Source organism: Ranitomeya variabilis, chromosome 3, assembly GCF_051348905.1.
Source record: "Ranitomeya variabilis isolate aRanVar5 chromosome 3, aRanVar5.hap1, whole genome shotgun sequence".
Classification (NCBI taxonomy): Eukaryota; Metazoa; Chordata; class Amphibia; order Anura; family Dendrobatidae; genus Ranitomeya; species Ranitomeya variabilis.
The window spans coordinates 366490274-366634452 of record NC_135234.1 but is presented as its reverse complement, the minus strand read 5'-3'; the positions used below and the strand labels follow the sequence as shown (position 1 = coordinate 366634452).

The window sequence follows — 144179 nt, the reverse complement described above, 5'->3', positions numbered from 1 at the left end:
TGGTGGTATTTTTATCATATATGGTATTTAACCAGGTTTTGTTTTTTTGGGTCAGGGTTTTATATCTATAATATTAAAAGCTATGTTTTAAAGGGATTACATGTACATAACGAGTCTGATTAGTCCCTATTCCATTTAATTCTTGATTTTTTTTGGTCAGATTGATTACAACGATACCTCATTTATATCTTTCTTTACGTTTTGGCACTTTTACACAATGCAAACTATTTAATAGAATAAAAATATTATTTTTGTATTGCTTTATTTTGAGAGCTATAAGTTTTTTTATTTTTTCAGCTGATGGAGCTGTATGGCAGCTTGTTTTCTGTGGAACGAGATTATGTTTTCAGCAATGCCACGTTTATTTATATCCGTCTTTTTGATCTCGCTTTATTCCACTTTTTGTTTGGCAGTATGATGATAAAGCATTGCTTTTTATCTTTTTTTTTATTTTTTTATGGTGTTTACTAAAGGGTTTAACTAGGGGAACAGTTTTATAGCTAGGGTCATACACCAAATATGTGTACTTTATTTTCATACAAATATTTATTTTTAGATACAATATCTTGATTTTTTTTTATTATTATTTTTGAAAAAATATTTTTACAATTATTAAAAAAATATATTATTTTTTTAACTTTTTTACTTTGTCCCACTATGGGACTATCATTTTTTGCAGGCTGATCACTTGTATAGTAAGGGGATGCAGCAGCATCCCCATTCTATGCAAACTGTCAGCTCTGCACTGACAGGGAAAGTTGTTGATCATGCACTGCGCAGGATCAAGCAACTTTCCTAGCTCTGGCGACCAGGATGACGACATCAGGTAACCATGGCAACATTAGGGACCCTGCTTCACGCCGCGGGGTCTCCGATACAAAGGAAGAGGGACTATCATCCCTCTGACGGCTCCCAGAATGCTGCGATTGCAATTGATCACAGCATTCATGGGGTTAAAGTGCCGGGAGCGGTGTGTGACCGATCCTGGCACTTAGTGTCAGGTCAAAGCGAAAAAGAAGGATTGTTCCAGCCTCCAAATAGTCCAAAAAGAGTAATTGATTTGCCTGCATATAAAACAAAGAACACCCAGTGTGTTTGAAATGCGTAGCTGCTATATGCTGCTATTTTGTCATGTGAACTTGCCTTTACAAGTCTGGTTTTTATATGCAAGCAAATAAATTACTTTTTTTGGACTATTTGGAAGCTGGAACAATCCTTCTGTTTCACTTTGATCATATCAGCGTGCAATTACACGTGCTCTGTGCTTCCCCACACCACAAGCCACATCAGGTGAGTAGGTTTCTTGCTTTGCCTTCTACTTTGTGCCAAGTGTCAGCTGTCAGAATCAGCTGACACATGGCGCCTGTTAGCAGCGGGTTAATCAGCGTGATGTCCACAACGAGCAACAGAGAATGTTCATTTATTAAGAACTAAGAACATTCAGCATACAACATGAGAACAGGATCAATCTGGTTTCTGAGAGAGAGATATGCTGTTACTTTCAGTTTCAATTGCAGACACAAGAAATGTGCTCACAGGGAAGGAGGAGGAGGAGCATCCTGTCTGTACATGAGGACTCTCTTTTTTTTTTTTTTTAACTTTGTTAACAGATGAACAATATGCATGCAGACATAAAAATCACATCATATTAAACAAACAATAGTTGTTGCAATACATACAGATCAATATGCATTAGGCCAACACCCCCACTCAACAACTACTTATTCTGTCAGTCCCATAGTGGTTCTCAATTCTTGGAACCTAGGTATGGGCAATGGCTTGGTCAAAATATCAGCTAACATTTTATCAGTTTCACAATAAACAAACTGAATTATGCCACGATTAGTGTTGAGCGATACCGTCCGATACTTGAAAGTATCGGTATCAGAAAGTATCGGCCGATACCGGCAAAGTATCGGATCCAATCCGATACCGATACCCGATACCAATACAAGTCAATGGGACTCAAGTATCGGACGGTATCCCTGATGGTTCCCAGGGTCTGAAGGAGAGGAAACTCTCCTTCAGGCCCTGGGATCCATATTAATGTGTAAAAGAAAGAATTAAAATAAAAAATATTGCTATACTCACCTCTCCGACGCAGCCTGGACCTCACCGAGGGAACCGGCAGCGTTGTTTGCTTAAAATTCGCGCGTTTACTTCCTTACGTGAAGTCCCGGCTTGTGATTGGTCGCGTGCCGCCCATGTGGCCGCGACGCGACCAATCACAGCAAGCCGTGATGTAATTTTAGGTCCTTCAGGATTTTAAAATTACGTTCTGGCTTATGATTGGTCGCGTCGCGGTCACATGGGCGACGCGACCAATCACAAGCCGTGACGTCACGGAAGGCTGGACACGCGCGCATTTTAAAATGCGCGCGTGTCCTGCCTCCCGTGACGTCCCGGCTTGTGATTGGTCGCGTCGCCCATGTGGCCGCGACGCGACCAATCACAGCAAGCCGTGACGTAATTTTAGGTCCTTCAGGATTTTAAAATTACGTTCTGGCTTGTGATTGGTCGCGTCGCGGTCACATGGGCGACGCGACCAATCACAAGCCAGAACGTAATTTAAAATCCTGAAGGACCTAAAATTACGTCACGGCTTGCTGTGATTGGTCGCGTCGCGGCCACATGGGCGGCACGCAACCAATCACAAGCCGCGACGTAATTTTAAAAATGCTCGCGTTTCCTGCCTCCCGTGACGTCACGGCTTGTGATTGGTCGCGTCGCCCATGTGACCGCGACGCGACCAATCACAAAGCCGGAACGTAATTTTAAAATACTGAATGCCTAGAAGGACCTGAAAATTACGTCACGGCTTGCTGTGATTGGTCGCGTCGCGGCCACATGGGCGGCACGCGACCAATCAGAAGCCGTGACGTCACGGAAGGAAGGAAAAGCGCGCATTTTAAGCAAAGAACGCTGCCGGTTCCCTCGGTGAGGTCCAGGCTGCGTCAGAGAGGTGAGTATAGCAATATTTTTTATTTTAATTCTTTATTTTACACATTAATGTTGTATTTTACACATTAATGTTGTTTCGATACCGATACCCGATACCACAAAAGTATCGGATCTCGGTATCGGAATTCCGATACAGCAAATATCGGCCGATACCCGATACTTGCGGTATCGGAATGCTCAACACTGGCCACGATCTATTAAGTCACGTAGATGGTGACATCTGATGTCGATGTGCTTAGTTCTAGCACTGATCTTTTCACTGCATGCAAGTTTAATGCATCCTTGGTTGTCCTCATACATCACTGTTGGCTGAGTTAATGGTTTACCAAGATCATCCATCAGTTGTCTTTGCCAAATGATCTCCTGACTTGCATAGGCTGCGGACACATACTCAGCTTCTGTAGATGACAAAGCAACAGATTCCTGTTTTCTATTAGACCAGGAGATTGAACTTTCTCCAAGTTTAAATACGTATCCGCTTGTGGATTTACGATCTTGCAAATCACCAGCCCAATCTGAGTCAACATAGCCGGTGAGTTTTAGATTTCCTGCTGCAGATATTTTAAAATTTACACCTTGTGTCCCTTTTAAATATTGGAGAACTCTTTTAACGGCATTCCAGTCCTTTTGGCGCGGTTTCTCCACATATCTGCACAATATTCCAACTGCTGTTGTAATATCCGGTCGAGTCATAGTTGAGATATATAGAAGTGCCCCCACTGCCTGTCGATATTTCTCATTGTTAGGCAACAGGTCACCTTCTTCCAGTTTCAGGTAGGATGATTCCATTGGCGTTGATACACCTTTGGCCTCCGTCATTCCGAACTGATCCAAAATTGAATTAATCTTTTCACTTTGATTTAAAAGAAAACTTCCATCTTCCTCTCTCTGGATGTGGATTCCTAGATAATATATCACATTTCCTAGGTCTTTCGTTTCAAAATGCTGGTTCAAAATTTTAGTAATTTTCCCAATTTCAGCTTCTTCTTGATGAACTACAATTACATCGTCCACATATAAGAGAATATACATCCATTTTCCATCTGTATATCTCGTGTACAGGCATGGATCCGCTTGACCTCTTTTAAATCCTTCTTCTAACAAGACTTTGTTCATTTTAGTATTCCATGCTCTCGCTGATTGCTTAAGACCATAAAGAGATTTTTGTAGTTTGCAAACAAGGTTCTGTTCACCTTCCTTTATATAACCTTCAGGTTGAGTCATGTATAAGTCCTCCTCAATGTCACCATTTAAAAATGCGGTTTTGATATCCAAATGTCTGACAAACATCCTTTGTACTGCAGCTACCGCCAACAATGCTCTAAATGTTGTCTGCTTAGCGACCAGGGAAAAAGTAGCATCATAGTCTTCGCCATATTTTTGCGAATATCCTTTTGCGACCAACCTTGCTTTAAATCTGTGGACTTTACCTTCACAATCATATTTGGTTTTAAATACCCACTTGCACTTAATTGCCTTTTTACCTTGTGGTAACTCAGTGAGTTTCCAAGTTTGAAGTTGATGAAGCGAGTTCATTTCTTCATTCGCGGCATTGATCCACTTTGTTCTTTCATGGGCGGGTAGTTTCTGCATTTCATCCCATGACTGTGGCTCTGACTCAGGCAGTGTCTTCACAACGTAGGATAAATGTTTAGCTGGTATTCCTTTGTTTGATCTTGACGACCGTCTGATTTCAGGTTCACTTAGGCCTTTTGTTGTTCCTTCAGTGGTTGAAGAGTCCAGCCAGACTTCTACATTCTTTTATTCATTGTCTTGTAATTGTGACTGAGATTGTTCTTGTTGCTTCATCTGGACTACTGGCATAATGTCATAAAACTTGGGGGACACGAAGTTTTCATCAAACACTACATCTTTACTTATTGTGACCTTGTTTGTCTCTGGGTGTAGAATTCTATAACCTTTCTGGGTTTCACTGTAGCCTACCAGGATGCCTTCCTTGGCATGAGATTCCCACTTAGTTCGTTTTTCTTTGGGAACATGTGCAAATGCTTTACTTCTGAAAATCCTTATGTGTTGTAGTTTTGGTTTTGTACCATTCCATTGCTCAAATGGAGTTTTCTCTGTCGCTTTACTTGGTAGTCTGTTCTGAAGATAACAAGCCGTCATAATAGCTTCGCCCCAATATACTGTAGGCAAATTTGCATCAAATAACATACTCCTTGCGCTTTCACAGAGTGTCCGGTTTCTTCTTTCTGCTACACCATTTTGCTCAGGGTTGTATGGTACAGTAGTTTGAAATATGATTCCATTTTTCTTTAAAATGCTCTGTGTTTCATTACTTGTATACTCAGTCCCATTATCTGCACGTAAAATTCTTGCCATTCTTCCAAACTTGTTATGTACTTCAGCTAGATATATTCCAAGTTTCTCTGGAACTTCATTTTTGCTGTGAAGTAAATAGACAACTGTATATCTTGAATTGTCATCAATAAATGTAAGAAAATATCTCTTCTTTCCAGGGGTCTGAGTGCGCATTGGACCACAGATATCCGTGTGTACTAAATCTAGGGGTTGTTCTGTTCTTGTAGTACTTTTCTTAGGAAAGGCCTTTCTGGACATTTTCCCTTTAATACAGCTGGAACACTTCATTGTCTGATTACATAATTGCTAATTGTTCTTTAAATAACTTTCTTATTGCTTCTGGGTCTCTATGCGCAAGCCGCCTGTGCCATACATGAATACAGTTCTTGTGCAGTTCTTGCTTAGCTGTGCATGCACACTCTTTACATTTCAACTGATACAGTTCATCTCTGATTTTTCCTTTTGCTAATGTGTGACCCTCCTTTGAGATGATGCAGCTATCTTCCTTAAATGTAACTACATTACCCTGTTTTGTGAGCTTTTTCACAGATAACAGATTACTTTCAAGACTAGGCACATACAGTATAGTACATCTTTTACATGAATCCTTCTACTTTGTGTTGCAGAGATGTTACAATCAATATAACCGTCTCCTATGCCTTCTGAGTTCATGCACTGACCGTTCGCCATTATCACGTTCTCTGGCTTATTTTGGTTAAGCTTAGTAAAGAAGTCTCTGTCATTGGTCATGTGACTGGTTGCACCAGAATCTATACACCACGCATGCTTTGATTTAAATGCATTGACTGATGTGAATGCAGCTTCAGTATTCACTGAATCATTGCTTTCAGATACAGCACTCTTAACTCTCTGTTGACTGTTTTGCTTTTTCAGCTGATTCATTTTAGCTTTCCAGACTCTGCATTCAGCTTTTAAATGACCTGGCTTCTTGCATACAAAACATTCACGTGTCTCTTTAGGGTAATTTCTGCTGGTGAGTATATCATGTGTTTGTAAAGCAGTTTCCTTGTTACATGTTTTGCTGCTCACATTTTCAGCTTTTCTCTTAAATTCATCTACAAGCTTTCCTCTGACGTACTCCAATGTAAGCTCATCATCTGGGCGTGCATCTAATGCAGTTACAAGCATATCATAGCTTTCTGGGAGACCACTAAGTAATAGTGCTGCTACATGGAAGTCCTTCATATCTTCCCCAATGCCCCGCAGGCGCTCTACAGTCTCTAGAGTATTTCTAATGTAGTCCTGCATGTCCTGGTCATTGTGTAGCTTAGACTGATACAGCTTTCTCATTAGATAGATTTTATTACTTAAATTTATTCTCTCATGTACTTTCTGCAGCTGCTCCCACATTTCCTTTGCAGATTCACACTTGCACACATGCACAATCTGATCATCCTCTATACTGAGTGATATGGTGCTCTGTGCTTTCTGATCCATTTCTAGCCATTCCTGTGGTACTGGGTCAGGCTTAGGCTCCTGAGTGTATTTCCACGTACCTTCTCTTATCAGCAGCATCTTCACCTTGAATTTCCAGGATTGGTAGTTCTGGTTATTCAGGCTTGGCACTGTAAACTTTGTTGAGTTGCTGCTGGCGGCCATTTTACTTCTTCTCAGTTTGCTGTTGTCTTTCTATCTCTGTGCTCTGCAGGTTTGGGATTGCCTTGACTTCTGGGCCCATAACCTGTTAGCAGCGGGTTAATCAGCGTGATGTCCACAACGAGCAACAGAGAATGTTCATTTATTAAGAACTAAGAACATTCAGCATACAACATGAGAACAGGATCAATCTGGTTTCTGAGAGAGAGATATGCTTTTACTTTCAGTTTCAATTGCAGACACAAGAAATGTGCTCACAGGGAAGGAGGAGGAGGAGCATCCTGTCTGTACATGAGGACTCTTTTTTTTTTTTAACTTTGTTAACAGATGAACAATATGCATGCAGACATAAAAATCACATCATATTAAACAAACAATAGTTGTTGCAATACATACAGATCAATATGCATTAGGCCAACAGCGCCAATCGCCCGCACACCGTCCATGTGCGCGAGCGATCACGATGATGTAATAATCTGTCTCTGGTCAAATTGGCCCAGGGCACATGGGCGGATTATTAAGTCAGATGTCAGAAAGGGGTTAATTAGCCTTTTGGGATTATGGCTTGTTCCCTATCATCGTTTGGAAATGCAAATTTCCCAGCTTTATAAAAACCCAGCTTCCTCTATCCTTGTGCCAAAAAACAGCAGACATGGGTTCTTCTAAGCAGCTGCCTAGGACTCTGAAAATGAAAATGGTGGAGGCCAACAAAGCAGGGGTAGGCCATAAGAAGGTAGCAAAGCGTTTTCAAGTTGTCCTTTCCTTAGTTTGAAATGTAATTAAGAAATGGCAGTTAACAGGAACAGTGGCGGGCAAGATAAGGTCTGGAAGACAAAGCAAAATATCAGCAAGAGTTGCTTGTAGGATTGTTAGAGAGGCAAATTAGAACCCCTGCTTGACTGCAAAAGACCTTCAGAAAGACTTTGCAGACTCTGGAGTTGTGGTATATTGTTCTACTGTTCAGAGACTCATGCACAAATATGGCCTTCATGGAAGAATCATCAGGTGAAAACCTCTCCTGCATCCTCACCAAAAAATTCAGCTTCAGAAGTATGCAAAGGAACATCTAAACAAGCCTGATGCATTTTGGAAACAAGTCCTGTGGACCAATGAGATTATAAAAGAACTCTTTGGCCACAATGATCAAAGACATACAGTATGTGGAGAAAAAAAAGGCACTGAAATTCAGGAAAAGAACATTTCCCCAACCATTAAGCATGGGGGTAATTTTTTTTTCATTCCACTTTGCATTAATTCCTGCATAGCACCTGAAGGGTTAAAAAATTTCCAGACAACAGTTTTGAAGGGGTGCGGTTTTTAAAATGGTATCACTATTGGGGAGTTTCCAATATATAGGCCCTTCAAAGTTCATTTAAATCTTTACAGGTAACTAAACGAGCAGGTTTTGTAATTTTTTTTTTTTTTAAATCTGACATTTCTGACAAATGTTTAACCTCCCTAGCATCCTAACTGAAAAATGATGTTTAAAAAATGATGCAGATGTAAATTAGACATATGGGAAATATTATTTATTAATTATTTTGTGTGGTATAGCGATCTCAAATGTTTGATATTTTCATAAATATACATAAATCAAATCGACCAAAATGTACTGCAAACATGAAATACATCATGTCACAAAAAGAAGTCTCTTGCTCACTGGAATACGTTGAAGCGTTCCAGAGTTATTACCAGATAAAGTGACACTTGTCAGATTTTTATATTTTTGCCTGGTCATTTAGGTCATAATCGTCTCCATCACTAAGGACTAAGGTATTAAAGAAAACTCCCCAAAAACACAGGAAGAAAACCTAAAATTGGAAACAATTGTTTTTGTCCCTTTTACCCAGATATTTGAACTGCTGATAAAGACCACTATGTTCTTGGAATATATTAATTTAGCATTGCTGAAAACAATTTTGAAATAACGGATATAACTTCAGCAAGAAAATCCGGAGTTTTTATTTTCCCAATATCGTTCCCTCCATTATAAATTATAATGTATAATTATTGTCAGATCCAAGCTAGGATACAAGAAATGCTCTAAAACAATTGCCTTTGAACATCTTTCTATACAATGATATTTTCACATATTTTCCAGTGTTTTTAAGCAGCTTTGCTCTGTAAAATGCTGGAAAAAGCACTCACAAAACACTCAAAAGAATATTTTCATTCATTTCTATGGAAAAATGACTTGCTATTCATTAGTACTGGCTTTGCAGTGTATTTTAAATGCTTCAGGCTTTCAAAATGACCAAACATTAAACACAACAGCCTATTTTCATCTTTCCTACCAGGTCAAATTTTTCAAACCTGAGTTTGACTAGTGTCGCGTTATGTGACTAGCATAATTTAACATCTGTCCTGAGACTGCAGGCCTCACAGGGGTCACAGCATATGTTATGCTGAGAAGGCAGTCTCCTGTCTCCAATCTTGCCAGGGGGTCTTGCTAAGAACCAGGAAGGGGAAACGTTTCACACCTTCTGGCTCTTTTGAAGAGAGATGCCAATTACAGCCTGACACTATCTGTGAGAAACTTTACACAAAGAGTTTCAGAGGAAATAATATATTCATTGGTGGAGTGGCCATGGTCCAGTCACAAACCAGCAATTATAATATTAACCTGAGAGGCTGGTCTAGAAATTCGACCTCCAGGTTGACTCTATAAAATAGGCCTACACACAAAGAAAAGATGTTCGCATCTGGCGGCAGCCTGGAAGCTGATGAGATCCATTCCATGTTTCTCCCTCCCCCAGGGACAGAGAATCAGAATGCAAAGTTTGATATTTCTGTAAGTTACCCCTTTATTTTATTACTGTTTTTGCGTATTTGTTTGTCACTTTTTATTCCCATATTTTTATACCCCTTTTATTGTAAGCACTGTACCTTTTCTATTAAAGCTTAAAAGTTTAATAAGTCTGAACCTCATGTGTTCTAAAGAATCCATAGCCTTAAAGTGTGTGATCCTTATGATTGGCAGGCAGTATTAGTAATATTTCCTGGACTCATCACCCGTGTGTTTGGTGAGTGGTGGCAGCGTGTGTGAGCGGGGTGTGTGGACTGTGTCGGGGGTGTGATTTATGCTCCCATTACAGCATAAGACAGAGGTTGAATGCTTGAATGCTGGACTGAGATAGAGGAGGTAGATTAACCCTTGCAGGGGCAACCCCAAGTCACGTGGTGAGAAGCAGGTAAGTGACAAGTCAATACAAACAGAATGATTTATTACAAGTGTTTATTTCTGTTAATGTTGATAATTATGGCTTACAGCCAATGAAAACCCAAAAGTCATTGTCTCAGTAAATTAGAATACTTTATAACATCAGCTTGAAATGTGGGCCTATTGAAATGTATGTTCAGTAGAAGCACTCAAAACTTGGTCAGGGTTCCGTTTGCATCAATTACTGCGTCAATGCGGTGTGGCATGGAGGCGATCAGCCTGTGGCACTGCTGAGGTGTTATGGAAGCCCAGGTTGCTTTAATAGCAGCCTTCAGCTCGTCTGCATTGTTGGGTCTGATTTCTCTCATCTTCCTGTTGACAATGACCCCATAGAATCTCTATGGGGATAAGGTCAGGCGAGTTTGCTGGCCAATCAAGCACACTGATAGTGTTGTTTTTAAACCAGGTATTGGTACTTTTAGCAGAGTTGACAGGTGCCAAGTCCTGCTGAAGAATGAAATTTCCATCTCCAAAAAGCTTGTCGGCAGAGGGAAGCATGAAGTGCTCTCAAATTTTCTGGTAGATGGCTATGCTGACATTGGTCTTGATAAAACACAGTGGACCTACACCAGCAGATTGCATGGCTTCCAAAACATCACTGATTGTGGAAACTTCACACTAGACCTCAAGCAGCTTGGATTGTGTGCCTCTCCACTCTTTCTCCAGGCTCTGGGACATCTGGGACAAATGAAATGTAAAATTTATTTTCATCTGAAAACAACACCTTAGACCACTAAGCAACAGTCGAGTTCTTTTTCTCCTTGGCCCAGGTAAGACACTTCTGGAGTTGACTATTGGTCATGTGTGGCTTGACACAAGGAATGCGACATTTGTAGTCCATGCCCTGGATACATCTGTGTGTGGTGGCGCTTGAAGCAATGACTCCAGCAGAAGTCCACTCTTTCTGAATCTCCCCCCAAATTTTTGAATGGCCTTTTCTTAACAATCCTTTCAAGGCTTTGGTTATCCTGGTTGCTTGTGTTTCTTTTTTTACCACACTTTTTCCTTCCATTCAACTTTACATTAATATGCTAGGATACAGCACTCTGTGAACAGCCAGCTTCTTTAGCTATGACCTTTTGTGGCTTACCCTCCTTGTGGAGTATGTCAATGTTTGCCTTCTAGACAGCTGTCAAGTCAGCAGTCTTCCCCATGATTGTGGAGCCTACTGAAACAAACTAAGGGACCTTTTTATATGGTTAGGAAGCTTTTGTGTTTTTTTCTTTTAATTATTCTAATTTACTGAGATAATGACTTTTGAGTTTTCATTGGCTGTAAGCCATAATTATCAACATTAACAGAAGTAAACACTGGAAATAGATCACTCTATTTGTAATGACTCCTTCATGACCTTGGGCGTATCCATAAGTTTAGATAGGTACTTACTGACCTTGGATGTATGGATACGTCCAGGCGATTTTGCGTGCACAGAGGCTGTGTGCTCGATCACCGCCGGATATCAGCTGATTCTGACAGTGGACACCCAGCACTCAGCGCCAGGAACGGTGCCCGCACCGCTCCCGACACTTTAACACCTTGTCGATCACACCATTTAAACTGTAGGCAGAGGTAGGGCCCTCTGATCGGCACCCCCACGACCCTATTGCGGGGGACCGATCATTGCCATGGTGACCCGATGTCATCATGATGACATCCGGGTCACCATGCTCTAGCAAGATAGTTAGATCATGCACAGTGCATAATCTAACTTCTGTATGCAGGGACATCAACTCGACCCTCAAAAAACAAGCCCTCACAAGCCCTCTGTCAGAAGAATTATGGAAAAATTATAGCTCTCAAAATATGGCGATGAGATTTTGCAATAAAAAGTGTTTTTTAGTGTGTGAGAGCAGCCAAACAGAAAAAAAAATATAAATCTGGTATCGCTGGAATCGCACCAACCCGAAGAATAAAGTCATCTAATCACTTATACCGCAGAAGGAACGACATAAAAAAAATAATTAAAACCAATTCTTCACCTGCTGTCGATTTTTTTCCATTCTGCCTCCAAAAAGATCTTAGTAAGGCTCGGCTCACATTTATCCTGTGCTCTATGCTGAGCGCTTACACTGGGGTTTCCATTTAAATCTCTGAAATATGTGATTCGGGCAAAACCCCAGGTGGAAGATTCCTTATTATGAGGCAGATTTAGGCACTGTGGACGCCATCTGTCCGCCTTTGATCCAGTGGTGTCCGTCTTTTTAGTCATTCATAAAAACTCGGTCTGCCACAGTTTTGTGCACTCCTGAAAAGAAGGACCACTCTGAACAGAGGTCAGTCAAAGTCCAGAGTAACTCTGCTGCCTCACTATAGTTTATAGATCCCTTGGCGGTTTCATCTGAATCATATCACTTGGAGATTTAGATGAAAACCTAAAAGTAAGTGCTAAGCGTAGAGCGCAAGATTAATGTGATCCCAAATATTATGTAAAATGTTCTCAAACAAAGCTTCAAATCAATCCACACAAAAACAAGTGCTCACTCAGGTCTGTCATCTGTTATTGGAAATATAGGGGCTTCCACGTTACTGGTAGTGCAAAGGTTCTGGAAAAGTAAAATGGTTCCTCACCCCGCCAAAAGAAATTCAGCAAATTCTGCACTCCCAAATCCAAATGCCCCCTCCCTTCTTAGCCCCAGTGTGCCTAAACCACATTTAGCATCCACATGTTTGGCATTTCTGAGCGATGAGAGCCTGCCTAATTTTTGGGTGCATTTCTCCAGAAGCATAAGTTGGTATCTACAATGTCCTGGTCACTACAATGTACTGGGGACTACCTACAACATACTGGGGACTACAATGGCAGTGTGCAATTTTCACTCAGCAAAATCCACTGCATTTTGTTTCTGGAAAACACCCATGGAGTCAAAATCACTACACCTGTAGATAAAATCACAAAGGGGTCTAATTTCCAAAATCAGATCACTTGAAGGGGGATTCTGCTTTTCTAGCACTTAGGGGCTCTGTATATGGAGTCCATAAACTATTCTAGGAAAATCTGCGGTCCAGGAGGCAAATAACTCTTCATCCCTTCCAAGTCTCACCATATGGCTATGCAGTACTGTATAGCCACATATGGGGCATTTCTATATTCAACAGAAATTGTGGGACAAATTTTGGTGCCATTTTTGCCCATTTTCCCTAGTGAAAATGTAAGATATGGTGCTAAAGCTAAATTTTGGTTGTAAAAATGTAATTAATTTTTATTGACTGCCTAATGGTATAAAATTCTGTGACACACATGTGGTGTCAATATGATCACTGCACCCCTAGATGAATTAATTGACAAGGGTAGTTTGTAAAAAGGGGTCACTTATGAGGATTCTGCTGTTCTGGCACCTCAAGGGCTCTGCCAATGTGACATGGTACCCTCAAACCAGTTGTAACATCCCTGCTGGCATCACTGCATGGCTTCCCATCTCCCATCTTACTCACCACTCCAAGCCATGCTGTGAGTTCTCTCCTCTGCTGGCTCCTTGCTCTGGGCCTCATATCCTTGCTTGCTGCATCCTTCCTGGCTGTATGCTTAGGGCGACAGCCCCGGCACTTCCTGAATCTTAGGCCGGAGTCACACTTAGCACATGAAAAATTGGTCTGATTCTCTCACCCGAGAATCACACAAATGTTCTCCATATGATGATTCGTGTGTAATCTGTTTGCAATGCGAGGATGCGATTTTCTCGCACCTATGTATCCGTATGACATCCATATGACATGCGTATGGCTTTACATTTCTCACTGCTTTTCCTCATTGAATTTAATTGCTTAATGTGCTGAAATGAGAAAAATATGTGCGTATGTCTCGCAAGTCACACTGATGGTTTGTATGGTGTGCAATTTTTTCTCGCAACACATAGACTTGCATTGGCGAGACTCAGCCGATATACGCTTAAAATCGCAGCATGCTGCGATTTTACTCGCACGCTGAATACGCCTGAGAAAAAAAACGGTGATCTAAGTTTCCCCATAGATTAATACTGGTCTGAGTTCTATGCAATGTTTTATCGCATAGCACTCATCCCTATTATACGCTAGTGTGACTCCGGCCTTATAGAGACAATGTGCACCTTCCTAAGGTGTCCCCAGCCAATTGCTAAGAGGCATCAGGTATTTAAGGCATCTCCACCCATAGGGAGAGGCCTGAGCAACAATTTTTCTCAGTCTGTATTCTAATACTGAGTTGCCAGGCCCTGTCCTGTTTTCTGCCTCCCTGGGGGCTGCATACCCAGGCCTGTTTCTGTGCTCTTTGTGTACTGTTTTCCACCTCCCTGGGGGCTGCATACCCAGACCGATTTCTGTGCTCTTCGTGTCTAGTTTCCATCACCCTGGGGGCTGTATACCCAGGCCTGAACCTGTTTGTATCCTTGTCTGTTGCCCTCCCTACTCAGTTGTGTGTATCCTTGTGTCCACTCCTGCTCTGCTCACTGCATCCTGTGGTTCTGCTCTGCTCTGCTCTCCGCCTCCTGCGGTTCTGCTCTGCTCTCTGCCTTCTGCAGTTCTGCTCTGCTCTCCTCCTCCTACTGTTCTCCCCTGCTCTCTGCCTCCTGCATTTCTGCTCTGCTCTCCGCCTCCTTGCAGTTCTGCTCGGCGCATGCTGCGGCTCTGCTCTGCTCTCCGCATCCTGCAGTTCCCCTCTGCTCTGCTCGCCGCATCCTGCGGCTCTGCTCTGCTTGCCGCCTTCTGTGGCTCTGCTCTGCTCTCCGCAACCTGCGGTTCTTCTCCCATCCCACCTCCCGCGGCTCTGCTCCTGTCACGCCTCCTGAGGCTCTGCACTCCGCATCCTGCAGCTTTGTTCTGCTCCCGCTCTGCACCCTGTGTGTCTTTGTCCTTCTAGTCTGAACTGGTTCCTTACAGTCTGTACTGGTTCCTACCTGCTCCCTTATCCGACTCATACCTGCCTGTGTTCCTGCCCTACCCATTACAGTCCCAATTCCTCCAGTCTGTTCCGTGCCTGCCTGCCTGTCAGAGTGCCAGCCATACCCACCTGCCTGTCAGAATGCCAGCCGTGCCCGCCTAACTGACAGTACCAGCCTGCCTGCCAGAGTGCCAGCCATGCCCGCCTGCCTGCCAGAGCGCCAGCTGTGCCCGCCTGCCTGCCAGAGTGCCAGGCATGCCTGCCTGCCTGCCAAAGTGCCAGCCGTGCCCGCCAGCATATCAGTCGTGCCCATCTGTACTTGCCTGCACTTGTCCCTAGAGTTTTGTCCCTCAGTGGGATCAGCTGCTACAGTCAGACACCGCCCTGGAGTGGTACCTGGTAGCTACTTGCCGCACAAGCCTGACCTCACCACTAGATGCTCCAGTGAACACCAAGGTAGCTGCTTATTCATGCCCCTCCAGGGTAGTCTGGTTTGTGGCACAGTGGGGTCACAATCCTTGCTCGTGCTACCCAGTCAGGGGGCGAGCGTTACACCAGTCCAGCAACATCTGAACCCCAATATGGTGTTTTTTACCTTCTGACTTTTGCACTGTACCAGAAAAGTACTTTTCAACCACATATGTGCTAGTAGTACTTAGGAGAAATTGAATAACAATTTTTGGAGTCCATTTTGTCCTGTTACCATTGTGAAAATAAAAAAATTGGGGTTAAAATAACATTTTTGTGTGAAAAATGGGATTTTTTAAATTTCCACAGCTCTATGTTATAAACGTCTGTGAAGCATCTGGGGGTTCAAGGTGCTCACCACACATCAAGATAAATTAATTGAGGGGACTAGCTTCCAAAATGGGTTCACTTCTGAAGGCAGGTCCCGCTGCTTGGGCACATTAGGGACTCTCCAAACGCAACATGGAGTCTGCTATTTATTCCAGCAAATTTTGCATTCAAAAAGTAAAATATCACTTTCCCTTCTGAGCCCTGTTGTGCACACAAACAGTAGATTTCCCACACATATAGGGTATCAGTGTACTCAAGAGAAATTGCACAAAAAATTGTACAGTGCTATTTTTCCTGTAACCCTTGCAAAAATAAAAAATTTGGAGTTAAACTAAAATGTTTGTGGGAAAAGTACGTTTTTCTAAAATTTTTATTTCTCTATGTTATAAACTTCTGTGAAGCAACTGTGGGGTTCACTACACATCTAGATAAGTTCCCTGAGGGGTCTAGTTTCCAAAATGGTGCTACTTGTGGATGGTTTTCACTGTTTAGGAACATCAGGGGCTCTCAAAATGCAGCATACCGTCTGCTAATAATTCCAGCAAATTTTACATTCAAAAAGTCAAATGGCGCTCTTTCCCTTCCGAGCCCTGCCGTGCACCCAATCAGTAGTTTTTCCCCATATATGGGGTATCAGCGTATTCAGGAGAAATTGCACAACAAATTGTCCATCTTGAGGTACTATACTTTCCCTATCTACACAACTTATAAATATATGTACATAGCAGCATCAGAAACATATATATATAATTATATACAATCGTACATTTAGCAGAATTAAGAAACATACAGTGAAATACAGTCAACATTTACCAACGTTTGAACGGGATGTGCTTGGGGCATAAAACAGTCTCTGTGACCCCCTTACACTTGTGCAACACATTTTTTGTTTCTTTTTTTCCTATTACCCTTGCATAGTAAAAATTGGGGTCTAAAGTAAAATTATTGTGAAACAATGTTAAATGTTCATTTTTTCCTCCCACATTCCATTAATTCCTGTAAAGCACCTTAAGGGTTATTGAACTTCTTGAATGTGGTTTTGAATACTTTGAGGGGTGCAGTTTTTAGAATGTTGTCAATTTTGGGTATTTCCTGTCATATAGGCCCCTCAAAGTCACTTCAAATGTAATGTGGTCTCTAAAAATGGAGTTAGCAATATGATACATAAAACCTAGTATTATACAGCGACAAGAGGAAATCACACATCATCTCTCATGTCCCTGCAACCTGTCAGCTCCCCGCATGGTTAAATTGAGAGTCTGGAGCTTTCTCTTTAACTGACATCTTGGGCTGTGTGGTGAACAACTTGAAATTAACCCTGAATCACTGCTGTGGCTGAGATCCAGGGTGTGATATTTTTTTCATAACCAAGATGTATCTTGCAGATTTTTTAATTTTATTTTTATTCTATTCTGGTGTACGTAATCAGGCAGGCAGCCTTTTTTTTCTAAGATATGCTCCCAGGCAGCTACATGGAAGTAAGGGAAAAATAGTCAAGAGATATTAATTGACTATTATTGGAAAGTTTTCTAGGCCTATTCTGTGATCTATGCAGATATCCATTTGCAGGGAGGGGTGTATAGGAGCTGTATTCATCACCTTGTGCGAATAATTGTTCATGTAATATATGTGTAAGTGATACCTTTTATTGTAATCCTGTCTGGGGTGATAATGAGATGACTTCTGAAAAGGGATCTTTACAGAACAGGAACAGAAAGTGGACTACTGGTGGCCTGAGTAAAAAATGAAAGTGACCTTCTGTCTTCATTATTGTGACATCAGTATATGCAGCAATTCGTTCCTTTGACTTCAAAGTGTACTGTGATATCAGTGAGTTTGTTATTTCTGTACCTGCATACACCATCCTTGAATCATTTCAATCATGAACTTGATTTAGGATTTTATGCTTCTATTGCTTGGTTTAAGCTTATTTAATTAAATGCATATTTTTATTTGTCTGTAGCAATCCTACACAACTTGATAAATAATTAAAAATAAAATATATAAAACTTGAACAAAAAAAAGAGAAAAAAATGAAAATGTATCAAGTGAAAACAATCATACTGTAGTTTCTATACAATAAAAAAAAGGTTGCTTTGTGGCACTCAAATGTCAGCACACTGCCCATGGGTTCTAATCTATACAATATTGATTTTTATGTATGAACATCCTGTCTTCTCAAATCGTATGTCTGAAGTTTAGTTTATTCTATATGTCTGGCTCTATAAAAAGAGCTAAATCATTGTGCAATCATTACAGTAAATTGGGAGCTCTGACATATTGGCAGGCCTTTTACCATAAACACAAATACCTAAAAACGCTTGAATATGTATATACATTCTGGAGTCATAAAATGATTTTTTTTTTTTTTACATTTTGACGACTTATACTTAAAGATGTTGTCCAATAGTAGATCAGTGGTTAGCACTGTTGTTTTGCAGTGCTGGGATCCTCAATTTAAATCCCACCAAGGATTGCAATCATGACAGGTCTTAAATGTTTGGGGATAATTTTGAGTGTAGTCAAATCCATCTCCCCTTGGGCTGCCAAAATGTTTGTTACAAGCTCACAAGTGCGTATACACAATTCCCGGGATGTAAGGCCCACAAATGTCAGTTTACACGTCCAGGTGATGTAATAGATGACATGGGTGGTGCTACTAGAAATATAATCCGTCATTTGAAATTCCTTTGCGCCATGGCTGATGTAAATTATGTGGCTGGCTGCAGATTATTACATGCCAGACAATCTTCACATGGGTAGCATCCCCATTTGCATCTGCCTGCGTTAAAGATATTTGGCAATTTTATCACATAGTGGCTCCTCATCATAATATCCCTGAGATTTCTAGCAATCCTGGCAGTCACCAGGGGGAAATCAGGAAGCACCCTAGATAACGTGGTTAGAGTTTTTAATGTTGTCTAATGTTTATTAAATGGTTTGCATGGTCTCCCACATTGATGATTGAATGCAGAGATATAACGTATTGCATGTTCATTGCATTATTTATATTTGATGAAGTTTAACAGATCATGACAGGACATATTCTTAGCATGATGGTAATCCTTCTTAATACTTGTCCTGCTATATCCACGTGCCAAAAATCTTTCTTTTAGATCTGCTGCTTGGCTGTCAAAATGTTCGTCAGATGAGCATATTCACCTCATCCTCAGAAATTGTCAACAGCATGGATCATTGATCCCATATGGACTAAGGAGGCATGTAAGTTAACAGTGAATTAAAAGATGTTTCCTTCCAGAAAACATCCCAATGTCTTAATCCATCACTCTGGAATATTAATTTGATGTCAAAGAAGCTGATTTCACTATGATGGTAAACATAGGAGAGCCTGACGTTGGAGTCATTACAATGCAGACCTGACATGAATGTCGACAGATCATGAGCGGAGCCTTTCCAGATGATCAGAAGGTCATCAATATAGCAAAACCATCCCAGCACATGGCAAAAGGAATGTGAGTCATTGGAGCGCCCGCTAGGACCTTGGGGTGCTCGGTACCGGGTCAGTCCTTAAAGGGATGTGTCACAGTAGCAGTGACCCGGTCCGTGGCTCTGGGAGTCCAATAAAATGGGGAAAAGATGAAATGGGAAATAAAGTCTAAGAGCAGTGTTTGCATGTAGAAAAGCCGCGGAGACACCATCACGTGTTTCTCAATGCAAGCAATGAATAGCCAGGTCTTTCACCAGGAAGGAACAACCACGGGAAGGGCAGCATCCAATAAAGGAAAACCACCTATGCCAAAACATGGTATCCATCCACAGACAGCTGTTTCGGGGTATTTGCCCCTCATCAGTGTGGAGTAGGAAAATGGCTATTAGGAGCAGTGCCTAGTGAAAAGGCTATGAACATAAGAGCAGTGTTTGTGACGCCACCTGTGGTCCTCTGGGGATGATGGTATTGCAGCGGAGATGGTATAGTTCCCAACAGGTAGAACTTAGTCCCCAGGGCTCCTGGTGTAGTTGGTACAGAAGAAAGATGGTGAAGTGCAGGAAAGAATTGGAGGACACAAGGTTGCAGTCTCTTAACCTTTTACTGGTGCAGTTCAGGTACACAGATTACAGGTGATCTTTGGAATCTGGGCAGCCTGGAAGCGATTTGGAATCCCCCTAGCCAGGTGTGGGTTGGAAGCCTTCCTTACTGTGCTGTGTTTTAAGTTCCTTGCTGTCTGAGACTTCACACAAGGTCCTCTCTTTCTCTCTGTCCCTTTTAGGTGGACACTACCCGCACAGCAGGCAACTCAAGCCTTTTTACAGGTGTCCCTTCTTGTAGCGACTCCGGGCTCTATTTGCTGCTGTGCCTTCGGGTGTAATGGTGGCCAGGTGACTTGGAATCTCCTGCCCGCCAGTTTTTGCTGTGGGGCATACAGTTACCCCCACAAACTCGGAATTCTGGCCTCCGGTTTCTGCGCTTGATCCTGGAGTGAGCTCAATCGCAGCTCCACTCCAGTTTCTCTCTCTCTTCCTTTGCTTCTTCTCCCCTCACAGTCTCCTACAGACTGCTCTGTCAGGAGCTGCAAAACCGCATGTCTGCTCGGCTCCAGCTCTCCTCTTGACTGACTAGCCAACACCTCCTCCAGCCAGAATATATCTAGGGAAGCTACCCTGAAACCGGGTTCAGAGCTCACCCTTCTGGCCTGGAGTCAGAACAGTGTTGTATGTGCATGTTACCTGTTAAAGAGATCCTCCTCACTTCCAGGCATGGCATTACCCTCCCCGTGAGGAAGGCAAAACCAACTGTAACAACAAGCTTCCTGGGGTGTTACATCATCATGGAATATGCCCCTCTCCCAGTGGCCCAGGAGGAGGATAGCATAAGATGGCGCACACGTTGCTCCATTGCGGTGCACTCTTTCTGTAGAAAATATCTATCTTTGAAAATAAAAAAAATATGAGTCAGGATGAATCGTAACAATTCCAACACAAGGCTCTGCGTGTCCAGATCAAGGTTGCTCACCTCAAGCTAAAAACAAGAAGTTTTTAGTCCATCTCTATGCCTTATGTTCGTATATAAGGATTCAACATCTGTAGTTACAAGAAGTGTTCCCTGGTCTAGATGGAGTCCAGATGGAGTCCAGTGTGAAGTTTCAGGACATTACTTGTGTCCCTGACATAAAAGGGCAAGGTTTTTACAAGTAGTAGTAAGTAATATTCAATTAATTTCAATACTAGATCTCATAGCCCTCCAATGCCAGACACAATTGGACATCCCAGGGGATAAGAGGTGTTGGTTTCCTCTAGGTACTTCAGTTTCCTCCCACACTGGAAAGACATAGTGATATGGAATGTATATTGTGAGCCCCACACGATGTCTGTAAAGCACTGTTGAATTAATAGCGCTATTTATGTGAGTAAAATAAATAAAAATAGTAACTGTTATAAAACAAAAAATAAACCACAATTACCTCTTCTTTCCCCTGGCAAACCATTGCTCTGATGTTCCTGTAGGTCTTTGTCTATTGGGGTGTGAGCGATTAAACTCACCTCATGGGGTTGTGCAAGCAGGCACATCTCTGAAAGGAACGTGTCTCCAATATGGATCCCTGATGGTGGTTTGTTGCCAGAGTGGTTGCCATGGACAATTCGTGAGAATGGTTCCAACATGAGGGTTAGAGCAAAAAAACAGAAGGTCAGGCTTTAAAGCGCTTCCACTCGGATGCATCGAGGATTCAGCGGTATGGATGGATTGAAATTTTAATTTTAAAAATCTTGCAAAGGGTTGCTAGATAACGTATGACAAAATTTAAAAATGTAATAAAACAAATACAACGCGTTTCAGCTGTCTAGCCTTCATCAGATGTGTATCTGTTATGATCCATGCAGCCTATTTATACCCTTTCATTAGTATTAGTGTTTTTTTAATTAAAAATTTCAATCCATTATGTAAAATGTTCCCAACAAAAGCTACAAATTAATCCACAAAAAAAGCAAGTCCCCATTCAGGTCAGTCATCTGCTAACGGAAATATAGGGGGCTTCCACGTTACTGGTTGTACAAAGGCTCTGGAAAAGCAAAATGGCTCCTTGACCCCCAAAAGAAATCCAGTGAATTCTGCACTCTTAAATCCAAATGCCCCTCTTTCTTTCTTAGCTCCAGTGTGCCTAAACAACATTTAGTGCCCACATGTTTGACATTTCTGTAGTGATGAGTGCCTGCCTAATTTATGGGTGCATATCTCCAAAAGCACAAGCTGGGCATAACGTACTGGGCACGACAACATACTGGGGACTACAACGGCAGTTTCCAATTTTCACACAGCAACATACGCTACTGCTTATTTCTGGAAAACACCCATGGAATCAAAATCGTCACTACACCTGTAGATAAATTCCCAAAGGGATGCTATTTGCAAAATGGACCACTTGAGGGTAGACCCTGCTCTTCTAGGACTTAAGGGCTCTGTATGTGGCATCTGCAAACTATTCTATGACAATATGTGCTTCAGTAGGCAAATAGCACTCAGTCCCTCCCGAGTCTCTCCGTATGGTTCAGCAATACTGTACAGCCACATATGGGGTATTTCTACATTCAGCATAACCTGTGGGACAAGTTTTGGTGTCAATTTTACCAATTTCCAAGCATGAAAATGTAAAATCTGGGGCCAATACTAAATTTTGGTGGTAAAAATGTAATTATTTTTTCTTCACTGCCCAATGGTATAAAATTCTGTGACACACCTGTGGTGTCAATATGATCACTGCACCCCTTGATGAATTCATTGAAAAGTGTAGTTTGTAAAATGGGTCAATTATGAAGGGTTCTGCTGCTCTGGCATCTCTGGGGCTCTCCCAGTGGGTTATGGCATCCGCAAACCATAACAGGAAAATGTGCACTATTATATGGTGCTCCTTCCCTTCTGAGCTTTGCACTGTGCCTGAAAAATATTTTCCGATTACATAAAGGGTATTGGCACAATCAGGAGAATTTTTTACAACAAACTGTGAGGTTCATTTATTCCTATTATACCTTAAAAACATAAAAAAATTGGAGCTAAATCAACATTTTAGAGGTAAAAATATAATTATTGTTTCTTCATGGACCAATGGTATAACATTTTTTGAGGCACATGTGGTGTCAACATGATCACTGTACCTCTAGATTAATTCATTTTGTGGTGTAGTTTGTAAAATGAGGTCACATATGGGGGGTTCTGCTGTTCTGGCACCTCAGGGTCTCTGCCAATGCGACAGGGCATCCTCAAACCATTCCAGCAACATCTGACCTTCAATATAGCTCTTCTTCTCTTTTGAGCTTTGCATTGTGCTTCAATAGTAATTTCCCCCCACATATAACGTACTCAGGAGAAATTGCACAACACATTTTGGAGTTTATTTTCTCCTGCTATCCTTGTGAAAACTAAACAAATTGGGCTAAAACAACACATTTGTGGGAAAAATACATTTTTTCATTTTCACAGATCAACATTGTAAAAATCTGTGAAGCACTTACATTTTTTAAAGTGCTCACTACTCATCTAGATACATTTATTGAGGTCACTTTTGGGGGATTTCCACTGTTTAGGCACATCATGGGCTCTCCAAATGCAACATGACACCCTCAGATCATTCCATCAAAATCTGCATTCCAAAATGTAACTTCTTCCATTCTGAGCCCTGTCGGTGCACCCAAACAGTAGCATTCCCCTACATATGGGGTATCTATGTAATCAGGAGAAATTGCACAGCATATACTGGGGTCCATTTTCTTCTGTAACCCTTATGAAAATAAAAAATTGGGGTCTAAATACATTTTTCGTAAAAAAAAGTGAAATGTCATTTTCTCCTTCCACATTCCATTAATTCCTGTGAAGCACCTGAAGGGTTAATAAACATCTTGAATGTGCATTTGAGTACTTTGAGGGGTGCAGTTTTAGAATGGTGTCACTTTGGGGTATTTTCCGTCATATAGGCTCCTCAAAGTCACTTCAAATGTGAGGTGGTCCCTAAAAAATATGATTTAGTAAATTTTGTTGAAAAATCGCTGGTTAACTTTTAACCCTTCTAACTTCATAAGAAAAAAAAAATTATAATTCAAAAATTGTGCTGCTTTGAAGTAGACATGGGGGAAATGTTATTTGTTTACTATTTTGAGTGACCATTTGCAAAGATTTCGCCAAATGTCTTATTTTTTCACAAACAAACGAGAGTCATATCAAACAAATTTTAACACTATCTTAAGCACGGCATGTCACGAAAAAACAGACTCGGAATCAGTGGGATCCATTGAGTTATTATCACATAAAGTGACGCTGGTCAGAATTGTAAAATTTGGCCTGGTCATGAAAGTGAAAACAGGCTTGGGAGATGAAGGGGTTAAAACACGTGGGTTTCCAGTTAATAGAAAATTTCACGTATACAGCACAAAACAGATTGGCATATTTCCTGTGTATTTCTTTGCATAGAGTTTGCCGAATACAAAATCGAACATGTTGGTTCTTAACACAATAAAACTCAAGCAGCTATTTGTCCTGACGCTGAAGCTTTGTTTACCGCCTGATGCTTCATTAAACTGGGGCAGGGTTTTCATTTAACTATGAAATCGGACATGACCGATTGATTGACTCTTTACAGCTCAGTGCCAGACTACGCAGCTATTGATTCTGCTCGGCCCTGTACATTGTGAATGCTGTGAGTTAAGTAGAACTACTGTACAAGCTTCATTACTGCAGAGTGTCGGTGTACTGATTGTGCTATGATGTGATGACCATGCAATTTATAAGTCAATTAATGACACATTCATGACATGAAACAAGTCTCAGGGTCCTCATTTGTAAGCACTACAAAAATAGCTGATGATCTGAAAAATGAGCTTGACTTTCCCCATTTGCCTTCTTTATGCACTCGCCCTGTATTTAGATCACCCATTTATCTAAATTTATTAAAGCAACTTTCTATTATGATATTTACCATTTTTACTTCTTTGTTTTTTTGTATATCATTCAGGGCTGACTTAAATTAAGTGTGTCTATTAATACTTTATCTTTTCACTATTCGGGATCGTGCATACGACCATATTTTCAATCCGAGTGCTATCCATTATAAAAACTCGCCCTCAGACCAATGTTATTCAATAGGGCAGTGTAGATAAATATTTATTTTTATTAACCAAATCGGTGTATGAAAAAAATTGCAGCATGAATGATTTTCCTCCATAAATTGGATGATATTCACCCATTCTAGTCTTTGGGTGCTGAAAAAAAAAAATTGGATGACACAGTATAGCATCTGATTTTTATGGATGCATTGCAATTTTGCAACATAGGAGACTGTTATAGTCCTGTAAATGATTAAAAGCTGCTGCTGCTGCTGCTAAAAAAAAAGGATTGCAACAAGTGAGAAAAATATTGTCCCACTTTTCTAGATGTAATTCTAACAATTTTTTTATATGATCGTGTTAACCTACCCTAATGAGGTTAAAGGTAGAAATCAGTCACAGGAACGCTGAAAGGAGACACTGACACTGGATACAGTTTAGCCACAACGTGTTTCAACAGACATGCCTCCTTCATCAGGTGGGAGTTTATTGATGGTAGTAGGGAGGCAGTATTTAATTAAATGAAAGACAGCCAATCACGTAAGAGTTGACATTGTCAGTTCAAATTTAAAGGAACAGTTACATATAATGCAAGTGGTCACCTAATATGGCTATGGACTAGTAATAAACAATAACATAACAGTAAGGAACCTTTTAATAAATATAATAATATCAATTAGAACAATTAAAACAATAAAAAGAGAATAAAAAGTAAATAATACTTGATAAAAAAAACTTGGATGAAAAAGTCAGACCTATAATACTAAAAATATGGATATTTATCTGGTTGCTTTCTCTATCATTAAGTTCAGTCCTTCGGGGTCCAGCATGCAAAGCTTAAATATTCAAAAGCTCTCTCTATTTATCAAGCTACTAAGATGATCTGCCACGGTGTCGGGTATGTGATCAATGATCGTTAATTTTAAAGTTTTTATATTTTTCTGGTGTACCATTAGGAAATGCTTGGAGAGACTATGAAGAAGAAACTCATTTTGAATGTTCTGGCGATGTTTGTTAAGCCTAGTGTTGTTAGGGTTTGAGTTCCCGTCTCTGCACAGGGGGAATCTCAGGCCATTTCCGCTGCAGTCTCCCATTCTTCTCCTGCCACAGTGGAGTATGCTCAGCGGAGACGTCGGTCCCAGCGTCTCGCTCAGTCTGACTCTGTACAGAGAGTTACTGCTGCTTTTCCTGCTTCTGCCATTGAAGTCAGTGCTGGGCAGCGGCGAGCAGACGCTTCTGGGACTAAGTCCTGCTTTTCTCGTTCTGAGCATGCCCAGAGTAAGATCTCTCAGTGGAGATCAAGGGTCACATGATCAGACACTGCAGCTAAGGTCCTGTAGGTGCTCACGCTCTGTAGCAGCCTCTCATTGGTCCTTCCTGGAAGGTCCTGTACGTGCTGCAACTATTTAAGGCTCGCATGGCCGCACGGCCATGCGCTAGTATTGCTCTTTATTTATGAACTTTGCGCCAGTGTGGTCTTGTATGAGTGAGTTCAGGGACCCGGCTGAAATAAGCCCCTAGAATGCTGGCACCTCCGGCGAGGAGTTTGTATGCTTGGGTATTCAGGGACCTGGCCGAAATAAGCCCCTAGAATGCTGGCACCTCCGGTGAGGAGTTTCTTGTGCATGCATGACCACTGACTGCTCTTGTTTAGGCAGTTAGCCTGTGCCTCTGTGGAGTCTAATAGGGCGCAGTGCTTTGAGTTCACGGCTGCTCTGTGAAGTAACACCGCCATTTAGTTCCGCTATTTGCTAGAAGCAGGTTCTCCTGCACGGTGGACCCCGAGCTGCGAACGCATCTATCATAATAAAATCTATATATTCATTTGGGGCGTTCCGCTAGCCCTAACAGCGTGCATGGCTTGTATGGTACCACCTACATATTGTAGACTGCAACCAAATACGATCAAATAAACCACATAAGTGGATTGACAGTTGACATGGAAGTTAATCCTAAGGCTGTGTGCACACGTAGCAGATTTTTCGCATTTTTTTTGCAGTTTTTCACTATAAAACCACGAAAAAAAAGCTCACATTAAGCATCCTATTTAATAGAATGCAATCCGCATTTTTTGTGCACATGCTGGGTTGTTTTCCTGAGCGGTATCGCATTCCAGAAAAAAAAGTAACATGTTCATTAAATTTGCGGAATCGCGGGGATTCCGCACACCTAGGAATGCATTGATCTGCTTACCATGCGGGAAGTAAGCAGATCATGTGCGGTTGGTACTCAGGGTGGAGGAGAGGAGACTCTTCTCCACGGACTGGGCACCATATAATTGTTAAAAAAAATAATGATATACTCACCTTCTGATGGCCCCAGAGTCTTCCTGCCTCTCAGCGGTGTACGCTACCGCTTCCGTTCCCAGGGATGCTGTGTGTGAAGGACCTGCGATGACGTCTCCGTCACGGAAGCCACTGAGGAGATCGTCTGCCTTCAGAAGGTGAGAATAACCATTTTTTTAATTTTTTTTTTATTATTTTTAAAATTCTATCTTTTACTATTGATGCTGCATAGGCAGCAGCAATAGTAAAAAATTGGTCACACTTGTCAAACACTATGTTTGACAAATGTGACCAACCTGTCAGTTTTCCAAGCGATGCTACAGATCGCTTGGAAAACGCTAGCATTCTGCAAGCTAATTATGCTTGCAAAATGCTAGTTTTTAGCAGGAATTTGCATGCCAATTCCACATGCGATATACAGGAGTTGCAGAATTGCCGACATGTGCACTTAGCCTAAAAGTAGTACTTGTGGTGTTTGATTTAAATTCTCGTGCCCCATTCAGAATAGAAGTGCAACAGAGACATTTAGAGGATCTACATGAGAAACAGCCAGGGTTCACAGACGTTTGATAAACTGAAGAAGAGGCTGGGATTAATGTGGTATTACTAGGTGCAACAAGATTCCGTAGCGTACGTTTTCTATGAAATATCGTGCTGAGATGGGCGGGGATATGTCTCGAAAGTATAGGGTCCCCTTTAAGGATGAACCAGTACTTGGAGAGAAGCTTCCTAATCAATCCAGAGGATTGATTATAGGTTGTGACAAAGCTCCATCTCCCAAATGCCATTTCCTGCAAAGGTGAATCCGTATTTCTGATATTAATTCTGTTAATGCAATCCTTTTGGGTGAGAGTTTTAGCTTTTAGGAAGGCATTTTGAACCAGTTTTTATGTATTCACCAGAACTGCCCATACGGGACATTTTTAATCCACCTTGGCAGATGGCCGCTGTTGAAACTTAATTAACTGTTTACGTCAACTTTCTTAAAATGCGTGGTTGTAGAGAAACAACCAGATCTGTCAACATGTATCAGAAGATTCAAAAATTGAAGAGATAAATTAGAAATATTAGCTGTAAAACATTGACCCCAAGGATTCTTATTGAGATTAGAGATGAACTCAAGTGCTTCCCTTTCTGTGCCAGTCCAAACGATAAATAAATCATCTATAAAGCGTCAATAGAATCCCACAGAATTTCTTCCATTATAGAGGCATTAGGTGCCTCTGCAAATTTTATAACATCTAAAGATGAGCTTCCCTCTCAGAAATTAAATGATTTTGAAAAAAGGGACATGAATAAACTGTTCTTTGAGTATGAAGATTGTAGCAAAACCGAAATTACTAACTATTTAGATGTTCTTTTTTTGAAACAATATGCAGTATTTTAGAAGGCCTTATACCTAAAGGCCTAATTATAGCTCAACATTCATCCTTTCCTAATGATGATCAGTTTTCTAAATCATGTGTTCCCTGCACATGATGAACCTTCTTATCTCCAAACATAATTCTCTTGCTGATTCTGCTCTATCTCAGCTTAATTCAATTAAGGAGAAACTCAATGTATTTTTCTCCTCTGCTGATTTTTTAGAATCCAATACCAAATCACACCGCAAATTAAGTAAGTTTGAAGGGCATATAATAAAGAAGAAGGCGTCCAAATGTTTGAGGGACAAGAAAACCAAATCACTAAATAACATAACTGCCCCAATGGATACAGAAGTATTATCTCAACTAGCTGATAATGTAGTCCCTTCAACTAATTCGGCTCCCTCTCGGCTAAATAAGTCTATCAGCTCCTTGTCAACTCTCTGTAATAAGCAACAGAAAATGTTCTATAAACAACATAGCGATAGTCTGAAGGGTAGCATTCCCTTGCATTTAACAGCCCTGGCCACTTCTAACAAGCCAGCTGAAACAATGATTCCCCCTTTTGCTTTAAACCACAATTTGACCTTCCCCTCCCCTCATTGGAGGATACACCAGTGTTGAATACTAACTTGAGAATATGTCCGGAGGGCTCTTCCAAAAATGTGGCCGACCCCACTTCAAGTGGACAAGATACTTTTGATAACCTTTCCCAATTATCGGTTTACGAGAATTTTTCTACTTCACAATCTTCCACCCAATCTTCAATTCCAATTTTCCCAGCAATTAGGTTGAATTCCCCCTCCACGAGTTTAAGCACCCCCACTTTGCTACTAGTGATCAAAACTGTAGAATCTAACATCATGGTGAGGAACAACATGGTTGGTTCACTTCACAAAGAGTCCTTCGCCTTGGGCTATGTGCACACGTCAGGATTTCTTGCAGAAAATCCCTTAGAAAAACCTGAAGTTTTCTGCAAGAAATCTGCAAGAAATCTGCATGCGTTTTTGCCGCGGTTTTGACGCATTTTTGGTGCGTTTTTTTCCAGACATTTCCCAATGCATTTTATAGTGGGAAATCCGCAAAAAAAACGCAAAATTAATGAACATGCTGCGTTTTTTACCGCGATGCGTTTTTTTCCGCATCATGTGCATAAAAATTGCGGAATTCATTCTAAATGATGGGATGCAAATTGTATGCTTTTTTTTGTGGTTTTATAGCATTTTTATCGGGAAAAAAAGCGAAAAAAACGCAAAAAATCAGCAATGTGTGCACACAGCCTCCTCTTCGTCTCCTCTTAAAATTGATTCACAAAACACTAAAATCACTCATTTTTTCAGGTGGTACCAGGCCACCATTCAAAGACAAAAAGAAAAAGGGAACACGAGGATCTAGTGGCAAAGGCAAAAACAAAAATATTAGTTGGTCCTTCTTAGGAGGAACCAAAAACTATCCGCATAATTCTAATATACAGTCCAGTATTTTTAATCTATCAGATCATCATCTAAGTGATGACGAAAGATCTCTTTTGGAATGAGGCTTGTCATTTTGTCCAGATTCAACATTAAATGTGTTTAATCTATACCTTGACCTGAATGATTTTATACAGAGACTCACGGTGCAACGTCATTTTCTTATTGAAGGTAATAAGAGTGTCCCTAACCCTTCAACAGTGAATCCCCCTGTCGAGTCTGATACATTTCTACATGTTGCTCCAAAAAATAGCCATAACCAGTTTTATCCCCTTCAGCATAAAGGGTCACATTTAGAAACATTCCAGCAACTTATTTTTAAGGAAATTCGCTCATTATCCCCATTAGCAAACTAAACATGAATCTGAGTGTTAGGTGTCGAGATCCCGCCTCTGCACAGGGGGAATCTTGGGCCATCTCCGCTGCGGTCTCTCATTCTTCTCCAGTGGAGTCTGCTCAGCAGAGATGTCGGTCCCAGCATCTAGCACAGGCTGATACTGGACGACTGGTTACTGCTGCCTTTCCAGCTTCTGCCATTGTAGCCAGTACTGGGCAGCGGCGAGCAGACGTCTTTAGGACTAAGTCCTGCTCTTCCCTTTCTGAGCATGCCCAGGGCAAGATTTCTTGTTGGAGATCAAGGGTCACATGCTTAGATACTGCAGTAAATCCCATTGGTCCTTTTGGAAGGTCCTGAAGGTGTTCTTCTTCTGTGGCTGACTCCCATTGGTCCTTCTGGGAAGGTCCTGTTCTTGCTGCAGCTGTAAAAGGTTCACATGGCCGCACATGTGTGTTGATGAGTGCAAGTCGTTCTTTAAAATCCCCTCCCTTGTGTTCGCAAAAGGTGGATGCTTGCTGTCTAGCGCCCGACTTAGCTGTCAACATAAAGACACACGATACAGCATCTACTGCTGTAACTGGCAGTGCGGCGCCGTGCGCTTATAGAGCGCTTTCCTATCCCAAGTCTGGGTGGTTAGTGGCGTCCGCCAAAGCAGCACAGCATGCACTCTTGTGCTTTAAGTTATATTTTATGTTACTTTGACACCCCAGTTGCGGTGTCGAGCGCAAGTGGTCTGAACGTACTCTAATCCTGTGTCTTGGGATAGAGTCCTGAGACTCCTTGCTTGCGCTCTTGATGCGGTACCGCGGCCCTGTGATGCAACAGGGTTTGCTTCCTTCACACAGGGTGAAGTTAACCCATGTGTGTATCCACATTGTACTACCATATAGACCGCCATTACTCAGTAGCAGGTTCCATCTCTGCACGGTGGACCCTGGGCTGCGTACGCACCTTATACCATCTCTCTTATAATTTGGTGTGTTCCGCTAGCCCTAACATTACACTAGCACCAGGGTCTGGCTAGTAATGACGGACAAACAGCAATCCTTGCTGTACATCCAGCAGCTGGAGGGTAGGTTGGCGGCTCTCGAGAACACAACCTCAGCTGTGGATGTAACCGCAGTTGCTGTTCAGGCTGCTAGCGTGGCTGCAGCAACCTTGTCCACTGCCACCCCTACCCCTGTTCCGACTATATCTCGCCTCCCGCTGCCAGAAACATTTTCTGGTGATAGTAAGTCTTGTAGGGTTTTCATGAGTCAGTGCTCTATACATCTCGAGCTTCTGGCCACACGTTTCCCCACAGAGTGGGCTAAGGTGGGATTTATTGTGTCTCTCCTGTCGGACAGGGCGTTGGAGTGGGCTACGCCGCTGTGGGAGCTGTCATGTTCTCAATGGCAAGAGAACATAGCATCAGCCTATATAGGAACTAGCTCTTGGAAGATGGGAACTGAGCTGACCATGAACTAAACCTAACGCACAACTAGCAGTGGCCGGGTAGCATGCCTACGTTGATTCTAGATGCCCAGCACCAGCCGGAGGACTGAATAATGCTAGCAGAGGAAAATATAAGTCCTAGCTCACCTCTAGAGAAATACCCCGAAAGGAGACAGAGGCCCCCCACATGTATTGACGGTGAATTAAGACGAAATAACAAACGTAGTATGAAAATAGGTTTAGCAAATTTGAGGTCCACTTACTACATAGCAGAAGACAGAAAGGACACTTTCATGGTCAGCTGAAAACCCTATCAAAACACCATCCAGAAATTACTTTAAAACTCTGGCATTAACTCATAACACCAGAGTGGCAATTCCTGTTCACAAGAGCTTTCCAGACACAGTAACGAAACTACAGCTGTGAACTGGAGCAAAAATGCAAAAACAAACATGGACAAGAGTCCAACTTATCTAGTAGTTGTCTAGGAGCAGGAACAAGCACAGAGAGGCTTCTGATAACATTGTTGACCGGCAAGCAACTAACAGAGCAGCAAGGTTATATAGCGACTCCCACATCTTGATGGGAACAGGTGAACAGAGAAGATGAAGACACCAGTTCAATTCCACCAGTAGCCACCGGGGGAGCCCAGAATCCAAATTCACAACAGTACCCCCCCCTCAAGGAGGGGGCACCGAACCCTCACCAGAACCACCAGGGCGATCAGGATGGGCCCTATGAAAGGCACGAACCAGATCAGAGGCATGAACATCAGATGCATTCACCCAAGAATTATCCTCCTGGCCGTATCCCTTCCACTTGACCAGATACTGGAGTCTCCGTCTGGAAACACGAGAGTCTAAGATTTTCTCCACAACGTACTCCAACTCACCCTCAACCAACACCGGAGCAGGAGGCTCAACGGAAGGCACAACCGGTACCTCATACCTGCGCAATAATGACCGATGAAAAACGTTATGAATAGAAAAGGATGCAGGGAGGTCCAAACGGAAGGAAACAGGGTTAAGAATCTCCAATATCTTATACGGGCCGATGAACCGAGGCTTAAACTTAGGAGAAGAGACCCTCATAGGGACAAAACGAGAAGACAACCACACCAAATCCCCAACACAAAGCCGAGGACCAACACGACGGTGGCGGTTGGCAAAAAGCTGAGTCTTCTCCTGGGACAACCTCAAATTGTCCACCACCTGCCCCCAGATCTGATGCAATCTCTCCACCACAGCATCCACTCCAGGACAATCCGAAGATTCCACCTGACCAGAGGAAAATCGAGGATGAAACCCCGAATTACAGAAAAACGGGGACACCAAAGTGGCAGAGCTGGCCCGATTATTGAGAGCGAACTCCGCCAATGGCAAAAAAGCAACCCAATCATCCTGGTCAGCAGACACAAAACACCTCAGATATGTCTCCAGGGTCTGATTAATCCGCTCGGTCTGGCCATTCGTCTGAGGATGGAAAGCGGACGAAAAAGATAAATCTATGCCCATCCTAGCACAGAATGCCCGCCAAAATCTAGACACGAATTGGGTCCCTCTGTCAGAAACGATATTCTCAGGAATACCATGCAAACGAACAACATTTTGAAAAAACAGAGGAACCAACTCGGAAGAAGAAGGCAACTTGGGCAGAGGAACCAAATGGACCATCTTAGAGAAACGGTCACACACCACCCAGATGACAGACATCTTCTGAGAAACAGGCAGATCTGAAATAAAATCCATCGAGATGTGCGTCCAAGGCCTCTTAGGAATAGGCAAGGGCAACAATAATCCACTAGCCCGAGAACAACAAGGCTTGGCCCGAGCACAAACGTCACAAGACTGCACAAAGCCTCGCACATCTCGTGACAGGGAAGGCCACCAGAAGGACCTTGCCACCAAATCCCTGGTACCAAAAATGCCAGGATGACCTGCCAACGCAGAAGAATGAACCTCAGAGATGACTCTACTGGTCCAATCATCAGGAACAAACAGTTTATCAGGTGGGCAACGATCAGGTCTATCCGCCTGAAACTCCTGCAAGGCCCGCCGCAGGTCTGGAGAAACGGCTGACAATACCACTCCATCCTTAAGGATACCTGTGGGCTCAGAGTTACCAGGCGAGTCAGGCTCAAAACTCCTAGAAAGGGCATCCGCCCTAACATTCTTAGAACCCGGTAGGTATGACACCACAAAATTAAACCGAGAGAAAAATAATGACCAGCGCGCCTGTCTAGGATTCAGGCGCCTGGCGGTCTCAAGATAAATCAAATTTTTGTGGTCAGTCAATACCACCACCTGATGTCTGGCCCCCTCAAGCCAATGGCGCCACTCCTCAAAAGCCCACTTCATGGCCAAAAGCTCCCGATTCCCAACATCATAATTCCGCTCAGCGGGCGAAAATTTACGGGAAAAGAAGGCACAAGGCCTCATCACGGAGCAGTCAGAACTTTTCTGCGACAACACTGCTCCAGCTCCGATCTCAGAAGCGTCGACCTCAACCTGAAAAGGTAGAGCAACATCAGGCTGACGCAACACAGGGGCAGAGGAAAAACGGCGCTTAAGCTCCCGAAAGGCCTCCACAGCATCAGGGGACCAATCAGCAACATCAGCACCCTTCTTAGTCAAATCGGTCAATGGCTTAGCAATATCCGAAAAACCAGCAATAAATCGACGATAAAAGTTAGCAAAGCCCAAAAATTTCTGAAGACTCTTAAGAGAAGAGGGCTGCGTCCAATCACAAATAGCTTGAACCTTGACAGGATCCATTTCAATGGAAGAGGGGGAAAAAATATATCCCAAAAAGGAAATCCTCTGTACCCCAAAAACACACTTAGAACCCTTCACACACAAAGAATTAGACCGCAAAACCTGAAAAACCCTCCTGACTTGCTGGACATGAGAGTCCCAGTCATCCGAAAAAATCAGAATATCATCCAGATACACAATCATAAATTTATCCAAATAATCGCGAAAAATATCATGCATAAAGGACTGGAAAACTGACGGAGCATTTGAAAGACCAAAAGGCATCACCAAATACTCAAAGTGGCCCTCGGGCGTATTAAATGCGGTTTTCCACTCATCCCCCTGCCTGATTCGCACCAAATTATACGCCCCACGAAGGTCAATTTTAGAGAACCACTTGGCCCCCTTTATGCGAGCAAACAAATCAGTCAGCAACGGCAATGGGTATTGATATTTAACAGTGATTTTATTCAAAAGCCGATAATCAATACATGGTCTCAAAGAGCCGTCTTTTTTTGACACAAAGAAAAAACCGGCTCCTAAGGGAGATGACGATGGACGAATATGTCCCTTTTCCAAGGACTCCTTTATATATTCTCGCATAGCAGCATGTTCAGGCACAGACAGATTAAATAAACGACCCTTTGGGTATTTACTACCCGGGATTAAATCTATGGCACAATCGCACTCTCGGTGCGGAGGTAACGAACCAAGCTTGGATTCTTCAAAGACGTCACGATAGTCAGACAGGAACTCAGGAATTTCAGAGGGAATAGATGATGAAATGGAAACCACAGGTACATCCCCATGAACCCCCTTACATCCCCAGCTCAACACAGACATAGCTCTCCAGTCGAGGACTGGGTTGTGAGATTGCAGCCAAGGCAATCCTAACACCAAATCATCATGTAGATTATACAGCACCAGAAAGCGAATAATCTCCTGGTGATCCGGATTAATACGCATAGTTGCTTGTGTCCAGTATTGTGGTTTATTATTAGCCAATGGGGTGGAGTCAATCCCCTTCAGAGGAATAGGAGTCTCCAAAGGCTCTAAATCATACCCACAGCGTTTGGCAAAGGACCAATCCATAAGACTCAAAGCGGCGCCAGAGTCGACATAGGCGTCCGTGGTAATAGATGACAAAGAGCAAATCAGGGTCACAGATAGAATAAACTTAGACGGTAAGGTGCAAATGGAAACAGATTTACCAAGCTTTTTAGTGCGCTTAGAGCATGCTGATATAACATGAGTAGAATCACCACAATAGAAACACAACCCATTTTTCCGTCTAAAATTCTGCCGCTCGCTTCGGGACAGAATTCTATCACACTGCATACTCTCTGGCGACTTCTCAGTGGAAACCGCCAGATGGTGCACTGGTTTGCGCTCCCGCAAACGCCTATCGATCTGAATAGCCATTGTCATGGACTCATTCAGACCCGCAGGCACAGGGAACCCCACCATAACATCCTTAATGGCATCAGAGAGACCCTCTCTGAAAGTCGCCGCCAGGGCGCACTCATTCCACTGAGTAAGCACAGACCATTTACGGAATCTTTGGCAGTAAATTTCCGCTTCATCTTGCCCCTGAGATAGGGACATCAAAGTTTTTTCTGCCTGAAGCTCCAAATGAGGTTCGTCATAAAGCAACCCCAAGGCCAGAAAAAACGCATCCACATTGAGCAACGCAGGATCCCCTGGTGTCAATGAAAAAGCCCAGTCTTGAGGGTCGCCCCGGAGCAAGGAAATCACAATCCTGACCTGCTGTGCAGGGTCTCCGGCAGAGCGAGATTTCAGGGACAAAAATAATTTGCAATTATTTCGAAAATTCTGAAACCCAGATCTATTCCCCGAGAAAAATTCCGGCAAAGGAATTCTCGGCTCAGATACAGGTGCATGACAAACAAAATCTTGCAAATTTTGTACCTTCGTGGCGAGATTATTCAAACCTGCAGTTACACTCTGAAGATCCATTACAAACAGGTGGACACAGAGCCATTCAGAGAAAAAAAAAAAAAAAAAAAATTTCAGCAGACTACTTATTTCTCTCCTTTCTCAGCCAAGGATTTTAACCCTTTAGTGGGCCGGTCAAACTGTCATGTTCTCAATGGCAAGAGAACATAGCATCAGCCTATATTGGAACTAGCTCTTGGAAGATGGGAACTGAGCTGACCATGAACTAAACCTAACGCACAACTAGCAGTGGCCGGGTAGCATGCCTACGTTGATTCTAGATGCCCAGCACCAGCCGGAGGACTAAATAATGCTAGCAGAGGAAAATATAAGTCCTAGCTCACCTCTAGAGAAATACCCCGAAAGGAGACAGAGGCCCCCCACATGTATTGGCGGTGAATTAAGACGAAATAACAAACGTAGTATGAAAATAGGTTTAGCAAATTTGAGGTCCACTTACTACATAGCAGAAGACAGAAAGGACACTTTCATGGTCAGCTGAAAACCCTATCAAAACACCATCCAGAAATTACTTTAAAACTCTGGCATTAACTCATAACACCAGAGTGGCAATTCCTGTTCACAAGAGCTTTCCAGACACAGTAACGAAACTACAGCTGTGAACTGGAACAAAAATGCAAAAACAAACATGGACAAGAGTCCAACTTATCTAGTAGTTGTCTAGGAGCAGGAACAAGCACAGAGAGGCTTCTGATAACATTGTTGACCGGCAAGCAACTAACAGAGCAGCAAGGTTATATAGCGACTCCCACATCTTGATGGGAACAGGTGAACAGAGAAGATGAAGACACCAGTTCAATTCCACCAGTAGCCACCGGGGGAGCCCAGAATCCAAATTCACAACAGGGAGCATGGCGATCATGTGGTGCAGAGTGCTTCATTGTTCCTGAGCACTCTGAAACAGGTTTTTTTAGGACCTTGTGTCACCCATGATATGGCGCTCCATTTGTTGGCATTGACTCAGGGCTCGTCCTTGGTCAGTCATTTTGCCATCCACTTTCGCACCCTAGCATCTTAGCTGGAGTGGTCGGATAAAGCCCTTATTCCGATATTTTGGAGGGGGCTGGCTGACCACGTGAAGGACACTCTGGCCACTAGGGAGATTCCCGCCACACTGGAGGAGTTAATAAGCAGTGTCCACTCGTATTGACCTCTGTTTTCACGAGCGGAGGTTAGAGCGAGCCCAGTGTAGGCAGAGGTTTCGGCTGGCTCTCACCTTCGCCAAACCTTTGGAATCTCCAGTCGAGGCCTCTGAGTCACATGAAGCCATGGAAGTGTCACGAGCTGGATCTAAGTCCCGGACCGCTCGTGCACCCCAGGTTTGTCATGTTTTCCAGCAGTCAGGACATCTTGCCACCAGATGTTCCCAGTGGTCGAGGAAAAGTCAGCGTCTAGTGGTAGTAGGCAGAGGTACACTAGACACGGCGACGTTTGCCTCCAAAGTGTCCTTTAAGGGGACAATTACTATAGGCCCATATTCGCACTCGGTAGAGCTCTGTGTGGATTCTGGGGCGGAGGGCAATTTTATGTAATCTGCCTTCGCCCAACATCACGCAATTCCCCTGGTAATGTTAGCTCAACCAGTGACCGTACGAGTGGTAAATGGGTCGACACTGCCATCACATATAACACACCAGACCAGCCCTTTCACTCTGTCCATGTTGCCATCTCATCAGATGATATCTCTGCTCGTCATTCCTGAGGGAATTGACGAGGATCTGTTAGGGATGCCTTGGCTACGGTACCATTCTCCTCATATTGAGTGGTCCACAGGCAGAATTTTGGAATGGGGTGAATCTTGTGGGGGTAGATGTCAGAGGGAATGTGTTCAGGTTGCTACTACTGAGGTACCGCAGATCTATCCTCTCTCCCCAAGCAATATTGGCCTATGCGGACATGTTCTCCAAAAGAGCTGCGGAGACCCTTCTGCCTCACCGCCCCTATGACTGTCCTATTGACCTATTACCTGGTGCTGAGCCTCCCCGGGGTCGAGTCTATCCATTATCTCTCCCGGAGACGGAGGCAATGTCACAGTACATCCAGAAAAATCTGGCAAGAGGATTCATTAGGAAGTCAGTGTCACCTGCAGGGGCTGGGTTCTTCTTCGTGCAGAAGAAGAACGGGATACTACGTCCATGCATAGATTACAGGGGTCTGAATGCCATCACCATTAAGAATAAGTATCCTTTGCCCCTGATATCTGACTCTTTGATAGGCTTCGGGGAGCAAGGGTATTTACAAAATTAGATCTGCGGGGTGCTTACAACCTGATTTGCATCCGTGAGGGGGACGAATGGAAGATGGCGTTTAACACCAGGGATGGGCACTATGAGTATCTGGTGATGCCCTTCGGGCTCTGTAATGCCCCAGTCATTTTCCAAGACTTTGTGAACGACATCTTCTGGGATATGCTCTCCACCTCAGTCGTAGTCTATCTGGATGATATTCTCATCTATTCTCCAGATATTTACTCCCACCGGAGAGATGTTTGCAGAGTCTTCGACCTCTTACGGGCAAATTCCCTCTACTCAAAGTTGGAGAAATATGTGTTTGAGCAGGAGTCCTTACCTTTCCTGGGCTATATCAACTCCGCCCAGGGATTGGCTATGGATCCTGCCAAACTACAGGCTGTGATGGTCTGGCATGAACCACATTCTCTTAAAGCGGTGCAGCGCTTTATGGGGTTCATTAATTACTATCGCCAGTTCATTCCACACTTCTCAACTTTGGTAGCTCCCTTGGTTGCCCTCACCAAGAAGGGAGCAAATCCTAAATTGTGGTCTGAGGAGGTCTCCAAGGCCTGTCTCTCCATTAAATCACACTTCGCTAGCGCTCCCATCCTACATCGCCCCGATGTAGATAAGCCATTTCTAGGTCGGAAGCATCCTTGCTTCTTCTTTTCTAAGACCTTCTCACCAGCAGAGAGGAATTATTCCATCGGGGACAGGGAGTTGCTAGCCATGAAGTTGGCCTTCTCGGAGTGGAGATATCTCTTGGAGGGAGCTCGTTTTCCCTTCCAAGTCTTCACAGATCACAAGAATTTGGTATACCTGCAGACACCCCAGTATTAGGGGTCGAGTTCGCGCCTCTGCACAGGGGGAATCTCGGGCCATCTCCGCTGCGGTCTCCCATTCTTCTCCTGCGTAAGTGGCGTCTCGCTCAATCTGACTCTGTGCAAAGGGTTACTGCTGCTTTTCCAGCTTCTGCCATTGAAGCCAGTGCTGTTCAGCGGTGAGCAGACGCCTTTGGGAAATTATTATTTTTAAGGAAATTTGCTCATTATCCCCCATTAGGAAACTAAACATGAATCTGAGTGTTAGGTGTCGAGATCCCGCCTCTGCACAGGGGGAATCTCGAACCATCTCCGATGCGGTCTCCCATTCTTCTCCAGTGGAGTCTGCTCAGCGGAGATGCCGGTCCCAGCGTCTAGCTCAGGCTGATACTGGACGACTGGTTACTGCTGCCTTTCCAGCTTCTGCCATTGTTGCCAGTACTGGGCAGCGGCGAGCAGACATGTTTGGGACTAAGTCCTGCTTTTCCCCTTCTGAGCATGCCCAGGGTAAGATCTCTCATTGGAGATCGAGGGTCACATGCTTAGCTACTGCAGCAAAACCCATTGGTTCTCCAGAAAGGTCCAGAAGGTGCTCAGGCTCTGTGGCAGCCTCTCATTGGTCCTTCCAGGAAGGTCCTGTACTTGCTGCAGCTATAAAAGGTTCACATGGCCGCACGGCCATGCGCTAGTATCAAATCTAAGTTATGTGCTTTGCGCCCATGTGGTTACGTTTGTATGTGTTCAGTGCCACGGCTGAAATAAGCCCCTAGATTACCGGCTCCTCCGGTGAGGAGATTGTAAGATTGCGTAACCACCAACTGCTATCTGCTCAGCAGTCACTGTGTACTCCTGTGAGGTTAACAGGACACAGTGCTTTCTTTAGGTGACTCTGTGAAGTAACAGAGTTCCCTTCTACCGCCATATAGGGCTGCCATTTGCCAGCAGCAGGTTCTCTCCTGCACGGTGGACCCCGGGCTGCGAACGCACCAAATAACATCTCTCTATTTACTCGGTGCCTTCCGCCAGCCCTAACAGAATACTAGCGCCAGGGTCTGGCTAGTAAATGGCAGACGATCAGCATTTACAGCGGTACATCCAGCAGCTGGAGGGAAGGTTGGCAGCTCTTGAGCGCACAACCTCAGCTGTGGATGTTACCGCAGTCGCTGTTCAGGCTGCAAGTGTAGCTGCAGCCAGTTTGTCTTCTGCCACCCCTACTCCGACTTTATCCCATCTCCCGCTTCCAGACAAGTTTGCTGGTGACAGTAAGCTATGTTGGGGATTCGTGAGTCAGTGCTCCATACCTCTAGAGCTCCTGGCTGCATGTTTTCCTATGGAATGGGCAAAAGTGGGATTTATTTTATCCCTTTTGTTGGGCAGGGCGTTGGAGTGAGTAACGCAGCTATGGGAGCGTAATGATCATGTGGTGCAGAGTGCTCCTCTCTTCCTTGACGCTCTGAAACAGGTCTTTTTGGGACCTCGTGTCACCCATGATACCGCTCTCCAATTGTTAGCAATAACACAGGGTTTGTCGATGGTCAGCCAGTTCGCCGTCCAATTCTGGACTCTGGTCTCTGAGCTGGAGTGGCTGGATAAAGTCCTTATTCCGGTGTTCTGGAAAGGACTGGCAGACCATGTGAAGGACGCCTTGGCCACTAGGGAGATTCCCGCCACACTGGAGGAGCTCATTTCTATATCTACCCGCATTGACCTCCATTTTAACGAGCGGAGGTTAGAGCGGACCCAGTGTAGGCAGAGGTTTCGGCTGGCTCCCACCTTTGCCAGACCTCTAGAATCTTCCATTCAGGCGTCCGACTCCCATGAGGCCATGAAGGTTTCTCAAGCGGGACCTAAGTCCCGGGCCGCTTAAGTACCCGTGGTTTGTAATATTTGTCAACAGTTAGGACATTATGCTAATAAATGTCCACAGCGGTCGGGAAAACGATCGCGTCTAGTAACCATTGGAGGTGGTTCACTAGACACAGCGGTGTTTTCCTCCAAGCTGTCCTTCAAAGGGACAATCATGTTAAGCTCATCCTCTCTAACAGTCGAGCTTTGTGTGGATTCTGGAGCAGAGGGGAATTTCATGTCCTCTGCTTTTGCTCTGCGCCATGCAATACATCTGGTGATGCTCGCAAAAACGGTGACTGTTAGAGTAGTGAATGGGTCGACACTTCCTTCACAAATCACACACCAGACTGTCCCTTTCACGCTATCCATGTCCCCTTCCCACCAGGAGATTATTTCCCTTCTTGTCCTTCCCGAGGGAATGGACGAGATTCTGCTGGGAATACCCTGGCTCCGTTTCCACTCCCCAGATATTGAGTGGACCTCTGGGAGGATATTGGGTTGGAGTGAATCATGTAAGGGCAGATGTGTGAGAGAGTGCGTTCAGGTTTCCACCACCGAAGTACCCGCAGATCTTTCTTCCCTTCCCAAATGCTATTGGTCCTATGCAGACGTCTTCTCCAAAAAGGCTGCGGAGAACCTTCCGCCTCACCGTCCCTATGACTGTCCTATTGATCTCTTGCCTGGAGCAGAACCTCCTCGGTGACGGGTCTATCCCCTCTCTCTCCCGGAAATGAAGGCTATGTCCCAATACATCCAGGAGAATTTGGCAAGAGGGTTCATTAGGAAGTCAGTGTCACCTGCAGGGGCTGGGTTCTTCTTCGTGCAGAAGAAGAACGGAGAATTACGTCCTTGCATAGATTACAGGGGTCTTAACGCCATCACCGTTAAGAATAAGTACCCGCTGCCCCTGGTTTCTGAGCTCTTTGATAGGCTAAGGGGAGCAAGGGTATTTACCAAATTAAATCTGCGGGGTGCTTATAACCTGATTCGCATCCATGAGGGGGACAAATGGAAGACGGTGTTTAATACCAGAGATGGGCACTATGAGTATCTGGTGATGCCCTTCGGGCTCTGTAATGCCCCAGCCGTTTTCCAAGACTTTATCAACGACATCTTTCGGGATATGCTCTCCACCTCAGTCGTAGTCTATCTGGATGATATTCTCATCTTCTCTCCAGATATTGACTCCCAACGGAGAGATGTTGGCAGAGTCTTCGACCTCTTATGGGCAAATTCCCTCTACGCAAAGTTGGAGAAGTGTATGTTTGAGCAGGAGTCTTTACCTTTCCTGGGCTATATCATCTCCGCCCAGGGATTGGCTATGGATCCTGCCAAACTACAGGCTGTGATGGACTGGCAAGAACCCCATTCTCTTAAAGCGGTGCAGCGCTTTATGGGGTTCATTAATTACTATCGCCAGTTCATTCCCCACTTCTCAACTTTGGGAGCTCCCTTGGTAGCCCTCACCAAGAAGGGAGCAAATCCCAAATTGTGGTCTGAAAAGGTCTCCAGGACCTTCTCTTCTATTAAGTCTGATTTTGCTAGCGCTCCCATCCTACATCGTCCCGATGTTGATAAGCCGTTTATAATGGAGGTGGATGCCTCATCCGTTTGTGCAGGAGCAGTCCTCTTCCAAAAGAATGCTCAAGGTCGGGAGCATCCTTGCTTCTTCTTCTCCAAGACCTTCACACCAGCGGAGAGGAATTATTCCATCAGGGACAGGGAGTTGCTAGCAATGAAGTTGGCTTTCTCGGAGTGGAGACATCTTTTAGAGGGGGCTCGCTTTCCCTTTCAAGTCTTCACGGACCACAAAAATTTGGTATATTTACAAACAGCCCAGCGGCTAAATTCTTGTCAGGCCAGATTGTCCTTGTTCTTCTCCCGGTTCCACTTCACTCTCCATTATCTCGCTGGGGAGAAGAACATTCGTGCTGACACCCTCTCTCGCTCCGTTGTGTCATCTGAGGAGGAGGTAGGGGAGCCTCGGCTTATTGTCCCTTCTGAGAGCCTGAGAACCATAGCTCCGGTTTCGCTAGAGTCTGTGCTTCCGGGCAAGACTTTTGTACCCATTAATTTGTGACCGGAGGTTCTCTCTTGGGCTCATTCGTCCAGGGTGGGTGGAAACTTTGGGACAAAGAGGACATCTGAGCTGCTGGCGAGGACGTACTGGTGGCCACATATGGTCCGTGACGTCAGAGATTATATTCGGGCGTGTGCCTCCTGCGCCAAAAATAAGTCTCCTCGACAACGGCCAGCTGGGTTACTCTATCCCTTGCCGGTGGCAGACAGGCCCTGGGAGATGGTCGGGATGGACTTCGTGGTGGGTTTGCCAGAGTCTCGTGGCTGTACCATCATTTGGGTTATCACTGATCATTTTTCTAAAATGGTGCATTTGGTGCCTCTTCCATGGCTACCTTCTGCATGGGCCTTGGCAGCGTTGTTCATAAAACAAATTTTCTGCCTACACGGTATGCCGGACATAATTGTCAGTGACCGGGATCCCCAGTTTGCATCTCGGTTCTGGAGAGAGCTTTGTCGTCTTCTCAGCATTGAGTTAAATCTCTCTTCCGCATATCATCCTGAGACGAATGGGTTGGTAGAGAGGGACAACCAGACCTTGGTCACATATCTGTGACATTTTGTCTCAACCAGGCAGGATGACTGGGCATCCTTGCTATCGTGGGTGAAGTTTGTGCTGGACAACGCCGTAGCTGACTCCACTGGACAAACCCCATTCCTCCTTAACTATGGTCAGCATCCGCGGGTACCTGTGCCCATGCCCATGTCATCTGCCGACTCCAGGGTGTCAGACTGGGCTGTGGAGGTACGGGATATTTGGGATCGCACTTAGGATGCCATTCAGGCCTCCAAGGAGAGAATGGAGTCTTCCGCCGATGCACATCGGTGCCCCGCTCTGACCTTTGCTCCTGGCGACTTGGTGTAGCTCTCCGCCCGTAACATCAGGATGCGAGTTGACTCCACTAAGTTTGCACCTCGCTACTTGGGCCCTTTCAAGGTCCTCGAACAGGTTAACCCTGTGGTCTACCATTTATCCCTTCCACCATGCCTGGATATCACCGACACCTTTCATGTGTCCCTCTTGAAACCCTGTACATGTCCCGATTTTCTGAGTCATCTGCCAGAACATCGGGTTCATCTACGGACAATTACAAAGTGAATGCTATTTTGGGGTGCAAGGTGGTACGTGGCAAAAAATTTTATTTGGTGGACTGGAAGGGTTATGGTCCTGAGGACAGGCCCTGGGAGCCTGCTGAGCCCATTCGGGCTCTGCAGCTCATTGCTGCCTTCGAGCATAGCGAGGTCCAAGGAGGGGGCCCTAGGAGGGGGGTAATGTTAGGGGTCGAGTTCCCGCCTCTGCACAGGGGGAATCTCGGGCCATCTCCGCTGCGGTCTCCCATTCTTCTCCTGCCGCAGTGGAGCCTGTTCAGCGGAGACGTCGGTCCAAGCATCTAGCTCAGGCTGATACTGGACGACTGGTTACTGCTGCCTTTCCAGCTTCTGCCATTGTAGCCAGTACTAGGCAAGGGCGAGCAGACGTGTGAGTCCTGCTCTTCCCTTTCTGAGCATGCCCAAGGCAAGATCTCTCATTGGAGATCAAGGGTCACATGCTTAGATACTGCAGCAAATCCCATTGGTCCTTTAGGAAGGTCCTGAAGGTTTTCTTCTTCTGTGGCTGACTCCCATTGGTCCTTCTGGGAAGGTCCTGTTCTTGCTGCAGCTATAAAAGGTTCGCATGGCCGCACGGCCATGCGCTAGTGTACATTTGGAATAGTGTGTGTTGATGAGTGCAAGTCGTTCTTTAAAATCCTCTCCCTTGTGTATGTCTGTTCGCAAAAGGTGGATCTATTGCTGTAACTGGCAGTGCAGCGCCGTGCGCTTATAGAGCACTTTCCTATCCCATGTCTGGGTGGTTAGTGGTGTCCGCCAAAGCAGCACAGCACGCACTTTTGTGCTTTAAGTTATATTTTCTGTTACTTTGACACCCCAGTTGCGGTGTCGAGCGCAAGTGGTCTGAACGTACTCTGTGTCTTGGGATAGAGTCCTGAGACTCCTTGCTTGCGCTCTTGGTGCGGTACTGCAGCCCTGTGATGCAACAGGGTTTGCTTCCTTCACACAGGGTGAAGTTAACCCATGTGTGTATCCACATTGTACCGCCATATAGTCTGTCATTACTCAGCAGCAGGTTCCATCTCTGCACAGTGGACCCTGGGCTGTGAACACACCTTATACTATCTCTCTTATAATTTGGTGCGTTCCGCTAGCCCTAACACTGAGTAATGGTGAAAAAGCAGCCATTAAATCTTTACGGGATAATACAGGTATTATTATAAAGAATGCCGATAAAGGGGGTGGGGTGGTCATAATGAATAAGGGTTCTTACATCCAAGAAGCTCTTAGACTCCTCAGTGACTCTGATTATTACTCTAGATTGAATTAGGATAATTCCATTGATATATTCACTGAATATATCACTGTCATCAAGACGGCTCACTCGTCAGGCATTCTGAATAAAAAGTAGTTTAAGTTTCTCAACATTTCACGCTTCAAGACCCCATTCTTCTATTTTTTACCAAAAATTCATAAAAATCCGCTTAATCCTCCTCCCATCATTTTTGGCATTGGTTCAATCACGAGTAACCTTTCTCATTATGTAGATCTCTTTCTCCAAAAATATGTCTTGAGTTTAGATTCATTTACTCCATTCTCAAATTACCACCTATTCCAGGTTGTTTTTTAATCACAATGGATGTTCAAGCCCTTTACACAAACATCCAACATGAGAGGGGTTCCTTTAAATTTGAACTGACAATGTCAACTCTTACGTGATTGGCTGTCTTTCATTTAAATACTGCCTCCTTACTACTATCAATAAACTCCCACCTGATGAAGATGGCATGTCCGTTGAAACGCGTTGTGGCTAAACTGTATCTAGTGTCAGTATTTAGCGACGTCATCGCAGGTCCTTCACACACACCATCTATTGTAGATTGTAAGCTCTCACGAGCAGGGTCGTCTTATTTCATCTTATTTTGTCTTATTTTGCTTTATTACTGTATTGTTAACATTTATACAAGTTGCACACGGCACTCAAGGCTCCTGGGTGGTGCTCAAGTAAGGTTTCCAACCTGTCAATGAATGAATAATAACTTGGCACTCAGAAGTTCTTTTTGCAAGATGAAAATAACTTCCCTGCGGGAAGTAAGCAGATCAGTGCATTCCTAGGTGTGCGGAATCCCCGCGATTCCGCAAATTTAATGAACATGCTGCATTTTTTTCCGGAATGCGATTCCGCTCAGGAAAAATATGCAGCATGTGCACGAAAAATGCGGATTGCATTCTATTAAATAGGATGCTTAATGTGAGAGGTTTTTTTGCGGTTTTATAGCGTTTTTATAGCGAAAAAACTTGAAAAATCTGCTACGTGTGCACACAGCCTTACTCTGGACTCTGTCTGGCCTCTATTCAGCTTTGTCCATCTTTTCAGAAGTGCCCAAAACTGTGGCGGACCGTGCTTTTATGCACGTCTAAAAAGACTGACATGCTGAATCATAGGCCAGATGGCATCCAGAGTGTCTACATCTGCCTCATTATAGGGAATAATTCGCCGGGGTTCCTTCTGAATCATGTATTTCAGAGATTTACAGAGACACCTTGGTGTAAGCGCTCCGCGTAGAGTGCAGGATAAATGTAAGCTGAGCCTTACAGTAATCTTTCGGATGCAGAATGAACAAATCAACAGCAGGTGAAGAATTGCTTCTATTTATTTTTTACACCGTTCTCTATGGATATAAGTGTCTAGACGACTTTATTCTTCGGGTTGGTGTGGTTACAGCAATACCAGATTTATATAGTGTTTGGCTGCTGTCACACACTAAAAGACACTTTTATTTTTACAAAGACAAGATTTTGCATCGCCATATTTAGAGAGCTATCATTTTTTCATATTTCTGTCAACAGAGTCATTTGAGGGGCTGGTTTTTGGCGGGATGAGTCGATTTTTTTTTGTACCATTTTTGAGCACAGGACTTATCACTTTCTATTCCAATTTTTAAGAGGTAGAATAAACTGAATACAGCAATTCAGAAATTGATTTTTTTTTTTAAGAGTGGTAAAATTGATAAGGCAGCTTTACTCTTCGGGTCAGTACGTTTACAGCAATACCACATTTATATCTTTTTCATGTCTTGGTGCTTTTACACAATAAAAACTATTTTATAAAAAAATATATATATTTTTGCATCGCTTTATTCTGTGAGCTATAACTTTTTTATTTTTCCACCGATGGAGCTGTATTGTGGCTTGGTTTTTGTGGGACAAGTTGACTTTTTCAGGAATACCATTTTTACTTACATTCATCTTTTTGATCTCGTTTTATTCCACATTTTGTTCAGAGGTATGATGAAAAGCATAGTTTTTTGCCCCCTTTATTTTTGTTTTATGGTGTTCATTGAAGGTGTTAACTAGTTTGACAGTTTTATTGTACAGGTTGTTCTTGACGTAGAGATACCAAATATATGCACGTTTTGTTTTGTTTTTTTGCATAAAAGTAGAAATTTATCTGTAAAATATATTTTTTACTATTTTTTTTATTACTTTCTGATTTTTTTTTCATATTTTCACAAATTGTTTTTTACTTTCTTACTTTGTCCCACTATGGCACTTTCACTTTTACAGCTCTGATCGCTGTCATAAACCATTGCAATGCACGACCATTTCAATTGCTTATAACTGACAGTGCAACCTTGACAAAAGTTAGTTAGATCATGCACTGCACATGATCAAACTTACTGGAGCCTGGTGACCTGGATGTCGTCATGATGACATTATGTCACCATGGCAACGATTGGAGGGCAGAGGGGGTCCCTCCATCTACCTGTCTTCTTGTCATGCCCTCAGCCGCAGGCCCAGTCTCCGCTGTGCAGGGAGACCGGCGCCTATCACACACCCTTACTCACCCTGTCCGTGGCTCCAGACGATCAGCGGCTTCTTTCTCTGCTAGGAACCTGCATCCTCTTGGCAGGTCTCCTGGAAATGCTCTTAGGAGCCGCGCCCTGCTTCCTGCACATACTTGAAACAGCAGGACACCTGTTCGTTATTAGGGCTGTCTGTGTTGTGATGCTCTGTGTATAAAAAGCACCCTCCCCTTAAGGGAGGTGCTTGGGCAATGTGTTCATTCCATTGTTTGTGGCCTTCTGCTCAGGCCACACTCTGCTGTGCTCTGCTCTGTATAGTTTTAATTTTGGTTGCTAATCCCTCTGTCTCCTCAGTATCCTCCGCTGGCAGTTCTCTATTCTGGATCCTCCTGGACTCTCCGGTTTCCACTTCAGGCTGGCTAAGCTGCTCCTCACTGAACCATCCAGATTTGGCTGCCGGCTGGATCAGCCTTTCCAAAAACTTCACAGAGCTTCCAGGATCCTCTTCATTGACTGAGCCTGAGTTCCACCATCTTGTTTATACGGTCTGTACGGGTCGTCCCTCTGGTCCGGGTACTGCGGCATTTTGGCCATCTGGTGTTGTGACGGGGGAATCCCTGTATAGGGGTACACCTTGCCCGGTGCTCCACTACATGGTTCTGTGTTGTGGTCCAGAGGGTTCTTCTCTCAGGCACCTCTTTCTGTTTGTTTTTCATTTAAATAAATACCTTTGCTTTTTGGAAGCACATTCTCCTGTCTCTTGTGTACCGGGTATACAGCTACCACTGCTTCATCAGTGGTCTAGTGAGTCCACTATATTTCCCTACGCCCTGTGGGCGTTACACTTCTAAACGCTGCGATCGATATCGATTGCAGCAGTTAGGGGGCTAAACTGCCAGGAGCTGTGTGGGCACCACTCCTGGCAGTGAGAGTTGGGATTCAGCTATAATATCAGCTGATAACCTGTCGGTGATTGCAAAATCACCTGGACGTACCCAGTAAGTCCAAAGTCAGGAAGCACTTCCCAACTATGATATACTGGGTACGTCCAAGGTTGGAAAGGGGTTGAAGAGATCTTTCACCTGATTACCCACATTACTTTGTTTAAAAGAATGTGTGATCATTAATGGACCCTGCCTTTAGAGATTTCCCTATGTAATTAATGCCATGGCAGTACAGTGTGTTATAATATGTTTTTAAGATTGTCCCTGGAAATCAGACAATTTACTAAAACGTGAAACCTAAACGATATGTAAGTCATATCACGCGCAAATATATGATAATTGTGGACCAAACTAGTGCTACTATTTCACACCCTACAAAAAAAAAGTTCCATCTCAGGCATTTCAGAATATTTTCTTGAGAAACATCAGAGCGATACATCATTGCTAATTGTATACAGCATTAAAAGAGTTAACAGTTACACAATAGGGGTAGACTGGATTATATTTCTCTTAGTCCATGAAGTGTATTGGATACAATGCCTTAATACCCACCCTCCTAATCGTCTTAATTTTTTTTTTAAAAAGATCTTATACAGTTGAAACCTGTAGTTTACATACACCATATAAAAAGACACATATGCATTTTTTTCTCAATATCTGAGATTAAATCAGAATAAACCTTTAACATCTTAGGTTAATTAGGATTACCATAATTATTAACATTTGCCAAATGACAGAATAACGAGGGACAATGTTTTAGGCATTTTTATTACTTACTGCAAAGTCGAAAGTTTACATACATTTCATTAGTATTGAGTACCATTGTCCTTAAACTGAATGATTTAGGTCAAACCTTTGGGATATCCTTCCACAAGCTTCTCACAATAGGGGGTCAGAATTTAGGTCCATTCTTCCTGACAAAACTGGTGTACAGTAACTGATCCAGGTTTGTAGGTCGCCTTGCTCACATCTGCCTTTTCAGCTTTGCCCATAAATTTTCAATAGGATTGAGGTCAGGGCTTTGTGATGGCCACTCCAAAACATTGACTTTGTTAACCTTAAGCCACTTTTTTACCATTTTGCCAGTATGCTTTGGGTCATTGTCCATTTGGAAGACCCATTTCCGCCCAAGCTTTAACTTCCTGGCTGATGTCTTGAGATGTTGCTTCACATAATCTTCTTTTCCAGGTCACCACCTGACAGCACACTGGAGGACGTCCTTCTTATCCATGATGGGACAGGAAACACGAGAGGTTAAAAGGACCCTCCCCCTACCACCCTTCAGTGTTTTTCCTGTCCCATTATGGATAGGAACGGACGAGAGGAAGCTACCGTTCTGTGCGGGGGGATGTGGATTGGGGGGGCTTTGCCTCACCCTTCCCTCCATGAGGCACCCGCTGGCCGACACCCGACCGAGGGTCCCTCTGCCTACCAGTGTAGCGCTGCTCCTGGTATGAGGATCGCTTCCCTCTGCCGGGGGCTCTCGATCCTTCCGTCGCGCCCCCTGGTGCATGCGATCCCAGCGGCGGCCTCTGCTGATGTCGGCGTCTCCATGCGGCCGGCATGGGGAAGGAAATCCTCGCTGCACCATCCTCTCTATCCGGCCGCGCGTCACTTCCAGTTTGCAGCTGAGGGGGGCGGGCGGCGTCTCTGCAAGCGGTAGTGAGCGCGGGAGCGCTGTACAGATGAACAGAGGAACAGAAATATAAAGGTATGTGCGGGGGCAGTAAGCGATCTCCAGTGCATCATGGAGGACGCAGCTAGAGCAGAGGGGCAGGAGTCCACGGCGCTAGTAAGTAGAGCAGGGGCCCTGTATTATGGATATCTTTAAAAAAAAATAAAAAAAAAATGGGGCATTATCCTAGAGTTTGTTATTTCCTATAGGCTGCCTCATTACCTGAAAAACCGTTAAAGAAGCCTGGCAAAAGCAAAAAGTGTCCTATTTGTGCAGCCAAACTGAAAGATACCTGGCAGAAACCCCTATGTGAAGCGTGCACCTGCAGAATCATAGGAGAGGAGCAGGCTTCTCTTATGTCAAATATGAGAGCCATGATAAGAGAGGAGGTTCAGGCTTCCGTATCAGGTCTGGCACTACCTCAAGCCTCACCTTCGGAGAGACCGAGCAAAAGGCAGAGGGTCGATTACTCTTCAGGAGACCCGTCATCTTCTGTGTCCGATATAGAGGAGGAAGAGGAGAGCAGAGACCCTCCGGAGAAAGGGAGAAGATACTTATTCTCCGCGGCGGACACAGGAGAACTGTTGGAGGCTGTTCGGCATACTATGCAAATTGAGGAACCACAACCATCTTGTTCGGTTCAGGATGAAATGTTTGGTGGCTTGCGCTCACAGACTGCGAAGGTGTTTCCGGTAAATTCCCATATCAGATCCATGATTCTGGATGAATGGGAGGAGGCGGAGAAGAGACTGACTATCCCTAAAGATTTCCGACTCCGCTTGCCGTTTGACCCGGATGAAGTTAAAGAATGAGTCGATATTCCTAAAATAGACATTCCATTGGCTAAAGTATCCAGAAGAACCTCAATCCATTTTGAGGACTCTTCCAATCTGAAAGAGCCCATGGATAGGAAAGCAGATGGCCTTTTAAAAAGGGCCTGGGAGAGTTCTTCGGCAGTTATTGGAGCAAATATTGCAGCGACATCAGTGGCTCGCTCCATGGACCTGTGGCTAAATGATCTTCAGAATCAATTAATAGCCAAAACTCCTAGGGATACTATCCTGAAATCCCTGCCTCTGTTAAAATTGGCGACCAACTTTTTGGCAGACGCCAGATTACAGGGGTAAAGGGAAACAAGGTAGATGGAGCTACCAGAAAGGGGGGGATAGTAGACCCAAAACCAAAGACTCGAGTTACTCAGTTCCGAGGTCTAGCTACCATAGAAAATGACGCCATCAGAGTAGGGGGTCGTCTAGCCGGATTCCTAGAAGGTTGGAGGGAAATAACAACAAGTCCTTGGGTGTTACAAGTGGTGTCCCAGGGATACAAGATCGAATTTACCTCCCTTCCGCCCGAAAGGTTTCTGGTGTCCAGCTCACATCTAAAATCTTCATCCCCCATGTGGTCGGATATACAGGACCTCCTAAAAATGGCGGCAATTGTTCCGGTCCCCTCTCAAGAAGAGTACAGAGGTCATTACTCGAATCTCTTCTCGATAACAAAACCGTCGGGAGAATCGAGAACAATAATAAATCTGAAGCACCTAAACAATTGGGTGGTATACAAAAGATTCAAAATGGAGTCAATTCGATCTACCATTCCTCTGTTGGGAAAGGGTATGGTGATGTGCACTCTAGATCTAAAGAGTGCATATTACCATGTTCCCATTTACTTAAACCACCAAAAGTTCCTGCGGTTCGCGGTAAACATGGAAGGGAAGATCTACCACTTTCAATTTCGCTGTCTCCCCTTCGGCCTGGCGTCGGCTCCCAGGGTTTTTACAAAACTTATGGTAGAGGTGGTCGCATATCTGAGAAATCAGGATTTGATGGTAATCCCTTATTTAGACGACTTTTTAGTAGCGGCAGAGTCAGTAGACCAGCTCAGGATCAACTGTCAATCCCTCATTTCCACACTAGAGAGTCTCGGATGGATTATAAATTGGAAGAAATCAGATCTAATACCGAAATCCAGAATAAAATTCCTAGGAGTCATGCTCGATTCAGAAACATGAATGTCCTATCTTCCGGAAGACAGGCTAAAGGGTATAGTAAAAAAGGTCCATCACTTCTCCCGAGGCCGAAATACGATCAGAGACGGGATGATAATACTGGGGTTAATGACGGCCTGCATCCCTTGTGTGAGATGGAGCCAGTTTCATTCCCAGCAGCTTCAGCAGGGAGTTCTGAGGAGCTGGAACAGAAGACAGAACTCTCTAAATCAAAGACTGAATCGTTCATTTCAGATCAAGAGATCTCTGGTGTGGTGGACTCTCTCCAAAAATCTGCGGCTGGGGGTACCATGGCTTCAAACCCCGAGTGTGTCAGTCACAACAGACGCAAGTCAGCAAGGTTGGGGAGGTCATGTCCTAGGAAGATATTTCCAAGGTCGTTGGGAAAGAAAGGACAGCAAGAAGTCATCAAACCACAGAGAGTTGCATGCGGTTTGGAAGGTCTTAACGGCGGCACAACATTTGCTGAAGAACAAGCATGTAAAAGTCTTTTCGGACAATACGACGACTGTAGCCTTCCTTCGACATCAGGGGGGCCCAAGACATTTGGCATTACAAGATCTGGCGGAACAGATCTTCAAGTGGGCAGAGAAGTCGGTACTGTCAATCTCGGCTGTACATCTGGAGGGATCCAAGAACCAGTTGGCGGATTTCCTGAGCAGGAAAAGTGTATCTCCTACAGAGTGGGAACTGAGCAGCGAAGTATTCAGGGGTCTTTGTCATTGTTGGGGGAAACCGACTGTGGATCTATTTGCTACAAAGCAAAATGCAAAGGTCAAAACCTATTACTCCCTAAACCCCTGGGAAAGCCCAGCTGCGATCGATGCCCTGTCACAACCCTGGAACAACGGTCTTCTGTATGCGTTTCCGCCTCTGGCAATGATTCCAAGAATACTCAGGAAAATCTGCGAGGACGGGGCCAAAGTCATTCTCATAGCTCCTCACTGGCCGAAACGAAGTTGGTTTCCATTGTTAAAAAAATTATCAGTGGAAGAACCCCTCCTGTTACCAGAAAGAGAGGATCTTCTTCTACAGGGTCCAGTTCTACACCAGAACCCAGGAGCACTTCAGTTGGCAGCCTGGATCCTGAACGGAAGGTCTTGAGGGCAAATGGTCTTTCAGATGACGTCATTTCTACCCTTCAAGCCAGCAGAAAGCCGGTGACATCTGCTATCTACACAAAAATATGGAAACGATTTTGTGGATTCTGCGGGGAGATGATAGTTGATACTGACCATCCAGATATCCCAAAAATTCTCGACTTCTTGCAGTCAGGATTTCAAAAAGGTCTTAGACCAAGTACATTAAGAGTCCAGATAGCGGCCCTGAGTGTATTTTTTTATTTTTCTCTATCTACCCACCCCTGGATTAGTCGATTCTCTAGAGCAGTCCAGAGGCTAAGGCCATTAATTAGAAAATCAGTCCCGCCGTGGGATCTTAATCTGGTCCTGAATTTTCTGTGCGATCAGTCCTGGGATATATCGGGAGACATAGATATTAACAAACTCTCTCTTAAAACCGCGTTTTTAGTTGTGATCACATCGGCAAAAAGATTGGGGGAACTACAGGCTCTTTCGGTACAGAACCCGTATTTACAGATCTTTGAGGATAAAATAGTACTAAGGCTTGATCCGGCCTTTCTCCCTAAGGTCGTCTCAGATACTAATATGAATCAGGAGATTGTTTTACCGTCATTTTGCCAATTCCCTAAAAACCAAAAAGAAAGATTTTACCATAACCTTGATGTAAGAGAGTCAGTACTCAGGTACCTTGATTTATCTAGACCCTGGAGATGGGACAATAACTTGTTTGTTCAGTTCAGGGGTCCAAATAAGGGGAAAAAAGCGTCTAAAGCGACTATCGCACGGTGGATAAAATCTACAATTAATTTAGCCTACAAAGCTAAAGGTCTGAATTCCCCAGTTAATCTTAAAGCCCACTCATCTAGGGCCATGGCCACATCATGGGCAGAGAAAGGGGGGGCTACGGCAGACCAGATCTGTAGAGCTGCATCATGGTCTAATCTTAGTACCTTTTCTAAACACTATAAGTTAGATGTAGTTTCGCCTCAGTTGGCCTTTGGTAGAAAGGTACTTCAAGCAGTGGTCCCACCCTAAATACCATTCTCCTTTGGTATTTCTCCAGTGTGCCGTCAGGTGGTGACCTGGAAAACAGTAATTAGACTTACTGGTAATTGTATTTCCAGGAATCCATCCTGACAGCACTGTTAGTTCCCTCCCTATTGTTTGATCTTTATACTTATGTGATGTAACATTTGTATGATTGATTATTTTCTTGGAATAAAACTTGTTTTTTTGCATCCATCCAGATGTGTTACTTTGGAAAAACACTGAAGGGTGGCAGGGGGAGGGTCCTTTTAACCTCTCGTGTTTCCTGTCCCATCATGGATAAGAAGGACGTCCTCCAGTGTGCTGTCAGGATGGATTCCTGGAAATACAATTACCAGTAAGTCTAATTACTGTTTTCTCATGATGCCATCTATTAAGTGAAGTGCACCAGTCCCTCCTGCAGCAAAACAAGCCCACAACATGATGCTGCCACCTCTGTGTTTCACAGTTGGGATGGTATTCTAAGGCTTCCAAGCTTCTCCCATTTTCCTCCAAACGTAATCATTGTCATTACGCTCAAAAAGTTCAATTTTTCATCAGACCGCAGGACATGTCTCCAAAAATTAAGGTCTTTGTTCCTGTGTGCATTTGCAAACATTAATCTGTTTTTTTATATTTATTTTGGAGTAATGGCTTCGTCCTTGCAGAGTGGCCTTTGAGCCCATGTTGATACAGTACTTGTTTCACTGTGGATAATGACACAATCTTTCCAGCTTCCGCCATCATAGTCACAAGGTCTTTTGCTTTTGTCTTTGGGTTCATATGCACATCAGACCAAAGCATGTTCATCTCTGGGACACAGAACCGTTCTCCTTCCTGAGCGGTATGATGACTGGACAATCTCATCTTGTTTGTACTTGTGAATAATTGTTTGTACAGATGAACGAGGCACCTTCAGGTATTTTGAAATTGTAACCAAGGATGAGCCAGACTTGTGCAAGTCCACAATTCTCTTCCTGATATCTTGGCTGATTTCTTGAGACTTTCCCATGTTACTACACAAAGAAGCAGTGTGTTTCAGGTGTGCATTAAAATACACCCACAGCTGTGTCTCTAATTAACTCAGACGTTGCCAAACGACCTATCAGAAGCTTCCAAACACATGACATCATCATATGGGCAGTCCAGAATTGTTTAATGGCATATAGTAATCTTAGTGTATGTAAACCTTTGACTTTGCAGTAAGTAATAAAAATGCCTTAAAACATTCTCTCTCTCATTATTCTGGCATTTGGCAAATATTAATAATTATGGTAATCCTATTTGACCTAAAACAGGAAAGGTTTATTCTGATTTCATGTCAGATATTGAGAAAAACATGCATATGTGTCTTTTTATATGGTTTATGTAAACGTCTGGTTTCAATTGTATATCTATATTGAACTACAGTTGAATAATACATTACAGTTAAGTATTTGTCATTTTTTACTACACTCCGTACGATAGAATTTGTCATTTGGGATTCTTTGTTGGTGATGTGTCTGCATATTCTCACCAATATCAGAATTTTTTTTCCTTTATAATCTTCTTTTTTCACCAAATATATTGTCATGATTAAAAGTCCCCTTTTAGAGTTTGATACCCGTAGTAGCATTATATTTTGATATATGCTATCATGTTTTTTATGCACATCTCATTTTTATTGTTTTCACAATGAATGCAAAATTTTATTTTGGAGATGCGGATGCTGGATTACCCGTTTTCCTTACCACCTATGTTGAACCAGCAACCTGCCTGGAGTTTATCCGTGGACCACATATATTATATCATGTTATTCCACACCGGTCAGCTGAATAAACATTTTTTCCTTTTTAATTTATTTACTAAAAACAAGAAAATTAACTTGCACAAATTATGGCTGTTACTTTGGATAATATGTTTGGCGTTAACAAACAATGATACAAAACATGTTGGTTTCACAATATCGCAGTTATTAAATATATACTGAAAATACAGCAAAACTTTGCCCTATGTTTGAAAGTTTGTCATTGTACATGATTGTGACAGCCCTATCCAGGTGATGCCAATGCCATACCATGTATAGTTCTTATACCTATGTAGAATCCTTATGATACCTAAATACTAAATTAAAACACAGATTTATATTACACTAATTTTCCTGCTTTTTATTGGCCATAGGATATGTATACTTTTTTGGCATCTTACTGGACCTTGGTCTAAAAGAAGTAAACAATGGACAACTTCTCTGACTTGCAAACTTTTGCACCAGTTTACACAATATGATGCTTGTCTTCGTAGGTCAAGAAACTGTGAAAAACTGCAAGATAGTACAACTGTCCCAATAGGGCTACTTGGGAAGGATGCCTTACTAGTTTTATAGCCAATGTTATTCACTGTCCATGCATCTATATGGTGCTATCATTTGCTGTAGTTCCTAATTTCTAGAGTAAAATCAAGGCTTTGAGTGTGGTTATTTGACCTACTTCAACAATCACAAAACTGTTGACCAAGTGGATAAACCTACGTATGGTGCTCATGATTTAACCACCACTGTCAGATGAGTTAGGGGAATAACTATAGAGGTGCAGGGATTGCAACCTTTCCTGGGCTTTGGAGCCAAAGGGGACCTCAAAGCTTTCTTTGGCCTAAATGAGAAGGCCAATGCTATTAAAGAACCATAATATTTGTGGGCCGTGTTTAAGATTTTCAATTGGGACCCATGAGCTTCAAGTTAGGCAAATGGATGAAGTCACTCTATTCCCTCTGATGCTGACTACAATGGTTCCTGGTTGGTGTTGGGTGGCATGTGAATGCAACCAATGGCCCCTTAAATAAAGGGCATCTATCTCCCTGTGCAGAGGTGAAAAGGGTGAGTATGTGGAAGAACCTGGGAAATGCTAAATAGAGTGGCTTGCACAAAGTCTAACCATGGATGGCTATTTTGACTTGACAGATATCTGAATATCCTGGTTTAAATTAAAATCATATAGAAAATCAAATAATAAAATAAATATGTAAAATAAATTAAATACATGTAACCCATTTTCTATGCACTGTGACAAAAGTGCAAGCTGTAATCAACTATAATGGAAAATTTGTCAAAATTATATTTCATAAATTGTCCCTTACAGAAATAACCTTTATCCTAATTTTTTATTTTCAGAAAAAGCATAGAATATTTTTTATGGAAAATTGCTTCAAATCTCATCTGCTAAACTGAATGAAATATGGCTGTATACATTCTACTTTTCTGACAATATGATACACATTAGTAAACATGATTTTAATACTAACAGCAACTTATTGACCTCATCCTACCGAAGCATAGGGTACGTGTAATTTTACTGAAAGCCTGTTTTTGAGATAGTTGGGAGTAATAGCGGGTTAAATGCCACAGCTATTTGAAGTGCATGGACATCCTAAAGGGATTGACCTGTTGTCTAAATCAAGTTTTCATGTTCAAGATATTTTTTAATCATTGCTGGATATCTTTTACTTCATTATCTATGTCACTATCTATATCAGAGGGTTATTCCCACAAGTGCATTATGTTTTTGACAAAGCAGAATAAATGCATACTTATTGTTTATATACAGATTAACCCCAACATACAGTTTCTTTCTTGTACCTTTGTGCCTTTTTTATCTCTACCAGCAACTGTGTGCATCCAGTTTCACATATCTGAAAGGACAGGCCTATTCTTTCACTGCTTAGCTATATTTTCTAGCAACATCTTGCTTCTTAGTACTGCAGATCGCTTACACCTCACCCAAGTACTCTGACAAGCCCCAACTCTCCGAATTGTCATAAAGATAATCTAAGTGTAGAATGAACCTTATGCTTCTGTTTACTCTCTGTTCCTGTACAGTATCTTTCCTGGCTGGCTTTATCTTTGGCCATGATGGGTGATTAATGTTTACTTTAGCATTTAGAGTCAATGGGATTATTTATAATAATTGCTTAAAAACTGGATAACCTCTTTAATTTTTAAGAAGTGACTTGTAGTTGTAGTGATGAGCGAACATGCTTGGATAACGTTTTATCCGACCATGCTCTGGTGTTATCCGTGTATCTTGAGAGTGCTTGTAGACAGCCTGAACACATCCAGGGATTGCGTTTTTGTTAGGGAATCCCCACATGTGTTCCGGCTGTCTAACAGCCACAATTCATGCAGCCGCAGGGACTTGAACATAATATGCGAGCACTCTCAAGATACACGGATAACACCCGAGCTTGGTTGGATAAGACGTTATTCGAGCACGTGCGCTCATCACTAGTAACTTGGAAGAAACAAACAAGATTAAAAAAAATAGGGAAAGTGCACCCTTCTATTGGTGACAAATGGAAGGTATGAAACTAAATGTTAAGCATGAGCTGAAATAGGATTATTAACTTCATATATGCAATGAATATTAGTAAAAGAGCTTCAACAAAAGTCTTCGATATACCAGCTGGGGCTCAAAGATGTAAAAGATATGGAGATGTCAGGATGGTGGCACCCGGGACAGGTACAATATTATTGATCATTAGATCTCCTAAACATTTTTGTACATATTACATTTAAATTAGCGGTATAAAAAAGGGTGAACTATATATTTGTTATAAGATCCATCAAGTAATAACCATAGCATATCAAGGCACGTCATGAGTGTTCAACCACAGAATACTGTCTAATTCCAATATTTCAAATATACAGCTATAAATCAAAACTTTTTCTTCCCAAGTAAACGTTGTGCTGAGGTATAACATAGGATTGCTGAAGCTTGTGAACTTCATTCAGGTGAAGTTGCATCATGGCACGCTGGTCAGTGATCACCGTATTCACTTTTTCTGCTGAAATTATCTAGTTGTATCCAAATTCTGAGCATTGTTCAAAGAGTTAATTAGAGCAATAATGTTGATATATCCATGGTCCAGGACAAGAGCTATAATGGGTGCAGAGGTAGTAGTTGCTCCCTAGATCGAAGTCCCCTATTTAAAAAAGACACCCATATAAGTAGCACTTGGTGGCTAAAAGCTCTTTTTGCATTTTGGTTATGAAGCTCCAATTTCCCATAAATTAGATATTAAAGGTTGTATATGTTGTGGTTTTTCCATTAGTATGTAATAAAGGTTAGGGCGCTGGAGACAAGAATATATTGAAGAGTACAGCGAAAACCAGGAAAGCGACATATGCAGCTATGCAGATCCAGAACCTCGGGTCCTTTATCAGGTTTTTGTCAAAGCAGCTGAAAACTGTGTAACCTATAGACATTCCTGCAAGTCCTCCTGCAAAGTGAGCAACGAATGAGACCTAGATGTGAAAGCGAGGAAAACAATGGTTAATGCCTAAAAAAAAACATTTTTTAATTAACCGTTGCTACAAATACAACTATGATGCTGTACTTCATTTTTTTTAAAAAAAGCATGTATGTCATATTTTGCCAATTCAGAATAAATTGTCTACAAAAATGCCTTGTCCACGTTTACTGTACTTCCTTCCATACATTGGACTTTCTGCTGTAGCTTTCTATTTTTTTGCATTCAGTAGAACATTTTTTTTTCCCTTAAAAATACAAATTAGTGATGATCGAATAGTGTAATATTAGGATTCGGGAAAATTGTCACAAATAATTTCTAATATCCCTGTATTCATACCAAATAACAAATCCAATGCAAGTCAATGGGAAAGATGAATATTTTTCGGCTGGACCCAAGAAACCGGTCTGGGGGCATGAGAAAAAAGCTGAAATGGATGGGAAAGAGCTAAAACTAAATGGGAACAATATGGAGAAGCTGCCTGCATGCCTTTCTGACTCACATATGGTATCTGGAAATAATGTTGTCAGACTATTTCGCCGGTTTTACGGATTTATAAAAAGACCTACCAAACCAAACCTACATTTTTTTTAAAGAGAAAAATGCTAAGAAACTTTTTTTCCCTTTGGGTCATTCCACATCAAGTGGACCAGTTTTAACCCCTTCACCCCCAAGGGTGGTTTGCACGTTATGGACCGGGCCAATTTTTACAATTCTGACCACTGTCCCTTTATGAGGTTATAACTCTGGAACGCTTCAACGGATCCTGGTGATTCTGACACTGTTTTCTTGTCTCGTGACATATTGTACTCCATGATAGTGGTAAAATTTCTTTGATATTACCTGCGTTTATTTGTGAAAAAAACGGAAATTTGGCAAAAATTTTGAAAATTTTGCAATTTTCCAACTTTGAATTTTTATGCAATTAAATCACAGTGATATGTCACACAAAATACTTAATAAGTAACATTTCCCACATGTCTACTTTACATCAGCACAATTTTGGAACCAAAATTTTTTTTTGTTAGGGAGTTATAAGGGTTAAAATTTGACCAGCAATTTCTCATTTTCACAACACCATTTTTTTTTAGGGACCACATCTCATTTGAAGTCATTTTGAGGGGTCTATATGATAGAAAATACCCAAGTGTGACACCATTCTAAAAACTGCACCCCTCAAGGTGCTCAAAACCACATTCAAGAAGTTTATTAACCCTTAATGTGTTTCACAGGAATTTTTGGAATGTTTAAATAAAAATGAGTATTTAACTTTTTTTTCACACAAAATTTACTTCAGCTCCAATTTGTTTTATTTTACCAAGGATAACAGGAGAAAATGGACCCCAAAAGATGTTGTACAATTTGTCCTGAGTACGCCGATACCCCATATGTGGGGGTAAACCACTGTTTGGGCGCATGACAGAGCTCGGAAGCGAAGGAGCGCCATTTAACTTTTTAATGCAAAATTGACTGGAATTGAGATGGGACGCCATGTTGCGTTTTGTGGAGCCCCTGATATGCCTAAACATTGAAACCCCCCACAAGTGACACCATTTTGTAAAGTAGACCCCCTAAGGAGCTTATCTAGAGGTGTGGTGAGCACTTTGACTCACCAAGTGCTTCACAGAAGTTTATCATGCAGAACCATAAAAATAAAAAATCATATTTTTTCACAAAAATGATATTTTCGCCCCCAATTTTTTATTTTCCCAAGGGTAAGAGAAAAAATTGGACCCCAAAAGTTGTTGTACAATTTGTCCTGAGTACGCTCATACCCCATATGTGGGGGTAAACCACTGTTTGGGCGCATGGGAGAGCTCGGAAGGGAAGGAGCGCCGTTTGACTTTTCAATGCAAAATTGACAGGAATTGAGGTGGGATGCCATGTTGCGTTTGGAGAGCCACTAATGTGTCTAAACATTGAAACCCCCCACAAGTGACACCATTTTGGAAAGTAGACCCCCTAAGGAACTTATCTAGAGGTGTGGTGAGCACTGTGGCCCACCAAGTGCTTCACATAAGTTTATAATGCAGAGCCGTAAAAATAAAACAAACATTTTTTTCCCACAAAAATTATTTTTCAGCCCCCAGTTTTGTATTTTCCCGAGGGTAACAGGAGAAAGTGGACCCCAAAAGTTGTTGTCCAATTTGTCCTGAGTACGCTGATACCCCATATGTGGGGGGGAACCACTGTTTGGGCGCATGGGAGGGCTCAGAAAGGGATGAGCGCCATTTTGAATGCAGACTTAGATGGAATGGTCTGCAGGCGTCACATTGCGTTTGCAGAGCCCTAATGTACCTAAACAGTAAAAAAAAACACAAGTGACACCATTTTGGAAAGTAGACCCCCTAAGCAACTCATCTGGATGTGTTGTGAGAGTTTTGAACCCTCAAGTGTTTCACTACAGTTTATAACGCATAGCCGTGAAAATAAAAAAAAAAAATTTTCCCCCCAAAATTATTTTTTAGCCCCCAGTTTTGTATTTTCCCAAGGGTAACAGGAGAAAGTGGACCCCAAAAGTTGTTGTCCAATTTGTCCTGAGTACGCTGATACCCCATATGTGGGGGGGAACCACTGTTTGGGCGCATGGGAGGGCTCAGAAAGGGATGAGCGCCATTTTGAATGCAGACTTAGATGGAATGGTCTGCAGGCGTCACATTGCGTTTGCAGAGCCCTAATGTACCTAAACAGTAAAAAAAACCACAAGTGACACCATTTTGGAAAGTAGACCCCCTAAGGAACTCATCTAGATGTGTTGTGAGAGCTTTGAACCCCCAATTGTTTCACTAAAGTTTATAACGCAGAGCCATGCAAATTAAAAAAAAAAAAAATTTTCCACCAAAATTATTTTTTAGCCCCCAGTTTTGTATTTTCCCAAGGGTAACAGGAGAAATTGGACCCCAAAAGTTGTTCTCCAATGTGTTCCGAGTACGCTGATACCCCATATGTTGGGGTAAACCCCTGTTTGGGCGCACGGGAGAGCTCGGAAGGGGAAGGAGCATTGTTTTACTTTTTCAACGCAGAATTGGCTGAAATTGAGATCGGACGCCATGTCGTGTTTGGAGAGCCCCTGATGTGCCTAAACAGTGGAAACCCCCCAATTATGACTGAAACCCTAATCCAAACACACCCCTAACCCTAATCCCAACGGTAACCCTAACCACACCTCTAACCCAGACACACCCCTATCCCTAATCCCAACCCTATTCCCAACCGTAGATGTAATCCAAACCCTAACTTTAGCCCCAACCCTAACCCTAACTTTATCCCCAACCCTAACTGTAGCCTTAACACTAACCCTAGCCCCAACCCTAACCCTAGCCCCAACCTAACCCTAGCCCCAACCCTAGCCCCAACCCTAACCCTAGCCCCAACCCTAGCCCTAACCCTAGCCCTAACCCTAGCCCCAACCCTAACCCTAGCCCTAACCCTAGCCCTAACCCTAGCCCTAACCCTAGCTCTAGCCCTAACCCTAATGGTAAAATGGAAATAATTACATTTTATTAATTTTTTTATTTTTCCCTTACTAAGGGGGTGATGAAGGGGGGTTTGATTTACTTTTATAGTGGGTTTTTTAGCGGATTTTTATGATTGGCAGCTGTCACACACTGAAAGAAGCTATTCATTGCAAAAAATATTTTTTGCGTTACCACATTTTGAGAGCTATAATTTTTCCATATTTGAGTCCACAGAGTCATGTGAGGTCTTGTTTTTTGCGGAACGAGTTGACGTTTTTATTGGTAACATGCTCGGGCACGGGAGATTTTTTGATCGCTTTTTATTCCGATTTTTGTGAGGCAGAATGATCAAAAAACAGCTATTCATGAATTTCTTTTGGGGGAGGCGTTTATACCGTTCCGCGTTTGGTAAAATTGATAAAGCAGTTTTATTCTTCAGGTCAGTACGATTACAGCGATACCTCATTTCTATCTTTTTTTTATGTTTTGGCGCTTTTATACGATAAAAACTATTTTATAGAAAAAATAATTATTTTGGCATCGCTTTATTCTGAGGACTATAACTTTTTTATTTTTTCGCTGATGATGCTTTATGGCGGCTCGTTTTTTGTGGGACAAGATGACATTTGCAGCGGTACCATGGTTATTTATATCTGTCTTTTTGATCGCATGTTATTCTACTTTTTGTTTGGCGGTATGAGAATAAAGCGTTGTTTTTAGCATTGTTTTTTTTTTTTTTTACGGTGTTCACTGAAGGGGTTAACTAGTGATATAGTTTTATAGGTGGGGTTGTTACGGACGCGGCGATACTAAATATGTGTACTTTTATTGTTTGATTTTTTTATTTAGATAAAGGAATGTATTTATGGGAATAATATATATATTTTTTTCTTTATTTAGGATTTTTTTTTTCTTTTTTTTTTTTACACATGTGGGAATTTTTTTTTTAACTTTTTTACTTTGTCCCAGGGGGGGACATTACAGATCGGTGATCTGACAGTGTGCACAGCACTCTGTCAGATCACCGATCTCACTTACAGCCGTGCAAGCTTACAAGCACCTGCACGGCACCCGGAAGTAATCCCTGCAGGACCCAGATGCAGCCTATTTTGGATCCGGGGCCTGCAGGGATAGGAGGTAGGAGACCCTCGCAGCAACGCGATCACATCGCGTTGCTCCGGGGGTCTCAGGGAAGCCCGCAGGGAGCCCCCTCCCTGCGCGATGCTTCCCTGTACCGCCGGCACACCGCGATCATGTTTGATCGCGGTGTGCCGGGGGTTAATGTGCCGGGGGCGGTCCGTGATCGCTCCTGGCACATAGTGCCGGATGTCAGCTGCGATAGGCAGCTGACACCCGGCCGCGATCGGCCGCGCTCCCCCCGTGAGCGCGGCCGATCGTGCTGGACGTACTATTCCGTCCTTGGGAATTAGGGCCCACCCCACATGGACGGAATAGTACGTCCAATGGCAGAAAGGGGTTCAAAATCATCCCCACTCGATCTTCTTCGATTTTGCTGAAAATTTATAAGGATGTACATGTATGTTTGAAAAGAGGTTCTGTAAATTTTTAGGGCCAGATCTCAAATACATTGGGCACTGTTGACCTTTCACTGGAGGTTCCACCAAGCCTGCGGCTTCAGCTAAGAGGATTTTGCAAACTTTGGCACATAGCCATTAGAGTTCTATACTGGCTATGATGCTGAAATTTGGCATACTAGCTCAACTTTTGCTGCTAAACACGATAAAATTATTACCGGCTATGACAAAACAATATTTCGGCCGCAATTTTGTGTCAAAGTAGCTTGAAAAACGCGTCGCATAAAATTTATGCCAAACTTTGCCCATATATAATTCAAGACCAAAAACCAATAGTAACTGGTGCTTTGCCCTGTACACCAAACATCTACATGACTTTACATTGCTGCAATATCACGGTCAAAACATATGTGTTTGTGGAAATATTCACACCCACATATGATGAAAAACTTTAAAAAAACAAATTTTACCTATTTTTAGGTCAAATTTCTCAAAAAGGGTACCCCTAAAATATATTAATTCTGATATCATTAGAAAGAGCACATTTTTCTCTACAAGGATCATTGGTTTTTTTTTGGAGTCTCTCAGTTTAAGAAATGAAAAATGCCACTGATCATGGTGTTATTTATTAATATGCAATGAATGGTAACTGCACTATTCAAACCCTTGCGTTGGTCCATGGTGGTTATACCACAACCAATTCCCTAAGAATTGGTATTATAATCCTATTAAGAATTGTAGTAATGCTGTCTTTCGAGAATTGGCAGCCCCATCGCCTAGGAGCCATGGCCGATAGCCGTGCAAGGCGAGCCTCGGGCGGTCTCTTTATCGACTTGACATGGAATGACCCCTTTATAAGTACATGTATATAATGCAAAATAAAAACAAAAATTATACCTCTCCTTTAGCGTATGTTCACACGGAGCATTTTGGCTTTAGTTTTTCCTTTTACATTTGTGAGGGCTCTCACTCCTACATTTGGGAGGTCCCTCCCTCATTCCAAATAGTTAGCTAGATAGTGGAATACATATTCCCCATCCCTTTATTTGTTTCTTTTTGGATACCTTTTTACCTAGTTTACACTCACACCTGGGATTTTTTGCTAAATATTGTTCTGAAGTTATAGAGGGTGCACCTATGATCATAGGAGTATCAAAATAAATTAGAACTTTGAAATTGGATAAAGGCTCCAGTGTGTTGACAAGCAGCACCACGAAGTCTTCCACATGGTCCAGTCTCAGTAGCCAAGAGGCTGGGCCTCTGAATCCTCAACCTGGTCCTCCCCACCATCAAGAGTCCCAGGAGACATATGAACCCAATGCTGGCCACTGTGAGGAACTGTTTACATTCCCTTGTAATTTGGCAGGCCTCTCATGCACCATTAAAGAGGGTCATGAGGAGGTGGAGTGCAGTGATGCCCAAACATCTGAGCACCCACAACCAGGAGAAAGCCATGTTGGGGAAGGTCAATTCATGTCTGAAGAGGTGGAGGATAATCATTAAGCAGAGTTGCTTTAAGGTCAGCCTAAAATCGCAACTCAGAAGGAGGATCAGATTGAGGAATTGGAAGATGACGTGGCTGATGATGAAGCCACTGATCCAACCTGGCACGGTGGCACGCCTTGCGAGCACAGCAATGCAGACCGGGATGAATCCATAGCAAAAAACAGGCAAGAAGAGGTAGTGGTTTGACCAGAGGGTTAGATAACATGCCAAGGGTGCGTTGTTTCCCTGTATGGCAGTTTTTTCTGAAATTCCTTCAGACAAAACAACTGTAATTTGCATCATCTGCTAAAAAGTAAGTACAGACAAGAACACTGCCAACCTGAGCACCACCAGAATGCAAAAGCACATGGCAGCAAAGCACCCCAGTAGGTGGGCGGAATGCCTAGGTACAAAATCTTTGTCTGATGGTGAAAACAATGCCCCTTCCCCTGTGTTATGTCCATGAAGCAGGTGCTGATGCCTGCTGCTCACAACCTGCAGTTGCACAGACACAACAGTCAGCAATCACCTCCAGTTCATTGTCACTGCGCAGAATTCACTTGTCCCTGCCCCAGACATTTAACAAAAAGCAGAAATATCCATCCCCCCACCCACCCACAGGCAAAAACTATAAACACCCACATTGGCTGACTGGTAGCCCTGGAAATGCTGCCGTTTCGACTTGTGGGAACTGAGTCTTTCCGCTTACCTCTTGGCGGTGGTAGCACCATGGTACTCAATTCCCATCTGACACTATTTTTCACGGTGTGCCGTCAACATGTTACATAAACAAGCATGTGTTACACAATATCAGCCATGCTGTGGCCAATGCAGTCACATGGAAGGTCTACTTTAGTTGCCATATTTACTTGGGTCCGCTGCACCCTGATGCATTTGTTTGGAGGCCTAGACAAGTAAGCATCTTTGCCTGTGTTTTGGTGTTTTTTTAATAATAGTGGAGGATTTTTCCTCTTTTGGTTATTTTTATTGTTAGAGTAGGACTGGCAAGTGTGACGACCCTTGACGTGGGTTGCCAGCTTAGGTATTATGGCCATAATATCAACTAATACCTTACATATACATATATTGTTATGTGTTTTTGTGCACTTTATTTTTCGAGGTGCAGCTGGGCCCAGATGGCTCTGTAAACTGTGGCCTCTGTTCACACGGGATGCATTATAGGTACGACTGGTCAGCCCGCCATAGGGCGTCATTAATAGGCTGTGAGCCAGATGCTCTGCACTTTCTGTGTGAAAATCGCCGCATACAAATTATTTTATGCTTGCACTGGTGTGCCAAGCGGCCAATCGCTGATTGTAGGCTGGCTGCCTCATCGGTATTACTGCACCTGTGTAGTTCCCATCTTTACTTGGGTCCGTTGCACCCTGTTAGTGCATTTGTTTGAAGGTCTACTTTACCACAGACATGAGGACAAGTTCTTGTGGACAGGGACGCTACATTTCTCTTATGGCACACTGGCTGAACCTGGTGGATTTTGGTAGAGTCAGAAGCTGGGACATCACACATCTTACCCACACCACGAATAGTGGTCCCAACTTCCATCAGGGTTTTAGTCTCCTCATATTACAGTTCTGTCTCTTCTCCTCCTCCTCACTGAAAGTAGCCTTACCATCACTCCCCTGCCTTGGCAAAGTGGCAGCACGCTCTACTGAAGCTCATCTGTTTAGGTAATAAAGCTCATAATGCAGCTGAGCTGTTGAAGGTGATAAAAGAACAGACCAATCAGCGGCTCTCCCTGCTGAACCTCCAACCAGGTCTGTTTGTGTGCGATAATGGGTGTAACTCGGTTGCGGCTTTAAAGCTCAGCAAGCTAGTAAACAGGTTCCATGCATGGCCCACATGCTGAAATTGGTTGTACAGCATTTTTTAAAAACATACCCTGACTTGCCGGACCTACTTGCCAAGGTATGGCATGTCAGCGCACATTTCCGAAAGTCATCTCAGGCTTTTGCCGGACTAGCTTTGCTGCAGCAGCGCTTTAGTTTGCTTTGTTACCGACTGATTTGTAACCTGCCCACACGCTATAATTCGACCTTTATTAATAATAATAATAATAATAATTTTATTTCTATAGCACCAACATATTCAGCAGCACTTTACATTTTTTAGGAGATATGTACAGACAATAAAAGATAGTACAGAACACCAATAATTGCATAAACAACAGATACCAACAGGGCCCTGCTCGCAAGCTTACAATCTATGAGGAAATAGGGGAGACATGAAAGGTGGATGGTAACAATTGCTTTCATTGTTCTGACCAGCCATAATGTAAGAAATCGGGTGTTTGTGTAATGCTGCATGAACCGGTTACCGACCACTATGTGCAAAAGTACTGACACTGACTATTAAATGCATAAAGCGTGTGAGAACAAGATACTAGGATTATGAACAGAATTTTTAATGGGCAACACAGGGGTCGTCAGATAAATGTGTTGAGGTAATAGGCGGTTCATATGTTGGCAAGGCTTTGTGAGCAGCAGAGAGCAGTGTCTGAATTCCAGCTTCTCAATGCCCGTCAGAGTAACACTAAGCCCCCACACATAACAACTGCCGAGTGGGTGTGGATCGATGACATTTGTGAGGTTCTTCAAAACTTTGAATACTGCACTAAGATGGTGAGCGCTGATGAAGCTATTGTCAGAGTAACCATCCTGCTGCTCTGTCTATTAAAATGTTTGCTGCAGAATCTCAAAGAGGAAACTTTGAATGCTGAGCAGTTGGCTGTGGAGCAAGATTTTGCAGTGGCTGATACCACACAGTCCAGCCTCACAAAATACTCTCAAGTCACGTTGGGTGATGACGAGGAAAAAGAGGAGGAGGATGAGGAGAGACAGGAGTTTTTGGTCTGTGCTACAGATGAGACTCCCAATCCCAGCTTCATGCCTGTCTAGCATGAATGGCTTGAAGAGGAGGAGGAGGCTATGCATCATGAGGAGGAGAGGATGGTTAGTGTTCTTCCTGGTGAGGAAACTGAACGTCTGACTCTTTGTAGTCTGCAACACATGGCAAAGTTTATGTCCAGATGCCTTTCCCAAGACCCTTGTGTGAACGACATTTTGTCCATCATGAAATACTGGCTGGGCACCTTTCTTGACTCACCGCACAAGGAGAAATTTGCTTCTCTCATGTCGGAGGCAGACGGAACATTTTCAGTGCATGCATGCCAGCGGGCCCTTGTGGAAGACTTGCTAAAAAGATTACCCTCGGACAACACTGCTGGTAGAGATACCGTCTCTTTTCACCCACAAGGATTACAGGGGAGGGTCACGCACACCAGGTGCAACTCAGGGGGTAAATGTCCACCAACTGGGCCACTTTCATGAGAATGTCACATCAGCAAGGTCTATCTCTGGGTGTAACTATGAGGAAGAGGGAGAAGTTGACCAAGATGGTGAAGGACTAAGTTACCATACCAGCATCCTTCCTTATTCTCCAGTGTTCTTTAACTATTGTGTTATGATCTGGTGACCTTGGAGCCGCATGAAAACTTTCTCTGGAGTCGGTGGAACCTGTACTGACCGCAAATCCTGAACTAACACCGCAACTAGAAGTAGCCGTGGGGTGTGCCTAACAAACCCTAGACACCTCGACACAGCCGGAGGACTAAATACCCCTATAGATGGAAATAGGAATGCTATCTTGCCTCAGAGCAGACCCCCAAAGGATAGGCAGCCCCCCACGAATAATGACTGTGAGTAGGAGAAGAATAGACACACGCAGGTAGAAAACAGGATTTAGCAAAAGAGGCCACTCTAGCTAAATAGGAAAGGATAGGATAGATTACTAGGCGGTCAGTATTAAAACCCTTCCAAAAATATCCACAACAGATAATACAAAAAGTTCCACAATCTAACTAAAGACATGGAATGTATATCTGCCACTCCAGAGAATCCAACAAGACTGAGAAAATACTGACACAATCTAAGCTGTACAAGAAAACACAAAGAATAGCACTGAATTGTGAAGCACACAGCATGTGTGCCACAGGAAAAAAAACCAGACACTTATCTTTGCTGATTTGGCAGGAGGAACCAGGCAGAGGTCCTACACCTCCGAACAACAATTGACAACTGGCAAGGACTAATGAATCCTGCACACCTAAATACCCCAGTCAGAACTGCAATCAGCAGACACACCTGACCAGGTCTGCAACCCAGGGACAACTGCATTACCACCTACTACCACCGGAGGGAACCCAAAAGCAGAATTCACAACACTATTGGTTGTCCAAGCTCCACATTTGGATCTACCTCTCCTTCTACACCTTGGAGGTGTTGCCATGCCCTCCTGCAATTGTGTTGTCTGAGTGGGGTTTTAGTTTGGCTGGGGCAATCATATCGGATAGGCGCTCATGCCTGTCAATGGAAAATGCAGACAGGCTGACTCTTCTAAAATTGAACAAGAGCTGGATATACTGTGATTTTGTAAGCCCTTTAGATGACAGCAACGTAATGTAAAAGCAGCCCAAATATTTTTTGGAGGAAGTTGCCTTAACATCCATCCCTTACCATTCAAACCTGTTTTGCTTATAAAATCACCTCCTATTCCTCCTGCTTCTGTAACAAGTAGTAAGTGGTCATATATGTATACCCCACGGGGCTAATCTTTTGTACTTTGTGAAACTTGGCACATTGTACAATGGTGAAACTTGTACTCCTTATCGATTGCCTTGCTGACACACTCCAACAGTGGAGTAATGAAGATTATTGCCCCTGCTAAATTGTCACATAAGATTTTCTCTACCCAGATTGTGCCAGTTGCACAACTGCTAGATAAAGAAACGCTATTTTTAAACAAATATTTTATTGGGGGGATTTTTTTAAGTCGTCTTTATGAGGCACGCCAACAGCAGACTCAGGGAAATTTATTGGAAATAGTGACGTTTCCGTAGCTCAAGAGGTTTTGCGCCAGCCACACAACTGTTAGATAAATATTATGTATTTAAGCAATAGAAGAGGAATAATATTTATCAATTAGATTAAACAATGGATGTTACTATATGCTGGCACTGATGAGTATTATTTTGCGTAAAAGAAAATAGGCTTCTAGACAGAAGTAGCTCCCCCAAAAATTGTTTTGTATATGCTGTTACTACCTAATATTTATTTCCCTCTACAAATAGCTGATTTGTATATTTTGGTAGTGGATGAAACCCTGCCTATTTCACCCTAATAGCACAGTCTGTTCCTAATAATAACTACTATGCAACACAGTGGAAAATAGCAGAGATCTGTAGAATGTACTTGCAATGGTCAGAACACCCACCCAGATGCCTGCCTTTCACCCACCCTCCCTCCTATTGAATCTCTCACTACTACTGAAATCCCCACCTAACAAACAAGTAATCTAATCTCTTCAAAATCTTCACCTCTTAAAGGTACCTTCACATGAAGCGACGCTGCAGCGATAGCGACAACGATGCCGATCGCTGCAGCGTCGCTGTTTGATCGCTGGAGAGCTGTCACACAGACCGCTCTCCAGCGACCAACGATGCCGAGGTCCCCGGGTAACCAGGGTAAACATCTGGTTGCTAAGCGCAGGGCCGCGCTTAGTAACCCGATGTTTACCCTGGTTACCAGCGTAAAAGTAAAAAAAACAAACAGTACATGCTCACCTGCACGTCCCCCGGCGTCCGCTTCCTGACACTGACTGAGCTCCGGCCCTAACAGCACAGCGGTGACGTCACCGCTGTGCTTTCACTTTCACTTTAGGGCCGGCGCTCAGTAAGTGTCAGGAAGCAGACGCTGGGGGACGCGCAGGTGAGCATGTACTGTTTGTTTTTTTTACTTTTACGCTGGTAACCAGGGTAAACATCGGGTTACTAAGCGCGGCCCTGCGCTTGGTAACCCGATGTTTACCCTGGTTACCAGTGTAAAATATCGCTGGTATCGTTGCTTTTGCTTTCAAACACAACGATACACGGCGATCGGACGACCAAATAAAGTTCTGGACTTTATTCAGCGACCAGCGACATCACAGCAGGATCCTGATCGCTGCTGCGTGTCAAACGAAACGATATCGCTAGCGAGGACGCTGCAACGTCACGGATCGCTAGCGATATCGTTACAAAGTCGTTTCGTGTGAAGGTACCTTAACCCCCAAGGGTGGTTTGCATGTTAATGACCGGACCAATTTTTACAATTCTGACCACTGTCCCTTTATGAGGTTATAACTCTGGAACGCTTGCATGGATCTCAGTGATTCTGACAATTTTTTCTAATGACATACTGTACTTCTTGTTAGTGGTAAAATTTCCTCGATATTACTTGCGTTTATTTATGGAAAAAAAATGGAAATTTGGCGAAAATATTAAAAATTTCGCAATTTTCCAACTTTGAATTTTCATGCCCTTAAATCACAGAGATATATCACAAAAAATACTTAATAAGTAACATTTCCCACATGTCTACTTTACATCAGCACAATTTTAAAACCAAAATTTTTTTTATTAGGAAGTTATAAGGGTTAAAAGTTGAACAGCGATTTCTCATTTTTACAACACCATTTTCAAGTCACTTTGAGGGGTCTATATGATAGAAAATACCCAAAAGTGACACCATTCTAAAAACTGCACCCCCCCCCAAGGTGCTCAAAGCCACATTCAAAAAGTTTATTAACCCTTCAGGTGCTTCAGAGAAATTTTTGGAATGTTTTAAAAAAATGAACATTTAGCTTTTTTTCACAAAAAATTTTCTTCAGATCCAATTTGTTTTATTTTACCAAGGGCAACAGGAGAAATTGGACCCCAAAAGTGGGGGGAACCACTGTTTGGGCACATGGCAGAGCTCAGAAGGGAAGGAGCACCGTTTGACTTTTCAATGCAAAATTGGCTGGAATTGAAATAGGACACCATGTCACGTTTTCAGAGCCCCTAATGTGCCTAAACAGTGAAAACCCCCTACAAGTGACACAATTTTGGAAAGTAGACCCCCTAAGGAACTTATTTAGATGTGTGGTGAGCACTTTGAACCCCCAAGTGCTTCACAGAAGTTTAAAATGTAGAGCCGTAAAAATGAAAAAAATCATATTTTTTTTCACAAAAATGATCTTTTTGCCCCCAATATTTTGTTTTCCCAAAGGTAATAGGAGAAATTGAACCCCAAGAGTTGTTGTGCAATTTGTCCTGAGTATGCTGATACCCAATATGTGGGGGGAACCACCGTTTGGGCGCATGGCAGAGCTCGGAAGGGAAGGAGCGCCGTTTTGGAATGCAGACTTAGATGGAATGGTCTACGGGCATCACGTTGCGTTTGCAGAGTCCCTGATGTACCTAAACAGTAGAAACCCCCATAAGTGACCCCATATTGGAAACGACCCCCCAAGGAACTTATATAGATGTGTTGTGAGAACTTTGAACCCCCAAGTGTTTCACTATAGTTTATAACAGAGCCGTGAAAATAAAACATTTTTTTTCCACAAAAATTTTTTTTTAGCCCCCAGTTTTGTATTTTCCCAAGGGTAACAGGAGAAATTGGACCCCAAAAGTTGTTGTCCAATTTGTTCTGAGTGCGCTGATGCCCGATATGTGGCGGGGAACCACTGTTTGGGTGCATGGCAGAGCTTGGAAGGGAAGGAGCACTGTTGTACTTTTTCAACGCAGAATTGGCTGGAATTGAGATCGGATGCCATGTTGTGTTTGGAGAGCCCCTGATGTGCCTAAACAGTGGAAACCCCCCAAATCTAACTCCAACCCTAACCCGAACACACCCCTAACCCTAATCCCAACCCTAACCATAACCCTAACCACACCCCTAACCTGAACACACCCCTAACCCTAATCCCAACCCTAACCACACCCCTAACCCCAACACACCTCTAACTCTAATCCCAACCCTAACCATAACCCTAACCACACCCCTGACCCTGACACACCCCTAACCCTAATCCCAAACCTAATCCCAACAGTAAATCCAAACTCTAACCCGATCTCTAGCCCCAACCCTAACAGTAACTGTAGCCCCAACCCTAACTTTAGCCCTAACTCTAACCCTAATGGGAAAATAGAAATAAATCAATTTTTTTATTTTATTATTTTTCCCTAACTAAGGGGGTGATGAAGAGGGGTTTGATTTACTATTTATAGCGGGATTTTTATAGCGGGTTTTTGTTTGGCAGCTGTCACATGCTAAAAGACACTTTTTATTGCAAAAAATAGTTTTTGCATCACCACATTTTGAGAGCTATAATTTTTACATACCATATATACTCGAGTATAAGCCAGGATTTTCAGCCCATTTTTGGGGGTTGAAAGTCCCCCTCTCGGCTTATACTCGAGTCATACCCAGGAGTCGGCAGGGGAGGGGGAGCGGGGGCTGTCTAATTATACTCACCTACGCCTGGCACGGTTCCTGCCGGTCCCTGCTTCCCCAGCACTGCAGCTTCTTCTTGTACTGAGCGGTCATATGGTACCACTCATTACAGTAATGAATATGCGGCTCCACCTCCCATAGGGGTGAAGCTGTATATTTATTATTATAATGAACGGTAACAGTGACCGCTCAATACAGGAAGAAGCTGCGGCACCAGGGAAGCAGGGACTTCACCGCGCCAGGAGCAGGTGAGTATAACAGGAGGGGAGCGCAGCGCTGTGTGATATTCACCTGCTCCTCGTTCCGGCGCCGCTCCGTCTTCAGCGTCTTCTGCAGTGACGCTCAGGTCAGAGGGCGCAATGACATGGTTAGTGCGTGCCCCTCTGCCTGAATGTCAGTGCAGAAGACGCTGAAGATGGAGCGGCACGAAGTCAGGTGAATATTGAAAGTGCAGGGGGCCTGAGCGACGGAGAGGTGAGTATGTGATTTATTTATTTTTATTGCAGCAACAGCAAATGGGGCAAGTGTCTGTATGGAGCATCTTATGGGCCATAATCAACGTTTGTGCAGGATTATATGGGTAAATATCTTTATGGAGCATCTTATTAGGCCATAATCAACATTTGTGCAGCACTATATGGCGCAAATATCTTTATGGAGTATCTTATGGGGCCATAGTCAACGTTTGTGCAGCACTATATGGCACAAATATCTTTATGGAGCATCTTATGGGGCCATAATTAACGTTTGTGGAGCACTATATGGGGCAAATATCTTTATGGAGCATCTTATGGGGCCATAATCAACATTTGTGCGGCATTATATTGGGCAAATCTGTCTATGGAGCATCTTATGGGGCCATTATTAACCTTTATGCAGGATTATATGGGGCATATTTTAATATGGAGCATCTTATGGGGCCATCATAAACTTTATGGAGCATTATATGGGGCTCCTTATTCAATATGGATATTCAAAAACACACTGATCTCAATTAATTTTACTTTTATTGGTATCTATTTTTACTTTTGACATTTACCAGTAGCTGCTGCATTTTCCACCTTAGGCTTATACTCGAGTCATTAAGTTTTCCCAGTTTTTTGTGGCAAAATTAGAGGGGTTGGCTTATACTTGGGTCGGCTTATACTCGAGTATATACGGTATTTTGGGCCACAGAGTCATGTCAGATCTTGTTTTTTGCGGGACAATTTACGTTTTTATTGGTACCATTTTCGGGCCCATGACATTTATTGATCACTTTTATTGTGATTTGTGGGAAGCAGAATGAACAAAAAACAGCAAATCATGAATTTCTTTTGTGTGGGGCGTTTATACCATTCCGGTGGTAAAATTGATAAAGCAGTTTTATTCTTCGGGATAGTACGATTAGAGCGATATCTCATTTATATAATTTTTTTATGTTTTGGCGCTTTGATACAATAAAAACTATTTTATATAAAAAATAATTATTTTTGCATCGCTTTATCTGAGGGCTATAACTTTTTTTGTTTTTTGCTGGTGGTCACATGGATGGGATAGTGCGTCCGATGGCAGAAAGGAGTGAAAAGAGCTTTTTTGAATGAATAAACGCTCAGTATAAACCCCTATCATTCTCCTCACACTAATGTCACTTTCCCTATGCTCTAACTATACACTCCCTACGCCGTTACTGGCTGCAATGTGCGCAAGATGGTGCTGGCAGCCTTTCAATATTCCCTATGACGCTGGAAGGCCAGCCATTTAAAATAATGCCACACCAAAGATGGTGACGGCATTACTGTGATTGGCAAGCCAGCCCAGCATGTTCATTGGCTGCAAATAAAGCACAAAACCTGCTGGGAAGGTCACTTTAATACACTGAGGCAAATTACTCGCCAAGTAACGAATAGCCCGAATACTGTACTATTCATGAGAGTTACGAATAGTGCCAAATGTACTCACTCATCACTAAAGGTAATAGATGAGCCCAAAATATTACTGAGTGAAAGTACCTACCTGTGGACCAGACACTTTAGAAATATATCTTCTGTAGAGGGCAAAGCCAACATCAGTCCCAACTGTACAACAGAGAAGAAGTCATTTTAGGATTTCAAAAAAGTGACAAGTAGTAACAAAAGGTTATTTTCTTTTAAGTGGTTCTGGCCACAGTTATGTTAAATAAAATTATCTTCTGACTCATTCTGCTATTTTTCTTTCTGCTTTATTGTATCATACAGACATATGCTTTCCGAATAAAAATCAAACGTCACACTGACCAACAAACAGTAAATCAATAGTCCTGTTCACATGACAGTTTTCTACATAGATCAATGCAAACAAAATCGCAGCATGCACTATTCTCTTTTGTGTATTGGATGAGACTTGCCTATTCAAGTCTATGTGTGCGCAAACAATAATTGGATCATCTGTATTGCATCCATTTTTTATGGATACATTGTATTAATAACCCCTTCACAACACGGCCAATTTGCGTTTTTGCGTTTTCTTTTTCCTTCCTTCTTCTTTTTCCTTCCTTCTTCCGAGAGTCATAACTAGCGTTACACACACCCCAATAACCCTTTGAACCAATGTACTGGATGGCCACCATGAAACCAAAGTTCCCACTATTATGATTTTTTTACTCCCAGAAAGTTTGCCCATGAAGTGAATGCAAGGCCTGTTCAAAATTTGGATGCACACCCCAATATCCTTTGGAAGAGATGTGGAGGGTGGCCTCCTAAAAATCTTTTTCCAATTTAAAGGAGCAGGTCTCCTATACTTGTAATGCACATGCAGGAAGTGGATTCGATGACAAACATTTCCCCCTTGGGGGTTGCACATCATCAATTTTTTTTTCACGGGCATCATAAACACCCTTGAAAACAATAACGTGGCTGTTGCATCACAGAACACGTTCACCCTGGTGATCTAGTGGTGGTGTCGAAAGAGACGTGGAAGATGGCGTCCTAAAAATGTGTTCTCAATTTAAAGGAGTGGGTCTCCTATACTTGTAATGCCCATACACTAAGTGTATGGGCTGACAAACATTTCCCCCTGGGGTGTACACATCCACATACTGCGTAACCTTTTTTTACGGACATCATAAACACCCTTTAACACAATAAAGTGGCTGTTGCCTCACGGACCACGGTCACCATGGTGATCTAGTAGTGGTGGATGATGAGGATGAGGAGAGGAGGAGGATAACAGCAAATAGCCAAAATCAGGAAGCGTATACCCATGTGTTGGTGTGAAGAGGTGCATGGGAATATACCTCCAAAAAAATAACACTGGATTTGAGGTTATGTTTTGCTGTTATCATTCAGTGGTTTTGAGAAGTCTGGCCCAATCCAGCCCTTGTTCATTTTTATAAGAGTCAGCCTGTCAGCATTTTGAGTTGACAGGTGGATGCGCTTATCAGTTATAATTCCACTAGCGGCACTAAAAATCCGCTCTGACAAAACGCTAGCGGCAGGGCAGGCCAGGATCTCCAAGGCGTAGAGTGTTGTGAACTCTGTTTTTGGGCTCCCTCTTGTGGTCACAAGTGGTACTGTGTGAGTGCTGTCTTTGGGCTCCCTCTGGTGGCTCTTTGTGTCATTCTGCAGGTCTGAGGCAGGATCAGCTGTCTCGTTATCTGTTAGCTGGTTTCCTATTTAGCTCACCTGGACTTTCAGTGTTTGCCTGCTGTCGATGTATTCAGTGCTATTTTGATCTCTCCTGAATTCCTTCACTATCAGTCTCTCCAAGAGAAGCTAAGTTTTCTGTTTGGTTATTTTTTGCTCATTAGTGTTCAATATGTTTTTTGGTTATTTACTATTCCTTGTCCAGCTTGCTAATATGTGATTTCCTTGCTTGCTGGTAGCTCTAGGGGGCTGAGTTTCTCCCCTCACACCTTTAGTTGGTGTGGGGGTTCTTGAATTCTCAGCGTGGATATTTTGTATAGGGTTTTTTACTGACCGCACAGTTCCCTGCCTGTCTTCTGCTATCTAGTATTAGTGGGCCTCATTTGCTGAATCTGTTTTCATTTCTACGTTTTGTATTTTCCCCTTACCTCACCGTTATTATTTGTTGGGGGCTTCCTATATCTTTGGGGTCATTTCTCTGAGGCAAGTGAGGTCTTATTTTCTCTATAGGGGTAGCAAGTTTCTCAGGCTGCGTCGAGACGTCCAGGAATTTAGGCACGTTCACCGGCTACCCTTAGTGTGTTTGTTAGGATCAGGTTGCGGTCAGTCCAGTTACCACCTCCCTAGAGCTTGTTCTATGTTCAGTAACTTAGCTAGTCCATTCTGTGATCCTCAACCACTAAGGATCATAACAGTAGAGAGCCAGTTTATGCTACGTGTCCAGCTTGGATACCCAATAATTATAAGGCACAGAGGATTCACGGAGGGCGTTGGTACAGTCACCAAGGTACTCCCTCAGCATCTTCCAAAACTTTGCACTCCTTGAGAGAGAGTACCCTGTGTCTCAGGGCCTGTGCGATGGGAGGGTCTGAGAAAACTCTCCCAGAACTTTGACAGTGTTCCCCTGCCTCAGCTGGATTGGAGTTGTCTCTCTCTTGCCTGTACTCCTTGGTTGTCCAATGAACTGTGACCTCTGCTGCCAGTGTTTTCAGATGGGAATTTTTTTAATAATTCCGCAACAAGGGCCTTCTCGTACTGCCCCATTTTAGTAGACCTGTCAGCCTCTGGAAGAAGAGATTGAAAGTTCTCCTTGTAGCTTGGGTCTAGAAGTGTCACCAACCAGTAATGACTGTCACCCAAAATTTTGAAAATACGAGGGCCATGGGAAAGGCAGTGCGACATAAAGTCAGCCATGCTTTCCAGACTGCTAACAGGCAAGACTTCCGTGTCCTCACCAAGAGGATGATTGACCATGCTCTCCTCCACCTCCCTGTCCTCAGGCCATCCACGCTGAATAGATGGTATGACAGTTGTGCTTGTAGTACCATCTATAGCGCATGAAAGTAGCTCCTGTTCTTCCTCCTCCACCTCCTCTTCCTCATTGTCAACCAATCCATGTTGGGATGACATCAGGCTGGGCTGTGTGTATTCACCCTGTATGGTTCCTTGCTCCATCTCATCGCCTGCAATGCATCCTCTTTGATTGTGAGCAGAGAGTGTTTCAGAACACAGAGAAGCGTGATGGTGATGCTAATTATGGCGTCATCGCCGCTCACACCTTGGTGGACTCCTCTAAGTTTTGGAGGATGGCACATATATATGTCTGACATCCATGTCCACTCCTGAGGTCTTATGTGTGGAGTCTGAACTGAATACCGATGGCCTTGTTGATGCTCGAAGTGAACAGCTGCCCTCTTCTGCTCACAAATCCTTTCCCACATATGCAGTGTAGAGTTCCAATGCATGGGAACATCACACACCAGTCAGTAAGCTGGAAGCTGCAAACGCTGCTGAATCACGGCAAGGGTGTCGGAAGCTGCAGTTGATTTTCTAAAATGGTGACACAAGCGGTGTACTTTCACAAGCAGATCTAGCAGCTCCGGGTAGCTTTTGAGAAACCATTGAACGAGATTAAGAACATGGGCCAGGCATGGTATGTGTTTGATCTCGCCTCACCTCAGAGCTGCCACCAGGTTCCGGCCATTGTCACACACGATAATGCCTGGCTAAAGGTTCAGCGGTGTCAACCACAGATATGCCTGCTTTTTCAGAGCTTTCCACAACTCTTCAGCATTGTGCAGTTTGTCACCTAAGCAGATTAGCTTCAGTGCAGTGCTTCCAGCTTGTGACTGATGTGGTCATTTTGGAGATGGAGGCTGAAGAGGAGGAGGATGTGTAGGAGCTGTAGACTGTGGGGGCAACCCTGATTGACATATGGCCCGCAACCCTCGGCGTCGGGAAGACATGTTCCATGCCAAGGTCTGACTGGATCCCGGCTTCCACTATGTTAACCCAGTGTGCGAGATGTACCGTCCCTGCCCACAAGCACTTGTCTACGTGTCCGTGGTTAGGTGGACTTTCCCTGTAACAGCATTGTTGAGGGCACGGCTAAAGTTGTGGGACACGTGCTTGTGCAATGCGGGGACAGCACACCAGGAGAAATAGTGGCGGCTGGGGACCGAGTACCTTGAGATGGCCACCGCCATCAGGTTGCGGAAAGATTCTGTCATCATGAGCCTAAAAGGGAACATTTCCAGCGCAAACATACGAGAAATGTGTGAATTTAGTACTGTGGCCTATGGGGCGTTGGCTGCGTATTTCCGCTTGTGTTCCAATGACTGCGGTATGGACAACTGAAGACTGTGCTGGGACAAGCATGTGGACGTGCTTGATGATTGTGCTATTTGAGTTTGGGCAACGGCAGGTGCAGGGCAGGAAGCATCTTTGCATGCACCGTGGACAGGGGATTGGCTGTTGTGAACTCTGTTTCCGGGCTCCCTCCTGTGGTCATGAGTGGTACTGTGTGAGTTCTCTCTTTGGGCTCCTCCTGGTGGCTCTTTTTGTTATTTTGCAGGTTTCTGGCAGGATCAGCTGTCTCGTCATCTGCTAGTTAGGTTTCCAATTTAATCCACCTGGTCCTTCATTCCTTGTCTGTTGCCGTTGTATTCAGTGCTATTCTGATTGCTCCTGTCTACATCCGTTATCAGTCTGTTGTGAATTAGACTTTTTTGGCTCCCTCTAGTGGTTACTAGTGATATGACTCTGGGATTTTCTTCCCTCTGTCTGCACCCAGCTAGGTCGTTACTTCAGGGGTGTTGCTATATAACCTCCTGGAACCTTAGTCCAGTGCCTGGCATCGGTGTTATCAGACACATTCTGTTTGCTCCTGTTTGCTAGTCCTGGTTCGTGTTAAATTAAGCTAAGTCTTGCTTCTTTGTTTTTTGGGTTATTTGTTTGCTATCATTTTTGTCCAGCTTGTACTAAATGTGATTCCTGACCTTGCTGGAAGCTCTAGGGGGCTGGTGTTCTCCCCCCGAGCCGTTAGACGGTTCGGGGGTTCTTGAATTTCCAGTGTGGATATTTTTGATAGGATTTTTTGCTGACCATATAAGTTATCTTTCTATATTCTGCTATTAGCTAGTGGGCCTCTCTTTGCTAAATTCCTAGCTCATTCTTATGTTTGTCTTTTCCTCTTACCTCACCGTTATTATTTGTGGGGGGCTTCTATCCAACTTTTTGGGGTATTTCCTCTGGAGGCAAGAAAGGTCTTTCTTTTCCCTTCTAGGGGTAGTTAGCTCTCCGGCTGGCGCGAGACGTCTAGGATCAACGTAGGAACGTTCCCCGGCTGCTGGTATTTGTGGTGCTAGGATTAGTTATATGGTCAGCCCAGTTACCACTGCCCTATGAGCTGGTTTTCTGTATTTACTGACTTAGCATTATTCCTGAGACCCTCTGCCATTGGGGTCATAACAGTATGCCAGGCCAATATTGAATGTTTAAAGCATTGCAGAAGTGGGATAATAAGAAAGGAAATTCTGAGTTTTTTTTTTCCTTCCTTCTCTTCCTCCCCTTTACACCTTTGAGTGGCGTGTGCTTGCTGCAGACATGAATGTGCAGACCTTGATTACAAGTGTTGACCAGCTGGCAGCTCGTGTGCAGGGTATACAAGATTTTGTTACCAGTAGTCCTATGTCTGAACCTAAAATACCTATTCCGGAATTGTTTTCTGGAGATCGATTTAGGTTTAGGAATTTCAAGAATAATTGTAAATTGTTTCTTTCTCTGAGACCCCGTTCATCTGGAGATTCTGCTCAGCAAGTTAAAATTGTTATTTCTTTTTTACGGGGCGACCCTCAGGATTGGGCTTTCTCGCTAGCGCCAGGAGATCCGGCATTGGCGAATATTGATGCGTTTTTTCTGGCGCTCGGATTGCTTTACGAGGAACCCAATCTTGAAATTCAGGCAGAAAAAGCCTTGCTGGCTATTTCTCAGGGTCAGGATGAAGCTGAAGTGTATTGCCAAAAATTTCGGAAATGGTCCGTGCTTACTCAGTGGAATGAGTGTGCTCTGGCCGCAAACTTCAGAAATGGCCTTTCTGAAGCCATTAAGAATGTGATGGTGGGTTTCCCCATTCCTACAAGTCTGAATGATTCTATGGCGCTTGCTATTCAAATTGACCGGCGTTTGCGGGAGCGCAAAACCGCTAATCCTCTGGTGGTGTTGTCTGAACAAACACCTGATTTAATGCAATGTGATAGAATTCAGACTAGAAATGAACGGAAAAATCATAGACGTCAGAATGGGTTGTGTTTTTACTGTGGTGATTCTACACATGTTATATCAGCATGCTCTAAACGCCTAACAAGGGTTGTTAGTCCTGTCGCCATTGGTAATTTGCAACCTAAATTTACTTTGTCTGTGACTTTAATTTGCTCTTTGTCTTCTTACCCTTGCCTGTCCCGAAGAGGCCTTGGACACATATTTCCATGGATTTCATTTCTGATCTCCCGGTGTCTCGGGGTATGTCTGTCATCTGGGTGGTATGTGATCGCTTTTCAAAAATGGTCCATTTGGTGCCTTTGCCTAAGCTGCCTTCCTCTTCCGATCTGGTTCCTGTGTTCCTTCAGAATGTGGTTCGTTTACACGGCATTCCTGAGAATATTGTGTCTGACAGAGGATCCCAGTTTGTTTCCAGGTTCTGGCGATCCTTTTGTGCTAGGATGGGCATTGATTTATCGTTCTCGTCTGCCTTTCATCCTCAGACTAATGGACAAACTGAGCGAACTAATCAGACTCTGGAAGCTTACTTGAGGTGTTTTGTTTCGGCAGATCAGGATGATTGGGTGACCTTCTTGCCGTTGGCTGAGTTTGCCCTAAATAATCGGGCTAGTTCCGCTACTTTGGTTTCGCCATTTTTCTGCAACTCTGGTTTCCATCCTCGTTTTTCCTCGGGACATGTGGAGCCTTCTGACTGTCCTGGAGTAGATTCTGTTGTGGATAGGTTGCAGCAGATCTGGAATCACGTGGTGGACAACTTGAAGTTGTCACAGGAGAAGGCTCAGCGTTTTGCCAACCGCCGCCGCGGTGTGGGTCCCCGACTTCGTGTTGGGGATTTGGTGTGGCTGTCTTCTCGATTTGTTCCTATGAAGGTCTCCTCTCCTAAATTTAAGCCTCGCTTCATCGGTCCTTACAAGATATTGGAAATCCTTAATCCTGTGTCCTTTCGCTTGGATCTTCCGGTTTCGTTTGCCATTCACAACGTGTTCCATAGGTCTTTGTTACGACGCTACGTTGTGCCTGTGGTTCCTTCTGCTGAGCCTCCTGCTCCGGTGTTGGTTGAGGGCGAGTTGGAGTACGTGGTGGAGAAGATCTTGGATTCTCGTCTCTCCAGGCGGAGGCTTCAGTATTTGGTCAAGTGGAAGGGTTATGGTCAGGAGGATAATTCCTGGGTGGTTGCCTCTGATGTGCATGCGGCCGATTTGGTTCGTGCCTTTCACGCTGCTCATCCTGATCGCCCTGGTGGTCTTGGTGAGGGTTCGGTGACCCCTCCTTAAGGGGGGGGTACTGTTGTGAATTAGACTTTTTTGGCTCCCTCTAGTGGTTACTAGTGATATGACTCTGGGATTTCCTTCCCTCTGTCTGCACCCAGCTAGGTCGTTACTTCAGGGATGTTGCTATATAACCTCCTGGAACCTTAGTCTAGTGCCTGGCATCGGTGTTATCAGACACATTCTGTTTGCTCCTGTTTGCTGGTCCTGGTTCGTGTTAAATTAAGCTAAGTCTTGCTTCTTTGTTTTTTGGGTTATTTGTTTGCTATCATTTTTGTCCAGCTTGTACTAAATGTGATTCCTGACCTTGCTGGAAGCTCTAGGGGACTGGTGTTCTCCCCCCGGGCCGTTAGACAGTTCGGGGGTTCTTGAATTTCCAGTGTGGATATTTTTGATAGGATTTTTTGCTGACCATATAAGTTATCTTTCTATATTCTGCTATTAGCTAGTGGGCCTCTCTTTGCTAAATTCCTAGCTCATTCTTATGTTTGTCTTTTCCTCTTACCTCACCGTTATTATTTGTGGGGGGCTTCTATCCAACTTTTTGGGGTATTTCCTCTGGAGGCAAGAAAGGTCTTTCTTTTCCCTTCTAGGGGTAGTTAGCTCTCCGGCTGGCGCGAGACGTCTAGGATCAACGTAGGAACGTTCCCCGGCTGCTGGTATTTGTGGTGCTAGGATTAGTTATATGGTCAGCCCAGTTACCACTGCCCTATGAGCTGGTTTTCTGTATTTACTGACTTAGCATTATTCCTAAGACCCTCTGCCATTGGGGTCATAACATCAGTCTCTCCAAGAGAAGCTAAGTTCTGTTTGCTTATTTCTGCTCATCTGTGTTCAAGATGTTTCCTAGTATATGATGAGTTTTTGTCCAGCTTGCTAATATGTGATTTCCCTGCTTGCTGGTGCTCTGGGGTGCTGAGTTGCTCCCCCCACATCGTTAGTTGGTGTGGGGGTTCTCGCATTCTCTGCGTGGATATTTTTGCATAGGGTTTTTTACTGACCGCACTGATCCCTTGCTATTATCTGCTATCTAGCGTTAGCGGGCCTCATTTGCTTAACCTGTTTCATCTCTGCGTTTGTCTTTTCCTCTTAACTCACCGTTATTATTTGTGGGGGGCATCTATATCTCTGGGGGATTTCTCTGAGGCAAGTGAGGTCTTTACTTTCTCTTTAGGGGTAGTCAGTTTCTCAGGCTGTGAAGAGACGTCTAGGATTTCAGGAAACGTTCCACGGCTGCCTATAGTGTGTGCGGTTAGGATCAGGTTTGCGGTTAGTCCAGTTACCACATCCCCAGAGCTCGTCCTATTATTTTCTACTTAGCTGGTTAGATTTGTGATCCTAAGCCACTAGGATCATAACAGTGCAACAGGCCAAAAGTGTTAAATGCATCGCAAAAGTGGGATAAGAGAAATCCTGAGTTCAATATTTTTTTTTCTGCTCTGCAGTCTGTCCTGCTTCTCTCCTCCCCTTAATCTCTGGGTGGCTTTGAGTTCTGCTGCAGACATGGATATTCAGAGTCTGACTTCTAGTGTGGATCATCTTGCTGCAAGGGTGCAAAGCATTCAAGATTTTGTTGTTCACAGTCCTATGTCTGAGCCAAAAGTACCTATTCCTGAGTTTTTTTCTGGAGATAGATCTAGGTTTCAGAATTTTCCTCTGGTGATTCCGCTCAGCAAGTTAGAATTGTTATCTCTCTGTTACGCGGCGACCCTCAAGATTGGGCCTTCTCCCTGGCGTCAGGAGATCCTGCATTGCTGAATGTGGATGCATTTTTTCTGGTGCTTGGATTGCTTTATGAGGAACCTAATCTGGAGAACCAGGCAGAAAAGGCCTTGCTGGCTCTCTCTCAGGGTCAGGATGAAGCTGAGGTGTATTGTCAAAAATTTCGGAAATGGTCGGTGCTTACTCAATGGAATGAGTGTGCCCTGGCTGCAAATTTCAGAGAAGGTCTTTCTGAAGCCAATAAGAATGTTATGGTGGGGTTCCCCACGCCTGCGAGTCTGAATGAGTCAATGGCTTTGGCCATTCAGATTGATCGGCGTTTGCGGGAGCGCAAACCTGCGCACCATCTGGCGGTGTTTTCTGAACAGAAACCTGAGTCTATGCAATGTGATAGGATTCTGACCAGAATTGAACGGCAAAATCATAGACGTCAGAATGGGTTGTGCTTTTACTGTGGTGATTCAGCTCATGTTATCTCAGCATGCTCTAAGCGCACAAAAAACTTTGCTAGATCTGTCACCATTGGTACTGTACAGCCTAAATTCATTTTGTCTGTTACTTTGATTTGCTCTCTGTCATCCTACTCAGTTATGGCTTTTGTAGATTCAGGTGCCGCCCTGAATCTGATGGATTTGTCATTTGCCAAGCGCTGTGGTTTTATCCTTGAGCCATTACAGTTCCCTATTCCATTGAAGGGAATTGATGCTGCACCATTGGCCAAGAATAAACCTCAATACTGGACTCAAGTGACCATGTGTATGACTCCTGCACATCAGGAGGTGATTCGCTTTCTTGTGTTATATAATTTGCATGACGTTGTCGTGTTGGGTCTGCCATGGTTGCAGGCTCATAATCCAGTCCTGGATTGGAAAGCTATGTCTGTGTTGAGTTGGGGTTGCCAGGGATTTCATGGCGATGCTCCCTTGGTATCAATTGCTTCCTCTACTCCTTCTGAAGTCCCTGAGTTTTTGTCGGACTACCAGGATGTATTTGATGAGCCCAAATCCAGTGCCCTACCTCCTCATAGGGATTGTGATTGTGCTATAAATTTGATTCCTGGTAGTAAGTTCCCTAAGGGATGACTGTTTAATTTGTCTGTACCAGAGCATGCCGCTATGCGGAGCTATGTAAAGTAGTCTTTGGAGAAGGGACATATTCGCCCGTCCTCCTCCCCTCTTGGTGCAGGATTCTTTTTTGTGGCCAAAAAGGATGGTTCTCTGAGACCTTGTATAGATTATCGTCTTCTAAATAAAATCACGGTCAAATTCCAGTATCCCTTGCCATTGTTGTCTGATCTGTTTGCTCGGATTAGGGGGTCTAGTTGGTTCACCAAGATAGATCTTTGCGGTGCATATAATCTTGTGCGTATAAAACAGGGCGATGAATGGAAAACAGCATTTAATACGCCCGAAGGCCATTTTGCGTACTTGGTGATGCCTTTTGGACTTTCTAATGCCCCTTCTGTGTTTCAGTCCTTCATGCACGATATCTTCCGAGAATATCTGGATAAATTTATGATTGTGTATCTGGATGATATTTTGGTCTTTTCAGATGATTGGGAATCCCATGTGAAGCAGGTCAGGATGGTATTTCAGGTCCTGCGTGCCAATGCCTTGTTTGTGAAGGGTTCCAAATGTCTCTTCGGAGTCCAGAAAGTTTCCTTTTTGGGCTTTATTTTTTCTCCTTCTTCTATTGAGATGGACCCAGTCAAGGTCCAGGCTATTCATGATTGGACTCAACCTACATCGGTTAAGAGTCTTCAGAAGTTCTTGGGTTTTGCTAATTTTTACCGTCGCTTCATTGCTAATTTTTCTGGTGTGGTTAAACCTTTGACGGATTTGACCAAGAAGGGTTCTGATGTGACTAACTGGTCTCCTGCGGCTGTTGAGGCCTTTCAGGAGCTGAAGCGCCGGTTTTCTTCGGCTCCAGTTTTATGTCAGCCAGATGTCTCTCTTCCCTTCCAGGTCGAGGTTGATGCTTCTGAAATTGGAGCAGGGGCTGTTTTGTCACAGAGAAGCTCTGATTGCTCTGTGATGAAGCCATGTGCCTTCTTTTCAAGAAAATTTTCGCCGGCTGAACGAAATTATGATGTTGGTAATCGGGAGTTGTTGGCAATGAAGTGGGCATTTGAGGAGTGGCAACACTGGCTAGAGGGAGCTAAGCATCGTGTGGTGGTCTTGACTGATCATAAAAATTTGATTTATCTTGAGTAGGCCAAGCGGTTGAATCCTAGACAGGCTCGTTGGTCGTTGTTTTTCTCACGTTTCGATTTCGTGGTCTCGTACCTTCCTGGTTCGAAGAACGTGAAGGCTGATGCTCTTTCTAGGAGTTTTGTGCCTGACTCCCCTGGAGTTTCTGAGCCGGTTGGTATCCTCAAAGAGGGGGTAATTTTGTCTGCCATTTCCCCAGGTTTGCGACGGGTGTTACAGGAATTTCAGGCGGATAGACCTGACCGTTGTCCATCAGAGAGACTGTTTGTCCCAGATAGATGGACCAGCAGAGTTATTTCCGAGGTCCATTCTTCAGTGTTGGCGGGTCATCCTGGGATTTTTGGTACCAGAGATTTGGTGGCTAGATCCTTCTGGTGGCCTTCCTTGTCGCGGGATGTGCGTTCCTTTGTGCAGTCCTGTGGGATTTGTGCTCGGGCTAAGCCTTGCTGTTCTCGTGCCAGTGGTTTGCTTTTGCCTTTGCCGGTTCCTAAGAGGCCTTGGACGCATATTTCCATGGATTTTATTTCGGATCTTCCGGTCTCTCAGAGAATGTCTGTCATCTGGGTGGTTTGTGATCGTTTTTCTAAAATGGTCCATTTGGTGCCCTTGCCTAAGTTGCCTTCTTCCTCCGATTTGGTTCCGTTATTTTTTCAGAATGTGGTTCGTCTGCACGGCATCCCTGAAAACATTGTGTCTGACAGAGGATCCCAGTTTGTGTCCAGATTTTGGCGGTCCTTTTGTGCTAAGATGGGCATTGATTTGTCTTTTTCGTCGGCCTTCCATCCTCAGACGAATGGCCAAACCAAGCGAACTAACCAGACCTTGGAAACTTATTTGAGATGTTTTGTTTCTGCTGACCAGGATGATTGGGTGGCTTTTTTGCCATTGGCCGAGTTTGCCCTTAATAATCGGGCTAGTTCGGCTACTTTGGTTTCGCCTTTTTTTTGTAATTCTGGTTTTCATCCTTGTTTTTCCTCGGGTCAGGTTGAGTCTTCTGACTGTCCTGGGGTGGATTCTGTGGTGGATAGGTTGCAGCAGATTTGGAACCATGTGGTGGACAATTTGATGTTGTCACAAGAGAAGGCTCAGCGCTTTGCTAACCGTCGTTGCTGTGTGGGTCCCCGACTTCGTGTGGGGGATTTGGTGTGGTTGTCTTCTCGTTATGTTCCTATGAAGGTTTCTTCTCCTAAGTTTAAACCTCGTTTTATCGGTCCTTATAAAATTTTGGAAATTTTCAACCCTGTGTCATTTTGCTTGGACCTCCCGGCATCGTTTACCATCCATAATGTGTTCCATAGGTCTTTGTTGCAGAGGTATGTGGTGCCTGTGGTTCCTTCTGTTGAGCCTCCTGCTCCGGTGCTGGTTGAGGGAGAATTGGAATACGTGGTGGAGAAGATCTTGGATTCTCGTATTTCAAGACGGAGGCTTCAGTATTTGGTTAAGTGGAAGGGCTATGGTCAGGAGGATAATTCCTGGGTTGTCGCCTCTGATGTTCATGCGGCCGATTTGGTTCGTGCCTTCCATGTGGCTCACCCTGATCGCCCTGGGGGTTCTGGTGAGGGTTCGGTGACCCCTCCTCAAGGGGGGGGTACTGTTGTGAACTCTGTTTCCGGGCTCCCTCCTGTGGTCATGAGTGGTACTGTGTGAGTTCTCTCTTTGGGCTCCTCCTGGTGGCTCTTTTTGTTATTTTGCAGGTTTCTGGCAGGATCAGCTGTCTCGTCATCTGCTAGTTAGGTTTCCTATTTAATCCACCTGGTCCTTCATTCCTTGCCTGTTGCCGTTGTATTCAGTGCTATTCTGATTGCTCCTGTCTACATCCGTTATCAGTCTCTCCAAGAGAAGCTAAGTTCTGTTTGCTTATTTCTGCTCATCTGTGTTCAAGATGTTTCCTAGTATATGATGAGTTTTTGTCCAGCTTGCTAATATGTGATTTCCCTGCTTGCTGGTGCTCTGGGGTGCTGAGTTGCTCCCCCCACATCGTTAGTTGGTGTGGGGGTTCTCGCATTCTCTGCGTGGATATTTTTGCATAGGGTTTTTTACTGACCGCACTGATCCCTTGCTATTTTCTGCTATCTAGCGTTAGCGGGCCTCATTTGCTTAACCTGTTTCATCTCTGCGTTTGTCTTTTCCTCTTAACTCACCGTTATTATTTGTGGGGGGCATCTATATCTCTGGGGGATTTCTCTGAGGCAAGTGAGGTCTTTACTTTCTCTTTAGGGGTAGTCAGTTTCTCAGGCCGTGAAGAGACGTCTAGGATTTCAGGAAACGTTCCACGGCTGCCTATAGTGTGTGCGGTTAGGATCAGGTTTGCGGTTAGTCCAGTTACCACATCCCCAGAGCTCGTCCTATTATTTTCTACTTAGCTGGTTAGATTTGTGATCCTACGCCACTAGGATCATAACAATTGGCTTCCGTGCACAACAGCGGAAGAAGCAGTGGTGTCACCCGCAAACAGTGTTCCTGGACCCTGGGGATCGGCCCACAAAGTCGGGTGCTTTGCTGCCATGTGCCTAATCATGCTGGTGGTGGTCTGGCTAATAGTTTTGCTACCCATGCTGATGCAGGCATGGCAGGTGGTGCAAATGGCCTGTTTGGAGTTATCGGCAGAGTCTTTAAAAAGCAATCAGACTCAGGAAGACCTAACACTTGTACTGGCAACTTCCGTCGTGTTGGTGATACAGGGAACAGTTGCCCATCTTCTGTCTGTGGCCACCACACTGCTTCTTCCTGCCTGCTTGGGTGCTATGCCTCCTTCCCATGTGTGCTGCTGTCCTCACTCTGCATGTCTTCCTGCCAGCTTGGGTCAGTTACTATACCATCCACCACCTCCTCTTCCACTTCCACACCCTGGTCCTCCTCCTGACTTTCTGGCAATTGTGTCTAATTATCGTCCACCTCTTGTAACACGATCCCACCGTCGCCTTTCTGTGAACATGACTGCTCAAATATTTGGGCATCGCTATCTCCTCTTGCCGCTCTTCAAGTGCACCTGGAGAGAGGCCCGAATCTCTAAATGGAAAAGTGAACAGCTCTTCTGAGTGTCCAAGTGTGGGATCAGTTGTCTCCAGGTGCTCTGCATTGGATGATGGAGGATCAGGGTGAGGAATATGCGGTCCAGACTCACGACTACTGAGACTTCACTGTGTGGAAGACAGGGTGGTGGCAGCAAAGTGACTGGAAGCATTATTCGCTATCCAACCAACAACCTTTTGACACTGGTCTGGGTTCAATAGTGGTGTGCTGCTGCAGTCACCTAGTAATTGTGACAGGAAGGTCTGGCAAGAAGATGTGGGTGTTTGTTGTGGCCCAATTTCAGCTTGCCCACATCCTCGGCCTCGCCCTCTGCATGCACCATCACCATCACGTCCACTTCCCCATCCCTTGGCACGTGCCTTGTCCATTTTAAATGGACTACAATATTTTGCACGTTCACTAAAAATGACTGACTTCGGAGCGAATTTATATGTGATCCGTGTGCGGGAAAATCACAGTTTAAAATATCTGGCCTGTAGGTAACACCTTTTATTTGTAAGCAAACTGGTGTCAATAACTAGACTAAGACACATCGAAAAACAGTTCAATTGAGCCTAAACACTGCCCCAATTTTTAGCCCATATGTAGGTGAGGCCTGTGATGGAGATCCCCCACTTTTAATTATCTGGCCTGTATTTTTTTCTAAACAGCAAAATTGTGTCAATAACTAGGCTAAGGCCTCTTTCACACTTCCATTTTTTACAATCAGTCACAATCCGTCAAAATGTTGAAAAGATGGATCCTGTGCAGATTGTAAAAAATGGATGCACTGGATCCGCTTTTTGACAGATCCATCGAGGCAGTTATTGCCAGAATTTAAGGCTATGTACACAATTTGTGTATCCGTCTGCGGCGCGTTTTTTCGCTGCAAAAACGCATACACAACACAACCCATCTTAAAAATAATTTAAAAAAATAAAAAATTGTGATATTTTTACCTTCCGGGGGCCCCTGCAGCCTTCCCGATGCTCGCGATGCTCCTGGCAGCTCCTGTTCCCAGTGATGCCTTGCGAAATGACCCGGGGGCCGCTGGAAGGCTGCGGGGGATGCCGGAAGGTAAGAATATCACAATTGTTTTCTATTTTTTTTATTATATTTAACATTATATCTTTTTTACTATTGATGCTGCATAGGCAGCATCAATAATAAAAAGAGAGAGAGAGAAAGCGAGCGAGAATTTCCCTGACTGGAAATTCTTCTGCGCATGCTCAGTTTCAAAAGACAGCATCCGTCGCTGGATTCCTTCTTTTGACGGTCAGCGACCATAGGATTCTGCGTCCATAGGCTTCCATTATAGCCAACGACGGACAGCGCAGGATCCGTCGCTGGGCGATTTTCCGACGTACACAAAAAACATTTCTATGTGCGTTGTCTCTGCCCGATGGACAGCAATTTTACTATGGATCCAGTGCACGACGGATGAAACGTGTAGCCATCCGTCACAATCCGCCGCTAATACAAGTCTATGAGAAAAAAACGGATCCAGCAGAAACATCTTTGCTGGATCCGTTTTTTTCACAAAACATCGGATTTTGACAGAAACAAAAAGACTGAAGTGTGAAAGAGGCCTAAGACACAGCAACAACAGTTCAATTGAGCCCCAAAAATGCCCAAATTTTTACCCCACAGATAGGTGAGGCCTGTGACGGAGATCCCCCACTTTCAATTATCTGGCCTGGATTTTTTTTTTTAACAGCAAAATTGTGTCAATAACTAGGCTGCGACCCAGCAAAAAAAGTTCAATGGAGCACAAAAAATGCCCCAATTTTTAGCCCACAGATGATGATGGTGATGTGTGTGACAGAGATAGCAGACTTTAACCCCTTCACCCCAAAGCCTGTTTTCACCTAAGTGACACGGCCAATTTTTACAATTCTGACCACTGTCACTTTATGAGGTCATAACTCTGAAACGCTTCAACGGATCCTGGTGATTCTGAGATTGTTTTCTCGTGACATATTGTACTTTATGATAGTGGTAAAACTTCTTCGATATGACTTGCATTTATTTGTGAAAAAAACAGAAATTTGTCGAAAATTATGAAAATTTAGCAATTTTCAAATTTTTCGTTTTTATGCCCTTAAATTAGAGAGTTATATCACATAATATAGTTAATAAACAACATTTCCCACATGTCTGCTTTACATCAGCACAATTTTGGAAACATAATTTTTTTTTGTTAGGGAGTTATAAGGGTTAAAAGTTGACCAGCGATTTCTCATTTTTGCAACAAAATTTGCGAAACCATTTTTTTTATGGACCACCTCACACTTGAAGTGACTTTGAGGGGTCTATATGACAGAAAATGTCCAAAAGTGACACCATTCTAAAAACTGCACCCCTCAAGGTACTCTAAACCACATTCAAAAAGTTTATTAACCCTTCAGGTGCTTCACAGGAATTTTTGGAATGTTTAAAAAAAATTGAACATTTAACTTTTTTTTCACAAAATTTTTACTTCAGATCCAATTTGTTTTATTTTACCAAGGGTAACAGGAGAAATTGGACCAAAAAAGTTGTTGTACAATTTGTCCTGAGTACGCCGATACCCCACATGTTGGGGTAAACCATTGATTGGGCACATGGCAGAGCTCGGAAGGGAAGGAGCGCCATTTGACTTTTCAATGCAAAATTGGCTGGAATTGAGATCGGAACCCATGTCGTGTTTGGAGAGCCCCTGACGTGCCTAAACAGTGGAAACCCCCACAAGTGACACCATTTTGGAAAGTAGACCCTCTAAGGAACTAATCTAGATGTGTGGTGAGCACTTTGAACCTCCAAGTGCTTCACAGAAGTTTATAATGTAGAGCCGTAAAAAAAATTAATATTAATTTTCACAAAAAATGATCTTTTTGCCCCAAATTTTTTATTTTCCCAAGGGTAGCAGGATAAATTGGACCCCAAAAGTTGTTGTGCAATTTGTCCTGAGTACGCTGATACTTCATATATGGGGATAAACCACTGTTTGGGCGCATGGCAGAGCTCGGAAGGGAAGGAGCGCCATTTGACTTTTCAATGCAAAATTGGCTGGAATTGAGATCGGAACCCATGTCGTGTTTGGAGAGCCCCTGACGTGCCTAAACAGTGGAAACCCCCACAAGTGACACCATTTTGGAAAATAGACCCTCTAAGGAACTAATCTAGATGTGTGGTGAGCACTTTTAACCTCCAAGTGCTTCACAGAAGTTTATAATGTGGAGCCGTAAAAAAAAATTAATATTAATTTTCACAAAAAATGATCTTTTTGCCCCAAATTTTTTATTTTCCCAAGGGTAGCAGGATAAATTGGACCCCGAAAGTTGTTGTGCAATTTGTCCTGAGTACGCTGATACTTCATATATGGGGATAAACCACTGTTTGGGTGCATGGCAGAGCTCGGAAGGGAAGGAGCGCCATTTGACTTTTCAATGCAAAATTGGCTGGAATTGAGATCGGAACCCATGTCGTGTTTGGAGAGCCCCTGACGTGCCTAAACAGTGGAAACCCCCACAAGTGACACCATTTTGGAAAGAAGACTCCCTAAGGAACTTATTTAGATGTGTGGTGAGCACTTTTAACCCCCAGTTGTTTCACTAAAGTTTAGAATGTAGCGCTGTGAAAATCAAAAAATCATTTTTTCTTTCCACAAAATGATGTTTTAGCCCGCAATTTTTTTTCCCCCAAGGGTAACAGGAGAAATTGGACAACAAAAGTTATTGTCCAATTTGTCCTGAGTACGCTGATACCCCATACATTGGGGGGAACCACTGTTTGGGCGCACGGCAGAGCTCGGAAGGGAAGGAGCGCCATTTGAAATGCAGACTTAGATGGATTGGTCTGCAGGTGTCATGTTGCATTTGCAGAGCCCCTGATGTACCTAAACAGTAGAAACCCCCCACAAGTGACCCCATATTGGAAACTAGACCCCCCACGGAACTTATCTAGATGTGTTGTGAGAACTTTGAACCAACAAGTGTTTCACTACAGTTTATCACGCAGAGCCGTGAAAATAAAAAATATTTTTTTTTCCACGAAAATTATATTTTAGCCCCCACATTTTTATTTTCCCAAGGGTAACAGGAGAAATTGGACAACAAAAGTTGTTGTCCAATTTGTCCTGAGTACGCTGATACCCCATATATTGGGGGGAACCACTGTTTGGGCGCACGGCAGAGCTCGGAAGGGAAGGAGCGCCGTTTGAAATGCAGACTTAGATGGATTGGTCTGCAGGTGTCATGTTGCATTTGCAGAGCCCCTGATGTACCTAAACAGTAGAAACCCCCCACAAGTGACCCCATATTGGAAACTAGACCCCCCACGGAACTTATCTAGATGTGTTGTGAGAACTTTGAACCCCCAAGTGCTTCACTACAGTTTATAACGCAGAGCCTTGAAAATAAAAAATATATTTTTTTCCACGAAAATTATATTTTAGCCCCCATGTTTTTATTTTCCCAAGGGTAAGGCTGGTTTCACACTTGCGTTTTTATCTGCATGCGTTTTTTTTAAAAACGCATGTGTGAAAAAACGCATGTAAACGCGGTAAAACGCATGCGTTTTTATAGAAAAACACAAGAAAACAAGAAAAAAACAAAAAACCCTAACCCTACCCCTAACCCTACCCCTACCCCTAACCCTAACCTGAAATACGTGGCACTGAAATACGTGGCACTGAAATACGTTTATATACGTATATACGTATATACGTATATAAGTGCCACGATATTTCAGTGGCCACGTATATAAGTGCCACGTATATAAGTGCCACGTATATAAGTGCCACGTATATAAGTGCCACGTATTTCATGTACATGCCACGATATTTAAGTGCCACGTATATAAGTGCCACATATATAAGTGCCACGTATTTAAGTGCCACGTATTTAAGTGCCATGTATTTCACGTAAATGCCACGATATTTCAGTGCCACGTATTTCACTGAAATATCGTGGCACTTAAATACGTGGCACTGAAATATCGTGGCACTGAAATATCGTGGCACTGAAAGACGTGGCACTGAAATATTGTGGCACTGAAAGACGTGGCACTGAAAGACGTGGCACTGAAATACGTGGCACTGAAATACGTGGCACTGAAATACGTGGCACTATGACTGTCAGAAAATGTTCATTAAACGGTTAGGGATGAGTTTAGGGGTAGGGTTAGGGTTAGGGTTTGGATCCCTTTATCACCTTGATGGTGGTGGGTGACTTTTCAGTGTGTGTTCTGTTTTTTTTCTATAAAAACGCATGCGTTTTTAACGCAAACAAACGCGTTGAGATCGGACGCCATGTCGCGTTTGGAGAGCCCCTGATGTGCCTAAACAGTGAAAACTCCCCAATTCTAACTGAAACCCTAACCCCAACCCTAACCCTAGTCCTAACCCTAGCGCTACTTTCACACTAGCGTTTTTTTGCATACGTCGCAATGCGTCGTTTTGGCGAAAAAACGCATCCTGCAAAGTCATCTGCAGGATGTGTTTTTTCCCCATAGACTAACATTAGCGACGTATTGACACACGTCGCAAGCGTCGTGCGACGGTTGCGTCGTGTTGTGGCGGACCGCCGGCAGCAAAAAACGTTACATGTAACTTTTTTTGTGCTGACGGTCCACCATTTCCGACCGCGCATGCGTGGCTGGAACTCCGCCCCCACCTCCCCGCACCTCACAATGGGGCAGCGGATGCGTGGAAAAACAGCATCCGCTGCCCCCGTTGTGCGGCGCTTGCACAGTATGCATCGGTATGTCGGGCCGACGCAGCGCGACGGCCCCGTACCGACGCTAGTGTGAAAGTAGCCTAACGGGAAAATGGAAATAAATATATTTTTTAAAATTTTATTATTTTTCCCTAACTAAGGGGGTGATGAAGGGGGATTTGATTTACTTTTATAGCGTTTTTTGGGCGGATTTTTATGGTTGGCAGCCATCACACACTAAAAGACGCTTTTTATTGCAAAAAATAGTTTTTGCATCACCACATTTTGAGAGCTATAATTTTTCCATATTTTGGTCCACAGAGTCATGTGAGATCTTGTTTTTTGCAGGACGAGTTGACGTTTTTACTGGTACCATTTTCGGGTACATGACATTTTTTGATCGCTTTTTATTCCGATTTTTGGGAGGCAGAATGAACAAAAACCAGTAATTCCTGAAATTCTTTTAGGGGGTGCGTTTATACCGTTCCGCGTTTGGTAAAAAGGATAAAGCAGTTTTATTCTTCGGGTCAGTACGATTACAGCGATACCTCATTTATGTAATTTTTTAATGTTTTGGCGCTTTTACACAATAAAAACTATTTTATATAAAAAAATAATTGTTTTTGCATCGCTTTATTCTGAGAGCTATAACTTTTTTATTTTTCTGCTGATGATGCTGTATGGTGGCTTTTTTTTTTGCGGGACAAGATGACGTTTTCAGCCGTACCATGGTTATTTATATCCGTCTTTTTGATCGCGTGTTATTCCACTTTTTGTTTGGCGGTATGAGAATAAAGCGTTGTTTTTTGCCTCGTTTTTTTTTTTTTTTTTTTTACGGTGTTCACTGAAGGGGTTAACTAGTGATATAGTTTTATAGGTGGGGTCGTTACGGACGCGGCGATACTAAATATGTGTACTTTTATTGTGTGGTTTTTTTTTATTTAGATAAAGAAATGTATTTATGGGAATATATTTATTTTTTTTTTCTTTATTTAGGAATTTTTTATTTTATTTTTTTTTACACGTGTGGAAAAAAATTTTTTTTAACTTTTTTACTTTGTCCCAGGGGGGGACATCACAGATCGGTGATCTGACAGTGTGCACAGCACTCTGTCAGATCACCGATGTGACAGGCACGTTCCACAGGCTTGCCGGCACCTGCTATGAGGAATTCTCAGCAGACGCCGGCAAGCAGGGTCATCTTATGACCCGGAAGGAGTCCCGCGGCCATCTTGGATCTGGGGACTCCTTCCAGGTCACCGGAGCAGCGCGATCTCATCGCGCTGCTCCGGTGGGAGAGCGCAGGGAGCCCCCGTCCCTGCGCGATCCCCCTCTATGCCGCTGTCACTATTGACAGCGGCATCAGAGGGGTTAAATGCCCGCGATCGGCGACAGCGCCGATCGTGGGCATTGCTGCGGGGTGTCAGCTGTCATATACAGCTGACACCCGCACCCGATCACCGCGGCGCTCAGCGTGAGACCGCGGTGATCGGGGCGCCGTACTAGTACTGCGGCTGGCACTAATGCAGTGCCGGCAGCGCAGTACTAGTACGACGCATGGCGCGAAGGGGTTAAATTATCTGGCCTGTATTTTTTTTTTACAGCAAGATTGTGTCAATAAGTTGGCTAAGACACAGTAAAAAATGTTCAATGGAGCCCTAAAATGGCACAATTTTGAGCACAATGATAGGCGATTCGTGTGGCGGACAAAACACAGTGTAAAATATCTGCCCTGTAGGTAAAGATTTTTTTTTTAAACCAACTGGTGTCAAGAACTTGCAAAAGACACTCCAAACATTTTTTACAGTACCACAAAAATGGCAGAATTTTATGCGCACTGAGATGTGATCGCTGTGATGGCCAAACCCCTGTTTAAAATAGCTGTGTTTTAACGCTGTACTATGGAAAGGATCTGGCTGTATTCTGCAGTGCCAACAAGCAAATGGAGAAAAAGAAAGTGTGCTCTGGATTGCTTTTAAATAAAATAATCAGGATAAAGAGATACAAAAAAAAATATCTGTAATAGGCAGCAGCAGACAGTAATGGAATGGAATGCCACATACACTGCCTGCCTACCTATCACTGCAATCTATATACCTCGTAATTAGTCCTTAAAAGGACTGTTGGTTTAGCTGGATTTGTGGATTAACAATGGTATACCCACACTGATACCCCACCTATTCTGTCCCTATCACTGCAGCAACTCTCCCTACACTGGTGATTCCGGAGCTGACTGGGATGAGCAGGGCTGCGCCAGGTCTGATATAGACCTGATGACGTTGCGCGGCCAGCCAATCACTGTAATGCCACAACCAACATGGCTGCGGCATTACAGTGCATGGCAGACAATCTCTGCATGTCGATTGGCACTCTAAAGCAGAGGTGTCAAACTGCATTCCTCGAGGGCCGCCAACAGGTCATGTTTTCAGGATTTCCTTGTGTTGCACAGGTGACAATTTAATCACCTGCACCGAATGATTCCAGCAACTTGTGGAATGCTAAGGAAATCCTGAAAACATGACCTGTTGGCGGCCCTCGAGGAATGCAGTTTGACACCTCTGTTCTAAAGAGCACCAAACATGCAGGGCTGGAACCCGAGGTCCCGCCAAGCAAACCCGGAAATGCTCAGTGAGTACCGAGCATTACCGAGCATGCTCGCTCATCACTAGTGCTTACCGATAAGATTAATAGATTGGACTTTTCTGAATGTGGCAATACCACATATGTTTATTTTTTATACCTTTTATCTCTTTTATTTTTAATGGGGTAAAAGAGTAGTGATTTGAACAATCTTTTTTTTTTTTGAACTACGTTTGACTCTTCTTTTTAGCCATGTTGGGCAACCTTGTGCTATATACAGCAATGCCACAGACACCCTGCTGCCATAGCAACCCATCAAGCACCTGCAATTATATAATAGGCGGGCCGATGGACACTTAGAATAACGCGCCCCCATGCTGGTGCACTGTTAATGCCGCTGTCAGAGTTTGACAGCTGCATTTATCAGATTTACAATCGTGGGTAGCGCTTCATGCAACCCGTGATTGTTAGAGGCAGGTCCTGGCTGTAACACACAGCCATTACCTGCCGAGTATAGGATGGGCTCATCACGGAAGATTGTTCTATACACCTGCTTCTGACTAGCGCTTCTGATGGATGTCATATGGGTGAATAATACGGACACACTGATGACAATTGTCCAAGTTTTCTGGATGAAAGTCAAATGATTTTTCATACACTCATCCGATCCTGGCCTTACACTGCAGCTTAGCTTGCTAACATGGCCTAATTTGTATCGGTAGGAGCTGACCACAAGTTTGAAAGGACAAGGGCCGTAGGACTTTAATTTTCACTACAGGTAGGCGAGAATGATTGTAATCAACTATAATGTACCATAGTGATATGTTCGATTTATCCGAAGGTGGGGAAAGTGATACGAGGGCTGATGAGCACCGGCGTCACGTGTCACAAAAACAGCATGAGAGCCCCGGAAGAGCGAGTGCTGACACCATGGGAACGGCGCCAGCATGGGAGGTGAGTAAAAGCTTTATTATTTTATGGGGGCCAAGTGAGGGGTATGACAAGAAGTTAACTAAGTAGTGGACAACTTCTTTAATGTCTACAGGAAAAACAAAATAGTTGTTAATCACATAAAAGAGTAACAGCTGTAACTTCAAAATAAGATATGAAGAAAAATAACAAAAGCAGCTGTGGCTCCCCTGACTGTCCAGTTGCCACAGAGGTACTGCACCTCATCCAGAGGTGTGGATCCCACTCTCGGGTAAGGAGGGGGCACTATCCGGTACCCGCATACTAGCATCCACCACCACACCACTCCAGGCCGGGGGTCTGGGCGGACTCTATTTTGGGAGGGCCCCATCTCAGGCTGGAGGGGGAACTAGGTAGAGGGTGTGGGTGGATGAGGTAGAGTGACAGTGAAGTGTTGTCATGGAAATGGGAGGAGGAGTCAGTTAGTGAGGAGAGAGGAGTACGGAGGTGTCTGAGAGGAGCTCCAGAGAGAAGAGGTCCTAGGGGCCAGGGAAGTGATGACCCTTGGCACCCGAATCCACACTGACCATAGCCGGGTGGAGGGACCAGGTTGTAGTGGGGGACCGGCCCCAGACTAGTGGAGAGACTGCAGGACTCAGCTAGCAAACCGAAGGCTGTAGTATCTGTATGTGCCACAGCCAAATCTACATACATTTGCTAAAAAGGCAGGCACATAGGGTCATGGGGACCAAGAAGACGTCACCTGACAGGACCTAAGGCTGCTGGCTTGATACACTGTGTGTAAAGTGCAGGGCAGGAAGATAAGGGCCAGCGCAGAGAGATGAACTGGAAAGGTACACATGAAGGGGGTCCCAGAAAAATGCACCCAAACTACCCGAGAGCTGGCTGGACCACAGACCCAGAGGACACAGCACCCGGCTGCTGATTGTAACCAAGAGACTGTGAGTAAAGTGTGAAGACTGCACCCTGCTGTGTCCTCAGAATTATTTACTGCTTCACCTGCCCAGTACTACAACAGTTACCATCAGCAAATTCTGCTCTGGGGCCCCACTCTATCCGTGGAGAGCTGTAGCATCTTTGCTGTGTCACAATCAGCACCAGTGGACCTGAACCGCAGCGTCGGCCATCCCTTGCCGAACACCACGGGTGGCATCACGAATCAATCCCATATAACTTTTCCCCTTTTCATCATTTTTGTTTTTATTGCACGGCCCTGTGACTTCCCCAAAGAACTGTCTCACCTGGTTCCAAGTACCCTGGTGGGCGTCGCACAGCCAATAATGGAAAATAATATGGCAAATCAGTCATTCAATATGGACATTTTAAGGAGGACTTACCTATTAAAGCAATGCAAAAAATCCTAAAAATTCCAAACAATGGTACCATTTCTTTGAAATTCTGTGGAATGAAACAAAAGATTTTTTTCATTCTGCTTGCCCTTCCAGCAATTATTCATGTTATACAGTAAGTCATCAAAGACAAACATTCTTCTGATATTTCATTGGACCTTCTGCTTGAAAAACAGTTTAGATTCATCTGAAGTTTCCCAGGGCAGAATTAAAAATGAAAGCAATGGTTTGATTGTGATAGATAGTCAGGACTATACATGAAAAGGGAACCCACATCTCCGAATGCTACTAACCTGCAGATATGGGGTTAATAAGCAGGTTAACAGAGTTACTATGCTGTCTAGCCACACTACTGAAAGACCGTCTTCCAGGAGGACATGAAATTTGTTCCTCCCAAGAGCTGGCTTTAAGTCATGGAAGCATGAAAGAAGCAGCTTCATTAACTGCTCAGTACAACACTGTAAGTGGCAGCACGCCCCAACACTTTGATTGACAGCTCTGCACAGATGTAAGCACTTCAGGCATGCCTTGATGGCTGAAAGCTGGTGGCCCCAGGAATAATAAAGTTTTCTCCAAGTACTCTCTTATTACCCTGCAGATCAACCCTATATCTGCAGTGTTTGTGAACATGATCCTTTTCCTTTAAAGGTATCTGTTAGCAGGATTTTGCTATGTAATCTGAAGACAGCAGGAGATAGAGGCTGACACACAGATTTCAGGGATGTGTCACTTGTCAAAAATGCGTGCCGTTGTTTACTAACTGTGAAGGATTTATCACTGAGAGATTAATATTGCTGGACTAGTCCAGCCACTAAGCCCCTCACTGTCTATGAACTTTGTACATGGAGAATCTGCTGTTGGCGGGATTGTCTTTCTCAGCTCTGCTTCATTCTAAATTTAAAGAGCTCTGATTGTGTCAAAACAGCTATACTCAGTAATCTAACGTATTTTTGGGACTATAAGATGCACTTTTTCCTCCAAAAATGTGTAGGAAAATGCAGGGTGCGTCTTATAGTTCGGATGTACCTGCTCTGGCTGTGGTAGGGAGGTGAGGCAGCGAGCGGCAGAGCAGCGGGTCACAGGAGGCAGGAGCCGGCGGCTGAGGCCAACTCCTGTGCATGCTGCTAAACAGAAATGAATATTCGCTGCGTTCCATGCCCAATCATACCAGGATAAAGATTGCGCCTTCTTAATCCTTCTGGCTTTTGGACCCAGTGGCAACCTCCCTCCGGCTCTAACTGACACACCTGTAACTGGGTGTTTATAGACACCCAGTTTGCTTCAGGGAGCCATCCGTGGTATTCACATTTTCCCCTTTTGAAGACTTGGAGCTATAGCAGTCAGCTTGCTTCCTCTCTGGTGCTGTTGGAGGATGATTGGTGTTACCTATCTGAGTCTACTCAACATAAGTTTCTTCCCCGTGTTTGTCTCCCTTCTTCACTTTAGAGTACAGTGGGGACTGACCAGTGCACATCACCCCCTTCCCTATTCAGGACCTAGCTCTAGGAATATACAGGGCTTAGGTTCCTGTTCAGCGATTGGTGTGAAACCAATATGGGAATGGTAGGAGAGGCAGGGTTCTATTAGATCTATTAGACTCCCCCTTTCCCTAGCATTTGGGCTTCCTTTCCTCTTCCTCTCATGTTGCACTTAGTCTTCCCACACTATGCATAACATTATCACCGGCCATGCATATTTAGGAGAAAAAAAAACTGACATGTGGTTTTATTTTTGTGTGTTTTTATCCCTTGGGCTTGTTTTGTTTCCTTTTTTCCTTTGGTTATGGATCCAGCTACAGGGCTTGCATAGCAGCTTCACTATCTGTCTCTGGAGGTGAATGACTTCTGCTATGTGGTTCAGCAGCAGCAATAGCGGCTGCACGTCGCTGATCTTGGGGTCTCTGCAGGTAGGCCAGACCAGCTGGAACCCTAGGTTGCCCTCCTGGACAGGTTTTCCAGAGGTGTAGTCAAGTTTTTTGTATTCAAGGAAGCTTGCAAACTGTAATTTAAACTCGGTCCTCAATCCTCTGGAAATGAGGAGCAACGAGTTGGTATTGTCATCTCTCTGCTGCAAGGAGATCCTCAATCCTGGGCTTTCTCTTTGCCCTAGGAATTGGTTTGTCTCCAGTCTGTGGAGGGATTTTTTTGGGCTCTATCCCTTATCTATGATGATCCTGACCAATTCTCCTTGGCTGAGTCCAGGATGCGTCACCTTCAGCAGGGGAATCGGTCAGTGGAGACGCTATTTTGGTTTACTCACCAGATATTGAGACACATCAGGGGCATCTTAAACAGGTGTTGCAAATATTAAGGGATAACAAACTATGCCAAACTAGACAAATGTGTTTTCAACATCCGTCCAGGAGGTACAGTTCTGTCATCTTCGGGTTTTCGAATGGATCCGGACAAGGTTCATGCTGTTCGTGATTGGGACCGTCCCGAGAACCTGAGGGCTCTACAACATTTTCTGGGCTGTACTAATTGTTACCGGAAATTCATCCAAAATTATTCTGTAGTTGTGAAACCCCTTGCTGACATGACAAGGAAGGGGTCTAATTTTTCCAAATGGTCGGATGCCGCCCTGCAGGCTTTTTCCTCCATAAAGAGCTTGCATGCTCTCCCCACTATTTGTCTCCCTTATTCTCTTTAGAGTAATAATAATAATAATAATAATAATTTTTATTTATATAGCGCCAACATATTCCGCAGCGCTTTACAACTTATAGAGGGGACTTGTACAGACAATAGACCTTACAGCATAACAGAAATCACAGTTCAAAACAGATACCAGGAGGAATGAGGGCCCTGCTCGCAAGCTTACAAACTATGAGGAAAAGGGGAGACACAAGAGGTGGATGGTAACAATTGCTTTAGTTATTTGGACCAGCCATAGTGTAAGGCTCGGGTGTTCATGTAAAGCTGCATGAACCAGTTAACTGCCTAAGTATGTAGCAGTACAGACACAGAGGGCTATTAACTGCATAAAGTGTATGAGAACACGATGCAAGGAACCTGATTATGTGTTTTGTTTTTTTTTCTATTTTTAATAGGCCACACAGGGATAGTTAGGTTAATGCGTTGAGGCGGTAGGCCAGTCTGAACAAATGCGTTTTTAGGGCACGCTTAAAACTGTGGGGATTGGGGATTAATCGTATTAACCTAGGTAGTGCATTCCAAAGAATCGGCGCAGCACGTGTAAAGTCTTGGAGACGGGAGTGGGAGGTTCTGATTATTGAGGATGCTAACCTGAGGTCATTAGAGTACAATGGGGACTGACCAGTGCTTATCTCTCCCTTCCCTTTTCAGGGCCTAGCTCTAGGAATATACAGGGCTTAGGTTCCTGCTTGACGATTGGTGTGGAACCAATATGAGAACGGTAGGAGAGGCAGGGTGCTATTAGATCTGCCTAATTGTCTCCACTTCTCCTTTCCCTAGTGTTTAGGCTTCCTTCTCCTCTTCCTCTCGTGTTGCACTTAGTCTTCCCACACTGTACCAGGATAGGGATGAGGGGGCCATGCATACCAGGATAGAGATGAGGGGGGCCATGCAAACCAGGATAGGGATGAGGGGGCCATGCATACCAGGGTAGGGATGAGGAGGCCATGCATGCCAGGATAGGGATGAGGGGGCCATGCATACCAGGGTAGGTATGGGGGGGCCATGCATGCCAGGATAGGGATGAGGGGGCCATATATACCAGGATAGGGATGAGGGGGCCATGCATACCAGGGTAGGGATGAGGAGGCCATGCATGCCAGGATAGGGATGAGGGGGCCATGCATACCAGGGTAGGTATGGGGGGGCCATGCATGCCAGGATAGGGATGAGGGGGCCATATATACCAGGATAGGGATGAGGGGGCCATGCATACCAGGGTAGGGATGAGGAGGCCATGCATGCCAGGATAGGGATGAGGGGGCCATGCATACCAGGGTAGGTATGAGGGGGCCATGCATGCCAGGATAGGGATGAGGGGGCCATATATACCAGGATAGGGATGAGGGGGCCATGCATACCAGGGTAGGTATGAGGGGGCCATGCATACACCAGGGTAGGTATGAGGGGGCCATGCATACCAGGATGGGGATGAGGAGATCATATATACCAGGATAGGGGATATTAGTGCAGAATTGACCACATTTTTTGCTTCAATTTTCTTTTTCTAATTTCCTGCTATATAACCTAGGTGTGTCTTATGGTCCAGTGTGTCTTATAGTCCAAAAAATACGGTAAGTAATACATCGTTGGATTCAGCTTTTTTTTTCTTTTCTTACATCAAGCTGTTATCAAATGAAGTAACAAACACTTGCTGTCAGATTCACTTTAAGTCCGATATTGTACATATTTTTGTTCTCACTGCTTCTCCATTTTGACCTACTTTTTGATAAATAATGACAATGTAATTTTCATTTGAGGTTGTTTTTATATAATTTTAAGTTCTTCTATGGAGCAGGAAAGAAATATATCTTGGTACCGTGTTAGCCAATAGATAGAAAAATATTTAGAATTGAGAGTCCTCAGTGGTTGATACCTTTTAATGGCTAACTGAAAAGATGGTAACAAATTGCAAGCTTTCGAGACTACATACGTCTCTTCATCAGGCAAAGACTAAAACAAATTCTGAAGAATCACATATTAAAATATGTGATTCTTCAGAATTTGTTTTAGTCTTTGCCTGATGAAGAGACGTATGTAGTCTCGAAAGCTTGCAATTTGTTACCATCTTTTCAGTTAGCCATTAAAAGGTATCAACCACTGAGGACTCTCAATTCTAAATATTTTTCTATGGAGCAGATAATTTTTATTATGTCATATAATGTAAAACCATAAAATTCAAAGAGGGTGTATAAAGTATATATAAATATTTCCAACATTCTGCTTTGTTGGTAATATTAGTCTGTAGCCGCACAATAACATCTGAAAAGTTAATATATAATATACAGTGGGGGGAAAAAGTATTTAGTCAGCCACCAATTGTACAAGTACTGCCACTTAAAAAGATGAGAGAGGCCTGTAATTGACATCATGGGTAGACCACAACTATGAGAGTCAAAATGAGAAAACAAATACAGAAAATCACCTTGTCTGATTGGGCAAGATTTATTCTGCAAATTATGGTGGAAGATAAGTATTTGGTCACCTAAAAACATGCAAGATCTCTGGCTCTCACAGACCTGTAACGTCTTCTTTTAGAGGCTCCTCTGTCCTCCACTCATTACCTGTAGTAATGGCACCCCGTTTGAACTTGTTATCAGTATAAAAGACACCTGTCCACAACCTCAAACAGTCACACTACAAACTCCACTATGGTGAAGACTAAAGAGCTGTCAAAGGACACCAGAAACAAAATTGTAGCTCTGCACCAGGCTGGGAAGACTGAATCTGCAATAGGCAAGCAGCTTGGTGTGATGAAATCAACTGTGGGAACAATAATAAGAAAATGGAAGATTTTGAGTGCAAACCTCCTTCCATCAGCAAGGGCATTGAAGATGAAACGTGGAGGGGTCTTTCAGCATGATAATGATCTCAAGCACACCGCCAGGGCAATGAAGGAGAGGCTTCGTAAGAAGCATATGAAGGTCCTGGAATGGCCTAGCCAGTCTCCATATCTCAACCCCATAAAAACCTTTGAAGCGAGTTGAAAATCTGTGTTGCCCAGTGACAGGCCCAAAACATCACTGCTCTAGAGGAGATCTGTATGGAGGAATGGGCCAACATACCCCCAACAGTGTGTGCCAACCTTGTGAAGACTTACAGAAAATATTTGACCTCTGTCATTGCCAACAAAGGATATATAACAAAATATTGAGATGAACTTTTGTTAAAGATCAAATACTTATTTCCACCATAATTTGCAAAATAAATCTTGCCAAATCAGACGAGGTGATTTTCTGGATTTGTTTTCTCATTTTGACTCTCATAGTTGTGGTCTACTGTTATGACCCCAATGGCAGAGGGTCTCAGGAATAACTGCTAAGTCTGCAAACACAGAAAACCAGCTCATAGGGCAGTGGTAACTGGGCTGACCATATATCTAATCCTAGCACCACAAATACCAGCAGCCGGGGAACGTTCCTACGTTGATCCTAGACGTCTCGCGCCAGCCGGAGAACTACCTAACCCTAGAAGGGAAAAGAAAGACCTTTCTTGCCTCCAGAGAAAATACCCCAAAAGTTGGATAGAAGCCCCCAACAAATAATAACGGTGAGGTAAGAGGAAAAGACAAACATAAGAATGAGCTAGGTATTTAGCAAAGAGAGGCCCACTAGCTAATAGCAGAATATAGAAAGATAACTTATATGGTCAGCAAAAAATCCTATCAAAAATATCCACACTGGAAATTCAAGAACCCCCGAACCGTCTAACGGCCCGGGGGGAGAACACCAGTCCCCTAGAGCTTCCAGCAAGGTCAGGAATCACATTTAGTACAAGCTGGACAAAAATGAGAGCAAGCAAATAACCCAAAAAACAAAGAAGCAGGACTTAGCTTAATTTTGCACGAACCAGGACCAGCAGATAGGAGCAAACAGAATGTGTCTGATAACACCGATGCCAGGCACTGGACTAAGGTTCCAGGAGGTTTATATAGCAACGCCCCTGAAGTAACGACCCAGCTGGGTGCAAACTGAGGGAAAGAAATCCCAGAGTCATATCACTAGTAACCACAAGAGGGAGCCAAAAAGTCTAATTCACAACAGTACCCCCCCCTTAAGGAGGGGTCACCGAACCCTCACCAAGACCACCAGGGCGATCGGGATGAGCAGCGTGAAAGGCACGAACTAAATCGGCCGCATGCACATCAGAGGCAACCACCCAGGAATTATCCTCCTGACCATAGCCCTTCCACTTGACCAAATACTGAAGCCTCCGCCTGGAGAGACGAGAATCCAAGATCTTCTCCACCACGTACTCCAACTCGCCCTCAACCAACACCGGAGCAGGAGGCTCAGCAGAAGGAACCACAGGCACAACGGAGCGTCGTAACAAAGACCTATGGAACACGTTGTGAATGGCAAACGAAACCGGAAGATCCAAGCGAAAGGACACTGGATTAAGGATTTCCAATATCTTGTAAGGACCGATGAAGCGAGGCTTAAATTTAGGAGAGGAGACCTTCATAGGAACAAATCGAGAAGACAGCCACACCAAATCCCCAACACGAAGTCGGGGACCCACACCGCGGCGGCGGTTGGCAAAACGCTGAGCCTTCTCCTGTGACAATTTCAAGTTATCCACCACATGATTCCAGATAAGCTGCAACCTATCCACCACAGAATCCACACCAGGGCAGTCAGAAGGCTCCACATGTCCTGAGGAAAAACGAGGATGAAAACCAGAGTTGCAGAAAAATGGCGAAACCAAAGTAGCGGAACTAGCCCGATTATTGAGGGCAAACTCAGCCAACGGCAAGAAGGTCACCCAATCATCCTGATCTGCCGAAACAAAACACCTCAAGTAAGCCTCCAGAGTCTGATTAGTTCGCTCAGTTTGTCCATTAGTCTGAGGATGAAAGGCAGACGAGAACGACAAATCAATGCCCATCCTAGCACAAAAGGATCGCCAGAACCTGGAAACAAACTGGGATCCTCTGTCAGACACAATATTCTCAGGAACACAGGAACCAGATCGGAAGAGGAAGGCAGCTTAGGCAAAGGCACCAAATGGACCATTTTTGAAAAGCGATCACATACCACCCAGATGACAGACATACCCCGAGATACCGGGAGATCAGAAATGAAATCCATGGAAATATGTGTACAAGGCCTCTTCGGGACAGGCAAGGGCAAGAGCAACCCGCTGGCACGAGAACAGCAAGGTTTAGCTCGAGCACAAGTCCCACAGGACTGCACAAATGACCGTACATCCCGTGACAAGGAAGGCCACCAAAATGACCTAGCCACCAGATCTCTGGTGCCAAAAATTCCCGGATGACCTGCCAACACCGAGGAATGAACCTCGGAAATGACTCTGCTGGTCCACTTATCAGGAACAAACAGTCTGTCAGGTGGACAAGAGTCAGGTCTACCAGCCTGAAATCTCTGCAACACACGTCGCAAATCAGGAGAAATGGCTGACAAGATAACTCCCTCTTTAAGAATACCAACAGGTTCTGTGACTCCAGGAGAGTCAGGCACAAAGCTCCTTGAAAGAGCATCAGCCTTCACATTCTTTGAACCTGGTAAATACGAGACCACAATGTCAAAACGGGAGAAAAACAATGACCAGCGGGCCTGTCTAGGATTCAGGCGCTTAGCAGACTCGAGATACATCAAATTTTTGTGATCAGTCAAGACCACCACACGATGCTTAGCACCCTCGAGCCAATGACGCCACTCCTCAAATGCCCACTTCATGGCCAGTAACTCCCGATTGCCAACATCATAATTCCGCTCAGCAGGCGAAAACTTCCTAGAGAAGAAAGCACATGGTCTCATTACCGAGCAACCAGGGCCTCTCTGTGACAAAACGGCCCCTGCCCCAATCTCAGAAGCATCCACCTCGACCTGAAAGGGAAGTGAGACATCAGGCTGGCACAAAACAGGCGCCGAAGTAAACCGGCGCTTCAACTCCTGGAATGCCTCCACGGCTGCAGGAGCCCAGTTAGCAACATCAGAACCTTTCTTGGTCATATCCGTCAAAGGTTTAACAACGCTAGAAAAATTAGCGATAAAACGACGGTAGAAGTTAGCAAAACCCAAGAACTTCTGAAGACTCTTAACTGACGTGGGTTGAGTCCACTCATGAATAGCTCGGACCTTGACTGGGTCCATCTCCACAGCAGAAGGGGAAAAAATAAACCCCAAAAAGGGAACCTTCTGTACTCCAAAGAGACACTTTGAGCCTTTAACAAACAAGGCATTCTCACGCAAAACCTGAAACACCATCCTGACCTGCTCCACATGTGAGTCCCAATCATCAGAGAAAACCAGAATATCATCCAGATAAACAATCATAAATTTATCCAGATACTTCCGGAAAATATCATGCATAAAGGACTGAAACACTGAGGGAGCATTAGAAAGCCCAAAAGGCATCACCAAGTACTCAAAATGACCTTCGGGTGTATTAAATGCAGTTTTCCATTCATCACCTTGCTTAATGCGCACAAGGTTGTACGCACCACGAAGATCTATCTTGGTGAACCACTTGGCACCTTTAATCCAGGGCAAACAAGTCCGACAACAGAGGCAAAGGATACTGAAATTTTACAGTGATTTTATTCAGAAGCCGATAGTCAATACAAGGTCTCAAAGATCCGTCCTTCTTGGCCACAAAAAAGAATCCCGCACCAAGAGGGGAAGAGGAAGGACGGATATGCCCCTTCTCCAGAGACTCCTTGATATACGAACGCATTGCGGCATGCTCAGGTACAGACAGATTAAATAATCTTCCCTTAGGAAATTTACTACCTGGAATCAAATCTATGGCGCAGTCATAGTCCCTATGAGGAGGCAGAGCACTGGATCTGGACTCGCTGAATACATCCTGAAAATCAGACAAATACTCAGGAACTTCCGAAGGAGTAGAGGAAGCAATAGACACCGGCGGGGAATCAGCATGAATTCCCTGACAGCCCCAACTTGACACAGACATTGCCTTCCAATCCAAAACTGGATTGTGGGTCTGTAACCATGGCAGACCCAAAACGACCAAATCATGCATTTTATGCAGAACAAGAAAACGAATCACCTCCCGATGTTCAGGAGTCATGCACATGGTCACCTGCGTCCAAAACTGCGGTTTATTTTCCGCCAATGGCGTAGCATCAATACCTCTAAGAGGAATAGGATTTACTAACGGTTCAAGAACAAAACCACAGCGCTTGGCAAATGACAGATCCATAAGACTCAGGGCAGCACCTGAATCCACAAACGCCATAACAGGGTAAGAAGACAAAGAGCAAATTAAAGTCACAGACAAAATAAATTTAGGTTGCAAATTACCAATGGCGAAAGGACTAACAACCCTTGTTAGGCGTTTAGAGCATGCTGATATAACATGTGTAGAATCACCACAGTAAAAACACAACCCATTCTGACGTCTATGATTTTTCCGTTCATTTCTAGTCTGAATTCTATCACATTGCATTAAATCAGGTGTTTGTTCAGACAACACCACCAGAGGATTAGCGGTTTTGCGCTCCCGCAAACGCCGGTCAATTTGAATAGCAAGCGCCATAGAATCATTCAGACTTGTAGGAATGGGGAAACCCACCATCACATTCTTAATGGCTTCAGAAAGGCCATTTCTGAAGTTTGCGGCCAGAGCACACTCATTCCACTGAGTAAGCACGGACCATTTCCGAAATTTTTGGCAATACACTTCAGCTTCATCCTGACCCTGAGAAATAGCCAGCAAGGCTTTTTCTGCCTGAATTTCAAGATTGGGTTCCTCGTAAAGCAATCCGAGCGCCAGAAAAAACGCATCAATATTTGCCAATGCCGGATCTCCTGGCGCTAGCGAGAAAGCCCAATCCTGAGGGTCGCCCCGCAAAAAAGAAATAACAATTTTAACTTGCTGAGCTGAATCTCCAGATGAACGGGGTCTCAGAGAAAGAAACAATTTACAATTATTCTGGAAATTCCTAAACCTAAATCGATCTCCAGAAAACAATTCCGGAATAGGTATTTTAGGTTCAGACATAGGACTACTGGTAACAAAATCTTGGATGCCCTGCACACGAGCTGCCAGCTGGTTTACACTTGTAATCAAGGTCTGGACATTCATGTCTGCAGCAAGCACAAGCCACTCAAAGGTAAAGGGGAGGAAGAGAGGAAAGAAAAAAAAAAAAAACTCAGAATTTCCTTTCTTATTATCCCACTTCAGCAATGCATTAAACATTCAATGTTGGCCTGGCATACTGTTATGACCCCAATGGCAGAGGGTCTCAGGAATAACTGCTAAGTCTGCAAACACAGAAAACCAGCTCATAGGGCAGTGGTAACTGGGCTGACCATATATCTAATCCTAGCACCACAAATACCAGCAGCCGGGGAACGTTCCTACGTTGATCCTAGACGTCTCGCGCCAGCCGGAGAACTACCTAACCCTAGAAGGGAAAAGAAAGACCTTTCTTGCCTCCAGAGAAAATACCCCAAAAGTTGGATAGAAGCCCCCAACAAATAATAACGGTGAGGTAAGAGGAAAAGACAAACATAAGAATGAGCTAGGTATTTAGCAAAGAGAGGCCCACTAGCTAATAGCAGAATATAGAAAGATAACTTATATGGTCAGCAAAAAATCCTATCAAAAATATCCACACTGGAAATTCAAGAACCCCCGAACCGTCTAACGGCCCGGGGGGAGAACACCAGTCCCCTAGAGCTTCCAGCAAGGTCAGGAATCACATTTAGTACAAGCTGGACAAAAATGAGAGCAAGCAAATAACCCAAAAAACAAAGAAGCAGGACTTAGCTTAATTTTGCACGAACCAGGACCAGCAGATAGGAGCAAACAGAATGTGTCTGATAACACCGATGCCAGGCACTGGACTAAGGTTCCAGGAGGTTTATATAGCAACGCCCCTGAAGTAACGACCCAGCTGGGTGCAAACTGAGGGAAAGAAATCCCAGAGTCATATCACTAGTAACCACAAGAGGGAGCCAAAAAGTCTAATTCATAACAGTCTACCTATGATGTCAATTACAGGCCTCTCTCATCTCACCCCACTCTACATTTATTGATATAAGATCCTGTCATAGTAAATTAAACCAACTTACCACTATGATGTTCATGAAGTAACCTCCAATTAAGGCATAGACTCCCCCAGATGCCCCTACCAGTGCAAGGTGTGGGTCAAAGATGGAACTAGCCAGGGATCCTAATCACAAAAGTAGAAAAAGTTATACACTGCTTAGAATATGACATTACTGAATAATGGGTGCACCTTTCTGAATATTAACATATATTATACACCCCACCAGGAACAGAGATGGAGATGTACAATAAATAAAAATCTCAATATAGAATGGATGCAATGATGCCAGCTTCAGCAGATCCTAAAAATAAACTATAGGTACATTTTTATAAAAAAAACAAACCTACTTCTGGAGTGTGCATCTTATTCATGAGTCCCTCACTTGCATTCCTTGCTCTCATACCACTGATTGACAGAAATATAGGCATTAGCATATCTATTAATATATGGAAACTTGTGACCATTAGGCCACATTCACACAAAAGTATTTTTGCATCAGTATTTCATCTGTGTTTGTATGCCAAAACCAGGAGTGTCTCCAAAACACAGAATAGGTGTCAATCTTTAAATTATTGTAATGATTCCAACCCTCAGTGTGTCTTAGGAGGCAGTGATTGACAGCTTAGTCATCCAGTCTGGTGCACAGGCATGCTGAGCTGTCTGTGGAGTGATTGACAACTCAGTCATCCAGTCTTTAGCAGGGGTGTGCTGAGCTGTCTGTGCAGTGCTTGATAGTTCAGTCATCCAGTCTGATGCAGGGGCATCCAGAGATGTCTGTGCGGTGATTTACAGCTCAGCCGTCCAGTTTGGTGCAGGGGTGTGCTTAGCTGTCTGTGCAGTGATTGACAGCTCAGTTGTCCAGTCTGGTGCAGGGGCGTGCTGAGATGTCTGTTTTTATTGGCAGCTCGGCCATCCATTCTGAGACTGGGAGGTGCTGAGCTCTCGCCAGATGCTCCATGTTCTCTTGATTGCTCAGTTATTTAACTGTGCTGGCAGTCCCAGATAGCTACTTGTAGCTTCAGCTCTAAGTGGATTATTTTCTCTGTGCCTAGTGCCTTGCTTCTTATCACTGCCTGATCTTCGAACTCGTTCTAACTATCCTTTGTCTAATCCTGTTTCTCTGATCTGCTATCCTCCCAGTATTTTGACCTCAGACCTTTAATTGACAATGCCTTTGTCTTGTCCCTCCGACGTATCCTCCTGGTTATTGACCTTGGACTCCTTGACTACCCCGACTCACTGCTTGTCAATGAGAAGTGACTCACAATTATAGTTTCTCTCTGTAAGTTCCACTCCTGGTTTGGTCATATAAACATTGTAGGGAACCAGGAGGTATAGTCCTGAATGATAGGTATATGTAATCAAAGTGGCTGGCCTCAGTTCTGCAAGTTCCGGGGAAAAAAAGATTTAGCAACTATAGGTTTCTGAGGATTTATGAGCGCCCAAACAGCCTGGGTGGGAATGGTCCCTCTTAGGTGGGAATGATCGCTCCCATACTTCCAATCCAGATTTTGCAGCTCCTATAAAAGGCTGTTGAATTGTTTTAGGTGTGTGGTGGGAGCTAGTGAATCACCAGTGAGTGTCAGGCATGCTGAGACTATAAAGATCTATGCTGCTGTCTAGGTGAGACCCTATTTGTTTTACCTTATTTCTTTGCTTTACAAAACTGATGCAAAAATACTGATGTGTGAATGAGGTTTTAACTGCAGGCACAAGACTGAGGTGGATTTAAGTAATAGATAGTTTCAGGATTAATAATTAAATATTAATCCCTAAATTACTGAAGACCAGCAGGCATATTACCAGAAAAATTATCACTAACCTGGAAATCATCCTATTTAAAAACATATGTTGACAAACATATAAAATATGATGATAGAGAATTCTGCTTTGCTTTTCAGCATATTTGCCCACAGCTATTTACAAGAAACGCATAAGAGAAATTTCGCTTCTGTCAGTCAGCTGCATTAGGGTGGGGGAGACAAGTGCCTCATAACTATGATGGACACACAACTCAGTCTTTACATTTATTATTGTGGTATTAAAATCATTCGAGTTAAAATTGGCACAAATATCATTAACCTTTTATGACCGGAGGTATTTCCATTTTCGTTTTTTGCTCCCCTTCTTCCCAGAGCCATAACTTTTTTATTTTTCGGTCCATATGGCCATGTGAGGGTTTGTTTTTTGCACGACAATTTGTACTTTTGAACGACACCATTGGTTTTAACATATATAGTGTACTGGAAAACAGAAAACAAAACTCAAAGTGCGGTGAAATTGCAAAAAAAGTGCAATTCCACAATTGTTTTTTGTTTCGCTTTTTACTGTGTTCACTAAATGTTAAAACTAACCAGTCATTATGATTCTCCAGGTCAATACGAGTTCATAGACACCAAAAATGTATAGGTTCTTTTTTATCTAAGTAGTGAAAAAAAATTCCAAAGTTTGTTAAAAAAAAAAGTTTGCTAAATGCCGCTGTCAGAGTTTGACAGTGGAATTTAACGGGTTAACAGCTGCGGGAGGATCGCGATACCTCCCGTGGCTGTTAGCGGCACATGTCAGCTGTTCAAAACAGCTGATATGTGCCCCCAAAAATGTGGGCTCACCGTCGGAGCACACATCAAAGGGAGGGTGTCCGACATCGGCGTATTATTACGCCCGATGTCGGAAAGGGGTTAAAGTGAAGCCTCACCTTTGTATACCAGTCATTATAGTTTGTGTGAATATACTAAGGACAGGATTACTGCTGGCAGTATGGTGTTAATAAGTCAATCAGAGCCATATGCTATTCACAGCAACATACCCTTGTGTATTTAAAGGGGTTTTCCCATAAGCAAAAGTTAATTTTAATCAACAGATCTTGGAATAATAATAATTTCCACAATTGGATGTGTTTAAATAAAATATTTCTGTGTGAGATAATCTTATAAATGTGTACCTGCTATGTACTGTGTAATGTCTGTGTCTGACCGTACAAGTCTCATGGGCAGAGGAGGAAACAAAAGAGAGTATACAGACATTACAGCAGGGAATCATAGTTGATTCTTTCTTTGATGTAAAACATTGTTTAAAAACAGGCAGTGAAATGTTTCACCTCACAAAAAAAATCAACTGTGATCCCCTGCTGTATTGTCTGTATACTCTCTTTTTCTTCCCCCTGCCCAGGAACTCTGGTATGATCAGACCATATCCCTGCATCGTCAGACACAGCCATTACACAGTACATAGCAGGGCCACATTCAGGGCTGCCACCAGGAATTTTCATAGCTCCATACTGGCAAATTTTTTGGACCCCCATTGAGACTCCGCTCAGGCTCCACCCCAGCTCCACCTCCACCCCTCGAACCTTCCACAGTCCCACCACCCACTTTTGGAAAAACTCCACTTCTGCACCACAACCTAACCAATCACACAGTTCCAATCAAACACCATATCACATACTTAGCCATCAGCTTTTGTTTTGGACAAAATATTTTTATAAGCCGCCACCACAACAAGGGAGACTCTTTTGGCTGGGCTCTACTTTACTCTAACTTATTAAAAATTTCTTACAATATTCAATACTCTTTTTAGGTATATATTTATTTATTTTTCTTTAAGGGAATGTGTCATATACATTAAAATGATCAATAATGCCACATACAAGGGACAAATATTACTGCCACATAGTGACTGAATAATACCATGTACAAGGCACAAATAACACTACATCATGACCAGATCACAATTTACCATCAAATAGTAACCGAATAATACCACATACAAGGCACAAATAACACCACTTCATGACCAGATTAAATATCATCACATAGTGACCGAATAATAAAACATACAAGGGACAAATACCACCACACCATGACCACATCACGACTCACCATCACATATTGACAGAATAATACCGCATACAATGAACAAATACCGACACACCGTGACCAGACCACATATTACCACAGAAGCTCTGTATATAGTGTATAGTGTACAGGTAATACAGTGATCACCAGTGACATTTGTGAGGCAGTGAGGAGGATCATATGCAAGGGTCGATATGTGTCTGCCAGAATGCGGACAGAGTCCTATTAAACCCACTGGAGTGCCTTGTGTTCACAGCAGGACGCCTGTGAGTCACAAGGCAAAATAAAAGAAAGATTGGATTGAGTCCAAGTAGTGACTCAGTCAGATTTTTAGGAAAACCCATTAAGGGCTTTTATTTTTAGAGAGGTTTGCAGGTTTGGTAGTGGGGTGAATCCCTCTCTCCACTCTGAGTTTTGGATGTGGCTCTACGGCCACGATTCCATTTAAACCTGTCAGTTTTGCCTTCAGTGTGTCAGGGTTGGAGTTTGCAAGCTGCAGAGCTGTTGGCTCTGCAACATCTGGCTTGTGTGAAGTGAACACAGAGCCAAGGGAAGAAAAACACCTGGCGCCCCTCGGCGTGAAACGGTGGTGCAGTCACCCACGGCAATCAGTCTCGGATATGGACTCTTGATGCCTCAGCTGCAATCCGGAGGATACCGTTTGCTTTTCATTTGTGAGTTTTTTTGGACATTAGAGATTTTTGCTTTGAACTTTACTGGGTCACGGCATCATTACCTCACGGTGTGAACACCACCGCATTACACATTATCCACAGGATCTCTGTATATACTATTACTATGTGTACAGGTAACACACTGACTCATCAGTGACGTCTGTAGTTCAAGTAATTCATCCTCGTTTTTCTTCTTCATCCAGTGCAGACTGCTATCATTTCTTCCAGCCAGGAATTGGCTCTGCAGAAAATAACACATAGTTACCTATAGTGGATCGCTTCCAGAGAACTTTCCTCGCTTTTTCCCCAACTACATCAGATGAAGAAAAGAGTGACATAGACATTCCGAATAAATAATCATTATTTGCTGTAACCCTTCCCCCCAGTCTTATTTCAGCATTATTTACTCTCTCACACCCCAGTCTCAATTCATCCCCATTTGCTGTTCCCACCCCCAGTCTCAATTCATCACCATTTGCTGTACCCCACTCCCAGTCTCAAATCATTTGTTGTCACCACCCCCCAGTCTCAATTCATCATTATTTGCTGTCCCCAGCCCCAGTCTCATTTCATCACCATTTGCTGTACCCACACCAAGTCTCAATTCTTCACCATTTGCTGTACCCCATCCCCCAGTCTCAGTTCATCACCATTTCGCTACACCCCATCCCTCAGTCTCAGTTCACTATTTTGCTGTACCCCATCCCCCAGCCTCAATTAATCATTATTTGCTGTCCCCAACCACCAGTTTCAATTCATCATCATTCACTGTACCCCACCCCCTAGTCTCAATTCATACTCATTTGCCTCCCCCCTTCCCACACTCTTTTAATTCATTTTATTAAAAAAAAATAAAAAAAGTCATACTTACCTCTCAGACGATTCCTCTGCAGGCGTAGCTCCACTTCGGCTATCTTCTTTGCGAGTGGCGCTCATACATGCCAGCATGTATGCGATGACGTAAGTGCGTACACACCATCACAGAAGAGGCAGAGGAAGCCATGGAACTGCATGGCTGTTCTGTATTGATGGCCGTGCAGCACCAGGCAGCAAAGCTCCTAGCTCCAACATGTGCGTAACCTATGGCGGCGTTTTTTATTTATTTATTTAATGCAATGTGTAGTAAAAAATAATATTAAAATATTACATAGATGTTAGACTGCATTTCTGACTGCATACCCAATATCATCCAAAGTTGAGGTTTGATTGTATTAACCCCAATGCAGTTAATGTAAAAATTAATATTTACAGAGTATTTGGTGAGTATCTTTCATCAGTATTAATACACCAAAATCAGAAGAAAAACTGTAATGAAAAGGATCACCCTTGTTCTGTGTTTTGGAGCCATTCCCGATTTTGGCTTACTAACACAAAGGAAACGCTGAATAAAAATACTGATGTGAATATGGCCTTAGACTTGCAGTAACACTGACCTCCAAGGACTCCTGCAATGTAGACTAACCCAACTCGATGTCCTTTATGGACCATTTCCAACGGGATTCCAAGAAAAAGCTGGAGAAAGAGATTCCCGATAATATGTTGTACTCTTTGGGAAAACAAACATAGAAATATGGTTTAGAAAACTGTCAGCCAGGTTTTCTGTAATGTCAGACTGTCACACATAGATGGTAGGTTCCTTCTTTATCTTTTATTTTTATTTATAAAACTGTGCAGATGAGATTGTGGGACTTCTTGCATAAATATGAAATGTGCTCACTATGAGCTTATTAGCTAGGCCTAAGGTTAGGGTTTATTTAATTGTTCCATGAAGGGCGTATTCATTTGTATTCTTTTATTTTTTCAGATGGTTCCATAAGCACTTTCCCTACAGCATAATGGTACTTGCATTAACATGCCTCTGTATAGCAGGGTCTGTATGAATTCCTGTCAGTATTCATAGTAATAGAAAGGAATTCACTACCAGTAACTATACGTCTGTTACTTCTTTACATTATATGTGAGAGACAAGATACTGTATTCCAGCTTTCATTCTTACCCTGCATGAACCAACATGTAAGATGCAAACCTCCATGCTTCCTCTCGCTTATCTGGTCGGTATATAAATGGACTGTTATTTATACCAGTATCCAGAGTGATCCATTGTTTCTGTGGCATCCATACTGCATAGTATATGAAAACACCCAGCTAGATAAATGGAAACAAATAGGGACATTAGCTGGCATGATTTCATGAAGACCACATAAATTTCCACTTCCATCCTCCAGTGCCAATCACACAGCACCATCTACATACGTGGTCAAAATTGTTGGTATCCCTCGTCTAATGACAGAAAAAAACCACAATGGTCACAGAAATAACTTGAATCTGATAAACGTAATAATAAATAAAAAAAATCTATAAAAATTAACAAATGAAAGTCAGACATTGGTTAGCCCTGTTGCTTTGCAGCGCCGGGGTCCTGGGTTCAAATCCCACCAAGGACAACACCTGCAAGGAGTTTGTATGTTTTCCCCATGTTTATGTGGATGTTCTTGTATTTCCTCCTACATTCCAAAGACAGTGATAGGGAAATTAGATTGTGAGCCCCAATGGGGACAGCAATGATAATGTCGCTGTGGAATATATTGGTAATATATAAGCAAATCATAATCAATAAAAAATAATTTACTATGCAGTATACATTTCCAGCGGGATTGAAATCTGTTAGTGTCCATCTTAGTTGAAGGACAGAATTTCTTTATCCCATTTTTTTCACTCATTTCATAATGAAAATGGAAGAAGCATAATGTTAGAGCTATTATATTACGCTGCTAATCTATGATGCTTGATAAAATATATCTTGAATGCAATCACATTGCAGACGTGCAGAGATGCTGGCAGATGTGTTCACTGCTTATTTACTGTTTAACGTGTATCACTTTATAATTATGATCAAGTGTCATGGGGTTACCGCAACAGAGTGGAGCCAGAGGACCACAGCGTCTGATTGCTCCCACTCCGGCACTGAGAAGAAGCATTTCTTCATCATCATATTAAATGTGTTTATTTCTTCTGGCAGAACAAGGGTTAATCGGCCATGCTTGGAATTGCTGTGCTCGATTAGCCACTCCTTTCACCTATGTAATCTGGGCTCTGCTACTAATCCTCGTCAGAGCGAGCTTTTGCAGCATGGCTAATGGAGGGAAAGGAGTTGGTATGAGGAGAGTTGCAGGAGTTATTTGCAATAGCTCTGGTATGGGGCTGTTTGGTTCACTGTTATCCACTACCACGCAGTGTCCACAGCCGATTGAATAACCACAGACAACAGGTCTCGGGGATAACAGCTGCTTTACTTCAGCAGAACAGAGGGATATAACATGGAAATAGTAGTTTACAGTTCATGGGGGGATTCCATGTCCAATACAGTTCAGGATTGGATTCTGGCGCAGAATTGAGGTTCCAGAGCTTTAAGAACTTGTTTTAGTTAGAAGCAGTACTTATAATTATAAGAGAGTTCAAAGTCTCTTGGTTGCATGAAGGCAGAAGTGGGAATACATTGCAATATGTACAGACCTGAAATCCCGCATTCATTTTCTCAGCTGGTCACGGTACGTGCAGAAATATACTTGAAGTAAATAACGAATAATTTGCGGTGAGGCGGGGGACCCTCGATTTCCTCAACAAGCGGAGCAATAGGTTCTTCTGTACTCATTTAGCGTGACCTAATGCTGGAGAAACACGCCTTAAACCAGACAGCGGGGATCCAGGGTTAAAAGGGTTAAAATCCTTTTGGTTGTAGAAGTCAGGGGAAGATCCAAGGCATTAGGCCTGGCTAGAAGTCTTGAGATGAAGAGAAGGATGAACCTCCAGGCTCCAAGCCTGGAGGGGTCAGGAGTACCCTCACCGGAGGTCTGCTCTGGGTCACATCTTTCCAGAACTCTGTCTTGTCTGCCCAGAGACTGGAGGTAGCTCCTCCCATTGAACCATGGTGACAGGGTCACTGACCAATAGGATAACTCTCAATTCTTGTGTCAGACTTCACATTGTGAGATTAATATATAAAGCAACACAACAAATGAAAAGTGCACTTGATAGAACACTGAAACACATACCTGAGGAATATATGCGATTAGTGAGTTTTTGATTCATTTAAACCATATAACAGTATAACTTAGACAATATAACAAGAGGATAACTTAGGAGTGAGTTGCAGTGTACAGAAGCTACTCACAGTCCAGGGTTACTTAAAGGGACGGACACACTCTGGACCTGGTCACTACATAATAGCAACTGTTGTTTGGTTTGTACATGTGGTAACTCCTTATCCTCTATTTTGTTTTTTGCCCCTTCCTGCACAACCCGGTGGATTCTTCTGTTATATCTGATTGAATATTTTGTTTGTCTGGAGTTTTCAGTTAACCCTTGTCTGTGGTGCCTTGTTTGTCGGGTTGGTGTCCCTAGTATTAGAACCAGGAAAGGAGCCCCTGGCCCCGGGTCGTCCGACAGCTGTGTCATGACATCAAGGTTTGAACTTCTTATATATAAATACTGAATTATGAACTTCCTTCAGAGTCATGTTGATCTGACACGTAAGTTTGATGTCTGTGTGCTCTCCACGTTTACCTGCTAAGCCAAATCTGAAGAGATGACCCTTTGTGACGTAGATCTGACTAATCTACCACTGTTTTTTTCTCTGTTTGCCATTGTAATCCCGATGTTTGTGACCAATTCATTATTTGAGACAAAAATAAATAGCATTTTTTATTTAAAACTAAATTTCTGATCCCCTGCACTATTTTGAAAAAAGTGGTAGTGAAAACAACAACGAATACTACAAGACTAAAAATAAAATTGATTTTAAAACAACTGGACATGATAAATTGGACCCATAATGATCTATTATTGCTGGTGGGCTGTGTGTGGTATTGATGATCAACCCATTTTGTTCTATTTAAATATTTCTGGTGTTAAAAATGTAGGATTGCTAAGATAATAATAATAAAAATCTTTATTTTTATATAGCGCTAACAAATTCCGCAGCGCTTTCCAGATATTGTCATGCTGTATTACGGTGCTCACACACCATAGATATCTGTCATCCAAAATCTCCATTGGATAATAGATATTGGTTCCTATTTCCTGGTGTATATGCAATGCACGCTTGGTTTGGCAGATTGTAGTATCTTATCCTTTGTTAAAATGTTTAAATTCAACATGCTTGATTTTTGTTTTCACAATGTTTACCGTCATGGGAGAGTTGAGACATTAAATAGTTTGCAGCTTCCGCAGTTTTGATGACTTGCTATAAATATGTATTTGCACCTATAGGTTGTTCAAGGATAAGGATGAGGAGTCCACTCTTAAAGAAGCAATAGACCAATGTTTACTGCTTGGTTACGTCTGTACTTGGGTCGGATTTTTTTATACATTTATTTTAAAGGCCCCCATCAAATTAGAAAAAATAAGAAAGAAGAGTCAGCTCACAATGTTGTGGGAATACAGGTGAGACGTCCCGCGCGGATGGCCTGGAGCAAGGCAAAATCTTCAGCATTCAATATGAAAGGGATTGGAAATCCAGCGAGGCATTTGAGATAAAATTCAGAAAAAAATTTATAAAGAAAAATTAATAAAATTCAAAAACAGAGATGGAGTCACCAGCGACACACTGACCAATGTGTTTCGGTTAAGGAGCTACCATGAATAATGCTCCTTAGCCGAAACACGTTGGTCAGTGTGCTGCTGGTGACTCAATCTCTGTTTTTGAATTTTATTCATTTTTGATAATAAAGTTTTTTCTGAATTTTACCACACATACCTCGCTGGATTTCCAATCCCTTTCATAGTGCATACACATTAGAGTAATGTTGGCCAAGTCTGCCAATATCCTCAGGTATGGATGACAGTCTCTAATGGATCTCTTAGATATGGGCTCTGGGAAAATATTTAATAGAAAGAGCTGAGGATCTAGAGGGACATCTACTTCGAAAACTTGCTTAATGAGGAGTTGTACTTTCAACCAAAAAAATGTAATCAGAGGGCGGTCCTAAAAAATATGAAAAATAGAACCTCTAAGCAGGGCACACCACCAGTAAAGGGGAGGAATAGATGGGTCAGTTTCATGTAAACATTCCGGTGTGTGGTACCAGAGATGAAGAATTTTGTACTGATTTTCTTTGTATGAAATACAAGATGCAGTCTTAGGTGCTCCGGTCTAAACAATTCTCCGCTCTACCACTGTTAGTGTTTTACCCAGATATTCCTCCCATTTGAGCATATACTGTAAGAGTGTCTAATTAAGGAATATGTCTGGAGTCTGTAGAATATTGTGAATACTTGATATTAAACCTTTTGTTATTGAACTATTCTTGCACAGTCTCTCGAAGGAAGTAGGAATAGAGGCCTGTAGATCATGGAATAATAGTGAGGCAAAGTGCCTAATCTTAATGTATTGAAAGAATGGAGACAGAACTTTGTTGTCAGCTCATCATAGGAATGTAAAATTTGCATTTTATAGTTGATTATGTCAGCAAAAGTTAAACAAGTCAGATTGAGGAGTGGCTTAGACTTTCAGGGAAATTCAGATGGAAAAGGAAAGAAGTAAGAGCGGAGTTTATTGATGGTAGATTGAATTTTTTAGAGCATACCCTCCATATATTTCTAGTATGCATTATTGGACCCAATAGGCCTATTGCAGGTGGATTGTAAGCACCATTCCAGATCAGAGAATTGGGATGAGCTGGGGCTAACTGTAACTTTTCAATCTCCATCCATTTCATGTCAGCAGGTTTAGGAGGCCACAATGGGATTGTGTGGAGGTGCGATACCCAATAGTAATGAACAAAGTTAGGAGCCGCTAGGTCTCCCATCCTTTTATCAGCCAACATAACTGACTTTAGAATTCTATGACGTTTTCCTGCCCATGAAATTTAAAATGACTGCTTGAAAAGTTCGTAAATCTCTGGGAAAAGTCTCAAAAAGTTCTAAAAATTTTGGGAATTTATGTGGAGAATTTAAGATTTCACAGTCTTCATATATACTGTCATTGGCTCTGACACAATTTAGCTTACAAGTCTGACACAGGTCGGGGATGACTGGTCTTATCATTGAGTAATACGGATATACTATATCTTTGTGCTCGGCCCTGTAAAATCAAGGTGCGGCTTAATATAAATATCCTGGGCTCAATAAACACAGTTGCAGATCCTGAATCATGATTGTGTAGGTCTGGACTCCAAGGATGAAGGATCCTGTATAAAAATGACAACACTCTAGTAGATTAATTGTAATTGGGCTCATAATAGAGTCATCTTTTATTGGAATTGGCTGCACTTATTTCAGTGTTGATGTACAACGGTAATCTCATTTTATCTGTTTTCTCCTGTCTGTGCATGTAGATAATTGTAGCAGGATTAATATAAAGTTAGTAGGAATCGCTTTTTAATGTTACAAGTAACTCAGACTTAAACATTAAACGGTGGCGGTGCTGTAAAACCAACACTCACTGACTGTTATTCCACGGACACTAAACTTTAAATGGAGCAAAATAGATAAAATGCTAACAATAAAGAGCTATATTACAAGCCGAGGCTCAGCTCACATTATGTTCGGGCTTCCTTCAGTGTTATGCGTCAGGAGGATTTGCCAACATATAACATTGACTTATGTCACAATACAAGCATAAAAAGGTGCTGTATATGTCTCACCTACGCACAGTGTCTATTTATAAAAATAAGCAGTAATAACCAAGGTACACTAATAGTAATAGAAAATCAATTTTCACCTCTCTTGTATTCTCTCCTTCATACTAGATATTTCATGCTGTGCCAAGGTTGATCGTTAAAGATGTCTGTGAACAACATTGGTTATTACTAACTACTGGCTATGTATGAACGAGTCGGAACTGGCGTTAGAGTCGGAGTGTGGAAAAATAGAGGCGTCAGAGTCGAAACTTTGATTTACCAACTTCACAGCTATGCATGTTAGAAAAGTAACCAAAGTGAAACGTGATGTAAGATCACACGCTAACGGCTAGGGCTACACGCTAGTATGAGCTGGGAATTCCCTGAGGACTATCCCATTTACGGCAGGTGCTCCAACTCTCAATGCTGAACTCCACCTAACAAACGCGCCCTTAATTATTGACGGCTGCACTTATAATGTTATGTAATAGCTTAGATTCTCCACATACCTCAATAATGCTGATAGAAATAATAAAAATAGGAGGTGGTAAACAGTTTGCCCTCTCCATATATGTTATTCTGTGATCCGGTGGCAGCATCCAGTTTGAGATTGTGGTGTGGAATTTCTCCCAACAAGTTAATGGAGGAGGGTCTTTTTCTGATTCTTCAGTCTCATCTGCCCACTCAGCCATTCCTTCAAGTTCCATGTTGTTCATGATATCTACATTATCAAATATATGTAAGAAAATAAAAAGAAGTCTTTATTTATGTTTTCCAAAGTCTGATACCAGGTTCCCAGTAAGGGGTGAAGTCTCCTATTCTAGGATGTTGGATTATTTTTATATGCTGAAACATTTATTATTACTTTCATTAAGACTTGTTTTAAGGGGTTGTCCACTGGTTTGATATCCATAACTTATCCTTAGGAGAGGTCATTAAATTAAGATTGGATGCAGCTGCAGGGAGAATAGAACTTCATTTTATCTCTGCAGCCATGCTTCCAGTAAGTCAGCCAGACATGATTAAAACACTATATACCTGCAGATAACCACTACACTTGAGGGTAAATAGAGTTTTACCTTTTAGTAGTTTACAAAGTCAGAAAAAGTTGCTGTTTTTGCAAGATTCACTTTTTACACAGTACTGTCCAAAAACTGAAGAAGTGAGTGTTGTGTGCCAGGAAGGGATGTGGACAGTAGCCTTAGGAATTGTCCATGGCTGACATATTGATGATCTGTCCACCAATGCACGAGGCGCAACACTGTACTCACAACTTGTTCAGCTGAATTATGAGAAAAAATGAAATACTTGGCAGCTGTCACTAAGCAATGTATGGGGCTGCTGTTTTCCACTCGTACACCACTTACATCTGATTTCCTCCCTGAAGATGCTAGGTGTCCAACTCCCAAGGATCTCATATTGATAAGTACAGTAAGTATGGAAAGTAATCAGACCCCTTTATAATTTTTCACTGTTTGTTTCATTGCAGCCATTTGGTAAATTCAAAAAAGTTCATTTTTTTCTCATTAATGTACACTCTGCACCCCATCTTGACTGAAAAAACAGAAATGTAGACATTTTTGCAAGTTTAATAAAAAAGAAAAATTGAAATATCACATGGTCATAAGTATTCAGACCCTTTGCTCAGACACTCATATTTAAGTCACATGCTGTCCATTTCCTTGTGATCCTCATTGAGATGGTTCTATTCTTTCATTGGAGGCCAGCTGTGTTTAATTAAACTGATAGGACTTGATTTGGAAAGGCACACACCTGTCTATATAAGACCTCATAGCTCACAGTGCATGTCAGACCAAATGAGAATCATGAGGTCAAAGGAACTGGCCAAGGAGCTCAGAGACAGAATTGCAGCAAGGCACAGATCTGGCTGTGGTTGCAACAGAATTTCTGAAGTACTCAAGGTTCCTAAAAGCACAGTTACCTCCATAATCCTTAACTGGAAGAAGTTTGGGACTACCAGAAATCTTCCTAGACCTGGCCGTCCAGCCAAACAGGAATTGTGGGAAGAGCCTTGATGAGAGAGGTAAAGAAGAACCCCAAGATCACTGTGGCTGAGCTCCACAGATGCAGTAGGGAGATGGAAGAAAGTTCCGCAAAGTCAACTATCATTGCAGCCATCCAGCAGTTGGGCCTTTATGGCAGAGTGGCCTGATGGAAGATTCTCCTCAGTGCAAGACATATAAAAGCCCACCTAGAGTTTGCTAAAAAAAACACAAGAAGGACTCGCAGACTATGAGAAATGAGATTCTCTGGTGTGATGAGATGAAGATAGAACTTTTTGGTGATAATTCTAAGCGGTATGTGTGGAGAAACATTCAGTGAAACATGGTGGTGGCAGCATCATGCTGTGGGGGTCTTTTTCAGCTGCAGGGACATGATGACTGGTTGTCATTGAAGGAAACATGAATGCGGCCAAGTACAGAGATATCCTGGATGAAAACCTCTTCCAGAGTGCTCTGGACCTCAGACTTGGCCGAAGGTTCACCTTCCAAAAAGACCCTAAGCACACAGCTAAAATAGCAAAGGAGTGGCTTCAGAACAACTCTGTGACCATTCTTAACTGGCCCAGCCAGAGCCCTGACCTAAACCCAATTGAGCATCTCTGGAGAGACCTGAAAATGACTGTCCACCAAAGTTCACCATCCAACCTGATGGAACTGGAGAGGATCTGCAAGGAAGAATGGCAGCGGATCCCCAAATCCAGGTGTGAAAAACTTGTTGCATGATTCCCAAGAAGACTCATGGCTGTACTAGCTCAAAAGGGTGATCCTCTTCAATACTGAACAAAGGGTCTGAATACTTAAGACCATGTGATATTTCAGTTTTTCTTTTTTAATAAATTTGCAAAAATTTCTACATTTCTGTTTTTTTCAGCCAAGATGTTGTGCAGAGTGTACATTAATGAGAAAAAATGAACTTTTTTTAATTTATCAAATGGCTGCAATGATACAAAGAGTAAAAAAGTTAAAGGGGTCTGAATACTTTCTGTACCCACTGTATCTTACGGATAGCCAGTCTTAGTCCTTAAAGCTTAAAGACAGAAAATGGTGGCGTTTTTGGTGCAAGTCTATGCCTCCTAATTAGTGATGAGCGAGTATACTCGTTGCTCGAGATTTCCCGAGCACGCTTGGGTGTCCTCCGAGTATTTTCTAGTGCTCGGAGATTTAGTTTTCTTCGCCGCAGCTCAATGATTTACATCTGTTAGCCAGCATAAGTACATGTGGGGGTTGTCTGGTTGCTAGGGAATCCCCACATGTAATCAAGCTGGTTAACAGATGTAAATAATTCAGCTGCAGCGAAGAAAACAATCTCCGAGCACTAAAAAATACTCGGAGGACACCCGAGCGTGCTCGGGAAATCTCGAGCAATGAGTATACTCGCTCATCACTACTCCTAATAAGAGGCAACGCTATACATGAAAGGCATGAACACAAATCAAGTAATCACATTCCATCTAAAAATGTCTATTAGATAATGCAGGGAAAATAAGTTCAAAGGTAATTAAAATTTAAAAAATTATCAAAACATAAATCACACACTTATGGAAATGGTAAAACATCATGGAAGCCTGATAAGAAGTAACTTAAGGTACATTTCTAAGTGAACATGCACAGTAATGGTAATAAAATAGATGAATTTGTATATACATATGCACACATAACCCTATGGCAGGCTGACAAGAAAAGTAGTAACTAGCAAGATTGCTAGAGTAAATCTTCATAGAATAATCCATAAATAATAAAGTAGCCCTGGATTAACAAGTAATCCAGATGTCCAATTATAGAGAAAAAAAACTCCGAATACCCAGGATGGGACTTCTCTGCTCAGCAACTCACACCCGGGACAGATATATTTCAACCTTAAATTAAGTGCAAACAGGAATTAAAAACTTGCCATATTTATCTCCACAGTTTAAATAATTCATAGTGCAAGGAAAAAGCAATGTCAGCCCCCGACATGTTTCGAGCGCTCTCATTGCTCTTAATCATAGCTATGATTCCTTGCACTAAGGATTTTTAAAGTTGTGGAAATAAATATGCAAAGTTTTTAAGCTCTGATGCTGGATTTTTTTTGCACTTCGTTTTAAGTCGAGAATTCCACCACATGTGACATGCGTTTCGCACAATATGCCTTTTAAGAGGGTGACAAAGCATGCTGTGCGAAAAACGCATCGCATGGATATTTATCACAATTTAATCCAATGAACTTACTATATTTTTTTTAGACTGGCGTATAAACGTGAGTCCTGATAAATCTGCCCCAGTAGGTTTTAAATAAGAATGAGTAAAATGGATAATTCTGCTAATGTAAACTGTGTTTAGGTAAACATTTACTTTCATGCTGAACAACTGTATGAATATGGATTTTATTGTCTGTAAAGCGAGGTGGAATAACGCTATATAATACAATTAAATAAAATAAATAAGCTTTATACATGACTTGATACTTGAAATACTAGGGATATATCAATAGAGAAATTGTCTAAAGATAAATATGCATGAATAGGAGGGAAGTAACCAATACTCTTTCATTTACCAATAGATCAGATTATATCAATAGGCGAAGGCCATTTTCTACAGTGAGCCTTCCGCCACATTAGGAGACACTACGATTGGTTCAGCCGGGGAACAAAACTTACGTATGAGCTTTGCCATTATCTGTGCTAAAATTACTAATATGTATGGTGAGAATGTGATTATATCATTGTGCAATTATCATTCCTGGGGTGAAACAAGAAAACATGATGACCCGTAGGAAAACATGACATGAAATAAAATGTCTTTTCTACGACCCTTGGGTATCATTCAGACCATAGTGATTTTTCTCATATGCAAAAACGAACCATGTATCGTTTGGCAAGTGTGTCAGCATGTACCATGAGAGTTTAGTCAGTTTTACTCAGATGACATAAAATAAAATTATGAACTTTTCGAAACCTTCTCATATCAACAGTTGGTGAAAAATAGCATCCGAGTGCTGTCCATTTTTTTTTCACTGACCCATAAACTTTAACTGGCAATTTTGATCTGAGAATTGTCTCACAATAGGATATATGATTTTGTGCTGACCACTTTGTCTGCAAAAACACACAGGCATGTGTACAGCCACATAGACTATAAGGCCTCGTTCACACGTTCAGTATTTGGTCAGTTTTTTTACATCAGTATTTGAAAGCCAAAAAAAGGAGTGGATGAATAATACAGAAGTGGTGACGTGTTGCTATTATACTTTTTATCCGATTGTCCCATTTCTGGTTTTGGCTTATAAATACTGAGGGAAAATACTTACCAAATACTCAACATGCGAACATGACCTAATAAGTATGAGTTCTAGCCATGAAAAAAACCCATGGAACTTGTGGAACTTGTATGAGCCTCTAAACTTTTCTCCTTTCTCTCGTCTATCAGTGATCTGTATTCATTTCCCAATCTCACCTTCCACTTATCCACAGTTGGCTTTCACTGCCCCATACATGTGAGTGGAGATGATCCTACTCAGTTATAGAGCTGTGATACAAGTTCCAGTAGTGCTAATACGGTATCCATGCATTACACATACATATGTCAAGATGGCCCCAACTCATTAGTGCTAATTACCTATGCACCGCTATAGCCAAATCATTACATGCAGCCTACAGGCATAAAGAGAAAGATCAGCAAATAGAAACAACCTACATTTATCATAGCAACTAAAAATTACCACTGTTTCAGAATTGTCAGAATCTATGATAATCCCAATGCATTCTAAAAGGTGAAGTTTCACATTTATTAATTGATTAATTTATAATATACAATGTACAAGAGCGCTATGTAACATTCACTAAGGAAATGGGAAATTATTTAGTCTGATATGTATACTATATTATCAGCATAATCTCAGCAGAGAATATTTATGTATCGTAAATAGTTTCTAAGAACGGGGTCACACTTGCGAGTTCAATGTGAGAAACTCACAGGAGGCTCTCGCATCAATACCCGGCACTCGGGCCCGGAGGATGCGGCTGTATAGAAACACATGCAGCCACACACTCCGCTCCTGAGTGCCGGGACTTGATGTGAGAGACTCATGTGAGTTTCTCGCAATTAACTTGCAAGTGTGACCCCGGCCTAAGGCTATGTTACCACAATGAGCTTTTGGTGAGTTTTTGATGTTGAAGATTTTTTGCACAATTTCTGCACCTATTATATAAATTAGGTTACTTGTGTGTTTTCATTGCTTTTTTGAGTGCATTTTCTTACATGCGTTTTTATCACATTTTTAATACTGTGGTTTTTGTCTCTTGTTGACATGTTATGTTTTAAACAAATCTTACTTTATTGATACTTCCTGGTATTTGGATATAGTCACGTGCAGATTATATGTGTTTTTGCTGCATTTCTGCAGCAAAAACGCACTAAAAATGCATGTGCATTTTTTACCTGTGGATTGTCCACATCTAATGCAAATCTCTGGGAAAAATCTACAAATAAAACCCATTGTACCCACTAGAGTAAAAAAGAAGCACAATCGGCACGAGATTTCTATAAATACCATCCTCTTTGCTGGAACTGTAAGATGCTGTGTTTATACACAAAAAGTCGTGGGCACACAGCCTAAGGCTGCCGTCACACTAGCAGTATTTGGTCAGTATTTTACATCAGTATTTGTAAGCCAAAACCAGGAGTGGGACAAATAGAGGAAAAGTATAATAGAAACATATGCACCACTTCTGCATTTATCACCCACTCCTGGTTTTGGCTTACACATACTGATGTAAAATACTGACCAAATACTACTAGTGTGACGGCAGCCTGAGGGATCGCTCACATGTACGTATATAAAGTAGTGGAGATTCTCAGCCAGAAAAGTTGGAGAGAGTCAGGCGAGTGTCATGCGTTTTTTTCCTCATCTATCATCTGTGTGACATGCAAATGCAATCCGTATGCAATGCGTTTTTAACATCATCTTTTACATACAGTAATTCTCCATTTCATTTCAAGCTAGTTTTCTAACTAATAAAACAATCTTATATAGATAGACACATAGATAAATAGAAAGAAGTATGTCAGTGAGATATATAATCAGTGCTTTGCATGTCTAATTTTCTGTACTTGCATTTAGCAAATCAATAAATAAAAAAAATTACATGGGATCCCCTTATTTTTATTAACCAGCTTAGACAAAGCAGACAGCTGATAGGGGGCCAATATAAATGGCCACTTCCTAGCCTATTAATATCAGCCAACAGCTGTCTGCTTAGCCGTTGCTGGCTACTAAAAATAGGGGGGCCCCATGTCATTATTTTTGAGTCCCCCTTTTTAACACCTTCCCGACATGCGCTGTAATAGTACTGCTCTGCGGGAACTGCATTTCTGCAAACAACAGTATAGGTATGGTGCACCGATCGCGAGGCCTCACGCTGAGTGCCGCGGCGATTGGGTGCTGGTGTCAGTCATGTGTGAGAGCTGACACCTCGCAGCAATGCCCACGATCGGTGCTAGCACTAATCGTAGGCAATTACCTCCTCTGATGCCGCTGTCAAAAGTGACAGCGACATCGAGGAGATCGCACACAGGGAGGGGACTCCCCGAGTGCTCCCATCAGAACAATGCGATCACATTGTTCTAATGCTCTCCATGGAGACTCCCCACGCCAAGATGGCCACGGGGTCCTTCAGGGTCCTGCAGGGAAGGTGGCTTGTGAGTGCCTGCAGAGAGCAGGCGCTGACATGCCTCATTCCCTGCCTGTCAGATGCTGCACTAATGCTCTGCAGTGCAGAAGCATTGCAGAGTATCAGAGCAGCCAACTGATGCTATTCAGTAATATCGCAGGATGGGACAATATAAAAAAGTAATACAAAAAAATTAAAGTGTAAAAATATTTTTACAAATCCCCAAATAAATAACAACAAAAAAAGAAATAAATATTTTCCCAATAAATACATTTATTTATGTAAAACAATAAAAGTACACATATTTGGTATCGCCGCATCCGTAACGACCCCCTCTATAAAACTGTCCCACTGGTTAACCACTTCGGTGAACACTGTAAAAAAAATATGGTGCAAAAAAGAATGCTTCATAATCATGCCGCTGAACAAAAGTGTAATTAAACGCGATTAAAAAGACGATTGTAAATAAAAATGGTATATCTGAAAACGTCAACTTGTCCAGCAAAAAACAAGCCAGCATACAGATCTATCAGCAGAAAAGTAAAAAAGTTATAGCTCTCAGAATAACGCGATGCAAAAATAATAATTTTTTCTATAAAATAGTTTTTATTGCGTAAAAGCACCAAAACAAAAAATAAATAAATGAGGTATCGCTGTAATCGTACTGACCCGAAGAATAAAGCTGCCTTCTTAATTTTACCACACGCGGAACGACAAAAAAAATTCCTAAATTCCTTGTTTTTCTTCATTCTGCCTCCCAAAAATCAGAATAGAAAGCGATCAAAAAATGTCATGTGCCCTAAAATGGTACCAATATAAACGTCAACTCGTCCCGGAAAATACAAGCCCTAACATAACTCTGTCAGCCAAAATATGGAAAAATTATAGCTCTCATAAGGCTGGTTTCACACTTGCGTTTTTGTCTGCATGCGTTTTTTAAAAAACGCATGTGTGAAAAACGCGGTAAAACGCATGCGTTTTTTAGACGCATGCGTTTTTATAGAAAAACACAAGAAAACACAAGAAAACACAAGAAAAAACAAGAAAACCCTAACCCTACCCCTACCCCTAACCCTAAACGTGACTGAAATACGTGGCACTGAAATACGTGCAACTGAAATACGTGGTACTTAAATACGTGGCACTTAAATACGTGGCACGTGGCACTTAAATACGTGGCACGTGGCACTTAAATACGTGGCATGTGGCACTTAACTACGTGGCACGTGGCACTTAAATACGTGGCACGTGGCACTTAAATATGTGCCACGTGGCACTTAAATACGTGGCACGTGGCATGTGGCACTTTAATACGTGGCACGTGGCACTTAAATATGTGCCACGTGGCACTTAAATACGTGGCACGTGGCACTTTAATACGTGGCACGTGGCACTTAAATATGTGGCACGTGGCATACGTGGCACTGAAATACGTGATACGTGGCACTTAAATATGTGCCACGTGGCACTTAAATACGTGGCACTTAAATATGTGCCACGTGGCACTTAAATACGTGGCACGTGGCACGTGGCACTTTAATACGTGGCACGTGGCACTTAAATATGTGGCACGTGGCACTTAAATACGTGGCACGTGACATACGTGGCACTGAAATACGTGATACGTGGCACTTAAATACGTGGCAATATGACTGTCAGAAAATGTTCATTAAACGGTTAGGGGTGAGGTTAGGGGTAGAGTTAGGGTTAGGGTTTGGATCCCTTTATCACCTTGATGGTGGTGGGTGGCTTTTCAGTGTGTTTTCTGGTTTTTTTCTATAAAAACGCATGCGTTTTTAGCGCAAACAAACGCATGTGCTTAAAAACGCATGCGTTTACATAGACAGCAATGCATTTTTTTGCCGCGAAAAAACGCATGCGTTTTTTCGCGGCAAAAAAACGCGCAAGAAAATACTGCAGGTAGCATTTTTGAAAATGAACGCATGCAGACAAAAAACGCATGCGTTTGAAAACGCGGCCAAACGCATGTGCAAAAAACGCATGCGTTTTCAATGTTAAATATAGGGAAAAAAACGCATGCGTTTTTTGTGCAAAAAACGCTGCAGACAAAAACGCAAGTGTGAAACCAGCCTAATATGGGGATTTAAAAACTATTTTTTACAATAAAAAGCGTCTTTTAGTGTGTGATAGCAGCCAAACATAAAAACCCGATATAAATCTGGTATCGCTGTAATCACACCGACCCGAAGAATAAAGTCACCTAATCATTTATACCACACGAGAAACGGTGTTAAAAAAGTAATCCAAACCAATTCTTCTCATGCTGTGGATTTTTCCATTCTGCCTCCCTAAGATCGCAGTTAGGCGCACATTTATGCTGCCCTGTGCACTGAGCGCTTACACTGGGGTTTCCATGTAAATCTCTGAAATACGTGATTCAGACAGCTCCTTCGACAGAAGATTACCTATAATGAGGTACATGGGGGCACTGTGGATGCCATAGGACCTGTGATCCAGCAGTGTCCGTCTTTTTAGGTTTGCATAAAGTCGGTCACAGTTTTGTACACTTCCGAAAAGAAAAACAACGCTGAACTGAGGCCAGACAGAGTCCAAAGTAACTCTGCTGCCTCATTATAGTGAAGGGATCCCTCGGGCGTTTCAACTGAATTATGTCACTCTGAGATTTAGATGGAAACCATAAAGCAAGTGCTCAGCACAAGAGTGCTGGATAACTGTGATCCCAAAGGTTACGTAAAATGTTCCCAATAAAAGTTTCAACTAAATCAACTAAAAATGCAAGTCCCCACTCAGGACTGTCATCTGTCAACATTCCATTTTACTGGTAGTAAAAAGGCTCTGGAAAAGCGAAATGGCTCGTCACCCTCCAAAAGAAATTCTCCAAATGCCCCTCTCCCTTCTGAGCCCCACAGTGTACCCAAACCACATTTAGCGCCCACATGTTTGGCATTTCTGTAGTGATGAGAGCCAGATGTAGTGATGAGAGCTAATTTACCGTTGCGTATCTCCAGAAGCATGAGCTTGGCATAACGTACTGGTCACTACAGCGTACTGGTCACTACAATGGCAGTTTAAGGCCCCCAATACACATTAGATGAAAGTTGGACAAATGTGTTGATTCCACAGAACCAGACCATCACTTGTTGTATATGGGGGTCATTACGGCTATTCCCCTGCAGATGATGTCTAAAAAGAAGGATCAGGACAATTGGAATTTCAAAAGTTACTGGTAGCGGCTATCTCCTCTCTTCCTATTGAAAATACATGAATGTTTAGCTGAGCTGAGTGCTCATGTATAAGGGGAAATCAGAAAAGATAGCTGTCTGCCAGATGTTTTCCAAATGTATGGCTAGCTTTATGTTTTCAAAAGTGGACAGCTGAATTATAGAAAGTCATAGATGACACTATTCGTATAAAAATGAATGATTGTTCTTTAGACATGATGGGTGTAGACGTGAAGCACTGTATCCCCTTCTAATTTAGGTCTACTCAGCAGCATCCCCAACAGCTCAGCCTTCTGCTATATCATTAGAACCTACAGCTGCAATTACACTTCTAATATTCTTTGTGGAAATACTAAACAGTCTGAAGGTTCTGAAATGTAAGACCCGAGCCACAGAAGGGTGGTTCTAACCTCTGAAATCAGCTTTAAATTTTAGCTTTATTTTTAGTTTAGTGGTTTAGGAACTGCTTCCAACATAACCAGTGGAAAAAAAGAAACTGGCAGGCAGAAGAAATAACTACTGTGCTTACTGATCTGCATGTGCCAGTTCTGCCTACACAGGAAGACTTAAAGCTGTTGGTACACATTAGATAAATGTTGGTCGATCTTGCCATTCGTCTGGGAGTGGTCGGCCATCTACCGTATATAGTGGTGTTGCAATTCTCCCATGACTTTAATCATTTGTTCTCAGGGGGGATAAGCTCACTGTCAGATGTTGTGTAACAGGTCTAAGTGCTAAATACATCAGTTACTGCACAAATATAGCTGATCGTTTGCTACTCTGTATCAGTCTGGGGTCCAGGCTGCAGGTCAGAGAGCATCACCTGAGCTGGGTACAGTTGTATTCACCACGTATGGATGAGTGGAGACAAAGGTGGTCATATTCACGGACAGCAAATTAATATCTGGAAAATGGCGAGGAAGTTAAATATTAAGTATATTAAAAAATGATATATCTTTTCATTATACAGTGATTAGTAACAGAAAGTTCTACATCTTTTCATTACAAAAATACGCTTTATTAGCACACAACCAGGAAACCAGTAACGTATAGTATCCACCTAGCAATTAGCATATATGAATCTAGGACTAGTTTCCTATAAAAACAAACATTCCCAACACTTACAGTATGTCTTGTAACGTGCACATAATAATTAAGTATACTGGCAACTGTATCAAAGCCAAAACGAGCAAAGCGTGAGAAGTGACAGCCAGGACTTGAGACAAATAAGGGACTATTCCTGGAAATAAGGAGATTTCTGGAAACACCATCAGATATCTTTGGACTAGGAGTGATCCTTAGTGCATATTTGTGCAGAGCACAGAGTATAAATGTACCTTACCTTACTGAGGTCTTCCGCTCTCTCTGAAGTCTTTGACTGAACTTGTGGGTGTGCTACAAGTTCTTTCCTTTCACAGCCTGTGCCTCCTCCTCCTCCAGGCCACAATGATTTTGGAGAAGGAAAAGCTGGTTAGTCCACCTCCATCTCCGGTTACACATGCATACTGGGCCTATTATCATTGTAATGTTTATGTAGGACGATTCTGGTATCAGCAAGGAATGAAGGAGTCACTGGCCGTAACATTTTTATTTAATTTGCTTAGTTAGCACCAGTAATTTCTACAGCGTCTTATAGACATTATCATCGCTGTCCTCATTGGAGCTCACAATCTAAACTCCCTATCAGAGTGAAAGGAAACTAATGTATCCGGAGGTAAACCCACACAAATATGGGGAGAACATACAAACTTTATAAAATAAATGATCAATGCAAAAAAAAATAGCGCAAGGAAAAGGGTCTTATCTGGTTGATAAACATCAGAAATTGTATTGATATATCCTGATCCAGGGTTGAAAGGCTGCTGCTGATCAATGAGTTATTTCACCAGAAAAGCAAATACCGTATTTTTCGGCATATAAGACGCACCGTAATATAAGACGCACCCCAAATTTGGGGTGAAAAATGCAGAAAAAAATATTTTTTTATAAGATGGGGGTCCGTCTTATTGTCCGAATTTAAGATCTCTTACCTGAGGGCAGGCAGTGGCAGAGCAGGGTCACAGGAGGCATGGTGGTGGCAGAGGTGAGGTGATGTTGAGGTGCGGTGGGCGGAACGGCGTGCACCTGAGCAGGGTCCCATCCTGCTTAGGTGGGCGACGCCATGGCCTGGTGTCCATGGGGAGGTTGCTGTGGCGGTGGCAGACATGCGGTCACTTCCTCAGGTGGCAGCGGCCAGGGTCCCTTCCACATTTGAGGTGACGCCACAGCAGTAGTGAAGGAGAGCAGCAGAGCTGGGTGGTTTTCCTGGTGGCGGCGGGCTTACCGGCATTGTGGCGGCGACAGAGGTGCGGGCATGATGTGGCACGGTGAGCTGTATGGCGTGAGCAGGTCCCATCCATATTTGAGGTGAATCCGCGGCCCGGTATTGATGGAGAGCAGCAGCGCTGGTGAGTTACGGTATTTTCCGGTGGCGGCGGCCATCTTGCTGAGGCCGCGCATGCGCAGATTCACTACTCTGCGTCCCAGGGCTTCAGGAAAATGGCCGCCGCGATCTCCATCTGCGCACGCGCGGCCTCCCGCAGCCATTTTCCTGAAGCCCTGGGACGCAGAGTAGTGAATCTGCGCACGCGCGGCCTCAGCAAGATGGCCGCCGCCACCGGAAAATACCGTAACTCACCAGCGCTGCTGCTCTCCATCAATACTGGGCCGCGGATTCACCTCAAATATGGATGGGACCTGCTCACGCCATACAGCTCACCGTGCCACATCATGCCCGCACCTCTGTCGCCGCCACAATGCCGGTAAGCCTGCGTTCCGAATATAAGACGCACCCCCCATTTTCCTCACTATTTTTTTTGGGAAAAAGTGCGTCTTATATGCCGAAAAATACGGTAAAACATGGAAAGTTTGAGGTCCATATCCGCGCTGCCAGCTTGTAATTAGTCATTATAACTTTCCATGTTATAATGACTAATGGCTCAAGGCAGAGTCTAAAATACAGAACTAGCATGAAAACCCCTTAAAAATATGATATTAGATATGCATTAAAAATACACAAAAAACAGACAAACACAACAAATAAATCACAAATAAAAAATCCAGACAAATCGGGGATAAGTAAAAGAGTGCCTATAGATTAATTAAAAAGCCCTAATCTGATGCCAGGTGACACCAATACTTACACAGCTCTAAGTAATGATCTTGCCAAGGTGTGGAGGTTGGTACCCTAATTTACAGTTGATAATGGCGCCCCCTCTCCTCGACCACTAGACTTGAACTGCCCTGTAGGGTCATATACAATTGAGCTATACAATATTATATAACATACATCATAGGCAATAATCTATTAGTAATGATCCCAGGGAACTATCAATCCCATGATACATAATGGATCTTAAAATTAGGCAAATTAGTTCATAAAGAGAAAAGAAGAATGATACTTATCAGCTCATAGCTAATGCCAATCCCTCTAGGCATTTCCCCAAAATGAGTGATTCATCAGGAGGTCAATATGACAAAAAAATCATCAGGAACACAAGCCCAGCATTGTGTGCCTGGCGAGTGCACTGTCCACATTTTAATAGCCCATACAATCAGAATAACACCAATAACCAGAGCCCCACATTGATAAGTGATGTTCCTCATGTGCTTCCTGATATATCCACTAGAAGTCAAGGATTGTTATTTGATAACTAGATAGTGGCCCGATTCTAACGCATCGGGTATTCTAGAATATGCATGTCCACGTAGTATATTGCACAGCCCACGTAGTATATTGCCCAGCCACGTAGTATATTGCCCAGTGACGTAGTATATTGCCCCGCCAAGTAGTATATTGCCCAGTTACATAGTATATTGCCCAGCCACGTAGTATATTGCCCAGTGACGTAGTATATTGCCCAGTTACATAGTATATTGCCCATTGACGTAGTATATTGCCCAGTGATGTAGTATACTGCCCAGTTACGTAGTGTTAAAGCACAGAGCCACGTAGTATATTGCACAGCGACATAGTATACAGCACAGAGCCACGTAGTATATTGCCCAGCCACGTAGTATATTGACCAGTCACGTAGTATATTGCACAGCCCACGTAGTATATTGCCCAGCCATGTAGTATATTGCCCAGTTACTTAGTATATTGCCCAGCCATGTAGTATATTGCCCAGTGACGTAGTATATTGCCCAGCCACGTAGTATATTGCCCAGTTACTTAGTATATTGCCCAGCCACGTAGTATATTGCCCAGTGACGTAGTATATTGCCCAGCCACGTAGTATATTGCTTAGTGACGTAGTATACTGCACAGTGACGTAGTATATTGCCCAGTTACGTAGTATATTGCCCAGTGACGTAGTATATTGCCCAGTGACGTAGTATACTGCCCAGTTATGTAGTATACAGCACAGAGCCACGTAGTATATTGCACAGCGACGTAGTATACAGCACAGAGCCACGTAGTATATTGCCCAGCCACGTAGTATATTGGCCAGTAACGTAGTATATTGCCCAGCTACGTAGTATATTGCCCAGCCACGTAGTATATTGGCCAGTCACGTAGTATATTGCCCAGCTACGTAGTATATTGCCCAGCCACATATGTCACAGTTTAAAAAATAAAAAATAAACATATACTCACCTTCCGAGGGCCCCTTGTAGTCCAGCTTCCGGTCCCAGGGTTGGTATGAGCGCAGGACCTGTGATGACATCAAGGTCACGTGACCGTGACATCATGGCAGGTCCTTCTCGTGCAGGCGCGCAGGACCGTGATGACGGCGCGGTCCAGTCACGTGACCGTGACATCATGGCAGGTCCTTCTTGCGCAGGCACGCAGGACCTGTGATGACATCGCGGTCACATGACCGTGACATCATGGCAGGTCCTTGTCGCATACCATCCTTGCCACCGGAACCTGCCGCTTGCATGGAGCGGTCACCGGAGCGTTGCGAGGAGCGGGAAAGGCGGTGGAAGGTGAGTATATAATGATTTTTTTTATTATTATTATTTTTAACATTAGATGTTTTTTCTATTAACGCTGCATAGGCAGCATCAATAGTAAAAACTTGGTCACACAGGGTTAATAGCGGCGGTAACGGAGTGAGTTACCCGTGGCATAACGCGGTCCGTTACCACTGGCATTAACCCTGTGAGAGCGGTGACTGCGGGGAGTATGGAGCGGGCGCCGGCCACTGACTGCAGGGGAGTAGGGCGGGACTAATCGGACTGTGGCCGTCGCTGATTGGTCGCGGCAGCTATGACAGGCAGCTGGCGAGACCAATCAGCGACTTGAATTCCATGACAGACAGAGGCCGCGACCAATGAATATCCGGGACAGACAGACGGAAGTACCCCTTAGACATTTATATAGTAGGATACGCCTGTGCTGTGATAGTGAGGTTCAGCGCGCAGACATGTGAAGCACATGCGCGATGACGAGAGAGCCCATCAATAACCGGGCATGCTTTTCACAACGGAACACATTGTGTACTTGATGCCGGATGATAACAATCCGAGCATGCGCCTTGTAGATGTCATGCGTCCCATAGTGGAATGTATCATGTACATGATGCCAGATCATAAACATCCAAACATGCGCCAGTAGAACGCATGGCGTACTTACATACTTACATAGTTACGTGGGTTGAAAAAAGACCTAGGTCCATCAAGTTCAACCTTTCTCAACCAATTGTTCATTTCATCACTAATTTAACTATAACCCACAATGTTATGTGTATCAAGGAAATCATCCAGCCCCTTCTTAAAAGCTGTTATAGTGTCTGCCAATACTACCTCCTGTGGTGGGGCATGCCACAGTCTGACTGCTCTAACGGTAAAGAACCCTTTCCTGTTTACCTGCCGGAATCACCTTTCTTCTACCCGTAATGAGTGCCCCCTAGTCCTCAGTACTGGATCCCATATCCTAGATGTGGCCTCACCAATGATTTATAAAAGGGTATTAATACGATGGGATCACGGAATTTTATCTCTGGTTTTATACATCTTAAAATCTTGTTTGCTTTTGCGCCTGCTGCTTTAATTACATTGAATACTGCTACTCAGCTTACTTGTAACCAGAATACCCAAGTCCTTTTCCTGTTCTGTAGTCCTGAGTATACTCCCATTTAATGTTCATGCAGAAATAGGATTACTCAGTCCTAGGTGCATTACTCAACATTTATCTACATTAAACCTAATTTGCCAAGTGTTTGCCCATTCGGTCATACTACTCAGATTGTTTTGCAATATTGTAATGTCAAGGTCAGATTTTAATATCCTACATAGTTTGGTGTAGTCAGCAAAGCCTGGCACGTTACTCTCAATCCCATCCAAAAGGTCATTAATAAAGAGGTTAAAAAGAATTAGGTCTAGCAGAGATCCCTGCGGTACCCCACTGCTGATTATATCCCATTTAGAGAACGTACCATTTACGACAACTCTTTGTTTCCTGTCATTTAGCCAATTCCTTACCCATCTGCATATGGTTTCTCCCAGGCCCAGATTCTGTAGCTTAAGTATACGGCTATTATGTGGAATTATATCAAATGCCTTTGCAAAGTCCAGATAAATCACATAAGCTGCATTACCAACATCCAGATTTGCACTTACCTCCTCATAGAAACCCAATATTGCATTTTGACATCACTTATTCTTCATGAATCCATGCTGGTTGTCAGTTATGATATTATTATCTACAATATATTTCTGCAGGTCATCTCTTCTAATGCCCTCAAAAATTTTGCACACTACTGATGTCAGGCTTACCGGACAGTAGTTGCCCGGATCCACCTTCTTACTTTTCTTAAACATCGATACCACATCAGCCATCCTCCAATGTTGTGGCACCACCCATGTTACACGAGAGTCTAAGAATATGAGATACAGTGGTCTGTCAATTATTGAGCTCAATTACCTCAGTATCTGTGGATGAATGTCATCTGGACCAGGGGATTTGTCAATGTTTAAATTGCTCAGAAGTAGATGCACTTCTTTTTGTGCTAAACTGGCTATATCAGGTTGTAAATTTTGATTTTTGCCTTGGTGAATGATTCCTGTGACAGTTCATTGGTGAACACGGATGAAAAGTGCCTGATTAATACCTCTGCCTTTTCTTTATCCTCTGTAATTATCTTGTTATTGTCATCTTTTAAGGGGCCGATACCATTTATTATTTTTCTTATTGGCATTGCTGTATTTATAAAAAAAATTGAGATTTATTTTAATGTCGTTGGCGATTTGATTCTCTGTGCATAACTTTGCTAGCTTGATTTATTTTTTACATTTCTTATGTAAATCTTTATACTCTTGAAATGCTATTTCATTATTCTCTACTTTCAAGATTTTGAATGCCCTTTGTTTTTGTCTTATTAAACTTTGTACTGTCTTATTCATCCATAATGGTTTCTTTTTATTCCTTGACATTTTATGAC

The 144179-nt window shown here is 43.2% G+C and overlaps 1 protein-coding gene across 2 annotated transcripts; it reads right to left on the bottom strand.

Annotated features, from left to right (window-relative positions):
- Nucleotides 1–55393: 55393 nt before the first annotated feature.
- Nucleotides 55394–138158, bottom strand: RHBDL2 (rhomboid like 2). 2 transcript variants are annotated; one of them, XM_077295930.1, is made up of 8 exons: nucleotides 138095–138158; nucleotides 126387–126598; nucleotides 120255–120403; nucleotides 119692–119804; nucleotides 113753–113853; nucleotides 102022–102082; nucleotides 77100–77161; nucleotides 55394–60288 (listed from the first exon to the last, which is right to left on the bottom strand). In XM_077295930.1, the coding sequence occupies exons 2-8, from the start codon at nucleotides 126591–126593 to the stop codon at nucleotides 60109–60111; spliced, it is 873 nt and encodes a 290-aa protein (XP_077152045.1). In that variant the 5' UTR covers nucleotides 126594–126598; nucleotides 138095–138158; the 3' UTR covers nucleotides 55394–60108. The 2 variants fall into 2 exon arrangements, with proteins under 2 accessions (XP_077152045.1, XP_077152046.1); XM_077295931.1 differs by lacking the exon at nucleotides 77100–77161.
- Between the last annotated feature and the right edge of the window lie 6021 nt (nucleotides 138159–144179).

Bases quoted from the DNA above. Each gene is read 5' to 3' on its own strand.
- RHBDL2 (XM_077295930.1), bottom strand. From the start codon at position 126,593: ATGAACAACATGGAACTTGAAGGAATGGCTGAGTGGGCAGATGAGACT. The intron at 102,083-113,752 runs GTAAGTTGGTTT...TTCATTCCACAG, and splicing joins ACTTCATGAACATCATAGTG to AATTTCAAAGAAATGGTACC. The intron at 77,162-102,021 runs GTAAGTCCTCCT...TCTGTTGTACAG, and splicing joins TTTTTGCATTGCTTTAATAG to TTGGGACTGATGTTGGCTTT.